The sequence below is a fragment of the Macrotis lagotis genome, chromosome 2, assembly GCF_037893015.1.
Source record: "Macrotis lagotis isolate mMagLag1 chromosome 2, bilby.v1.9.chrom.fasta, whole genome shotgun sequence".
NCBI classification, from domain to species: Eukaryota; Metazoa; Chordata; class Mammalia; order Peramelemorphia; family Peramelidae; genus Macrotis; species Macrotis lagotis.
Genome location: NC_133659.1, coordinates 300,587,420 through 300,731,598, shown reverse-complemented (window position 1 = coordinate 300,731,598; position 144,179 = coordinate 300,587,420). Strand labels below are relative to the sequence as shown.

The 144,179-nt window shown below is 33.8% G+C and overlaps 1 long non-coding RNA gene across 1 annotated transcript; it reads left to right on the top strand.

Moving 5' to 3' along the window:
* The first annotated feature begins 40,862 nt into the window (after positions 1-40,862).
* On the top strand, positions 40,863-123,497 carry LOC141511756 (uncharacterized). Its single transcript, XR_012475388.1, has 3 exons — positions 40,863-40,928; positions 44,146-44,201; positions 123,439-123,497. It is a non-coding gene; the product is annotated as an uncharacterized LOC141511756 (long non-coding RNA).
* The last annotated feature ends 20,682 nt before the right edge of the window (positions 123,498-144,179 follow it).

Sequence of the window (144,179 nt, the reverse complement as noted above, 5' to 3'; positions counted from 1 at the left end):
TTTTCCAGACTTACCTATTTCTTTTAAGGACAGCATTAGTTTTGTTGCCCAATTTTATAAACTTAGCATCATTCTTGAGGCAAGTAGTAAATGAAATAAATAGAATACTGGGTACTAAGTAAAAACTAGGTTACTAATTGCCGCCTTGCTTGGATGCACTTGCCATTTTCTGGGTTCTAGTTCTATTTTATTGATTTTCAGACTTGAGGTCCTGATTAAGAGGGATGGTACAGGACATTTCCATTGTGCCACTAGAGGCGTAATTCTTGGGCTACAGTAAGAAGCACCAGAGTGAAAGCCCTTGTAAAGAATGTTTTCATTAATTTCGAATGAAAGTTGGAGTTCAAAGATGATCATCAGTTAGCATCATAGTTCCAACATGTTATGCCAACTATTGATTTAGGGGTTTTATTCCCATGACTCCCAAAGGAACTTCAAGAAAACCGGTCTTTTGGTTCTGGGTGGGGTTTGGTTGCAATGTTGAATAGAATAGACTGCTATGAGGCAGATTAGGATAGTTTTACCCTAGGGATTTGTTGCTTAGTATGAATAGAAATGGAATTCCATACACTGAATGCATCTATTGATACAAACTTGTCACCTAGTACAAGGGATGTATCTGACTGGATAAGGATCCAAAGGGGGTGCCCTGCCAGTTGCGGAACTTGAACTGAATGTTGCTAAGACAAAAATCCCAAAGTCTGAGAACATGGCTGCTCCTTGGTACCTTGAAGATATGGGAAAGACTTGCATTTAAAAAAAAAAAAAATCCAAGGTGTCCCACTGTAACCAGGCCACACCAGTCACTTTGTTCCTACTAAATGAGGTGGGCAACTAGGTGGTGCAGTGGAAAGAGCTCTGCTCTTATAGTCAGGAGGATGAGAGTTTAAATCTAGCCTCAAACACCTGACATTTACTAGCGGCATGACCTTGGGCAAGTCCCTTGACCCTGATTGCCTCACATCCAAGGCTATCTCCAGTTGCCCTGATCCATATCTGGACCCAGATGGCTTTGGAAGAGAAAGTGAGGCTGAAGACTTAGCATAGCACCCCCCCCCCCATCCCCTGCCCCCTCACTCAAATCCAATTCATATGCTTGTTGTAATATCACTTCCCTGATGTCATGGTCTTCTTTGGTAATGAGAGACAAACATCATCACTCTATGAGTTCACTGGGTTTAGATTGTTCTGGCAGAGGTAGTGAGAATGGTGTCTTTGCAAAACACTCCACTTAAATACAAATTGCACACATATCATGACATCATTTACTTGATATCATGGTATTCTTCGATGATGAAAATAACAAGAATTTGGTATTATGAGGAAATCTTGAATATTAATCATATATTTAGTTTGATCATATCTGCAAAAAATCATTAAGATCACATGTAATATCATTTAAAAAATCTATTTTCAACAGACCACTTATATCAACCTTGAATTAAAACTACTTAATTTAGAAACCAAAAATCATAAACTGACCTACATTCTCTCTGTATACATCTGTAAAATATGGTTATTTTTCATTTTATTTGCTATTAGGTTAGACAAAATATCATTTTATATTGTTCTTTAGTGTATAATTATACATATAGATGTATAGATGTATAGATGTATAGCTATACATATACATGCATGTATGTGTAAGTATTTGAATCAAATGGGTCAGTTTGTATAATCACATAAGTAAGACCTAACTGGAGGTTTTTAAAAATGAGTGTCCACAACTCTAAGACTTTTTATTAACCAGGTTCAGCATATTTGATGACAAGAAAGGAAAATTAAAATGTGTGCTTAGAATGTTATTTTCCAGTAAACATATGAATCTATTTTAGAATTCTTGTGCCTATATATACAAAATTGATCTGGGATATTTAAGCCCACTTGTCTTCAGTTCATCCACTGATTTTCTTCCTGCCCCCCCACCTACACCTTCCATCACTTTAGCTTGATTCTTAGACCAAGTGATGAGGACAATTCCTTTTGCTTTTTCAAGAACTCACAAGATCACAGATTCACAACTGGTTGGTACCTCAGAGACGATCAAATTTAAAATCTTCATTTTTCTAGGTGATGTACCTGAGGCCTATGGATGTGGGGGTGACTTATTCAAGGCTACACAGGCAACAAGTGGCAAAGACAGGATTTGAAACCATTTCCTCTAATTCCAAATTCAACATATAATTCATAGAACAAAAAAGTTAGTTTGAAACAAATCATGTTAATGTCAATCATATTAGTGCATGTTTGTACATGAAGTTCCCCTTTCAAGGAGTGGGCAGGGGACAATGCTAGATATAAAATGTGTTGCACATTTTTTTTTTGTTGTTGTTGTAAGGTCATTTTGGCTTGTGTCCAATTCTGCATGGCTTTCCTTGGCAAACCATTTTGTATTTCCTTGTCAAAGATAATGGAGTGATTTTGCCATTCCCTTCTCCAGACCTTTTAACAGATAAGGAAAATGAAGCATCCAGGGTTAAATGACTTCCCCAAGATCGTATAGCTAGAGTCTGAGGTTATATTTGAATTCAGGTCTTCTAGGTGCCAAGACTGTTGTTCTATTTGCTACACTACTTGACGGTCCCTTGTGCATCATTAGGTGGGAAAAAAGAAACAAAGCTTGAGAGATTCTAACTGCCTCATTTTCTCATGAAAATGTTCCCTAGTTATGGGACTTCTAAATTAGATGTTTAAATCATGTAAAAACATATAGTAACATGTTTATCTTTAGCAAGGGTAAATATTCAAAAGAACTAATAATGAATAATAAAGTATGTAATTAAAAATATATAGTCAATATAACAAAATATACTAAATAGAAGGTTGGTCTTTGAGTCAACAAGAGTTGGATTCAAGTACAGCCTCTGACACAATTAAGTTTCAAATGTTGGAACAATTATTTGATTTCTTAGTATTCCAGAAAACTCAAAAACTGTAAATTATAGTGGAGTTGCTAATTTACATTGCTGGAGAAAGTTGTCATATGAAAAATACCCTACATCATTAAAATTTCAGAACTTAAGGGAGAAAGCATATTGATATGGTGCAATCATGGCATTCTAAAATAAATCATATTAATGTTTTCACATTTTGAATAAATTGCAATGCGCATTATTTTAGATGTATTTGTTAGAACAAAAGAGAAAACATCTTTGTGTCTTTTGCTTTGCTGAGCATTTTCCACTTCAGCTTTTACTCTACTTTAATTTTTATATTTTTTTCTCAAGAACTTATATTTTCAATTATTAAATTTAAACTCAAGAAATCATCTCAGTAGGTAGACGTTACCACCATTTAGAAAGTTCCTATGACCTCACCTTTCTTTTTCCCATCAATTGGATTTTCAGTGTGCTATCTTATATAGTCTGATTTGTCTCTGTGCAGCTGGATATGATCAATTTTCTTGTTAAATTCTTCTTTTTCAAGTTCACCACACTTTGGGTTTAATAATAAATGCACCGCTGTTCTGATTCTGAGGTTTAGCACAAAATTTAGTTTGTTGACCATTGACGAAATGATCTGCTTTTAAGCTGAACTAATTTATTCCTAGAGTTCCTACTTATACAAAGACCTTGTGCAGTACATTGCTGTTTTTGAATGCTTTGGATCTGTGCATACATGTTAAATCAAGAATAAAATAAACTCATTGTGAAAGGCACAATTTTTTCATATCTACTTTGTAATGTCAATAGACCCAAGTCCAGTCTTGCCTGTAGTTTCCAAATTCTTTGACAGGGAAGTCAAGTAAAGATTTACCATTTGATCTCAGACATTTAATAATTGCCTATCTGTGTGATCTTGGGCAAGTCACTTAACACCATTGCCTTAAATAAAGAAAATTAAAAAAAAAGATTTATCATACGAAAATCAAATTTGTACACTGATACATACTCATTTGAATTGAAGTATGATTATTTTAACTATAACAATTTGTGACAAATGTTTTTGTTCATCCTCAATCAACAGAATAACAGTTACTTGTCATGATCATGGTTAGGCTAACGTGTATATGCATTAGGAAAAACATGATTAGTACTGGTTGTGCCAGGTAGCTAAATAAGGTTACTAGAGGTCAGAAATGGTGACAATCAGGACAGAAAGGAGTCAATTATAGGGCTTTAGTAGGAACAGAAATAGGACAATGTCAATAGCAGATGATTTGTCAGAAAATTTGAAAATTTTGACTCTATTTCCACTACTATTTACAATCTCCGAAGAGGTCATTGATAGTTGGAAAGAATTCACTTACAACACAGAATTAAAGCAAGACCTTTTTTGGAAAGACTTGGAAGCAAATAACTGGAAACTAAGATTCCATCCATTGATTCATTGGTCGAGGAATGGCTAAGCAAATTGTGGTGCAGTATTGTATTGACTGTTAATGTACTGTGAGAAACAACAACCATAATGACTATGAATAGTCATATAAAGACATACATGAATTGATTCAAATTACAGTAAGATAATACAGGATAATAATACACAGTGTCTAAACAATGTACATGGAAATAGCACAAATACAAAGATGAATATTGCAAAATTGTAGAGAACAAACATGATCGGTGAAGACGTAAGCAAAGATATCTCTCCCTCCTTCTCTGGAAGCTGTGTGTCTGTTTGTGTGTGTGTGTGTGTGTGTGTGTGTGTTTGTGTGTGTGTATGTGTGTGTATGTATGTGTGTGTGTGTGTGTGTGTGAAGGGTGTGTAGAGGTATGCTAGTAAACATATATTTGCATGCTCTCCAAAAGCAATGACAAACTATTTAGCATATTCTATATTATTGACATTTTCTGTGTCACTTTCTTATATCTAATCAATAAAATGAGAAATCAAGTCTTTTTTTGTAGCATTTACCAATTTATAAGTTATAAATGCTCAATACTATAAATTTAGCAATTGACTTCCAGTCCAAGATGACTAAAATATACTTTAAGGGAAACAAAGGATATTTCATTGGTATAGGACATTCAGATGTCATGTATTTTAATGCATTGATTTATTTTATGTTTGTTTCCTCTTCTTTTATGAAATTTTTTGCTATAAAGATAATCTCTGAGAAGTGAAGGGAAAACTATGTAATGGAAAATACCTCAATAAAATATATTTAAACACCAAAAATTAAATACAATATATTAATTTTCCAATAACTTTGTGTAATCTTCAAATTTGATAATCATATCATCTATTTCTTAAAGCAAATGATAAAACATCTTGAAAATATAGTGAAGTCTGGGGAACTCCACTGACAATCACCCACACGTTCACTGTAACATTAATACCTAGGGCAGCTAGGTGGCACAGTGGATAGAGCACCAGCTCTGGAGTCAGGAGTAGCTGAGTTCAAATCCAGCCTCAAATATTTAATAATTACCTAGCTGTGTGGCCTTTGGAAAGACTTGGAAGCAAATAACTGGAAACTGGAATATAACTGGAATTCCACAAAAACCTTATAGTACTCAGGTATTAATGTTTTTTTGTTTTGTTTTGGTTTTTAGGAAGATGAAAACACTTCTAACTATTGTGATGGACATTGTAAGGAACAATTGAAACTTCAAGAAATATTAGAATTCTAAAATGCAGAGATGAAAAATAAGTACATTTCATTCCTCAAAAGCAGACTTAGGCAAATTCCTTGGGAGAGGGAATGTCAAATTTGAAGAAGATTTAGTAGTCCAGTTTCACTTGAACAGAAAGTGCATTAAAGAGAGCAATATGAAATAAGATCTGAAAATTTGGTACAACATAGTCAATAATATTGAAAGTTAGATTAAGAAGTGCGTATGTTGCTCTTTTTATTTGTTTTCAAGACTATTGAGAATCATAAAAGCTTTTGTTGAAGAAAGAAGTTTGTTTTAGGAAATAAATATCTGACATTGTAACTTTGGGGCGAAAAAAACAAAACAAAGACTATGCAATCATCTGAATGAGACAAGCCATTCAGAATAGAAGTAATCTTAGTCACCCCTGAGGCCATTAACTACTGTATAATATGACACCAAATAATAATTAAACTTTAAAATAGTGGCTCTAAATCATCATCACACACACATACATGAATAATTATGCTTAGTGTTTTCTCTTTCCAGCTCCAAAATTCACTACCTGTGTGATTTTGAGCAAATCACTTAATCCGCCTGGACTTTAGATGCATTGTCTATAAAAATAAAGGAATTGTCCACCAAGGTTACTTGAAGCTCTAAATCTATCTGATTATCACCAGTGAATTTTTAATTAAATTTTTAAATTAACAAAAGACACTGGATTGTAAGAAGCTTGTAAGAAATGTGTATAGTTAAAAAATGAAGTTCCTATATTGACTCTATCCAAAAATGTGTGTCTAATTTTGAACATTTAGTCCATCAAATCTTTGTAAGGAAGTAGATAGCATTCTTCTTCTTTAATCATCAAAAATCAATATGGATGATTGAATTGATCAGAATTCCTGAGTCTGTCCAACTTGCTCCTTTCTATAATTCAAAAATCATGGTATAAATTGTTCTATAATCTTTTTGTCACCTCACTAATCATCAGCTCCTATAAATCTTCCTGGGTTTCTCTCAAATCATCCCTTTCATATTTCATAATGTTTCCATTATCCAGTGAGGCAATGAGTCTTTATTGTATCCCACTTGTGTGTTAGGCACTGTGTTAAGAGCTAGGGCTAGAAAAAAATGGCAAAAAAATCTGTTCTCTTAAGAAACCCATATTCTAATGAATGAGACAGTAGTCAAATAACTACATACAAATAATCTATACATAATATAAATTGAAGCTTATCTCAAAGGGAAAGGACTAAGATTAAGAAGGACTGAGAACAGTATCTTGCAGAAAATTAGACTTTTGTTGAGATTTAACAGAAACCAAGGTATTAAAGAGATAATGATAAACAGGGACACAGTCCAGGGAAGAACAATCAAGAAACCAGGGTCATTCAGTTTGCCAGGGGAGGGTGAGAGTATGTTTATGAAGACTTTAAAGTTAAGAAGTAACCTGGTTATAAAGGGCTTTCAAAGCACAGGATTCCCATGTGATCCTGAAGGTAATAGACAGTGTAGTTGATTGAATAAGAAAAGTTTTGACAGTTCAGATCTGAAATTTAGAAAAAAAAAAAAGTGAATCAGTGAGGAGAGATTTAAGGCAAGTATACCAACCAGGAGGTTATTTCAACAGTCTAGACATGAGGTAGGCACCAAGATGGTGGTAGAAGTTTTAGAGGAGACTCATGGGCATATACAATATATATATATATATATATATATATATATATATATATATATATATATGTATGTATGTATATATACATACATATATATGATTATGAAGGCAGGTATTGCTTACATTGGCACCTGGAGAAAATGACAAGGGTGGAGGTGGTGAGCAAGACTGAAAATTCAAAGCATGGAGGATAATTCCTAGAATGTAATACTTCTTGACTGGAAGGTGGAACCCTTTGTATCCATCATAATAATAAAGAAGTCAGGGAGAGGGGAGTATTTGAGGAAGGAAATCATGTTGAATTTAATATATCTATTTTGACATGTCCAAAGGCAACTGAAAATGTTAAGACTGAAAGCCAGAAGAGAGGTTGAAAAAATAAATTTGATAATCATATGCATAGAGAGGATAATTTAATTTATACTGTAGTGATCATCAAATAATTTGGATGAAAGGAGAAGAGAGAACCCAACCAAACCTTTGGGGGACATCCACAATTATCAGGCATGACGTGGATGGCAGTCAAGCAAAGGAACCTGAAAAGAAACAGTCAAGTAGATAAGGAAAGAACCAGGAGAGAAGTGTATCATGAAAAATGTAGAGAGAAGAGAGGATAAAAAAACAAACAAAGGATAATCAAATCTTTTTATCTTCCATGCCCAGCTAGGTTCCATTTGTATGTGAAATTTAGTTAAAAGTAATATAAGTGATGCCAGATAAATGAGATTTTATATATTTTTGTGTCATATAAAGCATAATTTCTTTGTTATAAGGTTATCAATGGACAAAGCTAAAGGTCATAATTTTAGTTAAAAAATTGTTAAAAATATGTTGACTCCATGTATTTTTCATTCAGAAAGAGAGTTTGACCTCCTGTGCATCTCAAACATATAAAAGTAACCAGACTATAAATCGTATTATATTGCAATTGTCCTCCTGTTTAGTAAAGCTATTGTCTGTGAATGCCTTTATTTTTTCCCTAATAAATCATTTTATTTGTTTAAAACTCTTCTTAGACTTTTAAAAGTATGTTTTCAGTTTATATCCCACAACATCATGCCATTTGTCACTGAATTAAAGGCAGTTTCCTCCTAAGGTTCCAATCACTGCTGTAAGGGAGATTTCAGGACATAGGATCTTTTCAAGGGCACTAGACTTTGAAAGTGATCTATTCCAAGGGGAGTATTAAATGTTCTGTACGATACCAAAAGCTGACATCATCTAGGGGATGGTGCCAGAAGCCATTGAAAGTGTCAAACATTGAAGAACTGAGTTTCTAACAAATGCCACCAATTTCTTCTACTCTAGTTAGTTTGTGAAAGGATTTAGCTGAAAGCTTAACAATTTTATGAGATTTCAGCAAATCTTTCATTATTATTTTTATAATATGCTAAATCAAATTGAATAATAATCATACGGATTTTGTCATGGTGAACACTTGACTAGAATACAAACTACTGTGCAAAGGAAACATAATAAATATGCATAATAATAGCAGGGTATAGGATAATATTTAAAACACAAAAGTGACTTTGGAGGTCACGTAGTCCAAATTTGAGATTTTACAATGAGGAAGCCAAACCCCAGAGACTAGGAGATTTGCAAAAGTGACAAGCTATTTAGTCCCTATAACTGGACCATATGCTTTCTGATTTCTCAGCTTACATTTTCTACCATAATGCAATTTAAAAGTCCATTATAATATTTTTATTTAAATTTCTAAATAATTACCAACATATTTTAACACATAGTTCAATTTACCACAAATAATTGATATGGGTACTTCTTGCAACAGTGAAAATCCAAGACTACTTTTACTTTGTCCTTTGTTATTTTTGCCTATATCTTTTCATCAATTAACAAAGAACTTTTACTCAATTTACTGAAGTTACAGTCTTTTTTTAAAAACCAGTTTGTGGTTGCATTTAATCCATCCATCTGAAATCTGTTACACTCACTAAATTAACAGCCTGCTTCCTTTTCCAAAAATCACTTTTTATGTGGTGGATTCAATGCTACCTCTTGTGTACAAGTCATTAGTGGTAATGTATTATTCATTATATCTTCTATGTCTCTATTATCCTTTGAATTTTCCATAATTTTGTATCTTTGTAAACTTGCGTTCCATAAGTTGCACCTATAGGACATAACCAGTAGATTATTCATGTTGAAAAGACATTTTCCATTTTCTATCAGGGAATTTCTTTGCATAGCAGTTCAAACTTTTTTGTGATTTTTAAAAAGCAATTCAAGCCCTCATGGTCCTTTTATTCAAATTTAGAACCAGATATTGATATGGTTTTGAATTTGTTAAAGATATACACATATAAACAAACACGCACATATTGGTATACACACATATACATAAATATATGCATGAATAATCATGCATATTTTTCTGTGGTCTAACCATATATAGGAATACATATGTATTACATATATACATACATGCATATGTGTTATCTATATATATACATGCAGATATATTAATATATCTCCATGCATTAAGTAAATAGATTATTATAATAAAATTATGATATCATAGTTGGCAGAAAAGACAATTTTCATCAGTTTTGTAATTAAATATTATAAGGATTCATTTATCTTTTTAATAAATATGTGAAAGACATCTTTTGATCTTTTGAGAATTTTCAAGGCTATGTTTTTCTTGATTAGCTAAAAGCTTTTTTTTTTGTTTAAGAATCAAGAAAACAATAAACAAATGTGGAGGTCTTCTGCTTTTTTGGCAATAATACTGTTGGATTTGTGCATTCCTCCCAATTATTTAGTTTCCCTGCCCTTAATCAGATGTACACAGTGCAAAAACTGCTGGGTCTGGAGTTTAAAAAGCATGAACTCAAATCCAGTACTAGCCAACAGCCTGGGCAAGTCATTTGACTTCTGTCTCATTCAGTTTCCTTACCTGTGAAACAGGTTTAATAATAGCTTGTATTTCAGTGTTTTGAAAGGATCAAATGGGAAAATAATTGGTAATTGCTTAGTAAAGTGTCTGGCAAACACTAGGTGCTTAACAAATGTATGTTTGTCCCCCCCACTCCACTACCTTTATGCTTCATACTGGCCAACAATTTCTCAGTGTTTTCAAAATTAAATCAAGTCCCTCACAGATTCCTTCTCTGTATTTGGATTAGCCCGATTGCACTTTCCATCTTTGTCTTAAATGACATTCGTTTTCACTTTTGTACTGAAATCTGGCAATTGTGTAATCTTTTCCCAGGCATTGACCCTACTATTTGGCATAAGTCTCTAGGAAGTCAAACATAGAAAAAAATCCATACAAACCAAAATATTATTCAGCTATTTCTTGGTCTTTTCATGTGATAAAAGTATTTAAAATTATTCTTGTAGCATAAAAAAGGACATTTATCATGGAAAGAACTTTTCATTTGCCCCCCCAGGCATTCCAGAGAAAAAAATAACTTCCAGGAAAAAGGAGGTGATGGTCCTTTGCTTCTCTGGTCAGATCACATGTAGAATATTTTCTTTAGCTTCCATTAGATTATGAGATCCTTGAAGGAAGATTCTCTGTCTCTGTCTCTCTCTCAGTCTCTCTCTCTCTCTCTCTCTCTCTCTCTCTCTCTCTCTCTCTCTCTCAGTCTCTCTCTCTCCCTCTCTCTTCAAATCATCAGCATTTATCACTGTATCTGAAACTTAGCAAGAACTTAGTAGTAATAAATGCTTGCTGACTGGTTGACGATTTCTGTCCAAGACCTTTAAGGAAGGATGTTGAGAAATTGGATAGCAACAAGGGAGGAAACCAGTCATTATAGAAGCCTGACTTTATGGAATATGAGAATCATTTCAAGGAGCTGAGCATATTTAACCTGAGAAGAATTAGGGGATAGATGATTATTGTGTTCCACTATTTGACAGGCAGTTATTTAACCAAAAATTCAATTTATTAGTCTTGAGTCTCAAAATAAGAATTAGAAATAATGGGAACAAGTTACAGAGAAATCAATTTTCTTTTGATTTTAGGGGGAAAACAAACAAAAACTCTCCAATAAGTCAACCAAAAAAGAGATATCACAATATCACTGATCTTCTTTTCACATAGGTGTTTGCATAGTCTTTCTCCTATCTCTGACAGCAGGGACTGTTTTTTTTTTTTCAATTGTATCTCTAAATTTAACACAGTGCTTATGACATAGTAGGTCTTTAGTAAATATTTGTTTATTTTACTTTTAGTGGAAAGAAGATGCTTCCTCAGTCATAGTTTGGAACTTCCTTACAAATCTTAAAATCTATGATTTTGACATACTGTGAATCTATGAACCCATAAAATCTATTCACCTTACCTTTAAAAAAAAACCTTAATTTCCATGTCAGTAAAATTCAATGAATCTTAAATAGGTATAGTATCAGCTAATGTAGAGCCATAGAAAATATAGAATACACAATTTTGATCATTCATAGCACTGTAAGAAATTAATTTCCACTCATACAATTGTAGGTCATACTCTCATCACCTCTCACATGAACTATTTTAGTAGTCTCCTATTTCAAAATTTTTCTTCTTAGAAATAAATTGAACTTGTAGTCAAGACATTCCAGTGTCCCACCTCGGAACCAACCATTAAAGAACCCTGAGAAAGTCATTTAAATTTTCTATGTTTTAGTACACATATGCAAATGAAAAAGTCATCTTTCTAAGTTCCTTTCAAACTCAAAAATTATTAATCTTTGGACTTTCTGCTTCTTGTAGTTTCCCTTTCCAAATCATCTCCCACAGAGCTACTAAATTCCTCTTCCCCAAACATGGTCCTTGGTTCCTTCTCTATTGCAAAATCTTCATTAACTCCCCATTTCTTCTAAGCTGAAATCCCAGACTTCCCTCTGGCATTTAATGCTCTTTACAACCTAGGTCCCAAGTGTTCTGTCTTCTTCTTTATTATTCCCTCATATATACTTGGCAACCTTTCCAAACTGGTTTTGCAGTTCCCTACACATAGCACTCCATTTTTCATCTCTCTGGCTTTTTATTAACTGATTCCTGTGCCTAGAATGCACTCCTTCCTCATTATTTCCTTGAATTCATACTTTGTTTTCTTCAAGACTCTCTACAAGTGCTAGATATTGCAGACATCTTTTTTTAGTCTTCCCAGATTATGATGTCCTCAATGGACAGCCAAGCTGGTTGAACAAGTTTTGTAGTTGTTTTATGTCTCAGTCATTCGATTGCAATGTCCTTGAAGACAAGAACTTCTTAGCTTTTCTCTTAGTACATACTTCCTATGACATCATAGGGGCTAAATAAATACATATCAATTAGTTGTTTGAGGAAGGCAGAAGATAGAAATAAATGAAGTCAAGTGATGTTTCAGAGAACCAGAGCATCTTATTTTTTTTTTTTTTTTGCTGGGAGGATATTAACATATTCACTTTGGTGGAGAAAGAAATGAATAGCAGAAAATCAGATTATAAAGAGATCATCCGTATTTTCTCCCTCAGGGATACAAATAGATTGAAATAGCAGTAGAATGTGTCTGCCTTTGTTAAAGCAGCATAGTTATCCCATCTTAACCGATAACTGATTGAACCAAATTTGGGTCATAAGAAGAAAAAGAAAGGGGCTGATATTCAACTAAGATATTTGGAAAATAGGTATTTCATGTTAAATAACTGAATATGGCTGTTGATTCTATCACAATCCGAGTGGGAGCAACTAAGGCCATTTAATTTTAAATTAAATTTCTGCTTTTAAGAATAAATTAGCAAAAGCATGGTACACATAATTCTCTTTTCAGTTTTGTGCATACCTTACAGTATAATTACATGAATATATTTAACAGCAGAGAAGTTTGATACAGACCCCATGATTTATAATTCAATGATACCTAAAAAGTGACTTTTAGTCATTACTATGCTGCTTGTGTTGAATGTCAGAGGCTGTTAGGCCTTACATCCTAAAACTAAACTTTTTATCAAAGTCTACAAGGAAGTGAAATGAAATTAAAATATGAAGGAACTATTAATGATTGAGCTGGTAAGATCGAGTTTTGGCAATGTATCTCATTTTCTTGAGTGACTTAGGCAAACATTTTGCCAAGTATCTCTCTCTCTCTCTCTCTCTCTCTCTCTCTCTCTCTCTCTGTGTGTGTGTGTGTGTGTGTGTGTGTGTGTGTGTTGTGTGTGTGTGTGTGTGTGTGTGTGTGTGTGTGTGTGTGTGTGTGTCTGTCTTTCTGTCTCTCTCTTTAAGGGAAATCTAAGACATATGGTACTGATTGATTTATAAACAGCTTAATAAACAATTATTTTAAAAATGTACATGATGTCAAAGTAGAATTATGATAGAATTCATTTTATTTTTTCATTTTTTTCAGGTTTCTACTTTTTTGAGGTCTGTTATTTATTTTATTTTTCAAAATTTATTTATTTTTATTCTTGTCCAAATGTTTTTACTAAAATATTCTTGTTTAAGAGTAAACATAATACTCCCTCCCCCCAAAAAATATAGGCCCTCATGAGAAATAAAGTAAAGGAAAGAGGAATAAAAAATGTGCTTCAGTCTGTGTTCCGACACCACCAGCTCTGTCTTGGGTGGATCACATTCTTTATAAGTCCATCACAAAAGCTAGATAGAAGTTATTTAATATGGACTTTTTATAACCTTTTAACTTTGAACCAGAAATTAGGATTTCATAAAAGCAGAGTTATGATTGAAATGAGAGATTTTAAGTAGACATTTAGAATTAGAAAAATTGAAGTTCCAAAGGAAGGGGAAATAGGTTAATTAATTGACATCACTGAGGGCTTGCTAGGATGTAAGGCATTTTTCACTAGAATAGTCACAAAAATCTGTGTGCTCATTAATGAGGATAAAAATACACTTTATATATAACATAATTGTCTGAATTTGAAGGTTATATAGTTTGAGTCACTTTATATGTAACAAATAAAACTGGATTTAAGAATAAGATACTTATACTATTCTACTTAGGTATTTCTTTTCCATCTGTGACTGTTTTCAAGGCCTTTCTTTGTTTTTCTGTTTCTTACTTAATTGCAAGTATCCACTTGAGAAAATCTAACATCATATGATTAAGATAGTTTGATTTGCCACTTAACTGATTTTCTCAGTTCCACAATGTTAATTTTAAGTTACATTTATTATACTGTGAATGTAACAGTGTTAAAATTGAAGTCATAAAGATCTAGCTTCAAATCTTACCCCTGGAAGTTATTATTAATTCAACCACAGAAAAGTTATTTCATTTCTCTGAAACTTGTATTCCTCCTTTGTCGAATGTGCTTAATGGTTGTGTAGTCCCTTTCTTACGGATTTATTGTGAGCCAAAAATGAAATAATATACGCAATGCACTGTGCTAGCTTTAATTCACTAGATACATATTAATTATTGCTATTACTGTTGTTGAATGGGCAGTACCATTGAAATAGAAAATGACACTAAATAAAATTTGTTGTTATTTAGTCATATCTGACTCTTCATGACTCCTTTTGGGAGTTTTCTTGGCAGAAATAGTAGAATGGCTTGCCATTTTTTTTCTCTAGTGCATTTTGAAGATGAAGAAACTGAGGAAAACAGGAATAAGTGACTTACCCAGCATCACACAGCTAGTAAGTATCTGAAGCTGGATTTGAACTTGAGTCTTGCTAACTCCAAGTCCAACATGCTAACCACTGAACCAGTCCACTTCTTTGGTAAAAAATTAGTTCAAAGAAAAATAAAATATGTTGGAAGATTATTTTGAGTTTACATTTTGGCTTAAAATTTGAATGTATAATGTATTTATTTTAGAAGTATATATGGGGGGAAACCCACCATGAAATACAAGCTTATATTTCCAAGTGAGGTAGATAATTCCTTTATTCGCACTTTTATGTCAACACTTTTCTTTGCTTAAAGGAAAAAAAATGTCACCCCATTCTGAGTCCTTTCCATGCATATAACTCCCAGGAACATCAGTGAACTCCTATTGACTTCAATTTAGAAAATTTAATTGAAGCCTCTGTGCACACACCTCCTACTAAAACAGATTGAAAAAATAATTAACTTCAGTGGGAGTTATATCCGCATTCATTTTGCAAGAATAGGCAAAAACAAAGTCATTATCCCTCTGTCCCCCCCAACATTTTTGCTAGTTTTCCACATTAGATTGGTGGCCTTGTCTTTTAAATAAGAATAATGGACAATCTCCTCTTACTTATTTCAAGTGAATGGGGTTTGGTGGGAATGGGAGAAAGGGTCTTTTTCCCATCTATTTCAAATGTCTTGGGAAGGACAAAGAGGTCAAGGATAAGTGATGCAATTTCCGTGAAAAACAAAGATGAAATCAATTCCATTGTGAAATGATTGCTTCTAAAGAATTTATACATGAAATTGGTCACTTCAAATAAAAAAATGAAGTAAATATAGTTAATTCTGGTCCAGCAAGCTCTGAATGTGTATAAAATTATAACTCTAGATATAAAATTTTATTCCTATATACCTATATATATTCATATTATATAATATTTTAATACTTAAATTGATATTTAAATAAAATTCATTTAAAAACAAAAACTATTATGTTCGTATTTTAAGTGCTCTGAGTCTCAACCACTGGTTATATATCATTTTTTTCCTCTTTTTTTTTTTGTATTTATTTTCATCCATTTATATAAGTATATTTCCAAGTTACAAAGTTTCCCTCCACCCTCCCTTCCCACTCCCCATCTCCTCACTTAGTAACAGTCAGGTTAGCATTTTACATACATATTTTCTCAAACATATTTAAAAATGGGTAGTTTTAGCATGAGGAATTAGGATTAAAGGAAAGAGATCCACTTATATAAAGTGGTCATCAGATCTAGTGGGGATGTTTGTTTTTTTGTTTTTTGTGTATTTTGTTTTGCTGTATTTTTCTTCCTCTGGCTGTGGATAATATGGTCCATAATCTGTCAAATACAGTTATCTTAGTTCTCTGGACTGCAGAGAGGGGTTGCATCTATCAAGGCTGTTTTTCTCATAATGCTGACATGTAAATTGTAATCTTGACTCTACTCCCTTCACTCAGCAGCAGATCCCATAAGTCATTCCATACTTCTCTAGAATCCGACCATTTATTATTTCTTATAGGACAGTAATATTCCATAGTATTCATGTACCACAACTTGCTTAGCCTTTCCCCAATTAATGAGCATCCCCTCAATTTCCAATTCTTTGCCACTACAAAAACAGCTACTATGAATGTTTTAGGACATGTAGGATTTTCCCATTTTTTACATTTTTTTTTTCTGGATACAATCCTAGAATTGGAATTGCTGGGTCAAAGGGTAGGAACAGTTTATTGCTCTTTGGGTATAGTTCCATATTGTTCTCCAGAAAGATTGTATCCATTCACAACTCCACCAGCAATGTTTCAATTTCCCAATCCTCCCCCAATTTCTCCAACATTGATCATCTTCCCCTTTTCTCATCTGGGTTAATCTAACAGGCATGAGATAATACTTCATTGTTGTTTTAATTTGCATTTCTCTAATCAATAGTGATTTACAGAATTTTTTCATATGTTTATATATAGCTTTAATTTCTTCATTTGAAAATTGTCTGTTCATATTCTTTGACCATTTATCAATTGGCAAGTGAACTCTGACCTTATAAATTTGATGAATTTTCTACATATTTTAAAAATGAGACCTTTATCAGAACTCCTGGTTGTGAAGATTGTTTTCAAACGTTCCACTTTTCTTCTGATTTTGGCACCATTTATTTTATTAGTGCAAAAATTTTTAATTTAATATAGTCAAAAAATCATTCATTTTGCCATTTCTAAGGTGTTCTTATTCTTGTTTGGTCATAAATTTATCCCTATTCCATAGATCTGATAGATAGAATATTTTTTCATCTATTAATTTATCTATGGTATGACTTTGTGTCTAAATCCTGTATATATTTTGAACTTATTTTGGAATAGACTGTGAGATGTGGATCTATGCCTAATTTTTGCCTTACAATTTTCCACTTTTCCCAACAATTGTTGTCAAATAGTGAGTTCTTATCCCAGAGGCTGATGTCAAATATTTGTCAAATATTAGATTGCTGTAGTCATTTACTGCATTTTCTTTTGAACTTATCCTACTCTGCTGATCCATTACTCTACCTCCAAACCAGTATTAGGCAGTTTTGATGATTGCTGCTTTATAGTATACTTTTAGATCTGGTAGAACGAGGCCACCTTCCTTAACTTTTTTTTTATCAGTTCCCTTTCTATTCTTGCCCTTTTGTTACTCCAGATGAATATTGTTACTATTTTTTCTATCTTGGTAAAGTATTTATTTGGTAGTTTGATTGGTATGGCATTGAATAAGTAATCTAATTTGGGTAGAATTATCATTTTTATTACACACACGCACACATACACACACACAAACACACACACACACACACACACACACACACACACACACACACACACACACACTAGCTCGACCTAACCATGAGCATTTGACATTTTTTCAGTTATTTAGAACTGACTTTATTTGGGTGAGGAGAGCTTTATAATTGAGTTCATACAATTTCTGGGTTTGTCTTGGGAGGTAGATTAATGCATTTTATGTATCTACAAGTATTTAATATTATCTACAGTATTTTATGTATTCTACAGTATTTTAAATGTAATTTCCCTTTCTATCTCTTGTTCTTGGGCTTTCTTGGTCATATACAGAAATGCTGATGATTTATGAAGGTTTATTTCGTATCCTGCTACTTTGCTGAATTTGTTAATTGTATCAAGGAGTTTTTTAAGATGATTTTCTCGGTCTGCAAAGAGTGAAAATTTTGCTTCCTTATAGCCTATTCTGATTCCTTCAATTTCTTTTTCTGATCTTATTTCTACTGAAAGCATTTCTAAAACTATATTGAATAGTAATGGTCAGAGTGGGCATCTTTGTTTCACCCCTAAATTCATTGGATATGCTCAGAATTAATTCCCATTAAATATAATATTTGTTGATGGTTTTAGATAGATGCTATTGATTATTTTAAGGAGAACTCCTTTTATTCCTATACTTTCTAGTGGTTTTTTTGAGGTTTCAAATGAAAGAAAGTTTATTAATTATAGAGCAAGATTTCCAAAAGATACAATTAAAGAATTATGAAGATCTGAGTGCAGTCCTGGGCAGAGGTAGGGATGGGAATAGGAAGAGTTAGAGAAGGGGGTTTATTCTTCTTTTTTGTACAAATGATGCTGTATAATACATTAATAAAATATTTATGTTTAAGAGTAAACATAATACCCCCTCTCCCCCAAAAATATAGACCCTCAGGAGCAATAAAGTAAAGAGAAAAAATAAAAATATAATAAAAACCGTGCTTCAGTCTGTTCCAACACCACCAGCTCTGTCATCACATTCTTTATGATAAGTCCATCACAAAAGCTACTTCCATATTTTTCCATCTTTGCCATTGCTGATCACAACTCCCTCCATTCATACTTCCCCACTACAGTATACTATATTTTCTCTTTTGTTTCACTCTGTTCTTCTTCTTAAATGTGATTGATGTAGGGTAGCTGAGTGGTGCAGCAGACTGATTACTGGCTGGGGCCAAGAGGCCCTGGGCCCACATACCAACCCTAAGGTTTAGCAAACACATGGCCCTGTGGTCCTGGACAGGCCATCCAATCCCAGCCCCCTACAAGAAGTAAACAAGAAAATGTCTTATATCTGACCACTCTCCCCCATGGTCCACCCTCTCCTTCATCACTCACATTCCCCCTCTTCCCCCTGTCCTCCTTCTCTCCTTCGTACTTCAGATGTCTATATACCATTGAGTATATATGCTGTTTCCTCTCCAAGCCACCTCTGATGAGAGTGGAGTTTCCCTCATTACCCCTCCCCTTCCCCCTTCCATATCATTGCAGTAGCTCATTGCAATAATAAAAAAATCTTATTATATGAAATATCTTAGCCTATTCAAATTCTCCTTTCTCTTACTTCCATACATTTCCCTTTTATCAAATGACTCCATTTTTACAATATATCTTCAAATTCAGCTCTCTCCTGTGCTTCATTTATAAAAACTCCTTCTACCTGCTCTATTAAATGAGTAGGTTCATATGAGTATTATCAGTATCATCTTTCCATGCAGGAATTAATTTAGTTCATCATCATTAAGTCCCTCATATTTTCCCCTTGTCATCCACTCTCTGTGCTTCACCTGAATCCTGTATTTGAAGATCAAACTTTCTGTTCAGCTCTGGTTGTTTCAACAGGGTCAATTGAAATTCCCCTGGTTCATTGAAAGTCCATCTTTTGCCCTGGAAGAGGATGTTCAGTTTTGCTGGGTAGTTGATTCTTGGTTGTATTCTGAGCTCTTTTGCCTTCCAGAATATTATATTCCAAGCCCTATGAGCCCTTAATGTAATTTCTGCTAAGTCCTGTGTGATCCTGACTGCAGCTCCACAATATTTGAATTGTGTCCTGGCTGTTTCTAATGTTTCCTCTTTGACTTGGGAGTTCTGGAACTTGGCTATAATATTCCGGGGGGTTGTTAATTTTGGATCTCTTTCTAGGAAAGATTGGTGGATTCTCTCAATTTTTATTTTCCTCTCTGCTTCTAAGATATCTAGACAATTTTCCTGTAGGAATTCTCTAAAAATGATGTCAAGGCTCTTTTGCTGATCATGACTTTCAGGTATACCAATAATTTTTAAATTATCTTTTCTTAATCTGATTTCCAGATCAGTTGTTTTTTCAATGAGATGTTTCACATTTTCTTCTACTTTTTCATTCTTTTGGTATATTTAGTATTGTGAATTGACTTCTCGTAAAGTTAACAGTGTCCTTTAGCTCCATTCTACATCTGAAGGATTTGGTTTCCTCAGAGGGTTTTCTTATTTCTTTTTCAATCGGGCCAATTCTGCTTTTTAAAGCATTCTTCTCCTCAGTAACTTTTTGAACCATTTTTTCCCATTTGACCTATGCTGGTTTTTAACATGATATGTTCTTTAACATTTTTTTGAATCTCCTTGACTAAACTGCTGCCTTCTTTTTCATGTTTTTCCTGCGTCTTTCTCATTTCTTTTCCCATTTTTTCTTTTATCTCCCTTACTTGATTTTCAAAATATTTTTTGAGCTCTGTCATAGCCAGAGCCCAATTTCCATTTTTTCTTGGAGTCTTTAGATGCAGAATCTTGTGCTTCCTCAACTTCAGATTGAGTATTTTGGTCCTTCTTGGGATCATGGACAATGTATTTCTCAATGGTGTTCCTCTTTTTTTTCTCAGTTTAGTGATTTCCCTAGCCTGTGTGTGGTTTTGGAGTGCTTCCTGAGCTTTTGAGTATTATTGGGACACCTCCACATACAAGGATCTCAGCTTGTGAAGGTCCTGGTCTGTGAGTGACCACTAGCTCATCCTTCTGCCACAGGGCTAAGTTGGGGGGGCAATTGTTCTATAGGGGGTCTAGACTGTGATCAGGATCTGAATGTGATCAGACACTCAGAGTCCTGTTCCAGATACAGAGGATAGACCTTAGAAGTCTCTTTCCACTCCCCTACCTTTGGTGGACTGAGCACTCAAGGCTCAGTTGCCTGGGGATTCCTGGGCTCCAAATTCTTTTGTTTCCTGTATCTGGGCTACTGTGGCCACAGCTGCTCACTGAGTGCCCTGAGGACAAGGCTTCTTATGCTCCCTCTGGCAGAGGTCCGCCCCCCCCCCAGTTGATCTTCTAACTTGTGCTCGGTGCTCTCTGGGGTGTAGGTCAGGAAATTGCCCCCACTTCCATGAGCCATGGCTCCTGGGTGCCCTGGGGCTGCCTCCAGTAGTCTGAAGTTCTTTCACTCTGGTGGGCCAGGACTCTAACCCCATGGAGCTGAGTGTTTCCACTGTTTTCTAGGTTGAATTGGTCTGGAGAACTGCCTCAGTGGATCCCTCTTTGGGTTCTGTCTCTTGTAAATTTGGTTAGAATCATAATTTTATGTTTTTTGAAATATTGTAGAGAGAGCACCTAAGAGAGGCTCTTCTGTTGTCACCATCTTGGCTTCACACTGCCTTTCTAGTGTTTTTAATAGGAATGGTTGTTGTATTTTTTTCAAAGGCTTTTTCTGCATCTATTGAGATAATCATGTTTTCTGTTGGTTTTACTGTTAATATGTTTAATTATGTTGAGAGTTTTCCTAATGTTGAACCAACCCTGCCTGCCTGGTATAAACAATGTGATCATGGTGCATTATTCTGGTAATAACTTGGTGTAGTCTCATTGCTAAAATTTTATTTAAGATTTTTGCATCAATACTCATTAGGGCAAATAGTCTATAATTTTCTTTGTTTTGGTTTTTCCTGGCTTAGGTATCAGCACCATTTTAGTGTCATAAAAAGAGTTTAATTGATTTCCTTCCTCTTCTGTTTTTAAAAATAGTTTATGTAGAATAAGGAATTAATTGCTCCTTAAATGTTTGGTAGAATTCACTTGTAAATCCATCTGAACCTGGAGACTTTTTCTTAGGGAGTTTATTGATGGTTTCTTCAATCTTTTTTTTTCTGAAATGAGGTTATTTCAGTAAATTATAGTTTGTATTTTTGTAAATATTCATCTATTTCACTGAAGTTGTCCAATTTATTGACATACATTTAGGCAAAGTAGTGCCTATATTCTCTCTTTAATTTCCTCCTCATTGGTAGTTAGTTCACCCATTTCATTTTTGATACTAGTTATTTATATCTCTTTTTTATCAGATTAATCAGAGGTTTGTCTATTTTATTGGCTTTGTCAGAAAACCAATTCTTAAATTTATTTATGAAATAATTGGTATTTTTGCTATGTATTTTATTAATCTACCCCTTGATATTCAGAATTTCTAGTTTGGTTTTTAATTGGGGATGTTCAATTTGTTCTTTTTCTAGCATTTTTGGTTGCATACCTCATTCACTGATCTCCTTTTTAACCATTTTATTCATATAGGCAGTGAGAGATATGAAGTTTCCCCTCAAAACTGCCTTGGTTGCATCCCATAAATTTTGGTATGATATCTCATTATCATTTTCTTGGATATAATTAATGATTATTTCTATTATTTGATGTTTGATCCAACCATTATTTAAGATAAAGTGATTTAATTTCCAATTAGTTCTTGGTTTATCTTTCCCTGACCCTTTATTTCATGTAACTTTTATTGCATCATGATCTGAGAAGTGTGTATTTATTATTTCTGCCTTTCTGCATTTGATTTTAAGGTTTTTGTGCCCTAGTACATGGTCAGTTTTGGTGAAGGTGTCATGTATTGCAGAGAAAAAAGTATATTCTTTTTTTGTCCCCATTAAGTTTTCTCCAGAGGTCTATCATATCTAAGATTTCATTTACCTTCTTAACTTCCTTCTTGTTTATTTTTAATTAGATTTATCTAGTTCTGAAAGAGGGAGGTTGAGGCAGCCCATTATTAAAGTTTTTCTATTTCTCCTTGTAATTCACTCAACTTTTCCTCTAGGAATCTGGAAGCTATCCCCCTAGTAGCATACATGTTTAGTAATGATATAGCTTCATTTCCAATGGTGCCTTTTAAGATGTAGTTTCCTTCCTTATCCCTTTTAATGAGATTGATTTTTGCTTTTATTTTGAGATTAGAATCGCTAAAATTGCAGATTTTTTTTACTTCAGCTGAGACATAATATATTTTGCTCCAACCTTTTACCTTTATCCTATATCTGTCGGATTCAAATGTGTTTCTTGTAATCAACATATTGGAGCATTCTGGTTTTAATCCATTCTGCTATTGGTTTCTGTTTTATGGGAAAGTTCATCCCACTCACATTTACAGTTAAGATTACTAATTCTGTATTTCCCTGTATGCTTTCTCTATTTATATTTATCTCTTTCCTTTTCTCTTTTTCCTCCTCACCAAAATTTTACTACCTTTCTCCTTTGATTTACTTTTTAAAAATTTAAATTTCAGTTTATTTTTACTTTTACCTTCCCTTCTCTTGTAACAGTCCATTTTCCCATTATCTTCCACTTTCCCAGCCCCCTCCTCCCTCAAGATTAAATTAGATTTTTAAACCCAAGTGGGAATGTATCTTATTTCCACACTGGGCTAAAACTATTGAATAGAATTTACACAGCATTCAGATTTTCCCTTCTTTCTCTCTAAAATTATGAATATTTGTGCCTCTTCCCTTGGTGTTCTAATATGCTTGATAAACTCTTATTTTTATCAAGATATCAGCACAGATTGTTTATTTGATTGTTTGATAATTAATATTACCTCAAATTGCATCAAACTATAGTTATAATCATTTTTGTTACCTTACTCCTTTTTCAAGTATCTTTCAAGTTCACACAATCCCCTTTACTATCCAAAATATCCTTCAAAGCCATATCATTTCTTGAATTATTTGTGTTCCTTCCCCTGGCCCATTTTCTTTACTATTTTAACGCCCCTTCCCCACTCAGAGTGCTTAACCCATTATTAAGTGAAGCATCCTGATCTAATTGACTGAAAGTATCACTAAGATCTCTAAGTATTAGGAGGCTCTGGAGGTCTCACTGAGAGCTTTACAAATGGTTGTAAAGTAATAGAAACACTGTCTCAGGTCCTTGAAGCTTATGATGTCTTCATTAGCACCTTGTGGTTAAAGCCAGTCTGAATGTAATGAGATAATTAAAGTTGCCACTCCTGTTTTTTTCAGGGGTCTTTATCTCAAACATAGTGATATGATCTTGAACCTTATCAATTGAGGGACAAGACCCAATTAAATCTATATCACTTAGGTACATTCTTTTCAATTATATTCTACCCTCTATCCTTAGAGAAGTAAAGCTGTAATGAGTTAGAATTGTTTTATCTTCCCTTTTAGGGACCATCATTTGTTTAAAATAGTTTTGTTTTTTCAATTCCCTTTTTCATTTACCTTTTTTTTTAATGTAACTCTTCAGTCATATATTTGGCAATTGAATTCTCTGTTCAGTTCTGGTCTTTGTGTCAGGAAATTCTGGAAGTCCTGTATTTCATCAAACATCCATCTTTTTCCCTGACAATATATGTTTAATCCTGTAGGGTAATACAGTCTGGGTTGTAATCCCAGGTCCAAAGTATGTTATTCTAATTCTTCCAATCTTCAATGTTAAGGCTGATAAGTCCTGTGTTATTTTCATTATGTCCCCTTTGTATTTGAATTTTCTTTTTTCCTGTTTGCAATATTCTCTTTTTTTTTTGATGGTTCTGGAATTTGACTATTGCAGCTCTTGGACTTTTTATCATGGGGTCTCTTTCTGCAGGGTTCTGTGGATTCTTTCATTTGTTATCTTGCTATCTTGTTCTGGCAGATTAGGGCAGTTTTCCCTTATCATTTCCTGCATGATGATTTACAGGCTCTTCTGTTGGTTCAGGCTTTCTAGTAGTCCAATGATTCCTAGATTGGATCTGTTTTTCTTCCTGGATCTGCTTTCTAGGTCATTTGTTTTCCCTAGAAGGTAATTTACATTTTCATCAATTTTTTTTCAGCCTTTTTATTTTGTTTGATGGAATCTTGTAATCTTGTAGATTCATTGGCTTCCAACTGTTCAATGCTACTTTTTTAGGATTTTATTTTCTTCAATTACTTTTTGTCTTTCCCTTTTAAAGGTGGCGAATTCTCTGGTCAACTTTTCTCAATTTACCTGCATGACTTTCATTACGTTTTTCCATTTTTCTTCTTCCTCTCTTGTTTGGTTTTTAAGTTCTTTTTTAAGCTCTTCGGTGAGGTTTGGTAATTGAGTCCAATTTCTAGACTGTATTGATACTTCTCTTGTGAGTGATTTTTTCATAGCTTTCTTCTTCAGATATGGCATTACTGTCAGCTTTATCTGTGAATTATTTTTCTATAATGAGCTCTCTTTTATCTTTTTTGCTCATCTTTGTTGCTGTAGTTCTGATTCTGGGGTACATGGAGTATAGATGGAAGCTTTTATTTTGCTGGCACTGGGGACTGATCCCTAGCTTGTTGTTGGCCAAGAAGATGCCTATGCAGCCCAGGCTTTTCAGAGATCCCCCCCCTTTTATGTCCAAGTTCTGACTTAACAGAGCATTGTTGCAGATCGAATCCTGTCTTTTACCCTGGTATTTCTGGATTCATACTTTGTTTGGGGTTGGGATCCTCCCTGCTGGATTGCTATCAAGATACTGGAACCTCTGTAATCATTAAGCTGTCTGAATCTGGATTTTACTGTGGCTAAAAGCCTCCTCCTGGCTTTCACCACTCCCTGCCATATATATACAGATATATGAGAGATACTTTATAAAGTAAGTGATGGTAAATGCAAGTAATTAGTTCTGTATTTGAACATATTCTATAGAATTCATCATTCTCAAAATTTTTATTGGAAATAGGCACTGGTGGAATGAACATTTACCTCCTAATGAAAAATAAGAGGAACAGTATGACCTAGTGGATAGAAAGTTAACTTAAGGGGGTGGATAGGTGGCATAGTGGATTGAGGACCAGCTCTGGAGTCAGGAGAACTTGAGTTCAAATCTGGCCTCAGACACTTAATAAATTAGCTAGCTGTGTGGCCTTGGGCAAGCCACTTAACCCCATTTGCCTCTCAAAAACCTAAAAAAAAGAAAAAAAAAGAAAGTCAACTTAAATTCATAGAGATCTGATTTTTATTTCAGGCTTTGGCAGATCCCGATGAGTTAATCCTGGGTAAATCACTTTACTTTCTATCTGGAGATCTCCAAGACTATATCTTTCAGAAAAGAAAACAGTTTGCCTAGGAAAAAAGGGTATTTCCTCATTTGGGAGTTCTGTCTATACAAATAGAACCCCAGTTCTAGTCCTTAACTATTCTCTTATATCAAGCTATTAAGGGCAAAGAATGACAGGGGAAAAAATCTATCTCTATCTATCATCTATCTATCTATATATATCTTTCTATATATCTATCTATCACCTATCATCTATCTATCATTTACCTATCTGTCATATTGGTATATATAATCTAGTATGTAATAATCAGTATCTATGAGATGGGGAAGAATGGCTGAAACATTTATCTCTGGAAGACTTCCAAAAACAAGTTATGAGTCTATCCAGAAAGAAGTTGAGGATGTTGCAGAGTAGTTGATGGGACCCTCAAGAAAGAAAAATGACAGTAATAGTAGAACAAAGAGAAACAGCTTCACAATGCTGCAAAAATGTGTTCACATGGTCACTTAGTAGTGTTTAAATAGACTGGATTGTCTCCTTAAAATTCAGTGTTTATGGGAAAGGACATAGTAGAAGGTAATAAATATAACTGCAACTTATTTCTCTTGAATTACTATGAATTAAGGAGCAGTGCCTATGTGGGTGTCTCAGAGGGAAAATGGTACCCACTGTGGTTATAAGTTAGATAAGGAAGAATAAACAAACCTGATAGCCTTTTGTTATGAGAAAATCATATCCCACTGTTATTTCAAGATTTATTTTCAGCTACACTGAACACATATAGGCAAATACACCTTTGAGTGTGTTTAAAGGTCCAGATTATTTCAGAGGAAATGTAATGCATATGTTTTTGATTCATTTACATTGTCAGCAAAAATGACTGTAAATTTTGATTCCTAAAATATTGTTAGCATATCTTTCTCCTTGTCTTCCTTCTCCTCCACTTCTTCCTACTTTTCTTTCTTCTCCTCTTTCTCCTTTTATTCCTCCATCTATATTTTCATTTTCTTTCTATTTCATGTTTTTAAATCTGGTAAATCTCCAGAAATGTCAATGTTAGGAAAATTTTTTAAAAACTACTGAAATCTTCAAAGCTTTAAGGTCCTTTGCAGTTTTGGAACCTGGCAAATTAATAGGTTCATATTGCGATTCACTCTATCCTAAACCATCTATTTAATCTTAGCTTTTCTCTAGTGTCATTTGTGAATAGAGAGAATATTTCCATCATAAATAAACTGGATGATATAAAACAAACAAAGAAAAAATTAAAAAAGGGGAGAGTGCTACACATGGCTCATTCAAGATAGGAATTGTTACTTTAAAATATAAAAATCTAGAATATTATTATGTCAATTATAAAACAAGTGATTTTTCTCTCCACTCCATCTTTCGAAGGAAAACTGAAACTTTGCGTCCATAAAGATAAATAGAAGATAGTATTCATGTAGTTTAATTGCTTCATTAAAGGAGTTCATGAATGAAAGAAAGAACTTATAAATATGACTAATTTATTTTATTTGAATGGTTGCATCAGGTGATTTGTTAATGAATCTGCTCCAGAGATTTAACTATCCAGATTCAATATTAGCATTAATAAAATAAACTGAGAATAATCATTTCTACCCTTTTTAAATCTTTTTGTTATATACTGTATGTATGTATGAGCACATCAAAGTAAATGAACAAATGCTCAAGAAAAGCTGAATTCTACTTTCAAATTTATTCAACTTGCTATATCTCCTAAACTTTCTTACAGGGTATATTATGCAATTAGATAATTTCTGCAATGTATTATGCATTATCAACTCATACCTGAAAATGCTACTACTCAATGTGATGTGATAATAACATACTTTAAAAATTACATGTATTTTTCACAAGAGTTGATGTATGACTTAGGTAGAATTGAAAAACTTATTTATGACACTTAATTTGTTCTCTTAGACAAGCAATTTACCTTCACTATGGCTCAGATCATAGAAATAAAGTTTAAGGAATTTTGTGGATCATCTATTCAAATTCCCTCCTTTTTAGACTGAGAAGATGGAAACCCAGGATGATTAGTTGTTTTGAACAAGATCATATGGGAAGATTCAAGCATCACAAGTTGAGTAAGTACCCTTCATGTACTGACTGCAGACCCAGTGTTCTTGCCATGATATAACTGATCATGATTTATTCTCATAGGCAGCATTCCCACACCTAGAAATCACATTTCATTTTTTTTAAGTTAACAAATAATTTTGAAACCTACATATTGCTATAGTAGTCCTATGGATTAATTGACTGTTTTTTTCTAACCATTCTATTTACCCTTATCAAGATCAAAATTTATCATTAGAATTCAGCTGCAATGAAGCAGTGAACTTTATTTAATTATTCTAAAGCATTTTATTAACTGCCAACTATCTGCTTTCTTATTTTTTTTTCTTAGAGCAAGCCTAATTACTGTAAATCCTTTCATTGATATAGCTTCTAGCTATGTATGCTGTGCTCTGTGTTCTTCCTAAGAAAACAAAGGGAAGGAAGTAGGTATGATTATCTTGGATGTTCAAAATTTCATGCTATAACTATCAGCTATATTAATTTCAAGTCAACACACCTGAAACTTAAACCTAACTTCTCATTCAAATAAAAGTCTATAACCATAAGATAAATAATTTCCCCCAGGGCAAATTTTTTTAAAAATAATATAAAGTTCATCTTATGTACTACAAAAAAGTTGAGTGATATTTTAACACAGCTGCTTAAGCTTTTCCAAAATAACTAATTACAAACAGAAATTTCCTATGTATTATTTAAAAAAATGAGGTAGGGTATTATTACAATTTATGAAGACTAGAGTTTCTATGACCCGCAACTGACTGGATTTATTTCTCAAATCAAAGAAGAATCAATATAATTCATCAAAATTTTTGTCTTAACAGAAAGCAAAGTTTAAGGAAAGGAAGATAGTAATTTTAATAAGTCACAATATTGGAATTTACACTATAGAATAAACATCTGGCTGGGCATAAGTAGAGATTTCATGGAGTAATGAATGACTAGTAAACCCATATTGAAAGAAATGTTTTTGGGATCTAAAAACTGTGTGATTGGTCAAGATGAGAATCCACAAATGGTTCCAGAATATATGGACACTCCTAGGATGATGTATAAAATAGATTTTTCCAAAAGGGTGCTCAATTATTTGCTTATTTTCCAACAGGCATCAGACTGACTTTGGTTGCTGAAGGTTTTTTTTTTATGCCAAGGCAAATATGGTAGAGATCCACTCTCTTTGAAATTGGGTTTGGTTTAAGAGAGATCTGAGATTCTGGTATCGAGCTTCTCAAACATAAATATAAAGGACCTTCATCTTTTTTTTTCTAGTTTAGACTACTGAGGTTCAATCTCCTCTGTTTACTAAAGCAACATCAAAACATGAGAAAGCACTAAAGATTATTAGAAATCATCAAGACCAATTCCCTCATTCCACGTATGAAAGAAAAATGAAGCTGATAGAAGTAAAAAAAAAATTAGCTAACATCACACTGAGGCCCAAAATAAGGACCAAAATAACTTCTCCTGAATTCCAAGACTGTGCTTATGCCCATTTATAATGTACCCTTTGACAAATATTTCTTTTGAGGACAATAGATCTACAATGAGAAGGACCTTGGAGGTCATAAATTCCAATCCTCCCATTCTATAGATGGGGAAACTGAGGCTATGTAATTCATTTAAGGTCACACATGCAGTAAAGAAGCATAGGGATAGAGTTTTTTTTTTATTCCCTAGAAGAGGAACTGGAGTCTCTCAAGATGTGAACAGACTCAAGAACCCATGATTAAATTTACAGTATCAGAATATGCACCTTGAATTGACCATAAAACCCCAAACAAAGCAGCAAAACAAACAAAAAAAACCTATGGAAAATGTTGATTTTTTTTGGTCCTGTCCATTGTCTAGACTAAATAAATTGATAGGAGAAATTTTAATAATGAAAATCAAACTATAAAGTGTGCCAGTATGTATTTATTTATTTTTTCAAAGAGCTGTTAAAACATTTGATAGCATACAACTGCTTTTTGGTAGGCATAAAATGTTTGGAAAATCTGTGATCTCAAAAATGTCCACATTAAGGCATGTCCAATCATTTCTTTCACTACCTACCAGTTTTGGTTTGTCAAACTTTTGTTCAATTTTTTTTTTTTTTGCAAATCTTATGGGTTCAACTCAATCTCTTCAATTCAACAAAAATGCATTAATCATTTATTATATGCCAATAATTTTATTACAAAAGTCACTGTAGCATATGAGCTTTCAATTAATTCTTTTCTCTGTTTCTCTCACAAAATTAATACATAGATCTACTCACTATTTGACTGTTTTCCTGTCATACATTACTTTGATAATATCTGTTGCAATTTATCATTCTTAATATGCCACAATATATTTGCACAAATCATACATCTCTCTATTGTCCTCTGGAATCCTATTAAGTTTATTCTTAGTGTTTCCAGGATTCCCTGACTGACACTTATATTTCCCCTCCAGAAGAATGCTGGGATTAAATTTCTCTGCTGTTATTTCTCCTTCTTATTAGACTATCTCTTATTCTCATCTACTGGACCCTCCTTCAAGTCATGCCTTCTAAATCCAACTGTCCCTTGTAGTTCTGCCCTGGATAATTTTCTTTTATCCCTCTATAGTATTTTACTTGTCAATCACATATTTTGGATTTAATTTCCACCTCTAGGCTGATGGTTATCAACTTAACCTATTTTGTCTTAAATTCTTTGATGATCTCCAATCTTTCATCTCTAACTACTTTTCAAGCTTGTCAAACGGAATGTTCATTAGACATCTTAAACTCAATAAGCTCAAAATTGGTTTCATTATACTTGTTCCCCATACTAATTTTCATCTTCCCTATTATTATAGAGGAATTACTATTACTATAGATCCCTATAGAGGGATCCCCCAGCCTGCAGACCACATTGAGGTGGCATTACCAAAACAACTGCAGATGAGACTCAAAATTCAATAAATTAACATCGTTTTTAAGGGTGAATTAATTAGTTGTTTGATCAGTGTAGACCACAAATGATGTTATAAATATCTAGATGACCCTTGGTAGAAAAAGTTTCCTCATCCCTGCTGTAGAGAGTAACACCATCCTCCCTCTACCCAGTCTCTCAGGTTTCTGACTTAAATGTGATTGACTCCTCACTAACTCTCATCCCCCACATCTTATCTATTTCCAAGATCTCTTAATTTAATTTTTGCAGCATTCCTAAATAATACAGAATATAGTTTGTATGTATTTGTTTATTTGTATTACCTATTATGCTTTTAAGCTCTTTGAAGGTAGGCATTGTCTTTTGTCTATTTTTTATATTCCTAGCACTTAACACTATAACTGACACAAAAAAGGTACTTGATGAAAAGTTTGCTAATTGAAAAAATAGAATTTTCATTTCAGGAGAAACTGAGGATTAATAAAATTTGATATGTATTTTCTCAAATGCAATATGCTCAATTACTCATATTTAATTCTGGATCCAATTAAGTGTTCAACTGCTCTTCTTGCCCCACATATTTCTCCTGCTTAACTAGCTCTGTGGACTGACAATCTAATTATATGTATTAATTTTCACAGCTGGCATAATTCATCCACTAGGTTTGTCCTACGTGAATAGTCTGAAATTTTGTGAGTGACAAAATACGTTATTTAGAAAACTGAACAGTTCCTGAACTTGAGACAATGAGAGCAATGTAGTCCACCAAAAAGGACCTCTAGAACGCCCACTCCACCTTTATTTGAACTGTTTGGAAAATCCGTGAAATCAGCAAATGTTCTTGCTCAACATGAATTTTTATGTTTCTTTTTCCCCACCTCCACTTCCTCTTTTTTATTTTTGTACCCGTCAGTCCAATTTAATTAAATATTTAAATTGCTAAATGAATTACAGGAGAAAATAGACTAGTGGAAAAACTTCAAAGTTCCTCTCTCACAGCTGAATAAATCTAAATATAAAAAATTAGACAAAAATCAAAGAGAGGAACAGACTCTTCGATAAGTTAGATATGATTTTTGTTCTTATTGGTCATCCTTTTTTCTCAAAAAGGATCCAAAGACATCCACATATGTATTGAAATTTACTGAGACAGAGCTGTGCAAAATCATTAGCTTCATTTGCTTCTGCAGGGTCATTGGAGTCTACTGGCAAGATAAAAGCCAAGATAATTGGAGATGACCCAGAATGCATTTTCCCATTGTCTACAGATTGGTAATATTTGAACAACCTTTTTCAGGGACTGTGTGGTATTATGTAGGTTAGGTGAGGTGTAAGGAAGGGTCCCTGTTCTTCCCTAAACAACAGTGCTAGAAGCATTTCTTCTGTTTCTAAAATTGTGATCTAGTCCCATTTCTTTCCCGAAGTCACAAATGGTAGAACTTTCTCTCTGTTGTGGAATTATCTAGAGACTTACTTTAAAGGAATGAACACCTAGAACTCCAACCAGGGTCCTTGCTCCTATGTAGCTACAAGTACTAATATTCCTTTGTGCCTGGGACTATGATATAGAAGTGAATGGGCAATGCAACAGGATCCTGAACCCAAACCCATCAAAGGGTTCCATGCAGTCTTCATCTGAACAATTGTTCAAACCCCATCGCCACTCATGTTCCAAGAGCTATAGAGATTGTCATTAGTGCAGCCACCTTCAAGACCACTGAGTTCTATGCTGTGATGTCTATCCTGTACTATAACCTCAACCACCACCCCAGTAAGCCAGACCTTTCCTGATGACCCAAGTTGTTTTTAGGAAGTAATTTGTTTCACTCAAACTTTTCTTGTCTCTGCAGCTCTAGAATTCAATTTGCAGCATTATTTTAGAGTTGTTTAGAAGGGAATTCATTTGTGCTCAGCTGAATATTTTTTATTCCACCATCTGAGCTCTGCCTTTGTCAACTAGACTACTTTTATAGGGAATTCCCAGAGAAGGATTTTTTTTATCAGTTTGGGTAGATATTTTCACTAAAGCTTATATCTTTTTTTGAGCAAGTTAGAATATAGCAGGGTTTTTTTCTATTTAATTTTAAAATTCATTTGAACATTTATTTTTTAAATTAATTCCAAATTCTCTCCTGCCCTTCAGCCCCTCCCCCACTTCTTGAGAAGTCAAAAATTATGATATTAATAAATTGATATAATCATTTATATTAAATTATATAATCATTCATATCTCATTTAAAATAAATTTCCATATTAACCAATTACAAAGAAAAAAACCAAGAAAAATAAAATAGGTACACTTCATTCTGTACTCAGAATTCATTAGATCCCTTTTAAAAAGTGAATAGCATTTTTCATCATGGATGTTTTGAGATGATCTTGGATCATTTTCTTAGACAGAATAGCTAAAAATTTCACAATTGATTGTGATTACAAACTTTCTATTATTGTGTGCAATGTTCTCTTGGTTCTTCCTTGTCACTATGTATCAATTCATGTAAGTCTTCTCAGTTCTTTCTGAAGCCCACCGGCTCATCATTTCTTATTATGTGTTATTTCCCATCGCAATCATATACAACTTGTTTAGGCATTCCCAACTCATTACAGTTTATAATCTTAAAGAATTGCCTAAAGTTCTGAGAGGTTAATTGAAATGCCCATGATTTAAAAGCTATACTACATCAGAGACAGGGCTTAAAACCAGGTCTTCCTCACCTTAAGGTCAGTCTCTAGGTAATATTAAACAATTACTTTTCATGCTATTAGAGCTATTTTATGGTAATGAACAATGACAGAAACCCATTCTACACATTCAGGTCACTAGTTTCTTTACAACTTACTTTCCTAGAACATTACTTTGAAATTGAGAAGTTACTTCCTACCCTTAAGCTCATGCAAAAAAGGATAAACTAGAGACATTATTCCTTTTGTGACACTTCTATTAAATAACTCATATATGATGAAACTATTTAACTATTTGATGGCACTAATAACATTGATAGTTATTTAGTCCCTGGGTCTGAAAGGCCTAGAGATGTGGTTGCTGGTTCCCACCTACTTACCAATATATTTACTGTGGGGTCTGAGCTTGAAGCAAAGGCAATAAATCATACAATAGGCAATTATTAATACTTACTATAGACTAGCATTATGCTACTTGCTAGTGATATAAGGAATATCAAAAATACTCCTTCCTTACAAGGATTTTGCATTTTGAGAGTGAGAGAACCTGCAAATAGCTATATAAATGCAGGTTATATTCAGAGTTAATGGAAGATGAACACAAGCACAGAAAATAGGGGTGTGTATGCTTTCCCGTGTGATTATGAGAAAAGCAGACTATTGATTTATGTTGGAAGTTAGTTCCACACAATAATGCAATAATTACATGCTTATGTGGCTATATGTTTTGCAATAGGATAGCATGGTGCATTGGAAATTTCAATGAATCTAGATTATTTTGCAGATCCAAATTACAGCCTTGTCCCAGTGAACGTGTATCTTAATTTAAATGTTCTTAAGGCCCAGGTACCATGAACAGTATTTTGATGTGGGAGTCTAAGACAGAAAGTAAATAACTAAAGGCAATGTCGACTATTAAGAAGCTATGTGCACTATATCCAACCTACTAAAACTCCATTTCCCCAAATTTTTATATGCCACTAAATTTAGCAATCTTTCCCTCCCCCTCCATATAAAAATGTGTTAACAGATGACATAGAGGAGACATTTGATTTATTCACATTTTTCATTTCATGTTTCACATGAGAAAAATTCAAAAACAATTTATATTTTCTCTTTTGCCTTAGTAGAAGATGTGTAATAAATTTCCACTCAGAAACACGATCATATAGTGTCAACTTGGATTGAATGGGGGGGAAGAACTAAGCACTTCTATTTCAGATAAGCAACAAAAATATGACTTTGATGAACTGCAAAATTCACTTTAAGTGAGAATTTTGGAAGCTGTCATAATTGACAGCATTCAACACTTGTATGAATAATTTTTTCTCCTTGTTCATAATTATAAATATGTAATTAACAAAATAAAAGACTAAAAGTCCTCAAATATCATTTCAGTGGGAAAAATCCTTTAATTTTGTGGCATGCTTGGTATTATTTTTGCCATCTTAATTCAGCTATGCTATTCTACAAAATAAAACAAAATTGACTAGTGATGTTATATAAATAGATGCATATCTAGGTCTGTGTATTTATCTATCCATCTGTCTGTCCTCTAGCTATCATCTATCAATTTGAGTATTTTGAATCGATTTCATAAATACTTTATTTAATGGGGAAAACAACAATCAAGGAGTCCATTAGTTTCCTCATTGAAATGTCTAATAAACTATCTAAATTATTTAACTTCTCAGTGGTTTTAACAGCCAGAATGAAGAGTCAGTATTTTAAACTGATTGAAATAACTAATTATGGGTTCTTTTCAGGGATTATCGGAAGTGTATTTAGAAAGAGAGAAATGAGAAGGAATATGAATTTAGAAAGAGTTTAAATGACTGTAGAAACTCATGTTGTATGGATTTCAAAGTAGAAAAGTGTATTAATTGTAATATTACTCAATTTTTTACGTAAGTATTTTGATAAAACATCATCTAGTCAACTTGGGTCTATGCTATGCATTTGCTTGCTTTTTTTGTAAAATATATTTACTTTGATGGTCTATTATTTTGTCAATGTGGGTATTCCTCTGACAGTACAGATTTCAACTTTTCTACACCTTCTGATAAGTTCATCTGTGGTCTACAACAATCCACAAATACTTTCCAGAGAGCCCACCTAATGTTCTGAGGGCCCCCCCTCTAAATCTCCTGCCACTACATGGGTATCAGTGTACCATATGAGCCATCCTTTGTTTTTTCCTCACTTGTATTACATGGCTGGACCACCCAATTTTTCAGTTTTTCATAGTGTCTCTGATGACATCCTTTATGCTGATTCTCCCACACAAATTTTTAGTGGTAATATGTCGCAGCCTACCCATTCTCACCATGTGCATTTCTAATATGGTTTGGGTGACCTGAATCTTTAATTCTTTGCAGACTGTGGGATTCCATGGCTCTCAGCCATGTAGCAACAATGGAAGAATACTGATGTTAAAAATTGCATTTTTTTTTTTCAGGACAAAGCTTGGAATGATGAGAAACATTGTGTGAATTTTCAAAGACAAAAAGGGCCAGTTGTACTCATCCTGTCCAATTATGGATCAGTCTCATTGTCCATTTCTATCTGAAATAAATTATATTGCTATACCCTCTCTCTGGATCATCTGTCCAGTTACATGCCATAATCTAAACCAGAAGTTGACAAACTATAGTCAGTGGGCCAAATCCTGCCCTCTGTCATTTTTTACTGGCAACATAATGTATTATTTTTGTATTTAAAAGGTAAAAAGAAATTGCTCAGAGGAGTACCTAAAATAGATTGTGGAGATGTTTTGATTTTTGGCCTGCTGGTGGTCTACAAAATAAGCTTTTTGTTTGCAATAGTTTTTCTTTTTTGGTTACTTTTTAAGTTAAGCTTAGGGCAGCTAGTTGGACAGTAGATAGTGTTAGGTAAGCTTAGTGGTAGGAATCCTGGATTCAAATCTGATTCTTACTAGCTTGTGACTAAGGTATTTACTAGCTGTTTGATTCCAAGCAAATCACTTAACCCTGTTTGTCCCAGTTTCCTTAGCTATAGAATGCTGGTAAAATGCTTTACTATCTTTGCCAAGAATACTGCAAAAAGGGGTCATGAAGTGACAGACTACCTCTGAAAGTCACAAATTTTGTGACCTTGGATAACTCACTAACTTCCAACTATTCCAGTTGTCTTCATCTGTAAAATAAGAAGGGAGAGATAAATGGACTCTGATGGTTCTTTCAGTCCTAGATCTGTGAAACTATGATTCTAGGAACTTAGTATACTGAAAAAAATACAGGTGCTCAATGCCACTAATACATGATTCTAAAGAGTCGTCCTGAATAATGCCATCAGTTTTAAAGAAATATATTATAATACCAAATAAAATTGTATTAAGCATAATACAATGAGAAATTCCTCTAGTCATTAAGAGGATCTGAACTTGCTGCTGTAATTGGAATAATAATTGGTCAATTTAAATAAAAAAAGAAACCAGACTATGTGTGTTTTAACACGACAGAATTGACTAATAGTTTAAAAATTACAAATCTAAGTATAACACAGAAACCTTAGAGTTATATGATATTGAGAATCAGCAGATATGCATGCACTTTGTCATCATAAGACTGGAAACATTATACATTGTTTCTGAGCATTCCTGGGGAGAGATCTGTAGAAAATTTCCCAAGAAATTTAAGCAAGATTTTTCCAGGGACCTTCCAGAGTTTACAGGAATAGAAAAGTTTTGTATTTTGAGATGATGGATCAATCCATTTAATGGTCACTGAGCATTTAGAGCCTTTGAGTCAGTGGATGGATACCCTGCCTTAATTTCTTCTTCATTTGCTTGTCTTGTGATGGGAGTATTTTAGATTCTTTTTAAGGAAATGGGTTGAGGGGCAGCTTGGTGGTGCAGTGGATAAAGCACCGGCCCTGGAGTCAGGAATACCTGGGTTCAAATCTGGTCTCAGACACTTAATAATGACCTAGCCTTGTGGCCTTGGGCAAGCCACTTAACCCCATTGCCTTGCAAAAACCTAAAAAAAAAAATGGGTTGAGAAGCTGTTGACCATCTTCTCCCCTTGCCACATGGAAGCTAAACTTAAGTTCTGGCCAGTTAATTCTTCTTCCATGCAGATTAGGCTAAGTTTTTCTTATAAAGTATTAATCATTCCACAAGAATTTTTTTTTAACATAGGGGGTCTAAAAACTCAGACTATGTATATCATTTCCTCATCCTAGGGATGCTTAGGTAGTATATCAAAATGGGAGCTTCACTCAGATTTTGTTAATGAATCCAATTAGGAGGTTATACAATATCCCTTTACAGCAAGGATTTACCAGTTGAAGTTATATAAAATACATTTATAATGGACCTAACGAACAAAAGTTCCTGTTTTTCACCGGTTTTCTTCAGAAAATAAAAGAATATATATGAAGTATCCAGAGGGTGGAGAAATCCATGGTTAGAGTATGAAAAATCATAGTGAAGGTAAGACAAGGTGGGGAGGGGTACAAGAATACAGGATAGTATACAATTAAATTGGTTCAGCAAAGCCTGGAACACATTATCAATACTTAATCAAATTTCAAGGAAAACATTGAACTGCTTTGCTAATGGTAAGCAAACTAAGAATGCATTGTCTGTGTTTAATTCAAATTAGGAGAAATATCTTGTTAACATTTTACTGTAGTGAACAAAAATACTTAGAAAAAGGGATCTTTCCTTTTGTAAATCAAAGTGTCTGCTTTTGTATCCTGGAATTTATCAAAGAATGTGATCATATCCTTATTCTGTGAACTTAGTTGTTTCCCCCCCACCCCATTCACCACAAGATAGATCATCATTCAAGATTGGAACTCAAAGCACAAGTATGTAAGACAGTTTGGTGGAAACCAGATCCACAGACATTTCACTGCTCTACAGCTTTCACTTATATATATTTTTTCTGTTATTAGAAACTTGTCTTGAAATTGTGAGCAGAAAATTCCTTTTGTCAGAAATTTGATGATGCAAATTGGATCTCTTTCCCTTTGGATTTCTTTCACTGAGAAAAGTTGCTTGAGATTTGTTTAATAAATTTGTTTTTGACACACTCTGATTGCAAAGCAGAGTGCTGAATATGGACTTTCACAATGAGACAAGAGACCAAAAATCTTATCTCAGGTGGGATTTCTTTCAAGGAGAGAGAGAAAACAAGTATCCCATTACTCCCTGAGCCTATCAGTGACACTATTTCACACCTATAGCTACTGCCATTCAGTCATTCAGTCCTGTCCAACTTTTCTTAACCCACGGGCCATAATGTCCACGTGGTATTTTTGACAAAAATACTGGAGTGGTTTGTCATTTCCTTCTTCATTGGATTAAGACAAACACAGGTTAAGTGACTGGACCAGTGTCACATAGGTAGTAAGTATCTAACTTTGAATTTGAAATCAGAACTTCCTTATTCTAGGTAAAGCCTTCTATTCACTGAGCCAATCAGCTTCCCTAGCTATACTTAATTATGTAACTATTGCCATAGTTATATTAAAATACTAAGAAGAATATCAGCTCCTCAATTTTATTCTTCTGTTCACCAGCCATTACTCACAAACTATCTTGTTTGACTCTTATTCATGTTCTTCCAGATATTTGTAATAGGTGGCCTATTTCATGTGCTAGAGTGGGGAGTGAGTTGGTGTCTTGCTCACTTTCTCTTGACATCATGAACATGGCAGCGGATCACTTTCTATTTCACTGTTAACCTATATTCTCACTTATTTTTGTGGCTATGGTATATTATGACATTGTACATTACAATATAGACCATATTGAGATATATTAGTTTGGATTTATGATTTCATCTTTGGGGAGAGTTTCTAGATTGGTAATACTTTGAACAAGACACATTAGCCAGTTGTCTATAGCTCTTTAGAGGCTTAGAGAGTCGCCTCAGACACCAAGACAAAATTATTTGCCTTTGATCTATGGCTAATATAAATTATGCAGAACATGTACCCAGGTCTTCTGGATTCAATATTAGAACCCATTCCATTATTCAAACTGTCAACAATAACATTGTCTTCATCTTCAGTCAATGGAAACAACTATCAAATTTCTAAGATTATGGTAATGATGCTTTATTCCATGCTCTTCCATAGAAAGGAGAGTAATTATTTATTTGAAAGAAAGCGAGATATTAGAATAAAACTGATGTTTTCCATTCATACAAAATCACGTTCGAAATTTATGAGACCAAGTTCATGAGTTTTGCCCCAGCAGATGATCATTCTTGATGGATTAATATTGCCAAGCATCACTTCCATCTCTATTACCATTCTCTTTGGAGATTATGAATAATGTCACCCCAGAAACTCAAGTAAGCAGAGGGACTAATTTGGTTGAAACATACTGGATAATTTAAAATATATTTTCAGGAAAAATACTTCCTATATGAAAAATATTTTTTAAAATTTTGCTTTATTTGCACCATTCATAATACAAGTTTATATTTTGTCAAGAGGGAAATATCATGTGATTTTGAACAAAAGTACAAGACCATGTGGTTTGGAAGCAACTCATTTGTGAAATATAAAATGCTTCATTAAGAACTCACTGAACTTTAGCAAGGTTAATGTCTATAAAAGCTTCCAATTGTCTCAAATATTTTTATACAGATATCTTTGAACTGATTCTGACCTACGGAAATGATTCCAGGATTATGAAAACTGTCAATTTGTTTACTTAGACATGTCGACCTCTCCATCATTTTCTATTTTTTGTTTAAGCTATGTCATTAGAGTCCCTGCTGTGACTAACGTTGAGTTCTAAATGATTTTTGAGAGCCTTTGGGGATATAAACAAAGATTGATGGCAAGAAAGTTTGCTACAGAGAAGAAAGTAGATTAGAACTAGTGAATATCTTGCCTATTGAAAAATCATCTCTTGCTATGAAATTTATTAATTTTTAAAAGTTTTCACATTTTCTTTTTCTAGTACTTAAAAACAATCATATATGCTTCATATTCTAGAGGAAAGAAAAACTCTCTTGAAAGAGGAACTTTAAAAAAAATTAAATTCATAAGGTTATTCAATTTATTCTTATTATTAACATATAATGTATTAAAATATACTTTTAAAAAGGACACCAATGTGGTCCAGTGGATACCATGAGTTCAAATCTGTTCCCAGGATCATGGGAGACACTTCTGGACAAAAAGTAAGAGAGAAGCCAGTCACTGTTTGAAGTTCTCCTGGTATCCCCTCAGAACTAACATGAATCAAACCTCTTAACAGATTTTGGAACCACAGAACATAGAGAACAATTGAGAAGAAGGGTATCTACCAACCAGGTGTGTCCTAGGGGACCACTGGTGAGCTGTGCATAGAGAGCAGGGAGCTAGCTCAAGGACGGTATGGTGAAGCTGGAGGACTGAGGTGAGAACAGTGTTGGACAGATTTGCTATGTTCTTGGTGGGAGGGAAAGCCCCAGAGAGGTGGCTTAGAATCTAGCCAGTCAGCTTGACTGGTCTGGAAGATCAAGGCCACAGTCCTTGTGCTTTCAGCAGAATCCCCATAGTTTCAGCTGAGTTTCCTTCCCCCCACCCCAATCCCTATTGGGGAACAAGACTTTTCCCAGAACAAATAACCAGCCCCACCCTCCATATGTTTGTACCTTGCTCCCAAGGCTCAGGTGTGGGCAGCAGATCTCCCCCACCCACCCACCCAGTGCTAAATGGGAATTACTTTGATTAACTATCTAGCCCAGGGGCTTAGACCACATTGTTCAAGGACTGCACAGATCTTGCCATACCCTCCCCCAACCACCTTCCCCCTTCAGGCTTAGGGAATGAGTCCCTAATCAACAATAGACAATCTAGAGAAAGTTTGTGACATCCCATACAGGGATGCTTCTGGCTCATACAGGCTGACCCACTGAGTAACCCCCTGAAGTAATCAAAGCCTCTTGTAATCACAATAGCAAAGCCCCTCCACCAGCACAAGACCCAAGAAAAAGGGACCAAAAATGAAGAAAAGCAAGCACAAAGGGGCGTACATTGAATGTCACCTTGAATCCAAGAATCCTAACTCAGAAAGGACTAGAACATCAGAGGAGAATATGAATTGGTCTCTACCCAGAAAGACTTCTTAGAAAAGATCAGAAAAGAATTTAAAAATCAAATAGAAAAACTGGGGAAAGAAATACAAGAGAAAATTAACATCTTGCAACAAGAAAACAAATTCTTTCAAAATATAATTGGACAAGTACAAGAGGAAAATAATTACCTCCAAAGTACAATTGAGCAAATGGAAAACTTCAAAAATGGAACTGAGCAATTGAAAAAGGAGATGCAAAAATTAAATGAAAAAAATTCTTCTCCAAAAAAATAGATTGGAATTTGTGGAAAGTAATGATTTCATGAGACACCAAGCATCTGTTTTAACAAAAGAAAAAAGAAAAAATAGAATAAAATATAAAATACCTCATTGGAAAAGCAAAAGACCAAGAAAATAGATCCAGAAGAGACAATTTAAGAATAACGACTTACTGAAAATATTGAGGAGGAAAAATGTTTGGTTCCATACATCAGGATATGGTGAAGGAGAACCACCATGATATCCTGCCCAGTGGGCAAAATTGTCTTTAAAAAAATACATCAATCCCCTCCTCAAAGGGATCCTAAAATGAAAACACCAAGGAATATTGTGACCAAACTCCACAACTATCAGATGAAGGAGAAAATCCTGTAAGCAGCCAGAAAAAAAACAATTTTAATGCCAAGGAGCCACAGTAAGGATTACATAGGACTTGGCTGCATCAACATTAAGGGACTGAAGGATCTGGAATGTGACATTCCATAGAGAAAGGGAGCTTGGAATGCAGACCAGTTTGATTATCCTGAAAAACTATGCCTTCTCTTCCAGGGGAAAAGACGAATATTTAATGAAATAGGAGACTTTCATCTTTTCCTGATGAAAAGAACAGAGCTAAACAGTTCAGGATACTTAAGAGCTAAATAAATAAAAAGTAAATAAGGGAAGAGGAAAAAAATACTGTTATTCAATAAGATGAACCTAGCTATAACCCCCAATCTGGGAGAAAGATTCGCATAACTCTTGAGAATTGTAACTCTATTAGAGGGAATATACTTAGCCAGAAGTAATGGACACAAATGACTTGTCTGTGACTTGAATGGAATGACTTAAAAATAATATCTTCTTTTAAGTTTAGAAACTTATAACTTTTAAGTATTAGTAGTGGAAAAGGGGGAAGGGGGTGAGGAAAAGAGGAACTGACAGAAGGAAGGGAAGAAAGAAGGGGCAAAGGAAATCAGGAAAGAAAGAGGGGGATGGATAGAAGGGGACAAGCACACTAAAGAAGGTGATATTCAGAAGGAAAGCACTGAGGGATAGGGATAAGGGGAAAATTACAAATGGAGAGCATGGAGAGCAATAAAGAGTTAATAATTATAACTTGAATGTAAATGTGCATGAACTCTCCCATTTAATATAAACAGATGGCAGAGTGGGGATTAAAAACCAAAATCCTACAATAAGCTTCTGACAACAAACACATTTGAAACAGACAGATACATACAGAGTAAATGTAAAGGCTGGAGCAGAATATATCATGCTTTAAAAACTTACCTTTGATGATTACTATCTGTGATACCTAGAACAAATCACTACAGGGCATCAAGTTCCTTTCTTTTTTGATATTTTATTTTTTTTTTCTAGTTAAATGTTATGAAAGATTTTCAACATTTGTCCACTTGTATATTCATGTTGGTCATTTTTCTACCAGTCTCCCTTCCCACCCACCTACCCTAAGCAGTGAACAGACTAGTAAAAGCTGCACAGGTTTATTTATGTTTAACATGTTTACATATTAATCATTTTGTGTATGAGGAAATAGGACAAATGGAAAAGAAAGGAAAACATGGGATAAGAAACAAAAGTATGAGAAATTTTTAAAAAGTAAACATAGGATCCAGACTATGTTTTTTTGCTTGTTTTGTTTTGCTTTCCTCTGAATGTGAATGGTATAATCTATATAGGTCTTCCAGAGTTGTCTTAGCTCTCTAAACTACTGAGAGGAGCTGCTTCCGTCATAGTTGATCAACTCATACTGTAATTGCTAGGGTATACAATGTGCTCTTGGTTCTGCTCCCTTTGCTCATCATCAGTTTGTGTAATTCTTTCCCTACTTCTCTAAAGTCCAACCATTCATGGTTTCCTTATAAAATAACAGTACTCCATAACATTCATATACTTCTTTCCCATTTCCCAATTGATGGTCATCAATTACCTCTCAGTTTCTAACTCTTTGCCACTTAAAAAAGAGTTGCTATAAATATTTTTGAACTTGTGAAACTTTTCTCATTTTTATGATTTCTTTTGTATATAGAACTAATGTTGGTATTGCTGTATCAAAAGGTATGATCAGCTTTATTTCTCTTTGGGCATATTTCCATATTGGTCTCCAGAATGGGTGGAGTAGTTCACATCTGTTTCCTTTCATTGCAAATAGGAAGTCTTTGACCTAAATTGCCAATTAGGAGACTTCCAGCCAAGATGACAGAGAGAAGACAGACACAGTGCTAAAGTCTCCTGCTCTTCCCTTATATATAATATCAAACAAATCTCTTAACAGAAATCTGATCAACAAAAACCAGAAAAAGAAGCTCGGAGAAGAACATCTATCTCAAGGTTTGTCTTCTGGGATCTGGGATTGTGGGTGAACTGGGTGCAGAGGGAGGACTATGCTGGAAGCACAGGACAGGGTGAGAGCCTAAGAGAGGGGCTAGCCAGATCTGCCATGGGGGTGTGGGCCAAAATTAGGGAGTAGAGGCATTGGTTGTAGCGCTGACAGTCTGGAGCTTGCCAGCAGAGCTGGAGGGTGAGTTCCAATGCAGGAGAGTTGCAGCTATACCTTCATTTCAGTTGAAGCCTCTTCACAGAGAAAACACAATTATAGCTCACCTCTGCCCCAGGCTCAGTTGTGAAGAGCAGACCTCACTCAGTTTTTAATGGGGAGAGCAATTACCTTGACCTAGGGCAAAGTCCACCATTTCTCAAACATATAAGTATATAGCAGCTTCATGAAACTCCTTCAGGCTAAGGGAGAGGGCTTCAAATTAAGGTAGAAGACACTCCAGAGAAAGCAACCAACACAGCCTACTGACCCACCCACTTGGAGTTATTAACCCAATGAGTAAAGCCTCCAGGTCTTAGGAAAATGAAGAAAGGCCAGAAAAAGGAAGGTCCATTGAAAAATTCCAAAAAGGAAAGGACCTTAACTCAGAGAGACCTAGAAGCTCTGAGAAGAATATGATCTGGTCTCTAGCACAGAAAGAATTCCTTGAAAACATCAGGAAGGAGTTAAAAAATCAATTGGAAAATTTGATAGAGACAATTAACACTTTGGAACAAGAAAACAAATTCTTTGAAAATATAATTGGACAAGTGCACAAAGAAAATAATTCTCTCAGAACCTCAATTGGTTAAATGGAAAACTCTTTCAAAAATAGAATTGACCAATTGGAAAAGGAGATGCAAAAGGTAAAAGAAGAAAATTTTTCTCTTAAAAAAGAATGGAGTCTGTGGAAATTAATGACTTCATGAGACAGCAAGAGTCTGTTAAACAAAACCAGAAAACCTAAAATATAGAAGGAAATGTAAAATAACTCATCAGCAAAAACCACTTACCTTGAGAATAGATCAAGGAGGGACAACCTGAGAATTATAAGTCTTCCTGGAAATATTAAAGAGGGAAAAAGCCTGGACTTAATATTACAGGATTTAGTGATGGAAAACTGATATCATATCATGGAAGCAGAGGGCAAAATCATTATTGAAAGAATAGATTGATCCCCTTGGGAAAGAGATCTTGAAATAAAAATACCGAGGAATGTTGTGGCCAAATTCTAGAACTATCAGATAAAAGAGAAAATCTTGTAAGCAGCCAGAAAGAAACAATTTAAATATCAAGGAGCCGCAGTAAGGATTACACAGGACCTGGCTGCATCAACAATAAGGTATCAAAGAGCCTGCAAATGAAATATTCCAAAGAACAGGGGAGCTTGGAATGCAATCAAGAAACCACTACCCAGCAAAGCTAAGCCTTCTTTTCCAGGGAAAAATGACCATTTAATGAAATGGGAGCCTTTCAACATTTCCTGATGCAAAGACAATAGCTAAATAGAAAATTTGGACAGCAAACAGGAAGCTTAAAAAATACAGGAAAAGGTTAAAAAGGGGCAAAGAAAAAAAATTGCTATCCAATAATATGAAACTGATTATATATCCTACTGATATATATATATATATATATATATATATATATATATATATATATATATATTCATCAGAATGCTATCCAATAAGATGAAACTGGCTATATCCCTATTTGGGAGGAAGACTCTAATAACTCACAAGAATTGTAACTCTATTAGAGAAAAATACTTAGCCAGAAATGATGGATACTCATGATTTTTGGTGACTTAGATAGAATGATTTAAAAACAATAACTCCTTAAAAAGGGGTGTAGTGAGGAGACAGAAGGATGAAGGAGATTGAATGGGGTAAAGCTCATTAAATTAAGAGGTACAAAAGACTTATTGTACTATCGAGAAGTGAGAACTACCTGAATCATCCTCTCATCAGACTTGGATTAAACTTAACTTACACAAACACAAAGTTAAGCTAAGAAATTTATCTTAGCTTTCAAGTATTAAAAGGGGAAATGGAGAGGGGGGGGGAATTGGGGGTGGGGAGGAGGAGAAAAAAGGAGAACTAAAAGAAGGAAGGGAAGGAAGAAAGGGAAAAGGGAAAGAAGAAAAAAGGGGAGTGGGGTTGATATAGGAGGCCAAACACACTGAAGGTGGTGGTATTTGGAAACAAAATACTGGGGAATGTGGATAAAGAAGAAAAGGGGGATAAAATACAAACAGAGGTAAGATAGCATGGAGGGCAATAAAGAGTTAATAATTGTAACCTTGAATGTGAATGGGAAGAACTCTCCCTTAAAACATAAGTGAATAGCAGAGTGGATTAAAAAACACAAAAAATAAAATATACTGCTTACAAGAAACTCATTTGAAGCAGAGAGATACATATAGAGTATAGGGAAAAGTTTGGAGCAAAATATATTTTGATTCAGCTGAAGTGAAAAAACCAAGGATACCAATTCTTATCTCATACAAAGCTTCTGCAAAAATAAATAGTGGTAAAAGAGATAAAGAAGGAAACTATATCCTCCTAAAAGGTATCATAGACAGTAAAGTATTTTCAATACTGAATATGTATGCACCTGATGGTATAGCATCAAAATTCTTAGATTAAAAGTTGAAAGAGCTACAGGAAGTCATAAACAGCAAAACACTTCTAGTGGGAGACTTCAACTCCCACTCTCAGATTTAGATAAATCTAATCATAAAATAAACAAGAAGGAAGTTAAGGAGATCAATAGATTGTTAGAACACCCAGATATGATAGACTTATAGAGGAAACTGAATGGGAATAGAAAGGAATATACTTTTTTCCTTCAGGACATGGCACTCACACAAAAATTGACCATGTCCTAGGGCAGAAAAACCTAATGATCAATTACAGATAGGTAGAAATAGTGAATACATCTTTTTTTCAGATCATAATGCAATAAAAAATCATAAGCAATATTGCACCAGGGACATATAGACCCAAAACTAAATAAACTCATTAAAATAATGAATGGATAGAGCAACAAATTATAGAAAATGAAATATTTCCTCTTAGATAATGACAACAATGGACCAACATAGCATAACTATGGGATACACTCAAGGCAGCTGTTAGGGGATATAATATATCTTTAAATGGTTACATGAATAAATTAAAGAAATAAGAAATCAATGAACTAAGCATGCATCTAAAAATAAGAGAAAGAACAAATTAAAAATCCCCAAATACCAACTTAGGAATTCTAAAAATTAAACAAGAAATTAATGAAATCAAAACCAAAAGAAACCCCTATTGAATTAATAAATTAAAGCAAGAGTTGTTTTTTTTTTAGGGTTTTTTTTTTGCAAGGCAATGGGGTTAAGTGGCTTGCCCAAGAACACACAACTAGGTAACTATTAAGGGTCTGAGGCTGGATTTGAACTCCTGAGTCCAGGGCTGGTGCTCTATCCACTGTGCCACCTAGCCACCCTGAAGAGTTGATTTTAAGAAAAAAAAATAAAATTGATAAACCTTTGATCAATTTGATTAAAAAAAGAAAGAAGAAAACCAAATTGCTAGTATCATAAACATAAAAAGGTGAACTCACCACCAATGAGGAGTAAATTAAAGTAATAATTTGGGAATTATTTTGCCCAACTCTGTGCCAATAAATTTGACAATCTAAGTGAAATGATTGAATATTTACAAAAATATAAGTTGCCGAGTTTAAACGAAGAGGAAATTAAATACCTAAAAAACACTCTCAGAAAAAGAAATTCAACAAGCCATTATTGAACTCCCTAAGTAAAAGTCTCCTGGGCCAGATGGACTCATAACTGAATTCTATCAAACATTTAAGGAACAATTGGTTCCAATTTTTTATAACTCTTTGGAAAAATAGGTGAAGATGGAACTCTTCCTAACTCTTTCTATGACACCAATATGATGCTGATACCTAAACAAGGAAGTGTTAAAACACAGAAAGAAAATTATAGAACTATCTCCTTGGTGAATATAGATGCAAATTTTTTATTAAAGATTTCATTTATTTTGAGTTTTACAATTTTTTTCTTAATATTACTTCCCTTACCCCACCCCCCACAGAAGGCAATTTGTCAGTCATTACATTGTTTCCATGCTATATATTGATCCAAATTGAGTGTGATGAGAGAAAAATCATATCTTTAAGCAAGAAATACAAAGTATAAGAGATAGAAAGATCAGACAATAAGATATCAGTTTTTTTTTTCTAAATTTAAGGTAATAGTCCTTGGTCCTTGTTCAAACTCCACAGTTGCTTCTCTAGATACAGATAGTATTCTCCATTTCAGAGAGCCACAAAATGTCCCTGACAGTTGCACTGATGGAATGAGGGAGTCCATCAAGGTTGCCCTATCCAGGAGCAGTTGATGTTTGCCCAGTTATTTAAATCTGATTTAATCTGTGTGAGAAGTGTTTTAAAATTGTTTTCAAAATGTTTCTGAGTCTGCCTTAGCAAATAGACTCCCAGGTATTTTATATTGTCTGAGGTTACTTTGAATGCGATTTCTCTTTCTAGCTCTTCCTGCTGTGTCTTACCAGTCATATGTAGAAAAGTTGAGGATTTATGTGGGTGTATTTTATAACCTGCAACTTTGTTAAATTTGCTAATTATTTCTAGTAGTTTTTAGATGATTTCTGGGGGATTCTCTAGGTATATCATCATGTCATCTGCAAAGAGTGAGAGTTTTGTCTCTTCCTTCCCAATTCTGATTCCTTCAATTTCTTTTTCTTCTCCATTTGCTGAAACTAACATTTCTAATACAATATTGAATAGTAGTGGTGATAATGGGCACCCTTGTTTCACCCCTGATCTTATTAGGAATGCCTCTAGCCTCTCCCCTTTGAATATAATGCTTGTTGAAACAAAGTACAGACTAGCAGACTGCCTTCTTTGGGGGGGGGGGTGAGGGAAGCAAGGTTAGGGGGGAAATTTTAAAACTCAAAATAAATAAAATATTTCAAAAAAAATTAAATTGCCAATTCTTTTCCTAGTTCTAAACTTATTTAGTGAATCAAAGGTACTATGCTATTATTGTAAAGCTATTATAGTATTAATATAATGAGAGAAATAAATCCAGCAAAACGAATTATCCTGGTCCCAGTCAAACTTACTGAGAAATGAGAATGGAATCAAAGGTCAGAATGTATAAATAGTAAAGTGGAAGATTTTTAAAGATGATTCTTTTATAAAGGTCTGCACAGACAGATGACTCCTCTTCTAAATTACAGGAAACATTCATCTCTGTTGGGCATGTGCAAAATTTCCAGAGACAGATTTCTGTGATGTCCTGAGCAAAGTGAACAAAAACTTTCTAAACTGAGAACCAGTCTGTAGACCAGAGGTTATCCATTGGGCTAATTTAAACCTGTACAAGCAAAGATAGTATAAGTTAAAATGACAACAATAGCAACCTGAACTATAGAAATAAAAAAAAGTCATATACAGCCACAAAATGAAACAATCCCCAAAGAAGTTATTTATCAATGTGATATAAAAGTAAATGTTTTTAGATGGGAAAGACCCTAATGTTTACTTTTCATGATTGCTTTAGCTGTAGATATCTTGAAACCCAATTCATTGCAATGACAGTAAAAGTATATGACAAGTAGAGAACTTTTGCCAAAAGACCCCTTTCAAGAGGCAGATAAGCTTTTTTTTCCCCAAAAAGTCACACATGGTGACATCAAAAGGATGGTTTGTATAATAATGTTACTTATCTTTATAAAACCTCATTGAGCAGAAGAAATAACTTGCATGGATAGCAAAACTAAAATATTTTTATTTCATTTGCAATGAGTATGAAGTAATAGATTAAATGATGCTCATTTGATTACCTATATACAACCTATTGCTGCAAATGTGATATTGTTGAACTGATATTAGTGAATACATATTAATTTTCAAATATATTAATAATAATGCAACAGTAAGCAAATATCAGTAAAAATGACTGGATATTTTTAGTAAAATAAAATAATTGACATCTGAGGACATTGCATTACATGCTGTGGTGATGAGGTTAAAATAATATCACAGTGAAATACATTTTCATAAACAAATTAAATATGTAGCTCCTAGTGAAATTTGGATATATTCCTTATTTCTAGACAACAATTATGAAATGTTAATATCTAGTGAGTTTTTTCAGGTTGCTAAAAGTATAATCAACTTTAAAAAACAAATAGTTCATTAAAAGGAAATAGCTTGACAAAACTGATGATTTGTTGGAAGAAAGCAGGAACTAGACAGGTTGACTCTCATGTCAAAACACTACAAAAGGTATTTTAGCTTAAAGAAGAAATTATAATGATCTCAACTTTAATAACAAAGATATATCTAATTCATTTTATGAAATATATTTCCTCTTGAAAAGTTTGTGGATATCATTAAAAAACTGAATATTTAGAATAAATCAATTAAAAATTCTCTAATTTGTATTTTGTTTTAGAAAGATGGAGTTATTAAATTGTAAAACAATGTAACTTTATTTGAATAAAAGATTCAATAAAAATTTCAATTTCAGTTTTTAATGATAATAAAGGGGTTATGAATTTTCTTAAATTAAAAATGAGGGTATCATTACTATTTCGAAAATTCACCAAGTTGATCAGACAAATGCACTGATTGACCCCTTTGATAGCTACAGTGGTAGAGGGGAACGACAATGGTGGTCCAATATTAGATTTAAAAAGTTGTAGCAAATTGAGAGTTGAAGAAATCTTTCCAGAAAAAAAACATTTAGATGGAAAAATTTCTGAGGTTTCCTGTCTGATGAAGCCTCCTTGTGGTTGGAGATTAAGCTTATATTGTCCCTCAAGAGACTTCCTCTACACAGAACTAAACACAGGTGGCCCATTTGGTTCATGTGGAACAAGTCATTTCCCATGTGAAACCAAAAAGGAACTACATTAGTTTTCTTAGAAACAAACAAACAAACAAAAAAAACCTTACGAGTCCATAAATATACTACTTGAGAATAATCTTGGGGGAGTTAAAATAAATGTGAGTCATTTATTTTAGATTGAATTGGGAAAGAATTGGATTAAACAGAATGTGTTTCTGAATCACATTTTTATATTGAATATATTTTGTCCTCCATGCTGGGGAAACAATATATATTGGAAAATTTTAAAAATATTGCAGGATTTCTGTTGTTAATAGCTGAAAAGTTATTTTTTTTAGAAACTCATCATTTTCTTTCCAGTTTTCCCCATTATAATATTCTTTAACTGACCAAAATATATAGTGATGGTGAAAGGTTGATAGGAAATGTCAGTAAGCAGGAGTTAAGATTTAAAATTTGTTAAGCTGCTGATTATTTTCTATAACAACTAGAATTAACTGTTAAGTGTGAAGTATTCTGGAGCCCATAGGAAATAAACAAGAGTGAGAGATAGAAAAAAGAACAAAGCTATAATTTTATTTAAATTTGTTCTTCTAGGAAAGTACGCTTCTGAAAATTATTAAAGACATTTTTAAAGCCTCAGAGAAATATATTGATTGACCTCTTTGATAGCTATAGTCGTAGAGGGGAAATACCTTGGTGGGATAAATTTAGATTTAAAATGTGGCAGTAAATTGGTTTTGGAAAACAAATCTTTACAAAAAAAGATGTTTAAATGTAAAAGATCTGGTTTACTGTCTAATGAAATCTCATGGGTTTGGAGGTTAAGGAATATAGGATCATTACACTTTCCCTCTGTATATTTCCATTTGGTCACTTATGAACACTTTTCCTCGTTCATTTCCACCATGAAACCAAATGGTTAACATATAAAAATTGCATCATTCAGAGAATGACTCAAAAAATTAAATAGGATTTTATTGTGTAGATTCTCAATGTGTACTTTCATAAGATTAGATTAGAACCATTCTACTGACAATTATTAGAGCAGACTAGGGAACAATGATAATATTAGTTATGAAGGAGAAAAAAATTGTGTCCTTAAATCAAATATTAGAGAGTTATCAGAAGAAATAGCTTCACTTTAAAATGAGTTCATCATATTTTTGAGTTTTTTTGTTTTGCTTTACATTGTTTTGGAGATCCCATTAAATAGTCAATTCATTCACAATACCATGTGTTTTTTAGGACACCAAAACCTAAAACATATTGAGAAGTTTGAGGTAAAAAAAATAGGCAGGCAGATGAATTTGCCATGAGTATGTATAGAACACAGCTGTGTTTGCTTTCCTGTGTATCTTAAAGCATTGGTTTGGCATTTTTTTCCTTTTCTTACATAAAGACGGCTGGAGGCTGCCAATAAAACATTCTGAGAACAGTTTCTTTAGAATAGTAGGAAAATATGCCCACTTTGGCAAAGACTTTTCATTTCCACTCATTCTAGTCCTTCCATTTCTGATCAAGTGTATATATTAAAAACATGTATTTGCAACAGAATGGATTTTGTCTTTGTGTACATATGGCAGCTGTCTTTTTCCCCTAGATAATCTGAACCAGACATCTCATTGTTTCATAAATATTGGTAAAAGTCTTAAGTTTATTCATGAGAGAACTTTGATAGAATTTTTAATTATATAGTTATCGAGATGTCTTAATTCCACACCATGAATATGTCTAGGTTCAATATAATACGGCATAGCAAATAGAGGACTAACTTTGGTAACAAGAAAAATCTGGGTTTAAATACTGTGTGGACAAAGTAAAACCAAACTAACTTTCTTTGAATAAAAGATTCAATAAAAATTTAAATCTCAATTTTTAATGATAATAAATGGATTATGAATTTTCTTAAATTAAAAATGAGGGTATCATTACTATTTTGAAAATTCACCAAGTTGATCAGACAAATGCACAGATCTACTCCTTTGATAGCTACAGTGGTAGAGGGGAAAGACAATGGTGGTCCAATAATAGATTTAAAATGTAGCAAATTGAAAGTTGAAGAAATCTTTCCAGAAAAAAAACATTTCGATGGAAAAATTTCTGAGGTTTCCTGTCTGATGAAAGTCACTTAATCTCTCAAGGTCCCAATCACTAAATAAGAATACACATAGTTGACCAATTGTGAATTGTCCACTTCAATGATACCACAGTTCTATAGAATCATGAAATCATAGAATTAGAATTGAAAGGGATGTTAGGAAGCATAGTCCCTGAAGTTCAGAGAGGTTAAGTGGTTTATCTCACTTCAAAGAGGATCATACACCTTGTACATATCTGAAATGGGATTTGAAAACAGTTCCCCATTGTTCTAAGCAATTTTAAAATATATAAACAAATATGTGATGAAAATATTATAACATGTTCAAAATACCAAAGATGTCGCAGGACCATTTCTTTGCTTCTGTAGAGGAGTTGGAGAGATATGATTCAGTGCCACTTTATTATCGAAAAAAGCAAAGAAATATCCTTGTGTAGCTTATAAAAGAAAAATGATTCAGAAAGGCTGGGACTGAAAAATTGAAATTCCACTACATTAAAACAAAACAGAGCAAAACTTTAAGACAGTGAAATCCAAGTATTTTTTAAAATGTTGGTTTCTAGTGTTAATTATTTAAAGACGGTGTGTGAGTGTGTGTGTGTGTTTCTGTGTGTGTGTGTGTAAGGGCGACAGACAGAGGTAGAGACAGAGATAGATTAAGAGAGAGAGAGAGAGGGAGGGGGGGAGAGAGAGAGAGAGAGAGAGAGAGAGAGAGAGAGAGAGAGAGAGAGAGAGAGAGAGGAGTTTTATGTTTCTAGGGTGTGTATAGATTAAAACAGAGACAGAGATAGAAAGAAACAGAAAAAGACATGAAGAGTGGGAGGGAGATAGGGGGGAGAGAGCTTGGTACAATGGGGAGTCAAACATAATATCAAAGGGAAATGAATTCAAGTACAGTTTCTAACACATGTAATATTATTTGCCTTGGTAAATAATTTAATACCTCTGTATCCCAGAAAACTCTCTAAGAATATCAATCTCAGATTTTCATTGATTGTAAAGTTTAGGAGACTAACCTTAGATATAGTCAGAATGTTTTAAATGGAGGAAGAGAGGGAACAGACATTTATATAATGCAGATTATGTGTCAGACATCATATTTTGTAATCCACAAATATCTCATTTGATCACAACTCTGCAGGGGAGATCCTGTTATTTCCATTTTACAATTAAGGAAACTGAGGTTAACAGAGGTTATACAATGTGTTCTAGGTCACACAGAAACTGTGTCAGGTCAAATTTAGACTCTGGTCCTCATGCTTCCAGACCAATCTTCCTAGTTACCTGACCAGCTGATTCAAGCATTAGGCATTTTTCATCCGTGCTGAAATGTGTGATAGTTAAAAATATTCTGATGATTATGTAATGTATTGTATGTCTTGGCTTGGGCTATTGTAAATTGCACAAAGATAGTTTCATCCTATTAAGGAAACTGAGTATTGAGTCATATTCATAGTGTTTTCAAAAATTCTGAGATTTTTTTTCTGAAGTCAAGTATCTTCTTCACCCAGCTATTCATCCAATGGTATTTCACGTCCTGGACCATCACATTTTCTGAAAAGTCAAAACTTTGGATGACAAAATATGTGATCCCATATATAAACAAAGAGTTAGGTTCATCACACAGAAAAGTAAGTAACAAATGGGAAGTCCAAGGACTGAATTTATGCCCACATTCAATCCAAAAAGCATGAAAAAATATCTCACTTTGCAAGGAACTGGTAATGCAAAGATAATGGAAGTTGACCCATTCTCTCATTATACTTATATTCTACTCTCCCAGTAGAATGGGATAATATGACATGGAACTCAATTTCTTTGATAATGATGAAAGACTGAGAAAGGCCTTCAATATGACATATAGAAGTTTTATAGCTTATTTAAAAGGAGACATGAATAATCATCACACAGGATGATAAAACTTAGAAGGGTTGTAAGCTTTATAGTTACAGGAAGTACCTACATAATTGAGATCAGGAAACCCTTGAAAAACTGAGATATAAGAATCTGACACCAGCAGCTAAATGTTTCAGTAGATAGAGTATGGACCATGGAGAAAAAATAATATGTTTAAATCCTGATTCAAAAACTTATCAGCTGTGTGACTCTAAGGGAGTCTTTAACCTGTATCTGTCTCAGTTTTCTTATTTATAAAAAAAGGAGCAGAGAATCTATATCCCTAGATTGTAGTAGGAATAAAATTAGAAAATAAGATAAAGGCATAAAGATAAAATAGGACATATTTTCAAAAGTTCTTTGTAAACCTTAAAGCTATTATCAATATTATTAATTTAATATTATCATTATTTTAGATTGAGTTGGAATGTTTAATCAATAGAAGAGGAACTCTTCAACAAAATACAACCTCCTTAAGATAAATAACATTTATTTCATCTTTGTTTCCTGACCCAGTCATGAACAAATTTTAGGTACCTTTAAAATGCTTGTTAATTATGATTGATTAAGATACTGGTTAAGAAAAAATTGTTTTAAACATGAATAGATTTACATTAATAAATAGTATCATTATTTTTTCTCATAAATTCATACAGCATTGTGATAAAGCAAATTTTATAATATCAACTGTTTATGGGCATAAATGTACAAAAAGGAAACCAGAGAAAGAAAAAAATAAATCAAGCATGCAGTTGGACATAATACATGTCTTCATTGAAGCACGTTTACTTGACAAATTTGAAAATGTTCTATGCATAGAGGTCATAGAAACATAACACTTGAATACACAGAAAAGTAAATAAAAGGATGAAAAGGGAAGTTCAAATAACTAGAAATGTCATCAGAAGGGATGACGGCTATAAAATAAACTTGGGAGACAAATTCCCATTACATGTAAAGAAATAAAAAAAAAAGATCAAGGAGCACTGGTGGGGAAAATTGTAATTTGATTGTAATTGTTGAAGAAATGAAGGCAGTATTGGAGTTAGAATGTAATGATAATTCATGTGAAAAATGTAAGAAAACAAGAGAAATTAGAATGCATGACATATACTGACACTAACCCATTTTCATAGTTAAATTCTGACCTCAAATGCACATGACCAATTCTACTGGAGAATGAATTGGACACATCCATTCTGGCCTTGAATTTCTCCTGGAGCCTTTCAATATTTCTGTGTAATGAGCACTGGGAAACACTTGCTGATAAACTTATAGAAATCAGAGTCAGTGGGAATTAAGTAAACTTGATCAATGTATTCAAATTGAATGAAAACATAAAGCTCAGAAGAGAAATTGCAGAATAATTAGACTTCACTTCAAATTTTACGTAGCCATTAAATATTTATAGATATAAAACTCCAGAGTTAAGTAAGTTTATAAGTTATTAGTGTGTCTTTTCCTTGCACATCTGTCAGAAAATAATGATAGTTTTATCTCAGGAAATATGATAACAAAGATACAAACCATTTTAAAGAGTAGAATCAGGTTGCCTTTCAAAAGCAATACATTTAATTTAATTAAAATTGCTAATGTCTACAATTCTCAAACAGAAATATCGGGATAATACAAAATTAGAGAATAATCTCAGTTATTCATTTTATCTTCTGATTTTGACTTCTAGAAGAATGGGATAGGTACTAATGAATCACAAGGCATTTGGATTGTTGAAGGAACATTTCAGAAAACATTCATATAGAATGTAAGTGTTTGCAAAAAGATTTATATATAATTTAATTTGAACCTCAGAATAGTGCTATAATTCAAATTATACAGATATTTTCTTCTCCTTTTATAGACAAAGAAATTGAAGCTCAGAGTAGTGATTTGCTCATGAACACATAGCTATTTGGTTTTAAAGGTTGGATCTTAAGTCAGGTCTTCCTGAATCCAAATCAATTACTTTATTTCCTTTCCATCAGTGTGATGAAGCCAGTTCTCACCAGCTAACACACTCAATTGTTAAATTTTGAGTATAAGTATTTGTGAATAGAGAATTGGAAAAGAAGACAGATCAAGTCTTGATTTATTTTTAATGCCTTGATTAATAAAATGAGGGAAAATATTTGTAATACAAATTAAACTTAAATATTTATCACATTCTTTTTTTAGAGAGAGTGAGTTAACTGTTAAACATTTACTAAGAAATTATTACCCATATCTCTCAGCTCCTCCCTGCAGGATGATCTACTTGGAAATGTCATACAAGAAGCAGAGGTTTTGATAAATTATGAAATTTAAGGAAAAAGCATCATGTTAAGAATCATCATAAGAGGGAAGAAGTATTTTCTATTTCTCTCAAAGTTCAAATGAGCTATGAATAAGCAACCAAAATTGTTAGATTCATGGTGAGCCAAACTATAGAACATCTGAGATTCATCCATCATTACTTTTGCAGCTGAAAACCCTTTCCAAAATAGTGTTCACACAGGACAACCAAAATGAGTTGAAACTATTTACTTCTATTGTTCCTTATTTATTTTTTTTATTTAAGAAGTAGAAACCAACCTGGGATCATTTTTTTCTATATGAAGGTGGTCTTCTGAGTCAAGTTTTATAAAGTGTATTTCATCACCTAATGTATATATTCAGCCAAAATTTTAATAACCCACTTGCAGAAAAACAAGAGCATTTCACAGTTCTACTGAGATTCGAGTCACTTCCTTGTATCATGTCAAATGTTAACACTTTTCCTCCTTAATTGCAACTGCCTTATGCCTATGACCTTTGAATGGTAAAGTTGTATGAACACCTTCTCTGACCTACTGAGTTTCTGTGCAGAGAACAGAAAGCTCCTGGTGAGGAAAATTCCCTCAAGCAATGTATATCAGCACCTATTGAACATTTATATTTTTGGGGCAGGTGTCCAAGGTGCTGGGGGCAGAGAATCTTACCTATAGTCACACAGAAGATTGTGACAGAGTCAGGACCTGAACTTGTTTTACTGACTTCAATCCAACACTATATATTGCACCTCTCAATATGAACATTCATATGCTTTATACACACATATAAACTTAGTTTAGAATATTAGCTTATATAAATACAAGCATAGTTTAGAATATTAAAATAAACATTACTTTTGGCAAACTTAAGTCACATAGCCATGACTAAAAATCCTAACACCCAGTGGAAATGGATTCACAAGAATGCAATTACGTGAAAGTAGAGTACAAGAAACTGAGAGACTGGAAAAAATTCAAGAACAAGTCAGATCCAGAAAAAAAGATTCTGAGCAAAGGAACTCAAAACGTGGAACCTGACTGCCAGTAGGCAAATACTGAGATACCATTGTTGGGGAAATCACTTTGAGGAAAAAGGTAGAGTCAGGAGTTCATAAGAATTTTGTTGTGGTATAGTGAAAATCATTTGGGATTTGTAAAATTAAAACCTGCATTTATTTGAATCTCAGCTCCTTGACTTTCTATCTATGTAACAAGTCACATTGCCTCTATGGGTTGTAGTTTTTTTAACTTTAAATTGAGTAGGTTGAACCAGAGGACTTCCTGGGTCCTTTTCAGCTCTAAATCTATAATTCTAGGTTTTCTGGTAGAATAAAAAAAGCATGATCATTTGATAGTTTTTTTCTTTTATACAATTATTAATACAAAGTGCTAAACTCAGTTACAAGTTAAGTCAGAAACTTTGAAATTTGACTATCGAAGATGTCCCTTGTTGTCACATTCTAATTATACATCTGCTAAGAGTGAAATGTGTGTTTAATGAAGCACAGAAAAGTGTTCACAAGAAAGACCTTTGAGATGACTGTAAATGCTGGAAGCATTTTCTTTACTCTTTAAGCATTATCTGGCATTTTCAAACATAAACAGAAATGAAAAGAGATTGTGCAAGAGATTTAAAATTTTTAATGAATAGAAAATGCATTATTAAGTCTAGAATAAGGACCTTACCTATATACCCCTGTAATGGGCACATAGCCGTTGAGCAAATGCTGTATGTTGGCCTCATAGAATTAAAGAAATATAATGCATGTAGTTGAAAATCATAGCTCCTTTCAATTTTTATATTTCTACTCTGTAGGCTTAAGGTGACAATTTTTCTATTTGAGCTATATTTGAAAAAGGTTTTGCAGATCCTTTGGTGATTACAATAAAGTTAAATAACATTTAAAAATCTATAAGGAATTTTAATTAAGTCAATTAAATATATGTCCAAAAAAAGTTTGGAATTAATTATGACAATCTTGTCATTCTTTTAAAGATTCCAATATATTTTGTCTGTTAAAAAGAAAGGAATAAAAACCTTGGAAATGGATTTTGCTAGGATTTTGAATACAATTGACAGTTTTCTATGTTTTGTAAGCCAATATAGTAACAAGTGGGATCACATGTTATCTGTGACCTTCTCATCATTGCACTAGGATAATAAACCATCTTCTATTTTCAGTCCCAAATGATTTATAGAGCTGCCATTGTGGGAAATGGGACTATCAGTTTTAAAAGATAGTTAGCTCCATCAGCAAAAGAGAGTATGGTACTAATGAGCCCAGGTTAGATTGAGAAATTGTGAATTTTCCACTAAGATAGTCACTTTTTTCATGTCCTTAGTTTCAACTCCAACCATCATGACCCTGTTAAAAAGAGTAACCAATCAGAGAATATGAATGAATATGAGCCACTCATTACTATTGGGGAAATAAACTAAAATTGATGATAGGTCAGTAATAATGCCTTTGTGCACAAAATTCATCATCACTTTTAGGTTACTCAGAGTTATTGTCATAGGGAAGAAAGAGCAATAGACGATATAAATAAATTATATCAACATTGAGAGAAACAGCTCATACTTTCAAGAATATAATACATCTTCGAATATAATTTTCTACTCAGGTCAAATAATTCTAAAAGAAATTTATTTTTCTAAAGGGAAAGAAAGTAACTCTTTGCATAGTGACTGGATTCCTGGACTCAAAGTAGAAAACTATTGCCTTTACACACAATAATTCATAGTTGTGTCACTCTAGACAATCATGTAACTTCTATGTGCCTTGGACAATTAGTATCCTTCCACCTAATTAACTGGAATATATTTTTTAATATCTGTGCCCATTTATGAACTCTCCTCTCTTTCTTTCCAATTATCCAAGAATATAAGCTTCTTAAATAGAGGGAATCTTTCAATTTTGTTTCTCTTGTCATAAGGGACATAAATGTATACATGAATGAATTCTGTCTTTCCCCTCACTTCTCATGGCATATATCTTAAAGGCACAGGTTACTAAAGATAAAGCATCTTAAAAGATTTTTTAAAAAATGTATAAAAATAAATATTCTACTTCCAGTCAAGATGGCAGAGAGAAGGAAAAACTTTTTTATATTCTAGAATGTTATTGAAGTTAATTATTTCTTTTTTTTTATTTCCATGCTATGCATTGATCAAAATCTAATGTGTTGAGAGAAAAAACATATCTCGAGGAAGAAATAAAATATTAGAGATAGCAAATTTATGTAGTACATAAGACAATTTTCATGTCTTATAACAGAGACTTTCTTAATTTCTTCTGAGTTTTACTCCAAAATGACATTTATCAAGCCTCTTAACAGATTTTGGTGTGACAGAACCCACAAAAGAATAGAGAGTTATATCTTTCTGCAAGGTCTGTCACAGTGGGGAATATGAATGTACTCAGGGGAAAAGAACAGAAACCCAACATACCAGTGGCTAATCTGAGAGATGTAGCATGTGTACTCATGAAGCCTATTCAGCCATCATGGTTGGACTGGATGACATGACCCAATCAACAAAACACTAGCTTTCCCAGGCTTGGAGGCCTGGCATATCAGTTCTGACAGCCCATGGGAAACCCCAGGTGTTCCCACCATTTCCTGAAGCCCAGTGGATTGGTAGTTGATAATCCCAGGGCAAGTGATGCAGAAAGAGAATCTCTGGCACTCCTTACTGGTCAACCCACTGATCAAACCCCTGGAGTCCTAACATAAACAGCCCCACACCAGTAAATAAGCCTCTATTGTTCTCAACACTGAAGGTTTGTGAGTGAGCCTTTCCCCTAACACAAGAACCTTGGGATAGTGCCCAGTAACAAATTCCAAAATGAGTAAGAAAGATCAGAAAAAAGAAGACTCTGCTGAAACTGACCTCAGAGATAAAGATAAGCAAACTACTATCTCAGAAAAAAAGAAGGTAGAAGTGGTATTACATATGAAACTTTGAATGGGAATATGAATAGATATTTAGCACAGAAAATCTTCTTAGAAGAGTTCAAAGAGGATTTTAAAAACCAAATGGAAAAATTGCGGAAAAATGCAAGAAAAAAACAACCTCTAGCAACAAAACATGACAGAAGAAAGGAGAATTTTAGGTCAAATCCTGAATGACAACATGAAGCTACCTTGCTCCCATAGTTTTTCCCAATCCCAGGAAAAGTCAGAACCTTGGGGCAAAAGTCAGGACTGAGTTGAGAACAAATAAAAACATTACAGAGCCCCAAAATAAAAGGAGCAAATATACCTCTGCAAAGGCAACCTTGAACTGATTGGGCAACATTTTAGCCAACAATATGTAACATATCAGACTCCAGTCCCTGCACAAAAAGCTCAGGTCTCTACTCCTTATACCCCAGAATCAAATCAAAATAAGCAAAAACCATAAAAGAATGCTAATCATACAAATCAACAATGCAGATAAAGATGATAAAAAAGAAGGTAAAAACAAATTATAAAAAATTTCCTACATGAAAAATCTCAAAGGACTAGACTTCAAATCCAAAAGCTCATAAAAAGCTTTAAAAATATTCAAAAATCAAGTAAGAAAGAAAGTAGAAAATGAAAAAAAAAAGAAATGAGACTCATACAGGAAAATTATGAAAAATTGACCAAAGAAATCAACTCCTTTAAAGGTAAAAATAACCAACTGGAAAAAGATTGCAACTCTTCAAAAATAGAATTGACATCTGGAAAAGGAATGCAAATCATCTAAAACTCAAATTGAGCAACTGGAAACAGAAATACAACTCATCAAAAAAGTAATATTAACCAACTGGAAAAGGGAAAAAAAGGGCAAACTGAAGAAAATGAACACTAAGAATAAGAATTGAACAAATAGAAAATTATGGATCTATGAGACACCCAAGTTTCCATCAAACAAAATTAAAAGGCTGAAAAAAATGAAGAAAATGTGAAGTACCTTTTAGGAAAATAGATGACCTGGAAAATAGATCCAGTAGAGATAATTTAGAAATTATTGGTCCATCAAAACCCCAGATCAATAAAAAAAGAAACTGAAAAAATCTTTCAGGAAATTATCAGGGAAAACTCTGTTAATATACTAGATCAAAAAGACAAAATATTACTTGAAAGAATACACAGAACATCTTCAGAAAGAGAATCCAGGGTAAAAACTCCAAGGACTATAATAGCCAAATTCCCGAAATCCAAAATAAAGGAGAAAATACTGTAAGCACTCAAAAACAAACACAAATACAAAGGAAGCACAATGAGAATTACACAGAACTTATCAGTATCAACAATAAAGGACCAGAGGACCTGGAATATGATATTTTAGAGCATAAAAGACTTGGATTGCAGCCATGAATTTACTACTCTGCAAAATTCACCATATTCTGTTAGAAGAAAAGGTAAATTTTCAATAAAAGAGAACTTCCAAAATTTTCTGATAAAAATACCAGAACTGAACTCAAAATTTGATCTTCAAATACAAGACTCAAAAGAAGCATAAGAAAATGAGAAGGGTAAATAATTAACTAAGTGCTAGTTAAAAAAAAAACATTAAATTGTATACAACCCCACAAGGTAAGATAACAAATGTAACTCTTTGGGAATTGTATTTCTCTTAGGAGAGTTAAAGGATTGAAGGGGGAGATGTAATGGGATAAATTGCATCATGCAAAGAGGCACAGAGGACCTATTACAGTTGAGGGAAAGAAGGGAAGGGGTGAGAATTGCTTGAATCTTACAGTCATTTGAAGTAGAGAAATATACACAGAGTAAAGACTGGAACAGAATATATTACGCTTCAATTGAAGTGAAAAAAATAGGGCAAAACTTATGTCAGGCAAAAAAAATTGCAAAAGTAGATTTCATTAAAAGAGATAAGGAAAAAACCTCTATCCTTCTTAAAGGTTCAATAGACAATGAAGACATTTCAATACTACAGATGTATACACTGAGCAGTAAACAATCCAAATTCTTAGAGGAGAAGCTCAGCGAGGTACAGGAAGACATATATATATATATATATATATATATATAAATTATACTGATAAGGGACCTTAGCCACCTTCTATGAGGTTTAGAAATAGACAAGAAAGAATTTAAGGAGGTGGAGAGAATATAAGAGAAATTATGTATGATAATCCTCTGGATAAAACTGAATAGTGATAGAAAAATACATAGCATGTACACAAAAGTTAGCATAAAATTCTCATGCTTAGATACAAAAAGGCAGAAATATTAAATACATCCTTTTCAGATCTTAATGTGATAAAAGTCACATGCAATAAAGATTCATGGAGAGATAGACCTAAATTTAATTAGAAACAAAATAATCTACCTTCAAAAAATAAGTAAATCAACTTATCACAGAATTAATAATTTCATTCAAGACAATGGCAGGGGATACAACATATCAAATGATGTGGCATACAGACAAATCAGTTATTAGGGAAATTTTATATCTCTATTTGTTTGCATGAATAAAATAGAGAAAGAGGAGATCCATGCATTGAGCATGCAACTAAGAAAGTTGAGAAAGAGCCGTTAGAAATCTCACATTAAGTACTAAATTAGAAATATACAAAAAAATTCAAAGGAAAAGTTAATGAAATTGAAAGAAAAAACACTTTTGCATAGCAGAGTGTATTAAAAACAAGAATTCTGCAATATGCTGCTTACAAGAAGGACATTTAAAGCTGAGAGATACACACAGTATAAGGCAAAAGTAAAATTAAATAACATTAAGAGTTGGCTTTTGAAAAATGCAATAAAGTAGGTAAAAATTTGGTTAATTTAATTTGAAAAATAAAGAAGAAAATCAAATTACCAGTATAAAAATGAAAAAATAATTTCACCACTAATGAGGAAATTAATGTAATAATTCAGTTGTTTTGCTGAGCTGTATGCCAATAAATTTGAAAATCTAAGTGAAATTGATGAATGTTTACAAAAATATGAAATGACCAAATTAAAAGAGAGGATATTAAGTGGTTGCAAAATTCTATCTCAGAAAAAAAGAAATTGAATAAATCATCAATGAACTCCATATGGAAAAAACTCTAGTGCCAGATGAATTCACAAATGAATTCTACAAAACATTCAAGGAACAAATAGTTTCAAATACATACATACACACACACACAGACACACAAATATATATATATGATTTGAAAAAATATGGAGTTCTACCAAATTCCTTCTTTGACAAAAAATATGGTGCTGATACCTAAACCGGGAAGAGTCACAACAGAAAGAAAATTATCGACTAATTTCTCTCAAGAATTTTAATACCCCTATGCCAAAATAAGATCCAAATGGATACAGGATTTAGACATAAAATTCAATGCTATAAGCAAGTTAAAAGATAACAGACTGGTTTATCTGTCAGATATATTGAAAGGGAAGCAGTTTATGACTAAGGAAGAAGATGGAGAGCAGTGAAAACAAACTAGATGATTTCAATTACATTAAGTTAAAAAGTGTTTGCACAGACAAAACCACTTTAACCAAGATCAAAAGAAATGTAGTAAACTGGAACACAATCTTTACCATTAATGTTTCTGACAATGGACTCATTTCTAAAATATACAGAAAACTGAGTCATATTTTTTAAATTTAAATTTACTTTTTATTAAAGATATTATTTGTGTTTTACATTTTTCCGCCAATCTTGGTTCCCCCCCCCCCCCACAGAATGCACTCTGCCAGTCTTTACTTTGTTTCCATGTTCACCTTGATCCAAATTGGGTGTGATGAAAGAGAAATCATATCCTTAAAGAGGAGTCTAAGAGGTAACAAGATCAGACAATAATCTATCTGTTTTTTTGTAAATTAAAAGGAATAGTCCTTGTACTTTGTTCACACTCCACAGCTCCTTATCTGGATACAGATGGTATTCTCCTTTGCAGATAGCCCAAAATTGTTCCCGATTGTTGCACTGATGGAATGAGCAAGTCCTTCAAGGTTGAACATCACTCGCATGTAGGGTGCACAGTGTTTTTCTGCTTCTGCTCATCTCACTCAGCAACAGTTCATGCAAATCCCTCCAGGTTTCCCTGAAATCCCATCCCTCCTGGTTTCTAATAGAACATTATTGTTCCATGACATACATATACCACAGTTTACTAAGCATTTCCCCGATTGAAGGACATTTACTGGATTTCCAATTCTTTGCCACCACAAACAGGGCTGCTATAAATATTTTTGTATAAGTAATGTTTTTAAACTTTTTCCTCATCTCTTCAGGGTATAGACCCAATAGTGTTATTGCTGGGTCAAAGGGTAGGCACATTTTTGTTGCCCTTTGGGCATAGTTACAAATAGCTCTCCAGAAGGGTTGGATGAGTTCACAGCTCCACCAACAGTGTAATAGTGTCCCAGATTTCCCACATCCCTTCCAACAATGATCATTATCCTTCCTGCTCATACTGGCCAATCTGAGAGGTGTGAGGTGATACCTCAGAGAAGCTTTAATTTGCATTTCTTTAATAATTAATGATTTAGAACATTTTTTCATATGGCTATGAATTACTTTGATCTCCTCATCTGTAAATTGCCTTTGCATATCCTTTGACCATTTGTCAATTGGGGAATGGCTTTTTGTTTTAAAAATATGTCTCAGTTTTCTGTATATTTTAGAAATGAGTCCCTTGTCAGAATCATTAGTTGTAAAGATTGTTTCCCAATTTACTACATTTCTTTTGATCTTGGTTATATTGGTTTTATCTGTGCAAAAGCTTTTTAATTTAATGTAATCAAAATCATTTAATTGGTTTTTGGTGATATTCTCCAACTCTTCCTTATTCATAAACTGTTCCCCTTTCTACAGATCTGACAGGTAGACTAGTCCTTGATCTTCTAATTTGCTTACAGTATTGTTTTTTATGTCTATATCCTGTAACCATTTGGATTTTATCTTGGTAAAGGGTGTGAGGTGGTCTAATCCAAGTTTCCCAGCAATTTTTATCAAAGAGGGACTTTTTTTCCCAATGGACAGACTCTTTGTGTTTATCAAACAGCAGATTACTATAATCATCTCCTCCTTTTACACCTAGTCTATTCCACTGGTCCACCACTCTATTTCCTAGCCAATAGCAAACAGTTTTGATGACTGATGCTTTATAATATAATTTTAGATCTGGTAGGGCTAAGCCACCTTCTTTTGCACTTTTTTTTTTCATTAAGCTCCTGGCAATTCTTGACTTTTTATTTCTCCATATGAATTTACTTACAATTTTTTCTAACTCGTTAAAGTAACTTTTTGGAATTTTGATTGGTAGGGCACTTAAACAGATAGTTTAGTTTTGGTAGAATTGTCATTTTTATTATATTAGCTCTACCTATCCATGAGCAGTTGATATTTGCCCAGTTATTTAAATCTAAGTTAATTTGTGTGAGAAGTGTTTTATAATTGTTTTCAAACAGATTCTGAGTCTGTCTTGGAAAATAGACTTCCAAATATTTTATATTATCTGAGATTACTTTGAATGGGATTTCTCTTTCTAGCTCTTCCTGCTGTTTCTTGCTAGACATATATAGAAATGTTGAGGATTTATGAGGGTTTATTTTATAACCTGCAACTTTACTAAAATTGCTAATTTTTTCCAGTAGTTTTTTAGATGATTTCTTGGGATTTTCTAGGTAGAGCATCTTGTCATCTGCAAACAGTGAGAGTTTTGTCTCTTCCTTCCCAATTCTAATTCCTTTAATTTCTTTTTCTTCTCTAATTGCTGATGCTAATATTTCTAATACAATATTGAATGGTAGTGGTGATAATGGGCACCCTTGTTGTATCCCTGATCTTATTGGGAATGCCTCTAGCCTCTCCTCATTGAGTATAATGCTTTTTGATGGTTTCAGATAGATATTGCTAATTATTTTAAGGAATAGTCCATTTATTCCTACATTCTCTAGTGTTTTTAATAGGAATGAATGCTGTATTTTGTCAAAAGCTTTTTCAGCATCTATTGATATGATCATATGATTTCTGATTGGTTTGTTGTTGATATAATTGAGTATACTAACAGTTTTCCTAATATTGAACCAACCCTGCATTCCTGGAATAAATCCTACTTGATCATAATGTATTATTCTAGTGATGACTTCTTGTAATCATTTTGCTAAGATTTTATTTAGGATTTTTGCATCTATATTCATCAGGGATATAGGTTTATAATTTTCTTTCTCTGTTTTAGCTCTTCCTGGTTTAGGTAACAGCACCATATTGGTTTCATAGAAAGAGTTAGGCAGAGTTATTCCATCTTTCCCTATTTTTTAGAATTGGAAGCAATTGTTCCTTAAATGTTTGGTAGAATTCACTTGTGAATCCATCAGGCCCTGGAGATTTTTTTTTAGGGAGTACAGTAATGGCTTGTTGAATTTCTTTTTCTGATATAGGGCTGTTTAGGTATTTAAACTCTTCTTCATTTAACCTGGGCAACTTATATTTTTGTAAATATTCATCTATTACACTTAGATTATCATATTTATTGGCATAGAGTTGGGCAAAATAATTTTGAATTATTACTATTATTTCTTCCTCATTGGTGGTGAGTTCACCCTTTTCATTTATGATACTAGCTATTTGGTTTACTTCTTTTTCTTTTTTAATCAAATTGACCAGAGGTTTATCTATTTTATTAGTTTTTTCATAATACCAACTTTTGGTTTTATTTATTAATTCAATAGTATTTTTTGCTTTCAATTTTATTAATTTCTCCTTTAATTTTTAGAATTTCTAATTTGGTGCTTAACTGGGGACTTTTGATTTGTTCTTTCTGTAATTTTTTTAATTGCATGTTTAGTTCATTGATTTCCTCTTTTTTCAATTCATTCATATAAGCATTTAGAGCTATAATATATCCCCTGAGAGTTGCTTTGAATGAATCCCATAGGTTTTGGTATGTTGTTTCATTATTGTTATCATTATCTAGGATAAAATGGTTAATTCTTTTTATAATTTGTTTTTTGGTCCACTCATTTTTTAAAATGAGGTTATTCAGTTTCCAATTTTTTCTGGGTCTATATCTCCATGGCCCAGTATTGCATATGACTTTTATTGCATTGTGATCTGAGAAAGATGTATTCACTATTTTTGCCTTTCTGCAGTTGATCATTAGGTTTTTATGTCCTAGTACATGGTCAATTTTTGTATAAGTTCCATGTACTGCAGAGAAAAAGGTATATTCCTTTCTATCCCCATTCATTTTCCTCCATAAATCTACCATATCTAACTTTTCTAACAATCTGTTTACCTCCCTAATTTCTTTCTTGTTTGTTTTATGATTCCATTTATCTAGATCTGATAGCGGGAGGTTGAGGTCTCCTACTAGTAGAGTTTTGCTATCTATGTCTTCCTGTAATTCTTTCAGCTTCTCCTCTAAGAATTTGGATGCTGTCCCACTGGGTGTATATATATTCAATATTGAAATGACTTTATTGTCTTTAGTACCTTTTAGGAGGATATAGTTTCCTTCCTTATCTCTTTTAATGATATCTATTTTTGATGCTGCTTTGTCTGAGATAAGGATTGCTACCCCTGCTTTTTTTACTTCAGCTGAAGTAAAATATATTTTGCTCCAACCTTTTACCTTTACTCTATATATATCTCTCTGCTTCAAATGAGTTTCTTGTAAGCAGCATATTGTAGGATTCTGGTTTTTAATGCACTCTGCTATTTGCTTACATTTTAAGGGAGAGTTCATCCCATTCATATTTAAGGTTATGATTACTAATTCTTTATTGCCTTCCATGCTATCTTCCGTCTGTTTGTATTTTTCCCCCTTCCCCCACTTTTATCCATATTTCCCAGTCTTTTGTTTCTGAAAACTGCCCCCTTCACTGTGTTTGCCCTCCTATATCACACCATCCCCTTTCTTTCCCCTTTCCCTTTTTCCCTTTTCCCTTTTCCCTTCCCTTCCTTTTATTATTTCCCCTTAGTTCCCCCACTCCCCTTCCCTTTCTCTGTCCCCCCTCCCCTTTTCCCCTTTTAATACTTGAAAAGTTAGATGTTTTATAACTTAACTGAGTATGTGTAGGTTGACTTTAAACCAAGTCTGATGAGAAGAAGATTCAGGTGTTTCTCCTTTGCTCCCTTCTTCCCCACCATTTCCATAGGGTTTTTGTACCTCTTAGTGTAATGCGATTTACCCCATTAAATCCCCTCCCTCCTCCCATCTCTTTCCTGTCCCCCTTTTTTGGGTGGTAGTGTTTTGGTTTTTTTAAGATCATTCTATCTAAGTAATAGAAAATTTTGAGTGTCTGACCCTTCTAGTTCTGTATATTCTATCGAATAGAGTCTAAATTCCTGAGAGTTATTGGAGTCTTTCTCCCAAATGGGGCTAAAGACAGTTGCATCCCATTAGATAGTAGTCTCATGGATAGGTCATGAATGTCCATCATTTCTGGCAAGGTGTATTCTCTCTGTTAGATTTATATTTATTGCATTTTTTTCTTTTACAACCCCCCCTTTTTTTTTTTTTATACCTTTTCTTGTGTCTCTTGAACCTCCTGTTTGATGTCCAAATTTTCTGTTTAGCTCTGGTCTTTTCCTCAGAAATTTTTGGAATTCTTCCATTTCATTAAATGTCCATGTTTTTCCCTGGAAGAATAGGCTCAGCTTTCCTTGGTGTTTTCATTTTAGGATCTTTTTCTGCTGGGGATCGATGTACTCTTTCAGTAACTACTTTGCCCTCTGATTCCATGATATCAGGGCAGTTTTCCATCACTAGATCCTGTAATATTAAGTCCAACCTTTTTTTTCTCTTCAATGTTTTCATGAAGGCCTATAATTTTCAGGTTACCCCTCCTCGAATCTCTTCTCAAGGTCAGTGGTTTTGTTGATGAGGTATTTTACATTTGCTTCCATTTTTTCTATTTTTTGATTTTGTTTAACTGACTCTTGCTGTCTCGTGGAGTCATTAGTTTTTGTAGACTCAATTCATTTTGAGGGGGAGGAGTTTTCTTCATTAACCTTTTGCAGCTCCTTTTCCAATTGGTCAATTCTACTTCTGAAAGAGCTTTCCATTTGACGAATTGGGGTTTTAAGAGAATTAATTTCTTTTTGCATTTGCTCATTTTAGTATCTGAGAGAATTGTTCTCATTTTGTAATTGTCCAATTGATGATCTGAGAGATTTATTCTCCTTTTGTGTTTGTCCAATTGTACTTTCTAATGTTTTGTTTTCTTGTTGCAAGTTATTAATTGTCTCTCCCAAATTTTTAAGCTCCTTCCTTATTTCTTCGAGGAAGTCTTTCTATGCTGGAGACCAGATTGTATTCTCCTCAGAGGTTCCAGATTTCTCTGAGTTGGGGTATTTCCCTTCCAGGAATTTTTCTATGGATCCACCTTTCCACTGACCCTTCTTCATTATGCTAAGACCTTGAGTTGTGGGGGGCTGGTTCACCTGGGCTTGGGATTGCTAAAGGCTTTACTGAGTGCAGTTTCTCTGGATGGCCAGTAGGAGGTGCTTGTTGCCCTCTATGGAGTGTCTGTGACCTGGGTTGTGAGGCCTGAGGCAGAAGTAGTTTACAATTGTTTGTTTTGGAGGAGGCATCAGTGCAATGGAGGCGTGGGCTCAGAGTTTCTCAGACCGAAGGAGCCCAGCGATGGTATCTGAAGCTCTCCTTCACCAGAACTCTCCCTCCAGCCCCTTCCCCAAGCTCCAGGGGGACAGCACCAACACCAGTGCCTCTGCTTCCCCGCGGACCCAAGCCCCTTTCGTCCAGCCTCACCGTTGATCCAGCAGGTCCCACTTTCTGGCCCTCAGACTCCCAGTTCCAATTCAGCTGTTACTCTGGCTGATCCAGGTCTAATACTCATTCGCCCAAATTCTACCAAAGCTGCAGTGGGAGACAAATCCTGAGGTAGATGCTCTTTCTCCTTGCTTTTCTCTCTTGGTTCCATGAGTCGGACTTCCTTTAAGAGGTTTGTTTCATGTGATAAATGGGGAAGAGATCAGGAGACTCTAGAACTGTGCCTGTCTTCTCTCCGCTATCTTGGCTGGAACTGTGGAAAGCATTTTCTGAGAGAAGCAAGACCATTTAAGGAAAAGAGTGAGAAGTTCCCATATTTTTTTTTTTAAAGCCATTCCCCAATTGACAAATGGTCAAAGGATATGCAAAGAAAATTAACAGATGAGGACATCAAAGCAATCCATAGTCGTATGAATAATTTCTTCAAATAATTCAAATAATTACTTAGTAGAGAATTGAAAATTAAAGCTTCTCTGAGGTACCCACCTCACAACTGTCAGACTGACCAATATGACCAGAAAGGATAATGATCATTGTTGGAAGAGTTGTGGGAAATCTGGGACACTATTACATTGTTGGTGGAGCTGTGAACTCATCCAACGTTTTTGGAGAGAAATTTGGAACTATGCCCAAAGGGCAACAAAAATATGCATATCCTTTGATCCGGCAATAAGACTACTTGGTCTATACCCTGAAGAGATGATGAAAAAGGGTAAAAACTTCTCTTGTACAAAAACATTCATAGCAGCCCTGTTTGTGTTGGCAAAGTATTGGAAGTTAAGTAAATGTCCTTCAATAGGGGAAACTGTCACGTGTGTCACGTGTCCGTGTGTCACGGAACACTTGTTCTATTAGTAACCCGGAGGGATGGGAATTCAGGGAAACCTGGAGGGATTTGTATGAACTGATGCTGAGTGAGATGAGCAGAACCAGAAAAACATTGTAAATCCTAACAGCAACATGGGGCAGTGATCAATCTTGATGGACACATTCATTCCATCAGTGCAGCAATCAGGGACAACTTGGACCTCTCTGCAATGGAGGATACCATCTGAAAAACAACTGTGGAGTTTGAACAAAGACCAAGGACTATTACCTTAAATTTAGGAAAAAAACCCTGATATCTGATTGTCTGATCTTGCTCTCTCTTATACTTTATGTTTCTTCCTTAAGGATATGATTTCTCTCTCATCACATTAAATTTGGATCAATGTATACCATGGAAACAATATAAAGACTGACAAATTGCCTTCCTTGGGGGGGGGGGGAGGAAAATCAGATTAGGGGAAAATTGCAAAACTCAAAATAAATAATATCTTTAATAAAAAAGAAGTAAAAAAAGAATTTTAATGCAACGATTTTTAATAAAATACTAGCAAATTATAGCAGCAAGTTATCATTAGCATAATACACTATTTTCGAACAGGATTTATATCAGGGATGAAGGGTTGGTTCAACATTAGAACTATATCAAAAACCAACCTAAGAGAAATCATATGATTATTTCAATAAATATTGGAATTTTTTTTGACAAAATATTACACCCATTTATAGTAAAAAGACTAAATGACATAGGAATAAATGGAGTACACCTTAAAACAATTAGCAGTCTCTATCTAAAACCATTAATAGTCATTACATATAATGGGGAGAAGCTAATAGCAATCACAATAAGATCAGGGATTAAAAAGGATATCCATTATCACCATGATCATTCAAAATTGTACTAGAAATATAGCTTTAACAATGAGATAAGAAAAAAAAATTGAAGGAATTAGAATAAGCAATGAAGAAACAAAGTTCGCATTCTTTGTTTTTTTAGAATGATTTTATTTACATTGAGTTTTACAATCCCCCCTATTCTTGATTCCCCCCCCACACATGCCACAAAAGACATTCTGATAGTCTTTATATTGTTTCCATGGTAGACTTTGATCTCAGTTGAATGTGATGAGAGAGAAATCATATCATAAAGGAAGAAAATAAAATATAAGAGATAGAAAATTACATAATAAGCTTTTTTTAATAGAAGGTAATATTCTTTGATCTTTGTTAAAACTCCACAATTATTTCTCTGGATACATATGGTATTCTCCATTGCAGATAACCAAAAATTATCCCTGGTTGTTTCTCTGAAGGAATGAGCAAGTCCATCAAGGTTGATCATTAGCCCCATGTTGCTGTTAAGGGTGTATAATGTTTTTCTGGTTCTGCTCATGTCACTCAGCATCAGTTCATACAAATCCTTCCAGTCTTCTCTTAATTCCCAGCCCTCCTGGTTTCTAATGGAATAATAGTGTTCATGACATACATATACCATAGTCTGTTAAGCTATTCCCCAATTGAAGGGCATCCACTTAATTTCCAATTCTTTACCACCAGGAAGAGGGCTGCTATGAATATTTTTGTACAAGGGATATTTTTACCCTTTCCCATAATCTCTTCAGGGGTACAGACCCAGTAGTGGCATTGATGAATTAAAGGGTATACTCATTTTTTGCTGCACTTTTGACAAAATTCCAAATTGCTTTCCATAAAAGTTGGATGAGTCACAGCTCCACCAAAAAATGTATTAGTGTACCACATTTCCCACATCTCATCCAATACTGATCAACATTGTCCAGTCAGGGAAGTGTGAGGTGGTACCTCAGAGATGCTTTAATTTGAATTTCTCTAATGAGTAATGATTTAGAGCAGTCTTTCATATGACTATGGATTGCTTTAATTTCCTATTCTGTAAAATGACTTTGTATATCCTTTGACCATTTTTCCATTGGAGAATAGCTTGCATTTTTTTGAAAATATTACTCAGTTCGCTGTATATTTTAGAAATGAGTCCTTAATTAGAAATACTAGTTGTAAAATTTTTTTCGCAATTTACTACATTTTTTATCTTGGTTACAGTGGTTTTGTCTGTTGAAAAACTTTTTATTTTAATGTAATCAAAATTATCTAGTTTGTTTTTAATGATGTTCTCCATCTCTTCCTTGTTCATAAACTGTTTCCCTTTCCATAGATCTGACAGGTACTACTCTTTGATCTTCTAGTTTGCTTATAATATTGCTTTTTGTATCTAAATCCTGTTTCCATTTTTATTTTATCTTTGTATAGGGTGTGAGGTGTTGGTCTAATCTAAGGTTCTTCCATATTAACTTGCAATTTTTCAGTTTGTACTGAAGAGAGAGTTTTTAACCCAATAGTTGGACTCTTTGTGTTTATCAAACAACAGATTACTATAAACATTTCCTGCTATTGCACCTAGTCTATTCCATTGCTCCACCACTCTATTTCTTAGCCAATATCAGACAATTTTGATGACTGATGATTTATAATATAATTTTAGAACTGGTAAGGCAAAGGTACCTTCTTTTTCACTTCTTTTACATTGAATCTCTGGAAATCCTTGACATTTTGTTCTCCATTATAAATTGACTTGTAACTTTTTCTAAGTCATTGAAGTAAAATTTTTTGGAATTTTGTTTGGTAGGGCACTAAACAAGAACTTTAGTTTTGGTAGAATTTTCACTTTTAGTATATTAGCTCCACGTATCCATGAACAGTTGGTGTTTGCCCAGTTATTTGAATCTGATTTTATTTGTGTGAGAAGTTTTTTGTAATTTTTTCAAAAAAGTTGTTGAATCTGCCTTGGCAGGTATATTCAAAGGTATTTTATATCTTCTGAGATTACTTTGAATGGGATTTCTCTTTCTAGATCTTTCTGCTGTAGCTTGCTATTCATATATAGAAATGTTGAGGATTTATGAGGTTTATTTTGTATCCTGTGACTTTGCTAAAGTTACTAATTATTTCTAGTAGTTTTTTGGATGATCTTTTGCAATTCTCTACGTATACCATAGTGTCTTCTGCAAAGAATGAGAGTTTTGTCTCTTCCTTCCCAATTGTAGTTTCTTCAATTTTTTTCTTCTCTTATTGGTGAAACTAGCATTTCTAATATGATATTGAATTGTAGTTGTCATAATGGCCATCCTTGTTTCAACCCTGATCTTATTGGGAATGCTTCTATCATATCCCCATTGCATATCTTGTTTGTTGTTGTTGGTTTCAAACAGATACTGCTCATTATTCTGAGGAACAATCCAATTATTTCTACATTGTACACTATTTTAAGTAGGAATGCGTGTTGTATTTTGTCAAAAGATTTTCCAGCATCTATTGATATGATCATATAATTTCCGATAGGCTTGTTATTGATATAATTGAGTATACTAACAGTTTTCCTAATATTGATCAAACCCTGCATTTCTGGAATGAATCCTACTTGACCATAATGTATTATCCTAGTAATAACTTGTAATCATTTTGCTAATATTTTATTTAAGATTTTTACATCCATTTTCACCAGGGAAATAGGTTTATAATTTTCTTTCTCAGTTTTAACTCATCCTGGTTTAGGTGTCAGAACCTATTGGTGATATAGAAAGAGTTAGGCAGAGTTCCATCTTCACCTGTTTTTCCAAAGAGTTTATATAGAATTGCAACCAATTGTTCCTTAAATATTTGATAGAATTCACTGATGAATCCATCTAGTCCTGGAGATTTTTTATTAGGGAGTTCAATAGTGGCTTGTGGAATTATTTTTTCTGAGGTAGGGTTTTTTTAGGTTTTTAATTTCCTCTTGATTTAGTCTGGAAAACTTATATTTTTGTAAATATTCATCCATTTCACTTATATTGTCAAATTTATTGGCATAGAATTGGACAAAATAATTTCCAAATTATTACTTTAATTCCCTCTTAATTGATTGTGATTTCACTTTTTCATTTATTATACTTGCAATTTGACCTTTTTCTTTCTTTTTTTAAATCAAATTGACCAAAGGTTTATCAATTTTATTGGATTTTTCTTAAAGCTAGCTCTTGATTGTATTTATTACTTCAATAATTTTCTTGTTTTCAATTTTATTAATTTATCTTTTAAATTTTAGGATTTCTAAATTGGTAATGGGGGGTTTAATATGTGTAATTTATTCTTTCTCTAATTTGTTAGTTGCATATTTAGTTCACTGATTTCTTCTTTCTCTAATTTATTCCTGTAAGAATTTAATGATATGGGGGCAGTGGATAGAACACCGGCCCTGGATTCAGGAGTACATGAGTTCAAATCTGGCCTTAGACACTTAATAATTACCTAGTTGTGTGGCCTTGGGCAAGCCACTTAACCCCATTGCCTTGCAAAAATTAAAAAAAAAAAAGAATTTAATGATATAATATATCCCCTGACAACCACCTTGAGTGTATCCCCTAGGTTTTGGTATGATATTTCATTATTGTCATTATCTAGATTGAAATAATTGTTTCTAAAATTTATTGCTTGATCCACTCATTCTTTTTTTTAATTTAATATTTATTCTCATTTTGTACAATTAATGTTATTTTTACATTAGTAAAATATTCTTATTTAAGAGTGAACGAGATAACCCCCCCATAAATATAGACTTGCTTCAGCAATAAAGGGGAGAGAAAAAAAATTAAAATTAAAAAAATAATAGTAATAATTGTAGGTATGTCCAGGTGGAGCAATGGACGGAGCACCAGCCCTGGAGCCACGAGCACCTGAGCCCACATCCGGTCCCGTACACCCAACAATCACCCAGCAATCACCCAGCCGTGTGATATGCAAGCCCCCGAACCCCAGTGCCCTGCAAAAACCAAAAAAAAAAAAGAAAAAAAGACCCAAAATAAAATAAAATAGTAATAATAGTAGGGGTGGCTGGGTGGTGGACAGAGCATTGGCCCTTGAGCCAGGAGCACTCAGGTCCAAATCCAGCCTCAGACACCCAAGGATCACCCTGCTATGTGGCCCCCGGCTGGCCACCCGGCCCCATTTGCCCTGCCCCCCCCAAATAATAATAATAAAAGATGTGCTTGAGTCTTTGTTCCAACACCAACAACTCTGTTGTGGGTGGATCACATTCTTTATGATAAGTCCATCACAAAAGCCACTTCCATATTTTTCCACCTTTGCCATTGCTGATCACAAAGCCCACATTTCTCCACCAACATGCACTATATCTTCTCTCTCCTTTCACTCCGACTCCACTGCAGGGCAGCTGAGTGGTGCAGCAGGCAGATTCCCCAGCTCTGGGGCTAAGAGGCCCTGAGCTCCTCCACAACCCCCTAGGCTCAGAATCCACCAGGCCCTGTGGTCCCGGACAGGCCCTCCAATCCCAGCTCCTTGCAATAAGCAAAAAAAGAAAATGTGTTATATCTAACCCCCCCCCCATGGTCCATCCTCTCCTCCATCACTCACATCCCCTCCCTCCCCCTGTCCCCTCCTCTCTCCTTCTTACTCCAAATGCTTATACCCCATTGAGTATATATGCCGTTTCCTCTCCTAGCCACCTCTGATAAGGGTGAAGATTACCTTGCTATCCCTTGCCTTCCCCCCTTCCATATCATTGCAATAGCTCATTATAATAAAGAAAAATTCTATTATATGAAATATCTTGGCTTATTCCCCCTCTCCTTTTTCCTTCTCCCATTACAGTTCTCTTTTTTATCCATTGACTCCATTTTTACACCATATTTCATCTTCGAATTCAGCTTTCTCCTGTGCTTCAACCACAAAAGCTCCCTCTACCTGCTCTATTAACTGAGAAGGTTCGTATGAGTATTATCAGTGTCACTTTTCTATACAGGAATACATGCAGTTCATCATCATTAAGTCCCTCATATTTTCCCCTTCTCTTCCAATCTCTATGCTTCACCCTAGTCCTAGATCAAACCTTCTGTTCAGCTCTGGCCATTCCAACAGGAACCTTTGAAATTCCCCTGGTTCATTGAAAGTCCATCTTTTTCCTTGGAAGAGGACATTCAGCCTTGCTAGGTAGTTAATTCTCAGGTTGCACTCTAAGCTCTTTTGCCTTCCGATATATTGTATTCCAAGCACTACGAGCTTCCAATGTAGCTGCTGCTAAGTCCTGTGTGATCCAGACTACAGTTCCATGATATTTGAACTGTGTCCTTCTGGCTGCTTGTAATATTTTCTCTTTGCCTTGGGAGTTCTGGAACTTGACTATGATATTCCTAGGGGTTGTTTTTTTGGGATCGCTTTCTCTGGGGGATCGGTGGATTCTCTCCATTTCTATTTTGCCCTCTGCTTCTAGGATATAAGGGCAATTTTCCTGTAGTAATTCTTTGAAAATGATGTCAAGGTTCTTTTCCTGATCATGACTTTCAGGTATTCCAATAATTTTTAAATTATCTTTCCTAAGTCTGTTTTCCATATCAGTTGTTTTTTTCAATGAGATATTTCACATTTTCTTCTAATTTTTCATTTTTTTTTGGTTTTGAAGTATTGATTCCTGATTTCTGGCAAATTCATCAATCTCCCTGATTTCTATTCTTTGTCTGAAGGATTTGTTCTCCTCAGAGAGTTTTCTTATCTCTTTTTCCATCTGGCTCATTCTGATTTTTAAAGCATTCTTCTCCTCCATAACTTTTTGAACTGTTTTATCCATTTGACCTAAGCTGGTTTTTAGAATGCTATTTTCTTCAGTATTTTTTTGGATTTCCTTGACTAGGCTGCTGACTTCATTTTCATGTTTTTCCTGCATCTCTCTCATTTCTTTTCCCAGTTTTTCTTCTAACCCCCTCATTTGATTTTGAAAGTCTTTTTTTAATCTCTGTTTTTTCTTGGAGTCTTTAGATGTAGGAGCTTGTGCTTTCTCATCTTCAGACTGAATATTTTGATCCTTCTTGGGCTCATTTGTAAAATATTTCTCAATTGTGTTCCTCTTTTTTCTCTGCTTGCTCATTTTTCCCAGCCTGCACCTGTTTTTGGGGGTGCTTCCTGAGCTTTTGAGACACTCCCACAAGGGTCTGAGTGTGCGAGGCTCTATCCTCCCTCTTGGTCTATGAATGACCACAAGTGCCCCCCCTCTGCCATGGGGCTGAGGTGTGGGGGTGCTGCTGTCCTATGGGATCTGAATGTGGTCAGAGCCCCAGAGTCCTGTTCCAGGGGCAGAGGACAGAGCTCCACAGTTCTCTCTCTCTTCACTCCCCTCCCTCAGTTCAATGGACTCATGTCCTGGGGGCTCCTGCTTATTGCCTCCGCCTGCTTCTGTTTCCTGAATCTGGAATGCAGTGGCCAGGCAGCTTGCTGTGTGCCCTGAGGGCTGGGCTCCACATGCTCACTCTGGCAGAGGTCCCCAGCTGGTCCCCCAGTTTGTGCCCAGTGCTCCCCGTGCAGTTCAGGAGACTCCCCCGCTGCTGTGAGCTGTGGTTCCCAGTGCCCTGGGGCTGCCTCCAGGAGGCTGAAGTTCTTTCACTCTGGCGGGCCACCCCTCTGGTGGGCTGCCCCTCTGACCCTAACCCCAGGGAGCAGAGACTTTCTGCTCTTTTCCAGGTTACCTTGAGTAGGAGCACTGCCACATTGGGTCCCTCTGTGGGTTCTCTCTCTTGAAAATTTAGTTAAAGTCCTTAGTTTCAAAGATTTATGAGAGAGCTCCTAGGACACCCTCCACTATTGTCCTCCATCTTGGCTCCGCCCCCCCTCCCACTTATTCTTTAAAAAGAGGTTATTTAGCTTCCAATTAGTTCTGGGTCTATATCTCCCTGGCCCCATATTGCACATGACTTTTTATTGCATTATGATCTGTGAAAGATATACTCACTATTTCTGCCTTTCTGCAATTGATATTAGGTTTGTAAGCCCTAGTAAATGATCAATTTTTGTGTAAGTGCCATGTTTTGCAAAAAAAAAATATATTCCTTTCTATCCCCCATTTAATTTGCTCCATGCATCTGTCACCTATGTTTTCTAACACTCTTTTTACTTCCTTAACTTCCTTCTTCTTTACTTTTGGTTAGATTTATCTACATTTGAGAGTGAGAGGTTGAGGTCTCCCACTAGTAGAGTTTTGCTGTTTATGTCTTGCTGTAGCTCTTTCAACTTCTCCTCAGAGTATTTGTATGCTATATCATTGGGTACATACATATTTATTATTGAAATTATTTTATTGTCTATGGTACCCTTTAGAAGGATATAGTTTCCCTCCTTTTAATGCTATCTCTTTTTGCAGCTGCTTTGTCTGAGATAAGGTTTGCTACCCCTGCTTTTTTCATTTCAACTGAAGCAAAATACATTTTGCTCCAAACTTTTATCTTTACTCTATATGTATAGCTCTGCCTCAAATGAGTTTCTTGTAAACAGCATATTGTAGGATTCTGGATTTTAATTCACTATGCTATTCACTTATGTTTTAAGGGTGAGTTCATCCCATTCACATTCAAAGTTATAATTACTATCTTTGTATTGCCCTCCATGCTATCTTCATTCTGTTTGTATTTTTTCCTTTTCCCTTTATCCATATTACCCAGTATTTTGTTTCTGAATACTACCAACTTCAGTGTGTTGCCCTCCTATATCAATCCCCTCCCCCTTTTTTCCTCTTTCCCTTTTCCCCTTTTTCCTTTCCTTCTGTTAGTTACCCTTTCCAACCCCCTGCCTAAACCCCCCTTTCCCCCCTTTAATCTTTGAAAATCCTTAACTAACTCTAAGTTAACTTTAATCTAGGCTTTTTTCTCTTCAATATTTTCAGGAAGGCCTATAATTCTCAGCTTGTAACTTCTTTATCTGTTCTCAAGGTCATCAGTTTTGCTGATGAGGTATTTTACATTTTCTTTTATATTTTCCATCTTTTGGTTTTATTTAACAGATTCTTGTGGTTTCATAAAGTCATTAGTTACCACCGATTCCATTCTTATTTTAAGAGAAGAATTTTTCTCATTTACCTTTTGCAACTCCTTTTCCAGTTGGTCAATTCAATTTTTGAAGGAGTTTTCCACTTCCCCAAATGCAGTTTTGAGAGAATCATTTTCTTTTTGCATTTACCCAATTGAAGATCTGAGAGAGTTTTTCTCATTTTGTATTTGCCCAATTGTATTTTCCAAGGACTTGTTTTCTTGTTGCAAGACGTTAATTTTCTCTTGACTTTCTTTTCCCAGTTTTTCCAATTGATTTTTAAATTTCTTCCTGATTTCGTCAAGGAAGTCTTTCTGTACTGGAGACTAATTCATATTCTCCTCAGAAGTGCTAGATCTCTCTGGGTTAGAATCTATTTCTTCAAAGTATTTCTCTATGGGTCCCCCCTTTTCACTGGCCTTTTTCATATTTCTAGGATCTTGTATGTGGGGGGGGGGCGTCTCAAAGGTTTGCTTTTGATGATTATAGAGGCTTTGTTCACTTGGCTTAGTAATTCCAATGGCTGACCAGTAGGGAGCTCTGGTTGCTTTCTTTGGAGTATTTGGGCCCTCAGTAGCAGGGTCTATGTTGACCTTGAATAATGTGCTGTGCCCTGTGGGAGAGAGTTAATCTCTTTCCCTTAAGTGAACTCTGTTGCCCACACCATAGCCTGAGTTGGGGTGGGGGCTGTTTATTGCTTGTTCTGGAAAAAAGGGCTCTGCTGAAAGTATGGAGCTCAACTCTCTGGCTCAGCTAGGTTTTCTCAAGGTGTGCTCTGAAATATGTGCTGAAAATATGAGCTGTAACTTCTCTTCTGCCCAGGCCAAAAACTCCCTCCTAAAGTTGGATCTCACACCTGCCACTCACCAAATTCTCCATGGCTGAGACTAGCCCTCTGTCTTGGCCCCACTGTTGACCCTGGGTTGACAAGCTATTCTTGTCTTCTGGTTCACCCATGGTCCCCTGAGTCAGATCTTCTGGGTAGGTGTTCTTCTCCTAGTTTCTCTTTCTGGATTTTTGTCGATTGTATTTCTGTTAAAAGGTTTCTTTCATGTTGTTATGGAGGGGGAAAAGGTGCACTTATCACAGTGCCTGTCTTCTCTCCTCCATTGCTGGCCCTAACAACCTATTCTCATTCTTTGTACTTGATGTGATTGTATACTTATCGAACCCTAGAAAATCTTGCAAAAAAACTATCTGAAAGAATTAGCAACATAAAGTTGCAGAATATAAAACAAACCCATAAAATTATAAGCATTTCTATATATTACTAGCAACACACAGCAGCAAGAGATAAATTCCATACAATGTAAAAGTAGACAACAAAAACTATTTGGGAGTCTTAGAAGTTAGACTTGGAAACTATATAAAAATAACTTTAAATGCTATTCACACAAATAAAATCAGATCTAAATAGTTGGTCAAATGTAAATTTCTCCTGGATAGGTTTTGCTAATACAACAAAAATATCAAGACAGACTAGGAAACTATATGAACATAACTTTAAAACACTATTCACATAAATAAAATCAGATCTAATTAGCTGACCAAATGTCCATTGCTCTTGGGTAGGCTGAGCTAATATAAAAATGATAATTCTTCCTAAAGTAAATTGCTTAATCAATTCCATACCAAAAAAATTTCAAAAAATTACTTCATTGTGCTAGAAAAAATAGTAATTAAATTCAAATAGAATAACAGAAGGTTAAGAACATCAAGGGAATTAATTGGAAAAAAATGTAAAGTATGGATGCCTAGTCCTACCAGAAGTAAAATTACATTATAAAACTTGACTCATCAAAATCTTTTGGTACTGGATAAGAAAGAAAGTAGTGAATAAATGGGAAAAAAAGAAGGTGCAAAAGAAACTGTAGTAAAGTTTGATAAACTTTGAGGATTCCAGCTTCAAGGATAAGACATCACTTTTCAAAAAAAAAAACTGCTGGGAAAAATAAAAGATAGTACTGCAGAATGCAGGCATAGACCAACATCTCACACCCTAAACCAAATGAGTTTGAGATTGGGAGGACAGGATTTTGATGTAAAAGATAATATTAGCCAACTTGGAGAACAAGGAATAGTTTATCTCTCAGATCCATAGAAAGGGGAGCAGTTTATGACAAAAACAGAGATAGAGAACATTATAAAATACAAAATGTAAAATTTTGATTGCATTAACCTGAAATTTTTGAAAAAGTAAAACTAGTGCAACCAAGATTCAAAGAAATGTATTAAATAAGGAAACAATTTTCACAGCTGGTGTATCTGATAAAGGACTCATTTCTAAAATATGTAGCTACTAGAGTCAAATTTATCAGAAAACAAGTCATTCCCCAATTGATAAATACACAAAAAATATGAAAGACAATTCTCAGATGAAGAAATTAAAGTTAATTTTAGTTATTAGAAAAATTGTTCTAAATCATTATTGTTGAAGGTAAGGCAAATTAAAACACCTCTAAATTGCCACCTCACACATTTCAGTTTGGCCCATATGATTTTAGTGTTGGAGGGGATGTGGGGAAAATTGGGGCACTAATGTTTTATTAGGTGAAGTGTGAAGTGACACAATCGTTCAGAAGAACAATCTGGAATTATGATCAAAGAGCAATAAAGCTATCTATATTCTTTGATTCATTAATACCCCTAGTAGGTATACATCCCAAAGAGATCATGAAAAGGAGTTAAAATACCCACATGTACAAAAATATTCATAGTAACTCTTTTCATGGTGGCAAAGAATTGCAAATTGAAGGGACACTTATCAATTGGAAAATGACTGAACAAATTGTGGTATGTGAATCTGATGGAACACTATCGATCTATAAGAAATATGAGATAGATCTTCAGAATAGCTTAGAAAAACATGCATAACACATTAAATTAAGTGAACTGAACCACAAAAACTATAATAACAACCTTTGGTTATGATCAGCTCTGTTGTACTTGATCATTTTAACAGCACAATAATCAAAAACAATACTAAAAGACTTGTGATGGAAAATACCATGCATATTCAGAGAAGAGACTGTGGAGTTTAAATAGAGATCAAAGCTTGAAATTTTCAATAAAAAGTTGCCTTGTGAAATACGTTGCTTTTCCCCCCATTTTTTCCCTCTTGTTTGGATATTGTTCTTCTTTCATGACATGATTACTATGTTTAGAACGGTTATGTATGTAGAACCTATATTAGATTGCTTTCTGTCAGGGAAGGGATGAGGGAAGGGAGGGAGGGAGAAAAATATAAAACTCAAAATCTCTATTATTGCAATTGGAATGACTTGTATTCCCTTCTTATTGCAAGCAATTGAAAAATAAATACAATATTATTTTTTTCTGAAGTAAATTTTCAAGGAACAAAGTAGAGAGCTGAACTTTGCCCTGGGGATAGGAAAAAGTTTTCTAGTAATTTCTTTCTTAATTTAGGATGGACTATCAGTGAAGGTCATGGTTTCTTTCTCAAAATCTAAGAAAAAGGCTCAATGGTCATCAGTCATGTGTGCTGTAGAGAGGGGAAACTTAGAACACAATAATCTTTAAAGGATGGAAAATACATTTAACAGAAAGAGTAATGGAGAGCCATGGGGCATATGTCAGCAGTTTATAATATATAACTAATAGGAACAAGGTGTTTCTTTAGGGAATTGCTTGAAAGCAAGTGAAGATGGGTTGTATGCATCCTGAAAACAAGAAATAATTTGAGAAAAAGGCTTGAAAATCCTTCAGGACATTTAATAGACTACAAGTGGTAAATTTAATGAATAACCAATATGGTTGGACATGGATTAGTTGCTATCTTTATTTTGAGGAATTCCTAAATCAGTGCTATGCTAAATACATTGCATATTAACAAAACCTTGAAGCACTATGAGAATATGGCTTATTATCATTCATGATATAAAATGTTTCTTATTCTAAGTCATAAAATGGTTATAATAATTGGAATTTTGGAGTTGGTACCCATAACAAGGTAAGAAAATCATATTCCCTCATTTATTCACAAGTAAAATAATTTCTATTTCATAAATTAAAATGAATTTTAAAATATAACAGATATAGGACTGCTAAATTCTGATTTTTATTTCATTTTTATAGAATTTTCAATTAAAATGCTTATAGATTCTTGAATGTCATTTGGCACATAAGGAAACTGACTTGATTTAGATTTGATTACTTGGTTTAAATCATTCTCAAATCTTCTGAGTATAATTTTAAGTATATCTCACAGGTCGAATAACATGTGTGACTCATGTACTGGCTTTAGGACTAATATACAAGAAATTATACCAATTTTAATTTAAAATGAGTATGATTGCTGTAGAATGGAGTATTTGAAATTAAATCATTTAGATTTAGATTAATCTCCTTAAAAGGTAGTGTCAGGAGATAAAGGGTAAACTTGTATCTATCAACTGTTTTGTTACTTAGTAATTATTAAAAACTGAAGTTCAAAGGCAAAAATCAGAGGACATTATATATTAAAGATTAGTCAGAGATGCCACTAAGAAAAATGATATACTTGGAGATACAAAGCTGGCCAGAACCAATTACAAGAAAGGTTGAATAGCTCATTAAGTAGATACTAAAATATAAAGATGCTTCATTTAAAGGTCATTGACTCAAGAACAAAAAAAGTTAATCATGACTCAACCAACTTGCACAAGGAATAAAACAATGCACAATGTAATGGATGTTAGAACATATTTAAGTCCATACATGAAAGTAATCTAGTTTAGTCAACAATTGAATCCATGCTAACAATTACAAGAGAGAAATGAAGATTCTACGTTGACACCTGAGGTTATTACATACCTTCAGACATGGTTTTGAGGGGGTCAGAGCCAACATGGGGGCATGAAGGCAGGAATTCCCAGAAACTAGTGCCCTTTAGCCAAACATTAGAGGGGTAGAACCCACAGAAAGACTGAGTGATATAATTTTCCATTTCAAGACAACTTAGAAGTTCCACAGGAAAGGTATGTCCACCTGGACCAGGGTTGGAAAAAGCTGAAGCTAAGCTGCAGCCGCAGCAGCAACCACAGAAGCAGCCACAGCCACAACCACAGCAGAATCCACAGCACAGAACAACCTTGAGGGGAACCTGGATCTGTGGCAGACAGGGAACTTCCCAGATCTCTTGACCTGGTGATTATCAGGGACATTCAGAAGAGGTGGTGAGAGAACTCTGCCACTCCAAAGTGAGTGCTGAACAGAGCTCTAGCCTCAGAGCAGCCCTGTGGTAAAAACTGCAGTAGAAGTTGGCAGAACCATCCAGCATGTCCAGAGCTCTCAGCCCATAGATGGTAAGGGGGTTGGGGGACATTGCAGTGGTCCCTCTACTCTCCATGGGGCAAGACTCAATTGTTTGCCCACTCTCAGATCTAGGTTGCAGTCTCGGTCCCCATACCATCATAGCCTAGCAGGGCCCTCCTCACATCTCCAGGGACGAGGGGAGGGCCTAAAAACAGGCAAGAGAGCAGTCAGAGCCTCTCATAGGACCTGTGGGTAGTCCGCCAAAAAACTCCAAAGCCCTGGTAACATGTTAAATCAGTCATAGGCTGAGGAAAATAGTAAACAACTGAAAAAGAAAAAATATGGCCATAGAAAGTTACTTTGGTCCTATGGAGGATCAAAATACATTTCCATATGATGACAAAATTGAAACTTCTATAATCAAAACCCTCCAAGAGAAATAAAAAAATGGGCTCAGGCTATGGGTGGGCTCAAAAAAGACTTTGAAAAGCAATTAAGGGAGGTAGAGGAAGAATTGAGAGGAGAAATAAGAGTGATGCCGATAAATCATTAAAATAAAGTCAATAGCTTGGTGAAAGAAATACAAAAAAATACTGAAGAAAATAACATGTTAAAAACCAGTTTAGGCCAAATGGGAAAATTAACTCAAAAGGCAAATGTAGAGAAATCCTTAGAAACTAGAATTGGCCATTTGGAAAAGGAGATAAAAAGGGTCTCCAAAGAAAATAACTCCTTCAAATGTAGATTTGAGCTAAAGGAAGATGATGACTTTGAGAACTCACAAGAAATAAAAATATCCCTCCAAACCCCCCAAAATTAGAAGGAAAAGTGAAATATCCATTGGAAAAAATAACTGACCTTGAAAACAGATCCAACAGAGATAATTTAAAAATTATTGGGCTCTCTGAAAGTCATGACCAGGAAACGAGTCTGGATTTCATTTTTAAAGAAATATTACATCAAAATTGCCCTGAGATCTTAGAAGTGAAGGATAAAATAGAAATTGAAGGAATTCACCAATCACTTCCTGAAAGAGATCCCAAAAGGAAAAACTTTCAGGAATATTGTAGCCAAATCGCAAACTCCCAAGTCAAATAGAAAATACTAAAAGCTGCCAGAAACAAGCAATTTAACTACCATGGCACTATAGTCAGGATTAAACAGGATCTGGCAGCATCTACAACAGGGGCTGGTAAGGAATGGAATATGAAGGCAAAAGATCTTGGTTTACAACTGAGAATCAACTACCCAACAAAACTGAACATTCTCTTTCAGGGGAAATGATAGACTTTTTTATTTTAGGTTTGTGCAAGGCAAATGGGGTAAAAGTTGCTTGCCCAAGGCCACACAGCTAGCTAATTATTAAGTGTCTCAGGCCAGATTTGAACTCAGTTACTCCTGACTCTGGGGCCAGTGCTCTATCCACTATACCACCTAGCTGTCTCAAAATGATAGACTTTCAATGAAACAGGGGACTTTCAAAATTTTCTATGGAAACAACCAGAGACGAACAGAAAATTTGATTTCCAAGTACAGGACTTTAGTGAAGCATAGAGGGGGTGGATGAGAAGGACTAATTATGAGGAACTTAATGATGTTGAACTATTTGTATTCCTGCATGGGAAGAAGATCCTGATAACTCATATGAACTTTCTCGTTTATAAGAGCAGTTAGAGGGAGCATATATAGACAAGGCACAGGAAGGACAAAATATAATGGTATAATATAGTGAAAGGATGGAGTCAATGGGTGATAAAGTAAAGTACTGGGATTAAAAGAAAGAAGAGGAAGAAGGGGCTAAGATATTTCACATAAGAGTCAAGAAAAACCTTTTTCAATGGAGTGGAATTGGGGAAGGCGAGGGCGGGGAATGAGTGAACCTTCATTCTCATCAGAAATGGCTCAGAGAGGAAATAACATACACACTTAATAGGGTATAGAAATCTATCCTACTCCAGAGAAAAATGAGAGGAAAGGGATGGGTTAAGGGGGGATGGGGGATTGGTGATGGAAGAGAGGGAAGATTGTGGGAGAGTTTACTCAAATGCAATACACTTTTGGACAGAGACAGAATGAAAGGAGAGAGAGAAAATAGAACAAATGAGAGTGGGGAGGAATAGAGTGGAAGGAAATACAGCTAATGATAGCAACTGTGGGAAAAATATTGAAGCAACTTTTCTGGTGGCTATAATGGGCAAGCTACTCATCCCAGAGACAGAGCCATTGGAATCTGAACACAGACTAAAGTACACTATTTTCTCTCTCACTATTCTTTAGGTTTCTCATCTTTTTGGGGGTAGTGGGGTTTATGATTACTCTCACAACAAGATTATTGTAATAATATAAAATCAATAAACAAAAAAGGGAAAAATGGTTTTGATTCAGAATATTCCCATTGGCATACATCTAGATGTTGGGATAAAAGAGGGGGAAGGGCATAAATGATGTTCTCTAAAGTCCTGGATTTGAAAAATGCTTTGCATTTAAAAAATTACTTTTTTATAAATAAGGAATTCATCAGAATGAAGGTCAAATCACATTCTGAGCTAAAATAAAAAGGATATTTATTTCAATGGAGTGCTTTTTTGTCAAATTTTAAAAAGATTCTTCCACTTTCATTCAAAGAAAGTACTTTTAATTTAGACCCCAAAGGAACTAATCATATATTTAAAGATATAGCAAATGTACTGATTTATAGAGAGAGAATTAATAACATTGAAACATTAAATTTTCTTTTAGATAAATTCTATATGAAATATATTAGCTTATGTATGGTACTGTGTTATAAAGAGGTACTTTTTTTTTCTCATACTGTTTATGAAAAGTAATTCTCTAAATACTTAGAGAAATTTGGTTATTTATAAGTGTTCTTTGCTATACACCAGTCAAACCCTATTTGTCCTGGCAGCAGGACTATAAATATTTATATGACTTTTATATACCTATAGGGTCCACAACATTTGTATTAAGGTTTACAATGATCTTTTTGTAACAAATACACAAAGAAAGTCATACATATACAAATACAGTATTTATAAACTTGTTCTAAATATTGCATGTGGCATTTCCTTACTTATGGAAAGGAAATGACTCAAAACACTTTAAAGAATATGCTGCTTTCATATGCAAGATATATACAAATAGAGTGGTCATTCACAGACTCAATTCATGATACAACATTAATCTTTGAAATACCTTCAACAATATTATTATCAGAGTCTGTACACAATTTTACCTTTACTTTTGTTTTCCTCACATCTAGCAATAGTCCTGGGGATAAACAGTAGGCACTTACCAAGTGCTAGTTCATTGATTGCTTTTATTTTCAAGATTATCATTAGTGGCTTAAAATCAGTTAAGATTTTAAAAGAGATTTTCATTCTTTTACTTAAATAAATATTTGTTTATGGATATCTATATTTACTTAAGGTCAAATGTAAAATGAAATGAGTGATGTGCAGTATTTTTCTGCATGATCCTATGCTAAATTAACTTTACAGAAACCTAGGAAGGTCTCAATGATGATAGTTTCTGTACTTCCCTCTCTACACCTCCTGGGTGCAAAGAAAAATCTCAGGGGGTCCAATTTCCACTTCAGGATTATTGCATTTCTTAATCAAGACAAGAAAAATGAGAAAATCTCAAACAAGGAAGAAAAAGTTAGGTTGTGAATTACTTCTGAAAGATCCTTGGAGCAAATGAACAAATCTAGAATCTTGGGATTTCCTTTAACTTGTGTTTGCCAATTTGGATATTATCAAAAACTACCATCACATGCAGTTCTTTTTATCCCATCTCCCTTTGTATTTAATGGTTTGCATGTATTTACAGAAAGAAGAGCACTGCCCAAATGTACAAATCTATACTTCCTGAAAAGATTTATCAATCTTATTCAAATAAGGATAAGAAGTGCTGATTTTTGTATGGAGAAATGTTTCTCTACTTCATTGTGAAAGGAAAAAAGAATTTCTTTTCATTTTATGCATTAGGGACTGCCTGCGTGTGGGACTCCATAAAGCTTTGACTTAGTAAGAAACTAATTTACTCATTTGAAAGACCTTTTGAAAATGACACAAATACTTCTACATCCAAGGCCTTTAAACCTTAAATATTATCTCTATTTTTCTATACCACATTTCTATTTCAGTTACACTTCTATTCATTGTCTTCCAAAGCAACATTGTCTTTCTTTTGCTCCATCCTTGATTATATGAATGTCAAAGAAAAATAATAGTTATTCTAAAATTCTTTGTTTTAAACAATAGTATCACAATGTCCCCCATGACTGGAATATATATGTTCCTTACTCAACTTTATCTTTTAGAATACCTGATTTCTTTCTAAGTTAGTTACAAAAGTCAGTGCCTGTAATAATGCTCTTGTCATCTTCCAATTCCAAATGCCACTCTTGAAATATTTTTATGGAACTTTTTTCCTGTTCCCCTTTCAAAGAATTCTAAAACATAACAAATCATATTTTAAAGGAAAATAATAATAATAAAAATAGTAATAAATCAAGAAATGTAATTCCTTTTTATATAGTTTACATGTTTGCTCCTCTAATATAAGTTAGTAGGTGTTGGTAATGTTTCTTTTCTATCTCTATATGCCTGGCCTGTGCCATGGTTTTGAACTTAGTCACCTGAGTTCAAAATCTTGGAGTTATTTTTGACTATTTATTCATCCAGCCCTTCATAATCTGATTTTACCTTGATTCACAATAATTTTCTTCTCCCACTAATGTCAATTTAGTCTAGAACCCAATGAAGTCACACTTGCATAATTTCCTCAGAACCTTAACTTTTTACCATATCTCTTGTCTTTCTGTTACTGAAAATTTGCCAAACTTAAAATCAGATGACCTTATCTTGAACTTGAGCTCTCTGACTTTCTTGCTCTACTACATTTAGGGAAGTCAAGTCACTTATGTGGGCTTCAGTTCAGCTTAGATTAAAAGGTCCCTAAATTTCTTTCATTATCCTATATTTAAGGTCTTATGAGTTTGTCTGGACTTCAATAATTAAATGAAAGTAGAATTAACTGTTCAAATATGTTCTTAAAACTCGAGAACTATGCTGACCATATTACAAAGCATTTTATGTATAGAAACAAGTTTAATCTTAAAGCATTGCTTCAATTATTGTTGATCAGCTTTGAAATTCAAACCTGCTTAAGAAGCCTTGCCCCAGTACCATTCTCTCCCTTTGATTGCAGAGGGTTGAAGTTGGACATTGGAAAGCTCCTCCCAGGAGCTCCATAATTTAAAAGGGACTCCTTGGCGATTCACCTTATAATTTCCAAACTGTGTGAGTTTCTAAATTTTATGATTTCCAGAAATACAAATTCTTTGTTTTCTTTCATTTTTATTGATGTTTTACTTTTCCAAATGCATATTAAGAAATGTTTTAACTTTCATTTTTATACCTATGCATATTTCTAAGTTGCAAAATTTCCTTCCTCCCTTCCTTCTTCTGCCTCAGTAGGCAACGAGGCTAATTTTGTTCTTACATATTTCTGTTTAAGCATGTTTACAGGTAGACCATTTTTTGTATGAGGAATTAGGATTAAGGGGGAAAAAATACATGAGAGATATTATTTAAAAAGTGAATATAGTGTTCCTCAGATTCTGAAGAATTTTTTTGTTTGTTTCCTTTTGTTTTTCTTCCTCTAGATTGGTATAGCATTGTCCATAGCCAGTCTAATATGGTTGTCCTAGCTGTCTAAACTGCAGAAAGCAGTTATATCCATCAGGTTTGATCATCTCACAACATTGCTGTTGATGTATACACTTTGTTCCCTTGGTTCTGCTCCCTTCGCTCAGCATCAGATCCTGTAATTCATTCCATGCTTCTCTACAGTCTAACCATTTATGCTTTTTTTATAGAACAATTGTATTCCAGAACTAGAACCATAAATTGTTGAGACATTCCCCCTTTTGATGGGCAACCCTTCAATTTCCAATTCTTTGCCACTACAAAAAGAGCTACTATGAATATTTTGGAACTCATAGGACTTTTCACATTTTTTATGATTTCTTCTGGATGTAGAATTGGAATCAAAGGGTATGAACAATTTTATTGATCTATGGGCATATTTAAATATTGCTCTCCATTGTGGCTGGATCAGAACACAACTCCACCAGCAATTCATTAATGTCCCAATTCTCCCACAAACTCTCCAATATTGATTATTTTCCATGTTTTGTCATAGGTGTGAGGTGATACGTCAGAGTTATTTTAATTTAAATTTCTCTAATCTAATCCAGTGCTCTAATTCAAAGCATTTTTTCATATCATTATATAAAACTTTAATATGTTCCTTTGAAAACTTACTTTGAAAAAATTATATCCTTTGACCATTTAGCAATTGGGGAATGACTTGCAACAATATAAATTTGATTCAGTTCTCTATTTGATAAAAGAGACCATTATCAGAAATTCCAGGTGTGAAGATTGTTTTTTAGTTTTCTGCTTTCCTTCCAATTTTGGCAGCATTGACTTTATTAATGCAAAAATGATTTAATTTAATATAGTCAAAATAACTTTGCAGTTTATAATGTACTGTATTTCTTTTTTGGTCAGAAATTTATCCTCTTTCCATTGATCAGATAGATAAGTTCTTGGTCTATTAATTTAACTATGGTGTTACCATTTATATCTAAATCCTGTACCTATTTTGACCTTATTTTAGTATAGGGTGTGAGATATGGTTTTATGTCTAGTTTTAGCATACTATTTTCCAGTTTTTCCTACAATTTTTTGTCAAAGAATGAGTTCTTATCTCAGAAGCTAATATCTTTGAGTTTGTCAAACAGTAAAATACTGTTGTCATTTACTACTGTTTCTTTTGAACCTATCTTAATCCACTGATCCATTACTATATTTCTTAACCAGTACCAGGCATGACTGCTGCTTTATAGTAAATTTTTAGATCTGGTAGAACTAGGCCACCTTCCTTTACATTTTTTTTCCATCACTTCCCTTGCTATTCTTGATATTTTGTTGCTCCAGATGAATTTTATTACTATTTTTTTCTAGTTTGGTAAAATAATTATTTGGTAATTTGTTTGTTATGGTACTGAATAAGTAATCTTATTTAGGTAGAATTGTCATTTTTATTATATCAGATTGCCCTAACCATGAGCAATTGATATTTTTCCAGTTATTTAGTTCTGACTTTATATGGGCGAGAAGTGCTTTATAATAGTTTTCATACAGTTTCTGGGTTTGTCTTGGAAGATTCACAAGTATTTAATGTTGTCTACAATTCATTTAAATGGAATTTCTCTTTCTAGATCTTGCTCTTGTGCTTTGTTGTTCATATATAAAATTGCTAATGATTTATGCAGGTTTATTTTATATCCTGCTACTTGGCTGAATTTGTTAATTATTTCAAGGAGTTTTTAAGATGATTTTCTTCAGTAGTCAAGGTATACCATCATATCATCTGCAAAGAGTGCAAGTTTTGCTTCCTCATTGCCAATCCTGATTCCTTCAATTTATTTTTATCCCCTCTTATTGATCGAGCTAACATTTCTAATACTATATTGAATAGTAATGGTGATAATGGGCATCCTTGTTTCACCCCTGATATTATTAGAAATACTCTGAGTTTATTCCCATTACCTTTATTATTTGATGAGGATTTTAGGTAGGCAGTACTTATTATTTTAAAAAAAAACTCCATTTATTCCTAAACTTTCTAGTGTTTTTAAATAGGAATGTATGTTGTATTTTATCAAAGAGTGAATCATTTGATTTTTGTGGGTGTTGCTATTGATATATTCAATTATGTTGAGTATTTTACTAATACTGAACCATCCCTGCCTGTCTGCTAGAAATTTTACCTGATCATGGTATATTATCCTAGCAATAACTTGCTGTAATTTCATTGCTAAAATTTTATTTAAGATGTTTGCATCAATGTTCATTAGGGAGATTGCCTATTATTTTTTTTTTGTTTGGTTCTTCCTGGTTTAAGGTATCAGTTTCATGTTGGTATCATAAAAGGAATCTGGAACAACTTGTATTTTTTAAATAGATTATGTAGAATGTGAATTAATCTTTCTTTAAATGTTTGGTAGAATTCACTTGTCAATCCACCTGACCCAGGAGACTTTTTCTTAAGGAGTTTATTGATGGATTCTTCAATTTCTTTTTCAGAAATGGGGTTATATAAGTATGTTATTTTCTCTTTTGTTAATCTAGATAGTTCATATTTTTCTAAATATTCATCCATTTCACTCAGGTTATCAAATGTATTGTCAAACAGTTGGGCAAAGTAGCTCTGAATCATCTCTTTAATTTCCTCCTCATTGGGGGTTAGTTCATTCCTTTCACTTTTGATACCAGTTCTTTGGTTATCTTCTTTCTTTTTTTTAAAATCAGATTAACTAAATGTTTATTTTACTGACTTTTTCATAAAATTATCTTAATTTATTAGATCAATAATTTTCTTGCTTTCAATTTTATTTACCCCTCCCTTGATTTTCAGAATTTCTAATTTGATTTGTAATTGTGTTAATTTGTTCTTTTCTAGTTATTTTAGTTGAACATCCAATTTATTAATCTCTTCTTTTTTTTCCATTTTATTCATATAAGTATTTAGGGATACAATGTTTCCCCTCAAAACTGCCCTCGTTGCATCCAATAATTTTGGCATTTTATCTCATCAATATCATTTTCTTAGATATAATTATTAATTATTTCTATGGCTTTCTGTTTGATCTACTCATTATTTAAAATCAAGTTACTTAATTTCCAATTAGTTTTTAGTTTCTTTTTCCATGACCCTTTATTACATGCAATTATTATTGCATCATTATCTGAGAAGTATGCATTTATTATTTCTGTCTTTCTGCATTTGCTTAAGAAAATTTTATAACCTAGAACATAGTCAATTTTGGTATAGGTTCTATGTACTGCAGAGAAAAAGTTATATTCTTTGCTATCCCAAATAACTTTTTTTTTCCAGATGTCTATCCTTTCTAAATTTTCTAAGATTTCATTCACCTTCTCAATTTCCTTCTTGTTTATTTTGTGTTTAGATTTATCTAGTTCTGGGAGAGGGAGGTTGAGGTCCTTCATTATTAAAGTTTTACATTATTAAAGTCTATGTCTCCTTGTAATTCACTCAGTTTTTCCTTCTCGGAATTTAGATACCATATCACTAGCTGCATAAATGTTCAAAAATTTAAGTTTAATTTCAGAAATCCCTTACAATCAGATAGTTATGCTTAATGTTCTTTGGGAATAATGCATATTTATAATAGACATAAAGACTAGACCTCTGATTTTATTGACATTGGGTATTTACAAGTGGAAAAAAAAAAGCTTCGTCTGTCAATTCATGTCATGAAGGAATTTAGTCTGCAATTGTATCTTAGAAAATTAACTAGAACACTGAGAGATGGAGAATGACATAGTTAGGACTTAAAGCTCAGTCATGCTGACTCTTAAAATTGACTTTCTTGCTATTCCTATTTTCTTATGTGTTTTAAAAATTAAATTAAATTAATTTTTGCTCCATTTTAAGTTCCAAATGGTCTTCTTCCCTCCCTCCCTACCTAGAACTACGAAAGGTTATCATTTAAAACATAGTATATACAGCTTCCTTGCCTACTTATTTATCTTTTATTTAGGTTTTTTCAAGGCAATGGGGTTAAATGACTTGCCCAATGTCATACAGCTAGGTAATTAGTAAGTGTATGAGGCTAGATTTGAACTCAGGTCCTTCCGACTCCAGGATTGGTGCTCTATCCACTGCCACACCTAGCTACACCAGCCTATCTATTTTTAATATTATTTTTTGCAAGGCAATGGGATTAAGTGGCTTGCCCAAGGCCAAACAGGTAATTATTAAGTGTCTGAGACCGGAATTGAACTCAGGTACTCCTGATTCCAAGGCTGGTGCTCTATCCACTGAGCCACCTAGCTGCCCCTATTTTTAATATTTTTAAGAAATAGTGAGCGGCTAGGTGGTGAAGTGGATAAAGCACAGACCTTGGAGTCAGGAGTACCTGGATTCAAATCCGGTCTCAGACACTTAATAATTATCTAGCTGTATGGCCTTAGGCAAGCCACTTAACCCCATTTGCCTGGCAAAAACCTAAAAAAAAAATGAAATGGTAAAGGGAAGACACATGAATCTAGGCTTATGAAAGAAAATAAGATGAATAAGAATCTGATAAAAAAATCTTGTTAGTCTTAACAAGCTAACTGAACTTGTTAGTCTTAACCTTAACTTGTTAGGTGAATAAAAAATCTAATAAAAAAAATCTAAAATTCTAATGGAAGGTCAGAGGAAGCTGCTAGAAAGTCTATTTGGAGCTCACATTGTTGTCAGAATCCTGAAAAAGGAGATGAAATGACTAATAAAAATATTTAATATCTTGTAATGTACAAATAGAAAGGCAGGATAACTCTTATTCTGAAGGAACTCAGAAAACATTTAAGCCACAATTCAGATGGAAAAGTGCTATTTTCCCCTCGGTTGCAGTGGGAAAGCAGGTCATAATGCATCTTTGTTATTGTCATTTCTATTAGCTAAACTGATGGATATCCAATTTTCTTATTGACCCATTAGATAGTGGCAAGAACCTTTTCCTCAGGCCTTTATATGCTACAACTGTTAAATAGATATGGACTTCATCACTGGAATAGGCAGTTGATGGTTCTCAGCTTCAAATATATGGGTATTTATAGCAGGGAGGTCTATCAGGGAATGACTGAACAAATTGTGATATGAGATTATGATATAAGAAATGATGAGCAGGATTCTCTCAGTGAAATCTTGGAAAGATTTTTTTGAGCCGAAGCAATGTAAAATGCACTATATACAAAGTAACAGCTGTATTATAAGATGATCAACTATGAATGACAGCTTTTCTCATTAGTACCATGATTCAAAAAAATTCTGAATAATCTATGATAAAGAAAATTATCCATCCTCAGAGAGAGATAGAGAATTGCTGGTATCTGAATACAGACTGTAGGATATTTTTTAATTTTAATTTTATTTTTCTTGAAGTTGCTTGGGGGGGTGGAGCATCTAAGTTGCCTTTCACAAGATAAATATTAAGGAAATCTTTTTTGATGACTACATGTTTTAACCCATATCAAATTATGTGCTATCTAAATGGTAGGATAATGGTAATAAAGGGGAATCATTGAGAACTCAAATGAATGTTCAAACATATATATATATATATATATATATATATATATATATATATAAATGTTGGTTAGTTTTACATATAAATGTATGCAAATAAAATTAAAATTAGAAGATTTACTTCCTATAGTCTTATCTATTTTTTATGGTCATAAAATTTTCTCATGTTCACAGATCTGACAGGTACATTTTTCCATACTACTCTCATTTACTTATGATATCACCCTTTATGTCAAAATCATTTATAAATTATAACCTTATCTAGGTATGCAGAGTGAGATGTTGGACTGTGCCTAGTTTCTGACAAACTGCTTTCCAATTTTCCTAACAATTTTTGTCAAATATTGAATTCTTTCCCCTAAAGTTCAGATCTTTGGGCTTATCAAACTTTAGAATTAAATGTGTGTGATTCAAGTATTGTTTGCCTCTCCCCATATCACTTTCCCTTTCAATATAAAAGTTTTTCCTTTTACATCAGTTAAGTGATATAATTTCCGCCATTCTTCCTTTCCATTCCACATTTCCCTGTGGCTTTTTTCTTTCTCACTTTATTATCCTATTTATCATCCTAACATAATCATGTCACTCATGCACCTTTCCATATAGAATTGCTACTTTCCCTATTAATGATAAAGCAATCTTTCATCTTGCCATAAAGAAAGTTAAGTATTTTAACTTTATTGAATCCATTATGATTTCTCTTTCAAAATGTTTACCTTTGTTATGTTCCTCTTGAATCAATTATTTGGAAAGTCAAATTTTCTTTTCAGCTCTGGCCTTTTCATCAGGAATCATGAAATTTTCTATTTCATTAAATATTTTTTTTACCTTGAAAAGTTTTATTCAGTTTTATTGGTTAGGTTATTTTTGGGTTTAATCCCAAGCCATTTGCCTTCAGGAATACCATATTCCAATCTTTTTACTCTTCTATTGTGGTAGCTATTTTTGTGTGAACTTAATCATAATTCCATGGTATTTGAATGGTTTCTTTCTGACTGATTGGTTTGGCAACTTTGAAATTTAATTATATTTTCCTGGGAGTTTTTTATTTGGGGATCTTTTTCAGGATATGACTGGTGAATTCTTTAAATTTTTATTTTTTTCCTTTGGCTCCAGGATATCAGGTACTGAAATTTCTTGAACAATGATGACTAGATGCTTTTTTTATGAAAGCTTTCAAGTAATCCAATAAGTTTATATGATCTCTCTTCAATCCGTTTTGCAGATCAGTTATTTATCCTATGAGATATTTTGTATTTTCTTCTATATTTTTGATTTTTGACTTTGTTTTATTTATATTGTCTCATGTAGCTCTTTGCTTGCAGGTGTCCAATACTAACTTTTTTTGTTTTTTTTTGTTTTTGCAAGGCAATCAGGTTAAGTGGCTTGCTCAAGACCACACAGCTAGGTAATTATTAAGTGTCTGAGGCCAGATGTGAACTCAGGTACTCCTGAATCCAGAGAAGGTTCTCTCTCCACTGTGACACCTAGCTGTCCCCCAATACTAACTTTTAATTAATTATTTTCCTCTGTGAAGTTTTGCTAATATTGATTTCTAAGGTGATTTTGTCATCATTGTATTTATGTACTTCTTTTTCCATCTGACAAATTCTTTTTTCAAAAGTGTTGTGATAAATATCTTTGTTCTTCTTTTACCAATCTGCAGAATTTTTTTTTTAATTTTCTTTCTTTATTTTCATTTCTTTGCTTGATTTTACTACCATTTTATTTGATCTTTATTTTTTGGCTATTTTTTTAGTTCTTTCAGAATTTCTTATAGGGGTTGTGTCCAATTCGCATTGTTTCTTTGATGCTTTGCTTAAAGCTATTTTTATTAATATTTTATTTGTTTCTACCTATCATTTTTGGTAAGGGTCTCAATGTTGCAGTTTCTCCCCAAACCTCCCTTCTCTCCCCTATCCCCTCACAGAAGGCAGTCTGATAATCTTTACATTGCTTCCATGCTATTCATTGACGGAAATTGAATGTGTTGAGAGAGAAAAATATCCTTGAGGAAAATAAATAAAATGTTAGATACAGCACAATTATATAGTACATAAGACACTTAAAAATTGAAGGTAATAGCTTTTGGTCTTTGTTTAAAGTCCACAGTTCTTTCTCTCAATAAAGATAGTATTCTCTGTCACAGGTATTCTAAAATTGTCCCTGAGTATTGCATTGATGGAATAAGCAATTCCATTAAGATTGATTATCAACACCATGTTGCTGCTTTGGTAGACAATGTTCTTCTGGTTCTGCTCATCTCACTCAGCATCAGTCCATGCAAGTCTTTCCAGACTTCTGTGAATTTCCATCCCTTTTGGTTTCTAATAGAATACAATTGTTTCATAGCATACATATTCCACAATTTATACAGCCATTACCCAATTGATGGACATTCACTTGAAAATCTCTTACACTCTTTTTTTTAAGGTTTTTGCAAGGCAAATGGGGTTAAGTGGCTTGCCCAAGGACACACAGCTAGGTTATTATTAAGTGTCTGAGACTGGATTTGAACCCAGTTACTCCTGACTCCAAGGCCGGTGCTTTATCCACTATGCCACCTAGCCGCCCCCAAACAAATTTGGAATATTACTTTTTTCTTAGGTTTTTGTAAGGCAAACGGGGTTAAGTGGCTTGCCAAATGCCACACAGCTAGGTAATTATTAAATGTCTGAGACCGGATTTGAACCCAGGTACTCCTGACTCCAGGGCTGGTGCTTTATCCACTACGCCACCTAGCTGCCCCTCTCTTACATTCTTAAACTATGTCTGCAATACTTGTTCTATCTCCTCATCTTGATAGAAACCAAGTATTCCCCTGAGGACACTACATTTTTTATAACCTTATTCACTAGAATACACCTCTTATCCAACTCCCCATTTCAATCCCATTTTCCCACAATTTTTGGTTTATTTGTTTTATATTATTACAATGATCTTGTTATGAAAGTAAACATAAACTCTCCCCCCTTACATGAAGATCAGAAACCTCAAGAATAGTGAGAGAGAAAAAAATGTACTTCAGTCGGTGTTCAAATTCCAATGCCTCTGTCTCTGGGCTGAGGTGCCTTCTTTATCACAAGTCCACCAGAGTAGATGCTTCAATATTTTTCCCACAGTTGCTATTACATACTGTATTTTCCTCTACTCTATTCCTTCCCACTCTCATTTATTTTATTCTCTCTCTCTCTCTCTCTCTCTCTCTCTCTCTCTCTCTCTCTCTCTTTCTCCTTTCATCCTGTCTCTGTCCAAAAGTGGGTTGTATCTGAGTTACCTCTCCCACAATCTTCCCTCTCTTCTTTCACCTATTCCCTCCTTCCCTCCCCCAATTCCCCCTTATCCCATCTTTTTCTTATCAATTTTTCCTCTAGGGAAAGATAGATTTTCACACTCGAATAAATGTGTATGTTATTTCCTCTCTGATTCATTTCTGATCAGAATGAAGGCTCACTCATTCCCCCCTTGCCTTCCCCCATTCTTCTCCATTGACTCTTATGTGAACTATCTTAGACCCTTCTTTCTCTCTTTTCACTTCCTCCCAGTACTTTCTTTTATTACCCATTGATTTCCTCCTTTTAACTATATTATACTATAATAAATTCCACTCTTTCCTGTGCCCTGACTATTTATGCACCATCTAACAGCTCTTATAAATGAGAAATTTCATATATGATTTATCAATATCTTCTTCTTATTCAGAAATACAAACAATTGAACATTATTAAGTTCCTCATAGTTAGTCCTTCTCATCCAACCCCTCTTTGATTCACCAGAGTCTTGTACTTGGAGATCAAACTTTCTGTTCAGTTCTGGTTGTTTCAATAGGAAAGTTTGAAAGTCCCCTCCTTCATTGAAAGTTCATATTTCCCCCTGAAAGAGGATGTTGAGTTTTGCTGTGGAGTTGATTGTCAGTTGTAAACCAAGATCTTTTACCTTCTGGAATATCATATTTCAATCCCTACCATCCCTTAATGTAGATGTTGCCAAATCCTGTGTATTCCTGACTATAGAGCCATGGTAGTTGAATTGCTTGTTTATGGCAGTTTTTAGCATTTTCTCTTTAACTCAGGAGTTTGGAAATTTGTATAATATTCCTGGAAGTATTGTTCTTTTGGGATCTCTTTGCAGAGGTGATGGGTGAATTCCCTCAATTTCTATTTTACCCTCTGTTTCTAGGATCTCAGAACAATTTTGCTGTATTGTTTCTTGAAAAAATGAAGTCTAGGCTCCATTCCTTGTTGTGACTTTCAGTTAGCCCAATAATTTTTAAATTATTTCTTCTGAATCTGTTTTCAAGGTCAGTTTTGTCACAATGAGATATTTCACATTTTATTCTAATTTTTGGCTTTTTTGGAAGATTTTTATTTCTTCCTGATTTCTTGCAAAATTATCAGCTTCCGTTAGCTCTATTCTGCATTTGAAGGAGTCATTTTCTTCAGAGAGCTTTTTTAATCTTTTTCCAACTAGCCATTTCTGCTTTGTAAGGCATTCTTCTCATTTGTGTTTTGTTTTTTCTTTTTTCCATTTGGCCTAAACTTGTTTTAACATATTATTTTCTTTGGTATTTTTTATATTTCTTTCACCAAGCTGCTGATTTGGTTTTCATGATTTATCTGCATTGCTCTCTTTTCTCCTCCCAATTTTTCCTCTACCTCCCTTAATTGCTTTTCAAAGTCTTTTTTGAGCTCATCCATAGCCTGTGTCCATTTTATATTTATCTTAGAGGCTTTGGATACAGAAGCTTAGAATTTGTCATCTTCTGAATTTTCCATAGGATCAAAGAAATTTTCTATAATCAGATTCTTCTTTTTCTATCTGCTTATTTCCTCAGCTTAAGACTTATTTACCACACTTTCAAGTCTTGGGGAGGGGGTTGGGAACACCTCATTGGAACCTTTATTCCTCCAAGGTCTTATGCTCTCTTGCCTGTGCTTTGATATGTAGATGACTACACTCCCCTCTGCCCTGGAGCTATGAGGAAGGTCCTTGCTTGGCTATCTTAGTATAGCAGCACAAACCTCAGCCTGGATCTGAGTGTGGGCAAACAGCAGAGTCCTGCCCCTGGGGAGCAGAGAGATTTCTGCAATCTCCTCCTACCCCCTTACTGTCTGTGAGCTGAGCTCTGGAGGTGCAGACTGGCTTACCCGATTCCCACTGTAGGTTCTCTCAGCAGCAAGCTTCTGAGGCTGGGACTCCCACACTCACTCTGGTGTTGGTGAGTTCTCTCACTACCCCCTCAAGCTATTCCTGTTGATCCCTGAGCTGTGCTGTGCTGTGGTCTTGACTTTTTTATAACCCCCAGTCCTGGTGAAAAACACCTTTCCCATGCAACTTCTAAGTTGCCTTAGACTGGAAAATCGTATAACTCAGCCTTTCTGTGAGTACTGCCCCTCTAAATTTTGACTAGAGTCATAATTTTATGGCTTTTGGAGTTTTGGGGGGGTGCTTATAGCTATTTTGATTTCATCACTATTTTCTAAGTTTTTGACTCAAGTTTGTCTATGGTGGTTTGATTTAAGGATAGGTTTGTTCATTGTCCTTTTGATTCTTACACCAAAAATTTTCTTCACCCCTTGGGACCAGAAGCAATAATTATGCTTCAGAGTATCTGACTGAAGTCAGGATACAGAAGTTGGTTCCAGAATTGATATGCCCCACAGTAATACACTCCCTTTTGGTGAAAATGCTCTTCTTTGCTACTGAATGAAGACTTAGAAGCATTTATATGAAATGAAGTTGACGATGGAGTTGCTCCCCAGGGCTTCTACTCCCCCTTTATTGGCAGTGCTCTGCTACAATCCTAAGCAATGACTCAGAAGTGGATATAGACAATGATCTTGCCAAACACCGTCTGATCCTGCACATAATAGAAGCAAAGTCTACTTACTTTCTTCAGCTTGAGAGTTCCCAAAAGTTATGGCTGCCTCTATGAAACCTATCCCATCACACTGATTTCCAGTCTTACAGGTTGTTTTGGTTTAGAAGAATGTCTTGCTCTCACCTTTTGTGAGCTCTATCACTCTAGAATTTGATTAAGTCAGTTTTTTAGGTTTTTTGGAAGGGAAATCTTGAAAAAGCTTATTTGAGTGCTTTTGTACTCAGTCATTTTGGCTCTGCCTCCAGAATTCCCTCTATTTTATTAATAACATTAGACTCAGGCTGAAGAAATTGTGGTATGTGTTTGTGATCAAACTCTTTTTGTGCCATTAAAAATCAGAAGGGATGTGATTTCAGAGAAGCCTAGAAAGACTTTCATTAATTGATGCTGAGTGAGATGAGCAGAACCAGAAGAACACTGATTACATTAAGAATGAGAAGTGATGATGAACCTTGATGGACTCACTCACTCTATCAGTGCAAGGAGAAATTTCAGGGGATCTGTAATGGAGAATACCTTCTGTATCCACAGAAAAAACTAGAGTTTAAATGAAGAACAAAGATTATTACCTTCAATTTAAAAAAAAAATCCATCTTATGCTTTACATAATTTTTGCTATCTCTAATATTTTCTTTCTGTCTTAAGGATATTTTTTCTCAACACATTCAATCTATGCATATCATGGGAACAAATGTAAAGACTATCAGATTGCCTTCTGTGGTGGTAGGAGAAAAGTATAAAATTCAAACTACTATTTTATAGAACTGGGAAACAAATAAAATATTTATTTTAACAATTAGACATAATCATACAAATATTAAGAATAATAGCAAGGAGTTCAACCTAGATTTCCTGGCTTAACTCTATCTCCATCTATATCTATATAAATATTTTCCCCCTTTTGGGAGAGAAAAAAGATGAATGAAGGTAGATTGACATCTGCTCCTATTTGGCACTGTTATTTTAACTCCCATTCCTCTTCAATGTAATGAACCTGTACTGTACAGAGGTGAGATTTCAAAGAGGGAATTCCAAAGAGTTCAGGCTCATAGTTGCCAAGCATAGAAATTGAATCACATAGATATTGTGACCTGACATGAAGTGATAGCCAAGAACAATGCCATTTCTTCATATAATCTTCCCAATCTACCAACAAAGAGAGGGGGCATTTTTCAGAAGATTCTGTTCTTCCAGAGTGCCAGATAATCTGTACATCTTGTGGACTTCTGAAGTCAGAGACCCATTCATTACCATACCAAGGAATAGCTCTAAACTAGCTACTTTTTTTAGTGTTCCCCTAGTTACTGAAACATAAGAACGCCATTTTTGACTTTTTAAGAAATCTTAAATAAATATGACCCTATATTTATTAAACTGAGTATTCTTCTTACACCTATCATTTTTAATGATGCTCAGACCCAACTTATTTATTGATTGATTTTGTTGAATTGCTTTGGGAAATTCAAATGAGGCTATATATATATATATATATATATATATATATATATACATGAAATGGTGCCTAATGGTAACCGTGAGGTACAGAGAGGAATGGGGGTGGCTAGGTGGCATAGTTGATAAAGCACCAGCCTTGGAGTCAGGAGTACCTGGGTTCAAATCTGGTCTCAGACACTTAATAATTGCCTAGCTGTGTGGCCTTGGGTAAGCCACTTAACCCCATTTGCCTTGCAAAAAAAAAAAACCCTTAAAAATAGAGAGAGGAATGGGTAAGAGAAGTATGACACATAAAGGCACAGCTGAGTCAGGAAGGATCTAGAGAATAGATAGGAGAAGAGGTACCCTAGAGTGAGACAGAAAAGATAAGATTATTAAAAATTAATTTGACTGGGAAAATGGAAAAACTATAGACCTCCAATGATTTAGCCAACTGCCAAAATGTTTTTAGAAGAGTAAAGAACCAGCACCATAGTGATTATCTATATACTTCAGCAACTGAGATGAGTAGTACCATTCTTTGGTATGAACTTTCCATTTAAATTGAAAGTCTATTAAAAAGACTGGGTGGGTGGACTTAAAAGGAAGTAGCTATGAATAGAAAACACATCCATCTTGAAAATGCTACTTAAATAAAACTATCTTTTCATTGCACTTCCCCACTCCCTTTTGGGTAAACTATCAAGTCTGCCTCTATCATCTGAATATTAATTTTAAATTAATATTAATTTAAAAAAACATTTATTTTCATAGATTTAATGTTTAATGGAACCATGGGGAATATTTAGTACATCTTCATATTATGTATAAGGAAAGTGGGAGAGTGAAGGGGCTTACATAGGAGGTACGCTCAAAACTAAAATTGGACAACAATTTTATAACTGGAAAGAGATTTAAGATGATCACATCCAACTTCCACATTTTACAAGTGAAAAGATAAATTTGTCAGATCCTGGAGGAGAAATAACTGACCTAAGGCCACACTGAGTAGATGTCTGACCTGGGATTTGAGTTTATGTTCTTTCTTCAAATTTAGCATCCTTTCCAGCAATCTGTTGCAAAACTAGGAATCAAATCTCCATGCTCAGATTCCAAATCTAATGTTCGCCAACATAACTTATTACCTATGATCCAGAGTTGAAGTTTTAATTTTTATGACTTCCAAATGACAAGTATACTTTATTCTTTGACAAATTATATTCCATTAAAAGTAGAAGTTGTTGTCATTTTTTCCCTTATTTTCCAAACTTAAGTAGGGCAGAAGAGTGACTTGTTCCCTGAGTCTAAAGTTAGTTAGATCTGAATCTATATTCATCTTTATATGTTTACTAGCTCTCAATTTGGGGAAAGTCATTCAGCTTCTTTCTTCCTCAGTTTCATCCCAGATTTTTCTCAAAATGTCTTGCTCATCATTTCATGTTTCACAAAAATATTTCATCACAATCATATGCCAACTTGTTCTGCCATTTTCCAATTGATAAGCATCATCTCAATTTCCAATCCTTTAATGTATGGCATATTTTTAAAAGAAATTTGTACAGTTGATGATCATTCATATGTTATTTTATGTTATTTATATCTGAAATAAGAAGACTGCAAAGCTGACCTCTGAAATCCATCCTAGACCTATATTTTATTAATCTCTATAGCTATGATTTTCTCATTCTAAAGAACTCCCACTTTGTTAAGGCCCTTTACTCAATTGAGAAAATTTTTTTGATATAAATGATAAATATGCCTGAGATTTTGTTGCTGTTGCTATTCATTCATTTCAGTCATTTCTGACTGTTCATGATTCCATTTGGAGCTTTCTTGGCCAAGATACTGGAGTGGTTTTCCATTTCCTTCTCCATCTCATTTTACAGATGAGAAAGCTAAGACAAACAAACTGGATTTAAGTTTAATATTTCTGGACTGCTGGCCTGGCACTCTGTCCACTGAACCACCTATCTTCCCTATGTCTGAGTTACAAGAGGTTACATAACATTCCCAAAGTCAAGAAAGTAGCATTAGAAGTCATATTTATGCCTAGAATTCCCTTCATCATGCTACATTGTCTTTCAATGTATCATAAATATTCTTATAAAATCATGATAAATGTAGTTCTTTTAAATTAATTTTATCATTCAAGTTTTGGCATGGTAATTGTATCAACAGTTAAAGGATTTTTTCTCCCTTTCTTTTTAAACCAACTGGTTTTTAGTTCCATTGTCTGACAAGGTCCTAGTGATTCTTCACAAAACAGAAATTCAGGGTTACCTTTCTTTTTATTAAATGTATATTTATATCCTTTAGAAGTAAAAGTACTCTATTCACATGGCTAGAGTTTATTGTTTTATGTTCTGCACGCAAAGTTTCTTGCCTTAGTAATCAGAAACAGTCACAAAAACACAACAGTGATGGTGATGGGTCATGCATGCCTCAATTGGTTACAAAGGAAGCCAAGCAAGGCTAAACTTTTTAATTCCATCACACTCCTCTATGATTGATGTCTTCTAAAAGGAGGGGTTAGACTCTGCACTGAGAATTAACAGATGCTAAAGGGGAATTGTTCCAGTATACATTTGCTCAGCAGCTGGGTTTTACACCACTAGTGATTACAATAGGGAATCAATGTTTCCATGACAGGGAAACTGACAGAACTTATACATTACAAAACTGGGGTAAAATAATGGGAAATATTAGTACAGTTTCCTCAAATGCAATCAATCACAGGTGGTAGACTGTGGATTCCTGCATTTTGTGGCCTATGTAAAGCTCAGGAAATATGACTGTTTTAAATGTGAACTTTTCTGATGTAATTGAACTAAAATTCATTTTCACGTGGAATAATGGGAAGGAGGCAGTGGAGTCAGAAGACCACAGTTCAAATTCCAGTTCTGTAACTTACTGCCTATGTGATCCCCAGAAATTCACTTAAACTTCTCTGGTCCTAAATTTCCTCATCTGCAAAATGATATAGTTTCCTTTTTTTTGTATCTTTCCTCCAGTCCCTATTAACTGGTCTTTCATGAAGTAAGTGCTTAATCAGTGAGTTGACAGTCAGCAAACACTGTGGTTTTTTTTTTTTTTAATTTGCTAATATACTGGATATTGTGCTAGATCCTAGCAAGAGAAAGAGGAGATTACATTCTAATAGTTGTTTTTGAACGATTGATTGATTGATTGATTGGCACTGAGTCATCTCCCAACTCTTAATCTATGAGTCCATATGAACCAGGATCCAGAATTTGAATCTTTATTTGCATTTATCAGAGCTACAGGACTTTCCTGGGACTTTGGCTCAGGATTTGAGATCTTCCATGTACTCTCTGTATCATTGAGGGAAAGATATTTCATCTCTTTCTAGAAATTTCCTTTCTTCTTTTATAAGATGAGGAGATAGAAATTCAATGGGGGCCCCTTCAAGATTCAATATTAAAAAGTCTAATGAAGCCACTCTATTTGGGCAATGTTAAATGGCACCCAGTGACTCTGAGACTTCCTTATTGTGTTGAGATCAATTTAGGCTGCAAAAATCAATCAGTTCATTCTTACTTCTAATAGATGGCTTAAGTATAGCACATCTCCTCTTACCCCCTTCCTGAAAGAGCTTTGATTTAGAGTTAAGAGGAATTTGATATATAATATTTATAAAAAACTTCACATAGTAGCTGACATATAGAAATGAATGTTTCCTTTCCCTTCCCTTCCCTTCCCTTGCCTTCCCTTCCCTTGCCTTCCCTTCCCTTCCCTTCCCTTCCCTTCCCTTCCCTTCCCTTCCCTTCCCCCCTTCCCTTCCCTTCCCACTTCTTTGCTTCTTTGCTTCTTTCATCTTCCCTTCTTTCCTTCCTTCTCATTGCTTCTTTTTAAATTTAAAAAAAAAATTATTCAAGGTAATGGGGTAAAGTGACCTGCCCAAGGTCACACAGCTAGGTAATTATTAAGTGTCTTAGGGTGGATTTGAGCACAGGTCATCTTGACTCCAGGGCCAGTGCTCCCTAGCTGCCCCCTCACATTGTTTATCTGAGAATCAAATGGAATAATATAAGAGAAAAGCACTTTATCTCTCTCTCTCTCTCTCTCTCTCCCTCTCTCTCAGTATTTCATGGGTCATCTATTCCATCCTCCTCATATTATAGATGCTTAAATTGAACCCTTGGATGCAAAGTGATTTGCCTAAGGATATACATGTAATAACTATCAGAGGTTGGATTTGAACCCAGTTCCTCTGCCTTGACAACCAGAACTTCCCCTCTGGTATTACACTGCCTCTCAGAAATGTGAAATTTGACTTTTCATACTTTTTGTTATCTCAATGAACCCAGAGATCCTCATCTGAGTTTTTGATGCAGGCAAGGCAGAGCACTAATCCTGTGGGATTCATTTCAAATGGAATTTGAAGAAAACATTTGCTGACTATGGTGAACTGCACAAATCATAAAAAGGAAGGGGGCTTCTGGAATCCAGGCAGGTTCCTTATCTTTGTGTACTCCTCTTCCTAAGTGTGTTATTTTTCTTTCTCAGGTCTACAGTCTCATCCTTTATCAGTTTTTTCCACATTTTGTTGTAGTAGTTAGAGATGCTTGAGACTTATGGTTTCAGCAGGAAATTTCCTATATGAATTCAAATCCCACTTTTCCATAGATGAAGGTGGTCAGTGATCAAGTCATCAACCTGGAGAGTTGTCTTTTACAATTTGTCAAATAATAAAGGCTTGTAATCCAACACTGGAAAAGAGTGCTAAGCTATAGCGATACAAACATGAACACTTTCCTGCTCTCAAGGAGTATATGTTCTCCTGGGAAAAGGAACATGTGCACATATAAATAATGATATAGATATGTTAATATGTATATGTATATAATACATAGTGATTTATTAATTATGATAATATTCCTTACAAATTATGTATAACATTCATATTACATATGAATATTATGCTTAACCAAATTGGATACAATCAACTCGAACAGGAGAAACACTAGCAATTTTCAGGAATAAAAAAGGTTATTTAGGTGGTTCTAGTTGAATTGAAGGACAATCAAATGGTTTAGTGGACAGAGTTTTGACTCCAGAGTCATGAAGACCTGCGCTTAAATCCAGCCCCAGTCACTTACTAGCTCCGTAATCCTAGTCAAGTTGTTTAGCCCCTGTTTTTCTTAAACCACTGGAGAAGGAAATGGCAACCATTCCAATATCCTCACCAAGAAAACCCCATGGACAGAAGGAGGAGTGGAACAATAAATGACTGAAATTTAAAACCCACAACACTTGAACTGAGCTTTAAAGAAGCAGGGGATTTTGGGAGATGGGTGAAGTATTTTGGAAGTAAGGGATAGACTACAAAAACTATAAAGAAAGCTGAAAGAAAGTCATTTCTATGGAATATCAAGTAAGTCACAACACAAATCTAAAGTATATATACTCTAATACCAGAGTTAGACACAAACATAGCCAATAAATTAATATGCACTTTATACTCCAAAATTATGTGAGGGTAAATAAAATGAATTATATTTGAAAAGACAAATTGAACCCAGAATATGAGAGCTTTTAAGTATCAAGGGACAAAAATTTGATATTTTTTTTTAAAAAGAGTTTCATGCTTTGCATTACATACAATAAAAACTATTTAAATCCTTCTTCCTTTCCTTTCCTTTTCTGGGAGACAATAAGGAACTGCTAAATCTTCCCAATCACAGGAATATCATGGTTCTACTCATAATTTAAGAATATCAGTTTGGTAGTTCTATAGCACATATATTGATATAGGTTGAGATTAAAGACAAAAGATAATTATAATAAAACTACTATAATAATGCAGGTGAAAGGCAGTAGACTGAACAAAATGGTTATATGAGCAGAGAAAAAGGGAAGATAAGAGATGTGGAAAAATCCATAGGACATGAGGGATAGTTAAATATAATAATATTTAAATATTATATATTTATATTTACATATGATATATCTTTATATAGTATATATATATATAATATTAAATATGATAATATAATATTACTTTATTCACTCATTTTATAAAAGCCAGAGACAAGTAAGAATTTAGGGTGATTTTGAGATTGTGAAATTTGATGATTAGGGAGATGGATTGGAGGAAAGAAAATTAATTTCATTTTCAAAAATTTCTTTGCACAACCATATAGAGAAGTAGTTGTTGCTGCATTGACTTGCTTGTGCTGTTCCCTGAACCCCTTCTATTTAAGGAAAACTAAAGGTGAATTTAAAGAAAATACAATCGAAATTCATGTTCATCTATGAGTTAGAGCTATTGGAGTAACTGTGTATTGCAGTTGAAAGCATGTGTAATGCTGAAGAATGTCAATTTCATAATATACATTTTGCGTCATGAATTTATTTTTAATGTTAAAAAGATCTTTATTCAAAGGATAAATTTGATAGAAAGAATATTGTATATTTCGATATTAAATCAAAACCTAGAATATCCCAGCAAGGTACAGACATGGGTTTTACCCATTGTCATTCTGGACATATACTGAAAAGGATAATGATGCTTCCAGTTATGTTTCTGCTCTGGTTTGGTTAAGTGAGAACATTCCAGAGAAGACCACAGATTTTCTATGACCACAAGAGACCTGGGAGTCAATCAATTACTGAAGCAAAATACATTTATTGTCTCATAGCCTGAACACCCACAGATTAGAGTGCCAAAAATAAAGAACACTCATTTGTGAAGGGAAGGACTATGTGTCAAATGCAAAAAGCATGTGCAGGGCCAAAAGCCAGAAAATTTATTCTGTAGAACATGAATTCTTAGATATAAAATAATTTAATGGGAAAATGTTGAAATTTAGAAGCTGCTCATATATATATATATATATATATATCATCTCTCTCTCTCTATATATACATACATACATACATATATATATATATGTATATATATATATATATATAAATGTTATTAATGTTATTCATTAGTAACCAATTGCTACTATGTTAATGGGTTCTATAGGAACCAAAATTTTGTACTATAAAGGATTTCAGAAGACAGCTAATCTAAGACATGCATGATACATAGAAAGAAAACAAGAGCAAGAGAAAGTAAATTACTTGTCTAAAGTCACCTAGGTCATAAACATCAAAGGTGGGATTTTACTCTGGTCCTCTAGCTCCAAAGATGTTATTTTATCCATTGTATCATATAATAATATAATATTACTTCCTTCACTCATTTTTATTGATTTGATTTTGTAAACATATCACCACTGGATGATGTAGAGGTACTTCCATTCTGGGACAAGATAATATTTGTAAAAATTACTTAGCACAGTGCTTATCACAATGTAGGCACTATATAAATATTCTTTCCATGTTCCCTTTCTTTCTCCCCAATTCATATTACTTTTGCAGTTGCTATTCAGTCACGACCCTATTTGAGATTTTCTTAAACAAAGATACTGAAATTTTATGGTATTTCCTTCTCTGGCTCATTTTGCAAAAGAGAAACCTGAACCTAGGAGAGTATGAATGACTTGCTCAGGGTTACATAGTTAATAAATGTCTAAGTTAGATTTGAACACAGGAAGATTCATTTTCCTGATTCCAGACGCAGCACTTTATTCCCTGGGTCACACAGCTGCTCTCCTTATAATTTTGATTGAATGCAAACAAAGTTTCAAAATCATGAAATTAAACTAACTTTACCTATTATGAATTTATGAGGCATAACTTCAATTATGATCATATTGTAACTTAGAAATACACTTGTCTGCTGACTATGTCAATCCTTAGAATGACTCCTTAAAACTTTTTGTTCTCAAATCTTCAATTGCATATCCAAGTCTTTCTTACAGCATGTGATTTTGATCCTTATTTCCCTAAAATAATTCTGAATTATTTAATTTTAATTATTAGAATGAATAAAATCAAAAAGACTATTTTAAAAAAAAATCTTTACCTATCCCTCAAGCTTCACATATTATTACTAATCTCCCCCTCCTATCCTGGGTATATTTCTTTATCTTTTCTTTAATCTGATATTTTGATTTCTCTCCTTCTCTTCTTCTTTAAGTGTCTTTTATGGTTATAATCTCTTGAATCTTGAGTCTCTCCCCTTTATAGCCACTTGACTATAACTTTGCTCTGGTCTCTTAAGTTGTTGGAAAAGACCTTGCTTTAACATCTTTCATAGATTCTGAAATTTTATATAATGCTGAAATTAGCACCATTGAGTTACTTCTATTGGTTTGTTTATTTACTATTTATCTCTTTCTTTCTTCCAGAATTATGAATAGGACTGAACAATGGAGAAACTTTTAGTTCTGGGTGGGGTATAGTTTTGGCAACAGAAGTCTTTTTTGTTGTTTTTTTTTCTATTTAAGTTGCTCTTTATTTCCTCAATAATACTTTATTTTTTACAATTTCATGCAAAGATAGTTTTCAACATTCCATTTATAAGATTTTTGAGTTCCAAATTTTTCTCTATTCTTCCCCCAATCCCTTCCCAAGACAGCAAGAAATTTGATATAAGCTCTCCATGTACAATCATGTTAAACATATTTCACATTAGTCATATTGTAAAAGAAGGAACATAACGAAAGGAAAAACTAAAATGAGAAGGAAAAAAGTGCATATCATATGCTTTGATCAGCATTCAGAATCTGTAGTTCTTTCTCTAGATAAGGAAGGTATTTTTCTCTTGAATCTTTGGAATTGTTTTAGATCGTTATATTGTGAGAGATGATGTCAATCATAGTTACTCATGACATAATGTTGCTGCTGTATAAAAACATTCTTGGTCTGCTCACTTTACTCAGTATCAGTTCATATAAATCTTTCCAGATTTTTCTGTTATCTGCCTGCCCATCATTTCTTATAACACAATTGGTTCATATACAAGTACATGCCCAGTCATTGATGAGCATTACTTTTGCACTCTTTGGAATACAGATTTTATAGTAATGTTGGATCAAAGGGTATGTGCAGTTTTATAACCTTTTGGTCAGCATTCCAAGTTTCTCTCCAGAATGGTTGGATGAATACACAAATCTGCCAACAAAGTATGAGTGTTCCAGATTTCCCACATCTTCACCAGCATCTATCATTTTCCTTTTCTTTCATATGAGCCTAATAGGTTTGAGGTAGTATCTCAGAGTTCTTTTAATTTGCATTCTCTAATCAATAGTTATTTAGAACATTTTTCCCATAAAACTATAGATAATTTAAATTTCTTCTTCTAGAAAACTGCCTGTTCCTCTCCTATTGATCACTTATCAATTGGGAATTGACTTTCTTTATAAATTTGATTCAGTTTTCTATATATTTTATAAATCAGAAACGTTTGCTATAATGTCAGAAGTTGCTAAATCTGTGTAATCCTAACTGACTCTTCCTATTATAAGATTTTTTTTTTCTTTTTAGCTGCTTACAGTATTTCTCCTTACCCTGACAATTCTGGAATTTAGCTACAACATTAATTGAAGTTTTCATTTTTAGAATCACTTCCAAGAGAGAATTAGTGAATTCTTTCAGTTACTATTCTGTTCTCTAGTTCCAGGATATCAAGGCAATTTTCATTGATAATTTCCTGAAAGATGCTGTATGATATCTTTTTTTCCCATCATTGATGTCAGGTAGCCCAATAATTCTTAAATTATCTCTTCTGTATCTATTTTTCAGGTCAGTGTCTTTTTCTAATGAGGTATTTTACATTTTCTGCTTTTCTTCATTATTTTGATTTTAACTGATATTTGATTTCTCATAGTGCCAATACTTTCCACTTACCCAATTCAAATTTTTAAGTAATTATTTTCTTTTTTTGTAACTCCTAATTCTTTTCCCTCTATTACCATTTGGTGAATTCCACTTTTGAAGGAGATTATTTTTTCTGGATTTTTTTTTCCAATTGGTCAATTGTATTTTTAAAAGAATTATTTTCATTAGGCAATTTTTATCCTTCTTAACTCATTCTTACACAATTATCATTTATTTTCCTAATTTTTTCAACCCCCTTTCTGAATAAAATTCTTAAAATTATTTTTGAAGTCTTCCAAGTCAAAATTTTAAGTTTGAGATCAGTTCATATTCCTCTTTCAGTCTTTGCAGGTAGTCATTTAATGTCATCATCCTCTTTTAATATTGTGTTTTCATTTTCCCAGTTACCATAGTAACTATGGTTAAGGCTGTTTCCTCTGTCTCTGTCTTGCTGTCTGTGTCTCTGTCTCTCTCTCTCCTTCCTTTCTTTCTTTCTTTCTTTCTTTCTTTCTTTCTTTCTTTCTTTCTTTCTTTCTTTCTTTCTTTCTTTCTTTTTCTTTCTTTCTTTCTCTCTCTCTCTCTATCTCTCTTTCTTTCTCTCTTTCTTTCTTTCTTTCTTTCTTTTTCCACCTTCCTTTTTGTTCTTTCTTTCTTTTTATTCTTTTTCTGCTCATTTTTAGCCTGTTTATTGATGTGTGAAATTGATCTCTGCTCCTGGGTTACAAGCTTCTTTTGCTGTGGCCTAGGGCTCTGATTGTTGATTTTGTGTTAGGATGTCAGGTTTCGATGATGTGCCCACTGTACCAGGGTGGTCTTTCTCATGCCTCTCTGTGCTTCTGGGGGCACTGGGACTGGTGGTTTGCCTCTGAGCTGGGACTAGAGTTCTCATAGTTCTTGTGCTGTGCCAATAGCCTGCTGAACATGGACCCAAAGCCATTGGTTGTAGATCTATGTTTTGTCTAAGAGTCTCCTTCTGTTTTTCTTGGACACTGCCTTTGCTGGGCAGTGCTCCCTTTTTATTCAAGTGAGATAGATATTTCCTGAAATCCTTCTAAGTTATCTTAAGTTGGAAAAATTTTCAGTGTGTCTTTTTGAGGTTCTATTGTTTCCAGTATCTGTTTAGGGGTTTAATTTAATGTTGTTTCCATGGGAACCTAAAGAGCCAACTCCCTGGCTTTTCTCTTTTCTCTTGGCTTTATCTGGCAACAAAAGTCTTTTAGGACTGAGGTAATATCCATAAAGTTATGGGGGAAGAGATCCTGCTAAGTGCATGGTCTTTGAGAATTAAGGTTACTTAAATATTCTTAATGTATCCCTGGGAGTCTAGCTCCACATCTAACACATATAGTTAGAATTTAGTAAATGTTTATTAGATAATGATCCTGAGGAGGAAAGAGGTCCGAAATAGGAATGGCAAGGGAGAGGGGAGAGAAATGCTACAATATGAGAAATAGAAGTTGCTTTTTATTTGGTTTGGATACAAGTCGATCTAAAGAGTGCCTGCATTCTTCTTGCCCTCTCTGAGGCATTTGACAATACTAATCTTTGCATCCTCCTGATATTATTTCCTCTCTGTTTTTCAAAATATTCACCTCTTCTGGATAACCAAATACCTTTTTCACTATATCTCAGTTTATTTGCCTGACTTTTTAAATTCATATCATGACTACTGACCACGAGTTGTCTCCCAAGTTGCTCTCCTGGCCTAAAATCTTTACTTCCTCTGGGAAAATAGAATAAATGTTTTGTCAAATGGTAAGCTTTTTAGCTTCCCTAGATTCAATTATCATCTCTAGGCTGATGATTTCCAGAAAGTTCAGTCCATTTCCTCAGTTTAAGTCATATAACACCAATGACTTTTTGTACAACTATATCCCATAGGAACGTCAAACTGAAGAAATCCAATTTTCCTCTCCAACTTACCCCTCTCCACCTCGCCAATATTCTCTAACTTTTCTATCAATTTAGAAAGTATCATCATTTCCTCAGTTATTCAGGTCTTCATGAATCTTTCTGACTATTCCCTTTCACTTCTCCCATATATCTTATGCATTATTGAATAATTTTTTGCTGTCATTACAAAATATCTCATGTTTGGTCATCTTCTTTTCACTCACACTGAACTATCCTATAAGAATATTTTCACTCACATCTATGGTATTGTGATAGCTTTCTCATGGGTTTTCCTGCCTGAAGTCTCTCTGCACTCCAATCCCTTTAGTTGCCAAGGTGATTTTTCTAAAACGTAGATCTTTTTCAGGCTCCTTATATTTTATTGCCCTCCATACACTCTACAATTAGGCTACACTTGCCAATAAGACATTCCTCAAATATTATGCTTTATTGCTTATCATATAGTTTGTTATTGCCTATTCGCTATATCTAGAAAATTCTGCTTCTTTACTTAATTTTTTTTTATTTTTCAATATTTTTCAAGGCCTAGCTTAACTCCTTACCTCCATTAGGAAACGTTTGATCATCTTCAAGGTCAGCAGAGCCTCCCTCTCATATTATCATCTATATATTCTATCTATAACTTGCATGTAATAATTCTTTACATAATGTCTCCTACATTCAATTGTATCCTCAAAAAAAGGATCACTTTTCTTCCTAGTATTTGCATAGTTCTTTGTACATAGATATGATATGACTGACATGATGTGTGTGCATTAATTATTTGCATATCTACTCAGTTGTAATGCTAGGAAAGATCAGCAAGAGGAAATCTCCACTCCTGCCTCTAAGAGGTTTCTTAGTGTATTTTTTATTACTTTCTTGGGCCCTGATTCGTTGAGAAGTTAAGGTGTTTGAGGAGTCTCCTCATCTTAAATTGGCTAATGGGGTCAGAGTCCAGGCTCTAATAGCAAGAGAGACTCCATGCTTATTCTCTTGCATCTGACTGAGGGAACTGACTGTGAATATGATTGGTCTTAATTAATATAGTGAGGGCTTCTGAAGGGGAAGAGATTAATGTATAATGACTTTCAATCCATATGTATAAATGGGAAATGGGAGGAGGAAGACTGCTCTGTTTATAGTCCCAAGGGTGATAACTCTACAGCACATGAGTGCCAGTGTCAAAGTATTCTCAGGTGCTTTGGGACTCTAATTCAGTCATAGGTTAAAAAAAAAAATTCATTTTCAGTTAATTGTTTTTTTAATTATTTTTTTCTCTTTCAATTCAGTTTTTCTGCTTTATTTCTAGAAGCATAAGGACATTTCTAAATTTTATAAGACAGTGTTTCTGGCTTATTACTGACCATCTATATCTATATAATTTCATTTTTGTTGTTCAGTTGTGTCTGGCTCTTCATGACACCATTTGGGGTTTTCTTGGCGAAGGTATTGGAGTGGTTTGTCATTTTCTTCTACAGTTCACTTTAAAAATAAGGAACAGAGGTAAACAGGATTAAATGACTTGCCCTGGCTTACACAGTCATATAGCTATTTAGTGTCTGAGACTGAATTTGAACTCTGGTAGATGACTTTTCTTGATTCCAAGTCCAGAGTTTTATTCACTGCATGTGCACATGTACACATACACACATTCATACAAACACACATACAATATGTCTATATCTAATCTTTGGATAGCCTGGATGGATAAAAATGACAGAGTTCATAACTATCCTTTAACACATTTTTTTTTTCTATTTTCCTACTCAACTGTGTTACTTGGAGGAAGTCATTTGAACTCTCCGATCCTTAATTTAGTAGTACATAAAATGAAGGGAGTGGGGCAAAGGAGTTGAGGTTTCTTCCAGTCTCAAACTTATTTCCTGTGGTCACTGTGAATGAACATTAGAGACCTGCCCTTTTCCCCCAGTTCCCATGTCTTATCTTTTCTTGTCTAAGCACTTTGTTCATTAGTCTCTTTCCTTCCTGTCCTCTCCCTAAATCATTCTCATATTTGTCCTAAGTTTTCAAGTATTACAAATCAGTCTTCTCTACTTTTGCCCATGTTATAGTGGGCTATTTTACCTGATCCCAAAGTCCATAATCAATATTCCTTGTCAATATTTTTCATTCTTTACAATCAGGGGCAATATCATCCAGTACACATTGGTAAAGAGAGCAAGAATCAACAGAATATGTCCCCAATGAACTCAGGTGAAGGAAGCAGCAGAGGATTAGCTTGGTGAAATGGAATCAAGGGAAGCAAAGAAGGTTTCAGTCCTATTTGATGAGAACCAAGGATGCATGAAATGTCAGCTGTTTGGATCTTTCAAAAATTTATGTGAAAGACTGTAGTTGTGAATATTCCTACATGAGGGGAAGTAAATGAAACCTGGCTTTGGGGAAACTGTTTTAAGGCAGCTAATGAAAAAAATCACAATATGAGATAAGCAAAAATGTAAAAATCCTGGAGTTGAAATAATTAATAATAATAATAATGATAATAATTTGCCATTTATATCTTCAAGGATCATGTACAATGAGAACTTTGTTATATTTCTGTATGTCTGTCTATCTATCTATCTATCTGTCTGTCTATCTATCTATCTCTCTATCTATCTATTGATAGACACATATTATATTGCTCAATGATTTATCATTTCTTAAGTACTCCTGACTCTGCTTCCCCCCTGGTAGAGAAACTCATCTCTTCACATCTGAGCTATGGGAATAGGTTGCCAGTTGATCTCCCTTCAGTTCATTTAATTTAACATAGTTGTTTAATTGATGAAATCTAAAGCCTTGGGATGACCATATCATTCAGTCAACTCCAACAGCTTCCTTTTGCCGCTAGGATCAAATATAAAATCCTCAGTTTGGCTTTTAAAGTATTTTGTAACCTGACCCCTTTAGAGTCCTCTTAAATATGCCTCTGCTCAATGAGCTCTGAGGTCCAAGGATACTGACCTCTTTTCCATTACTTGCACATGAAATACATCTCTCAAATCTATGCGTTTTTAATATATATCCCCCCATAATTGAACCACTTTGCCTCCTCAACTCAGCTTCCTGGCTTCTCTGGTTTCCTTCAAGTTTCAGTTAAATTCCTACATTTTACCAGAATCCTTTCCTAGTCCTAATTAATTTTAGCCCCTTCTTCTTGAGATTCTTTTAATTTAACATATATACATATATGTCTGTGTGCGTGTGTGTATGCTGATAAGAAAATTTACAATATAAGACAAGTAAAAATGATGTAAAAATCCTGGGGTTGAAATAATTAAGAATAATAATTATTTACCATTTATATCTATGGATCATATACAAGAAGAACTTTGTTAACTGTCTTCTATCTATCTATAAACATGTGAATATAGCTATATACATATGTATAAATGAGTGTAATATGTATTTGTATATATGAGTGTTAATGTATGTATAAATAAAATCTTATTTGTACATAGCTGTCTACATGTTATTTCCTCCATTAGAATATGATCTTGAAGGAAGTATCTTTTACTTTTTACTTATTTAAGCATTTATTTTTTGTCCAACTTTTCCTTTAACTTTTTTTTGAAAGGCAATGGGGTTAAAGTGACTTGCCCAAGATCACATAGCTAGATAATTATTAAGTGTCTTATACCAGATTTGAACTCAGGTCCTCCTGACTCTAGGACCAGTGCTCTATATCCACTGTGACTCTTAGCTGTCCCCTGGATCTTTTATTTTTAATCTCACTTTTTAATCCCAGCAATTAGCACAATTTTTGGCAAATTGTAAATGCTTAATAATTGATTAAGTACTAGGGATTTTTTTGAACATATATCTCTAAATGTGCCTAATTAACTTTGGTGCAATTTTTATTTTGCTGCATGCAATACTAAACTGTTCATTAATATGTCATAGTTTCAGGATCATATCATTGGATGAATAAATGTATTGATATTCGAAAGAAATAACTGATACCTGATAGCAAAAAGTTTTGCAGCAGATGGTCTTCATTTATTTATTGATGTTTCTTACCTTGCCATTACCCTAGTGCAGACCCTCCTTACCTCACACCCAGATCATTATAAGTGTGCTGGTCAGGAAAAAATAAATTTTGTTAAAGATTAAAAAAATAGGAATATAGTTTATTAAAACCCAAGCTAATCACCATTAGCTTAAAGAATGTTTCAATGTGAACATTCCTTTAACATCAGGGTTTTAAGACCCATTTGTTGAAATACAGACCTGTGGCATTTCAGATGGTACTAGACTCAATTTCAAGGTTAGAATCTGGCTTTCATTGTACCACACAGATGTGAAACAATAAAGGCCATTTTAAGAACAGTGTTTTTTAGACTTTCTCATTTAATTTAATGTTGCTTCAGCATCAATCATATTTGATAGAGTTATAAACACGTAAATGAAATCTAAAACCCAACACGAGGATCGCATTGGAAAGATATAATTTGGGAAAATCTGACAGGATTGTCAGTTTGATCTTGAAACATTTATAGCCAACACCAAGAAACACATAATTGCTCATTCCTGTGGTAAAGCATGATAAATAACTATTTCATGCTTAAATCAAAATATAGTTAAAAGACATTTTTGTTAGAAATATTTTGAAATGTGCTTTATAAAAATCATGTAGTTTACTGAATAGAAGGCCTAGTTTTGAACCAGTGATCAAATCTTTCCTGATAATGTCTATGGATTGAAAATCCTCTCCTTATAAGCTATGTCACTTTGCTAAAATAACCTACCTCTGAATCTGTTTCCTTATCTATAAAATGGGGGTAATATTTTAGCTGCCTAGCTCATGAGCTAATAAACAACTTTGCAAATGATAAGGTGCTATATATGTAAAAGTGGGAGGTCAACATGAATAGATTACCCAATAAATGCAATTAACTTGAAGCAAGGCACTTTAAGCCATTGGAAAAAATGTGTTGGGGTTGGTTGAAATGGTTCAGTGATGGCTTTGTGACTTATATAAAATAGTAGCACAATTAGATGGTACAGTGAATAGAGTGCTGGGCCTGGAATCCGGAAGACTTGAGATCAAATCTGGCTTCAGACATCTACTAGTTACGTGATCCTGGGCAAGTCATTTAAATATACTTGCCTCAGTTTCCTCCTATGTAAAATGAATTATTAAAAGAAATGCCAAATCATTCCAATATCTTTGTTAGGAAAATCCCAGATGCAGTTATGAAGAGTCAGAAAGACAAAAAAAGACTAAACAATACCATAAAATAGCAAAAAAGTTCAGAATTTCAAATTTGAGTTGCTAGCCAGTCTAGAAAAGGGAACAAATCTAACTAAATCTCTCAGCGATTATTACTTGGGGAGGCGTAGAATTGGGAGAAATTTCTCCCACCTTTACCAAGAGAAGATAACTGAGGATTCTAAAACATTCTGAAGAACTAGATTTTCTAAAAGCTGAGTTTACTAATTCCTATTATAAATGATTACCAATGATGTAATTCATTAAAATAGTCAGATACAATCTTCTAGGATGGACTTGATGTCAGGAGAGACCTGGTTCAAATTCTGTTTCACACGTATTAATCACCAGCAGATTTGTTTGATATATATGTAATATGTATCCACTGTGCATCTGATTTTTCATATTGTTTCAACTTCATATCTAAATCATCACATCTTTTCTGACAATGTCTATGTCAATTTGTGATTCATTGAGCCCCAGAGGGAAAAGGAAGTCAGATTTTATCCAGGATATCTACCTATAGAGAAACTGGTCATCCAACTCTTCAAAACTTTTAATGTTAAACTCATTATCTCACAAGAAATCACATTTAATTCTATAACAACTTTATTTTCTTTTTGAAAATTTTCTTTCATATTACCCCCAAATCAATCCTCTGTTAACTTCTCTCCATTGTTCCTAGTTCACAGTTCTGTAAAGAAACATGGTGAATTTTGATTTACCTTTCAGTTGCATGGTCATGGAATTAGAGCCATCTAATAAATTCCACTACCATTCTCTTGCTCTTTTTTAAGTGAACTGAGGACTTGATTCAGTATCTTTGTCAAGTGAAATTTGAACTCATGTCCTCTGACTACTAATCCAATGCCTCATAAAAGTTTTTTAAATAACTAACAAATGCAAAGTATCATGTTAGTCATTAAATGATGAAAAGAGTGCTTATTCTCAAGTGCCTTACAGTATTATAAAGTGGAGAAAATTCAAACACATGTAATTTAGGTAAAATATAAAAGAAATGAAATGAAGTGAAAAGAAATATTGTGAAAACAATTTGGAAAATGTGGTTAGAGGTAGACTACAGAGGCCACTGATTTTAGATTTCATAATTAGAAATTCTTAAATTTTCTTTTTATCATAAACACCTTTGGCAATCTGACAAAAACTATGTGTTCGTTAGAAACATGCTTTTTAATGTGAAAATGATAATTGCAAAAGAAAACAAGTATATGAAAATATGATTTTTAAAATATTTAAAACAAGTTCAGATTAAAAACTCTTGAGCATTAACACATTTTTGAGCCTGTGACATAATCAGAATAATGCTTGGGAAGATTATTTTGGTAGTAATGTAAAGGAGAGCTCACAGGAAAAAAAAGAGAGATTGCAGGTTGGGAGAGCAGAGAGGATAATTCTCTTCGTCTTTTTGCAGCACTAATACATACATGCGTAGTTTAACTATGAGAACATCAATCCCATTTGACAAGGTCTCTCATTTAGTAGCTTGCTGTAATTCAATTTTCTAATAATGAGATCTGTCCCCAAATTCAATGGATTGCTTCAGGTGGTAGTGAATTTTGCATCATTGAAGCTTAGATTAAGTGCACGTTTATAAAATTACCACAATGCCTCAATACTTTCACATGTTATAACTCCCCTATGATAATGACATTCAAGTAGATGTTGGATGATCACTTGTTAGGTGGTGTTGCAGATGGGATTTATCTTAGCAATTATAATTAATTACCTCTGAGTTCCACTCCAATTCCAAAACTTTAAAATTATATCTTAGTCTTGTTTGAACTGTTTATTATCTTTTTCCCCCAAAGATTCAAATTTTCATTTCTCCAAAGTGCATGAAGCACATTGTTTCGTCTTTTGCAATTAAAATTAATCATCTCTCCTCATGTACTATTAAAGTGAACACTGAGAAAAAGTGATCTTTCTTTATATTGGCACATCATAGCTAAAATTGAATATGCATTCAAAGATTTAAAGAATTTCAAAGTCCCAATTTCCATGTATTTCTCTTAATTTTTGCTTCCAGGTTAAAGTGTGCTAGAGTCAACCCCAAATGCCTCATAGGAGCCTATCAATGGAATGTGGAATGTAAGCATTTAAATTTCAGAAATCGCAAGTCTTATATATATGGACTTGATTTACTATTTTATTGATTGTTTAAACTTAAGGAATTGATAAAATGCAGATTAAACTGTCAGGTATATAGAAATAATCTCCCCCCCCCCCCAGAGAGCACCATTGCTAACATACCAATATATGGAACTTTAGTTCCACTTGTACTAAGTGACCAACTTTAATCAGTAAGGTAAAATTAGCATCAACTGTCTTGTGACAGTCTATTCTGTTCAGTTTTGCAATCCAAACACTTCCAAGCAGGTCCTGGGAATTACTTTGCTACAGAACTGCTAGTCGGCATTGTTTATGGTCAGTACTATGATGATATTGGATCACCTTTGTTTTTCTGCTCCTATTACATCAAGTTACTGGGATCAGATGGTTCTCAGAGAGAGAGAAAATGGTGGCTTGTACAACAGTCCCTCTCATTATTCCAAATTAGGTGCATGTGAAGACATCATTTTTTTGACTCTCTAAGATTGAAGGACAATTTACTGCTAATATACGAGTTCTGCTAATATACCAGTAGACTCCTGAATTGTTCTATAAACCTTATCTCAGTTCAATAGCAGGAATGTAGAAAATTCAGGGAATTTAAATCATTGCCAGACTGGAATCCTGTGAATATAGGCTAAAACAGCAATAATAGCAATAATAAATGATGATGATGATGATGATGATGATGATGAAGAGGAGGAGGAGGAGGAGGATGTGGTGGTCGTGGTGGTGGTGGTGATGATAGTGATAACTGGAATTTTATAGTACTTTAAGATTAGGAAACTGCTCTACATCCATGGACTCATTTGAGCCTCACAGCACTCCTGCTTCTAGCTTTGAACAAAATAAAGCAAATCCCTTTTCCTTGTGACAGATTTTCAGAGCAACAAGTTCAGTTTTCCTGTTTCCTTTTTTCTCCTCTCAAACTTTAAATATTTCTAATTGTCAACAGAATTTCAAATGTCATGTCCTTGGGATACGTCAGAATATTTCTGCTCCTTTTTTGGCTACACACCAGCTTATCAAAATTTTTTTTTAAACTTGGTACCTTTAATTGATGCTATAGATGTGTTATGAACTAGAAAGAATACCATGGGAAAATGATCTTCATTTTTCCAAAAAATATCACACTTCTATTGAGGAATGGTACATTATTTTTGTTTTCATTTCTAGACAAATGCTTTTATTTCATCAATATGTTTTTCCTAATGAGGAAACTTCCTCTATTAATTTCAAACAGACTTTGTTCTGTAACTTAGACGGGTAGAGAGTTGCCTCTAATACTGAGAAATTAGGTGATTTGCCTTGAGGTCACACAGCTAGTATTTATTAGAGATATAACTTGAATCCAGGTGGTCTTTGCTCTGAGACCATCTTTCTTTCCTTTACCACGCTGCCTCTCCATATTAAGTTTGTAGTCTGAGACAACTAACATGTTTATAATATTGATTATTTTGGATTCTGTGTTAAATTTCCATTTTCCCTAATGGATTTCATCTTGATTTCTTTCTGATTGTTTTTAGATAAAGGACCCATGGGAGATTCTAATAATAGACTAGTGTCATATTGCATAGAGCTTTGGATATAGATGGAGTCAAGAGAACTTGAATTCATTATTTGGCCTCAGACATTCACTAATCGTGTGATCTTAGACAAAACACTTTCTGAGCCTCACTTTCTCTTTCTGTAAAATGGAGGGTTTAGATTTCTTAGTCTCTATATCTATGATGTTATTTAGTTAAGCAATTCTAAAATAGAACCATTTGTTCCTGTCCTAGAATGGAACATAGTTATCTCATTTCAGAAATATGTGGTCTAGTTAAAAATGGAATAAAATTACTTATATTTGTTTTTAAAATTTTGATTAGAAATTAATTCAACTATTCATCACATTATCAATGTATGCACAGCTCAGAATTATCTTTTGTTTTGCTATTCATCTCTCAGATCATATTTTCTATGTATGCCACATGTGAAATATATATTCTTTTGATTCATAGGACACAAAGAAACCTGAGAAGTTTGAGAATGGCTCCATTCCTGTGTACCCCGACCAATCTTTAGGCTTAGATCAGAAAGGGAATAGTTTGCATAAAGTTTCTGGCTGAGCAGCACTACCAAAAACAAAAATGCAAAACCACAGTCTGTTCCCACTCTGGGGCTTTCAGCACGACCTAAGTTAAGCATGATGCAAAGGTTCCTGATGAGAGTCCCTATTAGCAGAAACCCAAGCAGCTGCTACTTTGATGCTGCCAAATGCTCAGGAAAACCCTCACTGGATCAGAAAGCAATGAAATGCTGTGGACCTTCTGAAGGGTACAATTGAAAGTGTGTCAGCTAAAATCAATGGCTTGGGCAAGTCCATGACAACCACTGAAACATGACGAAATATTTGGAAAATGATCTTGTGAAAGTTTGAGAAAAAGCATCTGGAAAGGAAGGCATTCACCCAACTGGCTCCCATAGAGAAACATTAGTTTTGACTAACAAAGGAGGAAAGTTTGAAGGATCAGTTTAAAAAAAAATAACTACTGGTCCTTAAAAGGTTTCTTTGGGTGAAAAGTCTATGGAGGTGGTAATTTGTACTGTTCTTTTTACTCAACTGGAAATTCTAGCTTCTCTGAAGAAGCTTTTGAGTTTCTTCTGGTGGTTGTCATATGGAAGAAGAATTATAGTTTTTCCTTCTTTGTCCCCTTGGGTCAAATGAGGAGAAATGGGGGGGGGTAGTACAGGAATACAGATTTAAGTCTGATGTCAAAAATACACAAAGAAATAAACAAAATTTCCCCAAAATTAAGAGTGATACTAAAGTGCAGTATGCTACCTTGAGAAGAGGTTGACTTCCCTTACTTTAAAATGCATGCTGGGCCTATTGCTGGTGAGGCCATAGAAGGGATTTTTGATTGTTATGGATTTGCTTCTGGTATTTAATTAGCTCAGAAACTGAAGTAAAACTACCATTAAAAGCATACTTTTAAAAAAACTATAGACTAAATCTAGAAATTGATCTGAGAAAATGCAGAATTTTAAAAATGAAGACTTTCAAGGCTTTAGGGAACACTAAGAAAAAGGCTGCTTATTCTGCTGTTTCATGGGTTAATTTGGAATACACATTTGCTTTTTTGCTTTTTTTTTCCCCTTGCAGATCAAGCACATAACCAGAGTAGAGATTTGTCCCTAGGGTTAGGCTTAGCAGCAGGTGACCTCCTGGTAGTGAATAAAGAAGAATTGTTTTGTCCAAATAATCTCTAAAAGGAACAAGAACATTTTAGAGCTCTCTCGGGACTCATTTCATCTTAAGTAAGGCACTTAATAAAATGCAAAGTATCACAAAGTATTATAGTAAGAGGAAAATTTACAAAAAATGATTTGTTTTACATCTTTCTTAAGTGTAGTCAAGAAATGAAAGAATACTTTTGGAGAGCTCATTGTATTATGGTATGTGTAAAAATGTAAGTCTATTTATTTCTCCCAGATCTTTGAACCTTTGGGACTCATGGAATTGAACTTTCCTTGTTTTTGAAGACTAGTACCCTTGTTGAATGCTGAAGCTGCCCTTCATATATTTATTCACTTTGTCTTCAATGTGTCACATAACTTCCAATTTAGGAGCTTCCACCGGTCATTGATGTTCATGGGATACTGCCACCAGTGGAATTCCAGATCTTTTAGCCCTCCTTATAAATTTCACAGTGCCAATGCATGGAGAACAGAAACTCAATTCTCTCAATATTCCTTCTGCTAGAACTATTTCCTTTATCCCCTTTTACCTCTGGGCTCTGGAATACCCAGAATACTTTAAGTTGAACTGTTTTATTTTAATATTAGTATCCTCAGAGTTTTGTCTAATTTTTTCAACCAATATTAATAATTTTCAATGTGATGTCAGATGATAGTATTAAAATCAATTATTCTTACTCCTGAGTTCAAATTAGGACTAATTCCCTTGTTAGTTGTATGAATTTTGACAAATCTCTTAACCTCTCTCTATTTTAGTTTAATCATCTAGAGAATGGAGATCATAATAGCATCTACATGACAACACTGTTATGAAGGCCAAGTGAGATGATACTTGTAAAGTGCTTAGCACATTTCTTGCCAAATACCAGAAACATAATAAATGATTATTCCATTCCTCTCTCAAGCATACTGATGATTTCTTAATATTTAATTTATACTTTTGATTAATTGATTTATTTGGGAAATCTGTGTATTCTGTGTTTAACTGGATCATGTTTGATAACTACTCTTTTAAGAGAAATGCTACAAAAAATTTAACTGCATAAACATTAATAACATTCTTACATGTGTAAAAAAAATGGGAGAGGGATCAACAACACATGAGCAAATATGGAATTATATCTGCTTTTACTTTTGTAATGTTTATGAGAATAGCACACACATCATTGAAGTTATCCTTGAGTGAACTTTTAAAAAAAGAGAAAACATACTTTTCAGATTTTCTATTATAAACTACATTTTTACAGTCATACAGTTGATTCAGTGGTTTAAGAAGTGTAATATCCTTCTGTGATTATTGTTTATTGAATTCAAAGATGCATTTAACTTGGTAGCCTGGAAGTCTTAGCTCCAACAAGGTGTTTTCTATGTACATTAAAAAATTATACAAGATTCCCCAACAGATGTTGCCATGGAGATTCCTTTGTTCATTAAACTTCTGAGAATCAGTGCCGAGTAATTTATAACTGTTCAAATGAATCATTCATCCATGACACAGAGAATGTTCTAATACTTCTTTTTGTCTTTCTTTTCCTTTATTTTATTTTTCCCTGGTTACATATAAAAACAAGTTTAAACATTTTTTAAAAAAAAAACTTTGAGTTACAAATATCCCTTTTTCTTACTCTCCCTCATTGAGGAAGAAAGTTTTCTCATATAGGCTAAAAATGTATAGGCATACAAACCCTTGCCATAATAGTCATGTTGTGAAAGGAAACATAGCAAATCCCCCCTAAAAAAAAAGAGAAATCTCAAAAAATTTTAAAATGTATGCTTCAATATGTATTCAGATGCCATCAGTACTGTCTTTAAGGATGGATAATATTCTTTATCATAAGTACCTCAGAGTTGTCTCTGATTCATAGCTAAGCATTTTACAATATTGCTGTTATTTTGTATATAGTACATTTCCCACTGCATCTGCTCATGTAAGTCTTTTCAGGATTTATTGAGAACAAACTATGTGTCGTTTTTTTAATAGACTAACATTCCATCATAATAACATATTTTGTTCAACAATTCCCCAATCTATGGGCACCCCCTCAATTTCTAGTTCCTTGACACGGGAAAGATGAACTAAAAATACCCTTATATATACAGGTCCTTTTCCTTCCGTTTTTTCATTTCTTCTGGAATATATACCTAGTAGTTCCATTTCTACATCAAAGTGAAGACATGACTTTATAGTTCCGTGGACATAGTCCTGAATTGATCTACAGAATTGTATAATTATTTCACAACCCCTGTAATACTGCCTTACTGTCTCAATTCCTCTACATCCCCTCCAATATTTGTGATTTTTCTCTTTCTGGCTTCCTAGACAATCTGATGGGTATAATTAGATAGCAGTTAAGGTTTGTTCCAATTTGTATTTTTCCAATGCAAATGTGAGGAACTTTTTAAACATTTTATTTATTTATTTTCATTCATATGTGTACATGAATATTTCCAAGTTACAAAATTTTCCACCACCCTCCCTTCCCATACCCCTTCCCCTCAGCAGGAAACAGGCTAGCATGTTACATATATATTTCGTTAAACATGTTTACAAATTAGTAATTTTTGGTATGAGGAATTAAGATTAAGGGAAAGAGATACGGGAAATAATTTTTATAAAGTGTTCATCAGATTTGGAAGCGTTTTTTTGTGTTTTATTTTGTTTTTCTTTCTCTGGTTGGGGATAATATAGTCCATAACCAGTCAAATATAGTTGTCCTAGCTATCTGGACAGTTGAGAGGAACTGTTTCCATCAAGGTTATTCATCTCATAATGTTGTTGATGTGTACATTGTTCTCTTATTTCTACTCCCCTTTCTACTCCCCTTGCTCAGCATCAGACCATTCCATGCTTCTCCAGAGTCCAACAATTTATGGTTTCTTATAGAACAATAATATTCAATAGTATTCCTGTTTAGATATTTCCCAATTGATGGAAATCCCCAGAATTTTCAATTCTTTGCCAGTACAAAAAGAGCTGCTATGGAACATGTGGGACTTTACTCATTTTTTATAATTTCTTCTGGATTTAGACCTAAAATTGGAATTACTGTGTCAAAGGATATGAAACTTTTTATTGCTCTTTTGCCATAGTTTCATATTGCTCTCTAAAAAAAGTTTGGATCCATTCACAACTCCACCAGCAATGAATCAATGTCCCAGTCTTCCAACAACCTCTGCAACATCGATCAACATCCCTTTTTCTCATCTTGGCCAATCTGATACATGTGAGGTGATACCTCATTATTGTTTTAATTTGCATTTCTCTAATCAATAACAATTTGGGTCATTTTCACATGATTATATATAAAACTTTAATTTCTTCATTTGAAAACTATTTATATTCTTTGACATTTATCAATTGGAGAATGACTTATGATCCTATAAATTTGATTCAATTCTCTATATATTTTAGAAAAAGGGGCCTTTATCAGAACTCCTGGATGTGAAGGTTTATAGCTTTCTGCTTTCCTTCTAATTTTGGCAGCATTGATTTTATTAATGCAAAGCTATTTTAATTTAATGCATTAAAAATCATTCATTTTGTAGTTTTTAATTCTTTTTGGCCATAAATCTATCTTTTTTCCCATAGATTAGCTAGATAGAGTATTTTTTGGTCTATTATTATCTATGATATTATATTGCTCTTTATGTCTAAATCCTGTACCTATTTTGACTGTATTTTCGTGTAGTAGAACATTTTTTTAATGTGTCCAATGATAACATCGATATCCTTAGATGAAAATTGTTCATATCTTTGGATCATTTATCAACTGGGGAATGGCTCTTATTTTTTATAAATTTTTATCAGTTTGAGGAAAGAGATCTTTATCAGAGAAACTTGTTTCAATATTTTTCCCCAGTTACTATTACTAGCTTTATTTCCCTCCATCCTATTCCTCCAGATTCATTTATGTTTTTCTCTCTCTCCTTTCACTCTGTCCCTCCTCGAATTGTGCCTCCCCACCCCTTCCAATAATGTTCCTTCTTGTCTATGCCCCACTACTTTTCTCCCATCCCCCTCCCTTCTACTTTCCTGTAGATTAAGTCAAATTGCTATACCCAATTGCGTGTGTCTGTTAGTCCCTCTCTGAGCCAATTTCAATAAGAGTAAGTCTTCCTTATTCCCCCTCACTTTCCTCCCTCCCACTCCACAGCTTCTTTGATGTGAAATACATTATCTCATTCTACTTCCTCCCATTACATTCCCCTCTCACCCCTTAACTTCATCTTTTTAATATATTAAGTCCCTCTATATTCACCTCCCACATGTGTCTTGTCTGTATATGCTCCTTCTAACTGCTCTAATAAATGAGAACATTCAAATGAGTTATTAACATCATCTTCTCATGCAGGAATAGAAGCAGTTCAACATCATTAATGATCTGCCTTTCCTGTTTACCTTCTCATGCTTCACTTAAGTCTCCTATTTGAAGATGAAATTTTGTATTTACTTCTGATCTTTTTGTGAGGAAAGGTTAAAAGTCACCAATTTCACTGACTGTCCATCTTTCCCCCTAAAAGAATATGTTCACTTTTTCTGGATAATTGATTCATGGTTGAAATCCAAGATCTTTGCCCTTCCAGAATATAATGTTCCTAAATTTCAATTGCTTAATGTAGAAACTGCTAAATCTTGTGTGATCCTGTGACTCCATGATAATTGAATTGTTTCTTTCTGACTGCTTGCAATATTAAAATGTACCACTTTTTACAGAACAATTGCTTATTGATTGTGAAATTCTACAGATATTTATTTCTGTTCTTAAATGACATTGTATTTATTGCATTAATGACCAGAATGTTATAGGATAGTCTCATTTTATTTTTAAAATGGTACAGATTTGCAGCTTTTTTAGCATAGTAGATTCAGAGTAAGATGCATGTGCTCTGCTAATGTAGATACAAAATTATTCTACAGGGTACATACTTAGAGAGTCCATGAGAATGCTTTAAGATTGCTATTTTTCCAGAATCATAAGCCAGTCTGTCTAAGGGGCAGGATTTGAATTCATATCTTTTGAATTCCAGGGTCAGCCTTTTACGTATTAAGATAAATTGCTTCTTAATAAGGACAATTCATATTTATGTAGCATTTTAAAGGTTGAAAAGCCTTTCATCTTGACTCACCATCTCATGAGAATCTGACAGGCATCCTTTGTGGTAGTTGCTAGTTTCATACATAATTTCTGGATGAATTAATTTAGGCTCATTAGTTAAGTGATTTGGGCAAGATCACAAAGTTATTATCTGAGGCAATATTTGAATGCTTTGCAGCATACAAAATAGCAAGGATATCACCTTGCCAATAAAGGTCTGTATAGTCAATACCGTGGTCTTTTATAGCAATGTAAATTTGTGAGAAATGGTCTAAAAAGAAGATTGAATGCTGCTTTTGAATTGTGGTGCTGGAGAAGACTTGGGAGTACTAGTGAAGAAATCAATTGAATCAATACATAGAAAAAATCATTTCATGTTAATCACTGGAAAGTTCAATACTTAAGATGAAACTTAAATACTTTGATCACATAATAAGATGGGACTCATTCTAAAAGACTCTAATGTTAAAGAATTAAAGAAAATGGAAAAGAGGATGGCAGAAAATGAGATGAATATCTTTGCTGTGGAAACAATGAACATGAACTTGGAAAGACTTTGATAGATAGTCGAAGATAAAAGACCCTAAAATTATAGGAACTATGTTGGGTGTGAGGAATTAGACATGACTGAATGACTTAACAACAACTAGTTTTTAGTTTGTATTATACCCCCTTTCTGCGGAACCCTTAAAACATTTTATCGTCTTTAGAAACACCTAAGTCTATTGCGTTATTATGTAAGACTGGATAAAAAGCATATTTTGCATTAATTATGACCTATATTTGATCTGATAGCTTTTTGAGCTATAAGAATATACAGAATATACAGGAACGTGGAATACACAGAATTTACAGAAATATGGATAGATAGAAGTATCACCCTCGGTTCCATAGCAAACAATGCATTATTATTAAAATATGTGGGATTATTTCACATATAACAATAATACTGTGTTTGATATAATACCCAGAGTGCTATTTCCCTATCTTTCCACTTTCATGGCCAACATGAAAAAAGGTAAAAATGATGTTATTCAATTTAATAACTATAACCTGATAGCAATAAGATGCACTTGGAAATAGTACTGAATTATCTTAGATAGATTAATAGATAGATAGATAGATAGATAGATAGATAGATAGATAGAGGAAAAGAATGAACATGTATATAGAACCTACAATATATACTATATTAAGTATTTTATAACTATTATCTAATTTGATTCCAACGAAAACCTTGAGGTAGACATTGATGTTACCCATTTTTTCCAAACTGACAAAGTTGAGGGAAGGTAGGGCAGTCAGTGTCTGAGGCCAGATCTGAACTTAGATATTCCTGACTCTAGAAACAGTTAGCAGTCTCAGTAGAGATAATATTGGACTTTGAATCAGAAAGACTTGAGAGTTCAATCCAGCCTCAAATACTCACTAGCTCTGTATTCCTGGGAAAGTCACTTAACATTTTTTACCTTAATCTACTGGAGAAGGAAATGAGAATCTACCCCAAAGTATGTCCAAAAAACAAAAGCAAATCAAACAAAAAACCAATAACAACAAAAAACAAAAATAACAACAAAAATCTCAAACAAAACCAAGAACAAAGAAACAAAGAAAAGTGTTTTATAAGGGCTATGAGGTCACAGACAGACTTCACTGAATGACTGAGTAATGACATTTTGACTTTTAGGTCTTTCTACTGTGAAACTTAGGTGCCTTGAATGTAGGCGTGTACATAGCAAGATAGCAAAGCATGTTGATAAATGAAAGAAAGAAAGAAAGAAAGAAAGAAAGAAAGAAAGAAAGAAAGAAAGAGAAAGAAAGGAAGGAAGGAAGGAAGGAAGGAAGAAAATGAAAGAAAGAAAGAAAGAAAGAAAGAAAGAAAGAAAGAAAGAAAGAAAGAGAAAGAAAGGAAGGAAGGAAGGAAGGAAGGAAGGAAGGAGGGAAGGAAGGAAGGAAGGAAGGAAAAATGAAAGAAAGTAAGAATGAAAGTAGATATTATATATCAGGCTAGATTTATTTTTCTATAGATAGTTTAGACTTAAGAAGATGATGAAGAAATTATGAATAATATAGATTAAGGTTAAAAGTGTGTCATACATTTTTAGAAAACTGACGGTAATATAATTGACAGCATACTGGTTGTTGTTTGTTCTTAGTTCTCAAAGAAGACCATGATATCCAGGAGGTGATTGCCACGAGATAAATGAAGGAGGGTTTTGTAAACTCATGAGCCTCACTTTTCCTTCCAGAGGCATCTAGATCCAATGACCAGATATGAATTAGGACAGGTGGAATGGCCTTGGATACAGTGGGGGATTTGGGTCTTTTAAACTAAATCTTTAACATGTCTAGGTTGGAAACATCCATTTAGTCTTTAATATTAGGTAACAAATCAGGTAAAGAATGACCTCTTTTATCTACTCAGTCAAAAAAAAAAAAAAACTAATCTGATTGGGGAAGATCCTCAGTGTTCCTGACCAAAGTAAAATATTTACTGTTTACATTCTTAACCAGCATAGTACTGAGTAGATAGTAATATATCCATATTACTGGATCATAGATCATAGAAAGATAGAAGCATAGATAGGCAGATGGATAACAGAGCAACAGAGACAATTAAAGAGATAGGAGGATAGGGAGCTACATATGTATATAAAAGTAACTGCATACACATTTTAACTGTTCATTTTAGATAGTGAAATTAGCAGATTTAAATAGATGGAATCAAGCAGCATTTAATTTGAACTTAAAAAAAATCATTGTGCTTTCAGTAATCCTAAACTATACTCCACTCTAAAGGACAATCTTTAAAATAATATTTTTTCATGATGTTATAAACCTACAAATCATGGAACAGCACAGCATAATCTAAGAAAAAAAAAATCTAAAGTTCAGGTGATCCACAGTTCAATGGCAAGTGTAATTAAGTTTTAGAATTATTTCAGTAATTACTTGAGTAATCTTGTGAAATACATCACCGACAATATGTATGACTGAAAAAAAAATGCATCAGTCATCAAATATTAAGGGAGGAATGGAAGAAGTACTGTTAGAATATTGGAATGGTACACACAAAGCAATTTCATAATAGATAAACATTTCTAGAATGAGTAGACCTACTCAAATATCCTCAGTTATTCCTTATTACTTCAACAAAATAAAAAATAAATATTTTATCTGATTATTAGAGCTCTTCATCTACATTTAGACCTCCATCTTCATTTCCTGTCTTATCTCATGTTGCTCTTTTGTTTTATTTTTATTTTTTATTTTTTTATTTTTTAGGTTTTTTTGCAAGGCAAATGGGGTTAAGTGGCTTGCCCAAGGCCACACAGCTAGGTAATTATTAAGTGTCTGAGACTGGATTTGAACCCAGGTACTCCTGACTCCAAGGCCTGTGCTTTATCCACTACGCCACCTAGCGGCCCCTCATGTTGCTCTTTTGTTGCATTCTCTGTTCCAATCAAGATAGGTTCCTAGTGGTGTTCTAATTTTTCATTTCTTTTCTCAGTTTCATGCCTTTACACTTCATCTAGATAGAAATATAGATGGATAGACATACAGAGAGATATGGAGAGAGAGAGAGAGAGAGAGAGAGAGAGAGAGAGAGAGAGAGAGAGAGAGAGAGAGAGAGAGAGAGAGACAGGGGAGATAGATAGAGGAAGGGAATGAACTATTAGGTCGTACCTACAATGCATAAGTTATTGTTCTAAGTGCTTTACAAATATCATTTAATGAAAGCCTCCTATAGTTAGATCTTTATGCTTAGAGTGAATTTCTAATTCATTCCAGTTTAGAATAAGATCTGATTTCCTTCAAAATATCACTCAGTTGCCTTGTTTAGGAATTTATTGATTCTACCAAGTTCTCACTCTCCCTCCTGAAATTATTTATGTTTTGTTATGTATATTCTCCCTCAAATAGAATGTAAGTTCTTTGGGGGAAGGGACTGTTTATTTTCTATCTTTGTATCCATATCTATCACACTGTGCTATACATATATTATATATATGCATATATATAAAGTAAAATTATGGGAAATTGTCCATGCAATAAGAATTCCTAAAAAGAAATTAGTATTTGTGTCCATGTAATTGTGCAATGATCATTTAGAAATCAAAATGTAAGCATTTGATCTACCAAAATTATTTCATTAAACCTTTTGTATAATATATTGCTTAGAAGAACACTTAGAAATATTTATATAGCATATCAATGGTTGAAACTCCTATTGGGCACAAAGGAGTTAAAATGAAGCTGGAAATAAAGCCAAGTGGGAACCCAATACATATGTCTCAACAAAAACAAGATGTACATGGTAATAATAATTGTCACTTGTATTTCAAGTCTGAAAAATACATAGATTCAAAATATAATTTATGACATAGCAATACGAAGAGAAAAGTTCTATTTGTGTTTTCTTGTTCAGTCATTTTTGAATTTTATGTCTCATTTTCTGTGGCACTATTTTAGGATTTTCTTAGGAAAGATATTGGAATAGCTTTTCATTTTCTTCTCTAGCTCATTTTTACAGATGAGGAAGTTTAAGGTAAATTGGGTTGAGTGATTTGCCCAGGGTCACATAGATAAGTGTCTGAAGCCATATTTGAACTTAAGAAGATGAGTCTTCTTGTTTCCAGGTCTGATGCTCTATGTATTGTATCATCATCTTTTTTATATAGACTACCCTTCTATTTCTATGACAATCCTCATTTAATCAATAAGGAAAGAGAATCTAGGATTGGTGAAATGAACTGCACACATGGTGACACAGAAATTGTCTTGAATACAAGTCTGTTAAGTAATCTGATGATAGTGTCACTAGATAATTAGGAACATGTTCTTAAAGCTTAAAATTTTGTTTAGAAATACATTTCATGAAGAAAATAAATCTATAGTCATATGAAAAAAATGCTCTGTTGTTATTGACAAGAGAAATGCAAATTAAAACAACTCTGAGATACCAGCTCCTAGCTATCAGATTGGCCAATATGACTAAAAGAAGGAAAAATGATCAACACTGGAGGGGATGTGGGAAAACTGGGACACTAATGCATTGTTGGTAGAGTTGTGAACTTCTCTAAGCTTTCTGAAGAGAAATTTGGAATTATATCCAAAGGGCAATTAAACATAATAGCAGTACAACTACTAAGTCTGATACCCAAAGAGATCAGAAAAAGGGTAAAAATATCACATACACAAAGATATTTATAGCAACTCTTTTTGAAGTGGCAAGGAATTGAAAATTTAGGGATGCCCATCAATTGGGGAAAGGCTGAACAAATTATGATATATAAATATGATGGAACACTATTGTTCTATAAGAAGCCAAGAGGGAAGGGATTTCAGAAAAGCTTGGAAAGATTTGCATGAATGGATGCTGAGTGAAATGAGTAGAACAGAAGAACATTATACCCACCAACAACATTGCAGGATGCTCAACTATGATGGATCTGTATTTAACATGGTTATACATGTATGGCTATATTAGATTCCTTTCTGATAGAGGCATGGGGGAAGGGAGGGAGGGAGAAAAATAAAAAAGCTCAAAACTTGGCAAAAATGCTGAAAACTACCACTGTAAATAGTTGGAAAAATAAATAAATAAAAATTTTAAACAAATAAAAACAAATCAAAGAACAATTTTCTACAGATTTTTTTATTTAAAGAAATACAAAAAATACAAATAATCATTGGGTTAGATAGCTAATCTGAAGTTATTCTTTTAATGTAGAAATGGATACTATCCTAGAGAATCAGTATTTTATTTTATTCTTTCTAGAAAGATGTTATTTTAAGATCCTAGAACATCATTTGAGGATAAAATTCTAGGTAGTTATCATAATGAATAATAGTCAGAGTCTGAATGGAGGAAATCATTTCTTTGTCATTGTCCTCCATATGTCTGACTTATTAGTGACATCTGAAATAGTATGTTTGTGGCTGCAAGAGAACCAAATGAATGTGGTCAGTGGGAAAGTGGATGTAGAAGAAATTAACTTGAGACAAGGAATTTAAAGTGGTCTGACCCATGTATTGCCATTTTTATGTAGAAAATATTTCTTGTAGTCAATAATAGTATGGGTGATGCCCACTATGTGAGATTCTGTTTCAACAGCTTCTAATTACAGATGTTAGTAATTTCCTTCAACAAACTTTGTCTGCCAAATATTGCAGGATCTTCGGTTTATCTCTTTTAGAAAATCATCCAAAAACTTTAGAGAGGGAAGGGGATGATGAAAAAAAAAACAAAATAGTATTTTCTAATAGATATAATGGGTATTTGTTGTGATTTATTATAAAGATTGGTTTCAACATCAAATTTCAATTTTATGGTCTGTGAATCATGTAAATCATGTAAACACTTCTTTTTAGGTCTGTGATCCATGTTTTATGCACTTTGTTACTTTTGCAAATTTGTTCAAATCTATATAAATATAGTCTTTTAATAATATAAAAGAAATCAGAAAAAAAGATGCCAGTATGAAATTTTTCATAGTTTATTTTATATATTTTAGAATTTTATACAAATTATTTATTTTAAAGCCTAGGATTTTACCTAACATGACATTTAACTAGACTCCTAACTTTCATAAGATGAACAAGGTGCCACTAACTAGAGGGTGACTTCTTCCCCATATTGCTATATTTTATGCTTATGGGATGTGATTCATACTCACAACATTTTCTATAATCATAGAACATTTCTGAACCCTTTGGAAAACCATGGTATAATGTGTTGTTGTACAATGCCTAGACCAAGACCTTGCCACATATTTCACAAGGTTGCTACGAGAATCAAATTGAGAAAATTTATGTATAGTTCTTTGCTATATAAATGCTTTTTTTATATCAGTTTATTATAGGAATTTCATAAATGGCTCTTGCTATCTCCTGCTCCTCCTAAATTAAATTTGCCCTAGGGAAAGTTATAGTTAATTGTAGCTCTACAGAAAACTTAAATGGCTTAAAAAGAAAGTCACTGATATTCGACCTTACAGAGGTTGTATTCTCAGGCAAAAGTCTACCAGTATAAGCTAAGTTTAAGTTTTATGAAGAGGGACTGACCACTGGAAAATTGACTGAGTTAAAATCTGTCTCCAAAGCTTTCATCTCTTATTCATATAGATACACATACAAAAAAAAGCAATCATGTTCCCACTAAAAGGAAAAATATACTAGACTGTTGCCTATCCATTGTGTGGATCCTGAAGGAGACAGATTATAGTGGGGGAATAGACCATATGCCACATGGTACTGATTAGTAGCAAACACAGGTTTTTTTTTTTTTTTTTTTGTATGACTTCACTTTGAGGCATAGTTTTGCCAACAAAGTCTCAGCAGAACAAGAGAGTGTACAGACACAAGGACAAACTCAAAAAATATATTTATGTTTGCTTTTGGAGCTTCAGTAAAGACCTTGTTGAACAAGATGGGTGGCAGCATAGCATTATAGCTATAGGGATGGGATGTGGATGGCTAAACGGTGATTTTTGGAATATCTAAGCATTATGCGACAATCCTGAAGCACCCTCATTCATCCATTTTTCCACTCTGTCATTATCCCTCTCTCATCCATTAAAATTAGAAATTGTGCTATTAAATAGACACATATAGAACTTTTATAATATTTGTTTACAACAGCAAAATTTATATACTTCACACATAATCTTTCTAACAAGAATTTGTTATTGGTGAAATAAAGTTGTGTACCTTCTACCACCTCACTTTCCCACTTAAAACTTTGGCAGGAGATCAAGGGAAAAATAGTACATGTCTGAGCATCTTATAAATGAATCCCTTGTCCATCAGCTACAGTTTACCTAATTTAGTCCCAGAGCTCAGTCAGAATATCTTATCTTAGTTCAAGACTCATAGCTCCCAGTAGAATTGAGGTTTTGCCACTAAATTATGAAAGAAGCAGTTGCCCCTTGATTTCATTTTCTGGGTCTACTTGTTCTGAATAGGAAAGTGTTACCAAAATATTTATATATTCACAAGGAAATCTTCAGTTTAGATAGATTTCTAAGTTTCATCATTATAATAAATAATGGGAAAATGAGGCTTTCATCAAAGAATGCTTTATCACATATCTCATATCTACTTTCCAATTTTGGCTTTAAAACAAAATGCCTCCCTTGGCAGGAATTGTTGCATTGACAACTCTTGGCTGTCCAATTGAATTGGCTGTCTTCCATCCTCTTACTGCCACAGAGGCTATTCATGGTGAGTAGTACATTATGTAGTTAAGAGAAGGAAAATTAAGTATACTGAACAAAGGTTAGATGAATCTGGCATCATCTAAAAACAATTATTATTACATCACTATTGCCAATAATTATAATTTTGAACACGCTTTAGAAATATTTTTAGGAAATATTTTAAGCTGTTTTGTTGTATATAATGGAATTGCCACACAAATAGGCATCAATTGACTCTTGGTAATGTTTCCCACAGTGCTTCTCATTTTCTTTTATAACTCAGTTGAGAATATGAGTAGAGAGAGAGAGATAAATTATTATAAAAGTGTCTTATTGAGAAAATACTTAGAGAAGAAGCTCCATAATTGTGCCCTTCACTGTGGACAAAAGCACTGGATTTGGAATCAAATGACTTGAGTTAAAATGGTGCCTTGTTCATTTAATAATTGAACCTTAGAGAAAGCATTTAAGCCAAGCATTACTTGGCATACAAGTATTTGAGGTGAGATAGTGACATAAAAGATCAGAGAGTATCTTTGTTCCCTAAATATACTCCAGTGAAAATATCTAAAATGCAGCAAAATAAAAAGGATCAAGATATAAAACATTATAGTAAGCGCTTCCATCCACAATAGGATTGAATTTAAATGTAGTCAGAAGTATTAAGGCAATGGGAAAAGGATCCCATAGTAAATTTCAGTCTAAGCACAGGTGGATAAACTGGGAGTCCTTAAGTAATCAGACAGAGAAGAATGGGAGGATCTAAGTAACTTGAAAAATAGTAGCCAAAGGTAAAAACAGTAATTCTCAAAAAAAAGTTATAAACATTGAAAGCAAAATATGCTAAAAGTAGCAATTAATAACAAATAGAGTGGGTGAATAATTTTAAAAATGTAATAGAACAAGAGAGACGTAAATAAAAATTTCAGAATAAGAAATTAAAAAAGAAAAAAGAAAACTCACAAGGGGAAAGGAAATAGCTAAAGTGAACTGAATTGAATTGCAATTGACTTCTATTAAACTTTGAAAAAACAATTCCAATAATTCTTAACCTCTTAATAAACATTTTAAAAATACTATCAAATTCTTTGTAAGATATAAATATGATCATGTTATTTAGACCAGGAGGAGCCTAAACTAAAAAGAAAAGTAGTCAATTACCCCTATGAATGAATACACAATAATATGTAATAAGATGTCATCAAAGGGTACAGTAGCACATAAAAATGATAAGTAATGAATGTAGTGGACTGATACTAGGAATGATATTTTTGTTCAGTATTATTCTGTATGTTATATTAACAAGCAATATGTTATATTAATATTATTTTGTAAACTGAAGCAAAAAATACATTTGTTCAATTGCAGCACCCTCTTTTTCAATTTTTCACTTTCAATAAAAATATTGAAAAACTCACTAATAAATGGAACACTAGATACTATGACAAATGTAAAATTATGAAATGACTAAAACACTGTGCAAGAAATGCATTTTGGACCTTGGATAACTAAAGAAATCTGATCAATGCAAAGACCAATTATGATTCTAGTAATTTGATAATAATGCTTGCTACCACCAGACAACTAGATGAGCTCTGAAGTTTCTTTCCAGTTTGAGATGCTGGGATTCTACAAATTAAAGTAAGGAAATACAGAAGATTGGCAAGCGATGCTATCATTTTTTTTTTTTTTTGCAATGCCCTTGGGCATCCTTTCCACTTCTTACACTTATTACCAGTTCTTATTTATTTTGTCCCAGGTTCTTGTTATCATGCAACCTCCAGGTGAATCTGCAGTTTCTCAAAGATGTTCACCAATCCCAGATAGTGTCTACACCACTTTTCTTGAAGTTAAACTTTTATTGGATTCTTGAGTCTCGAAGTGTAAGGAGCAGATTAGGTGATGACCATTAAATTAGCTTTACTCTTTCATTTAAGTTATCCTTCTCTCTTTAAGGATATTTACTCCCAGATGTCACAGGGTCTCTTTTCTTGGAGTATCTTTAGAAGACTTTTCAAGTGAAACCGATTTAAGTTAAAAAAAAAAAAAAGATTAGAGTCCACATAGATTCCAAGACATATATCTTGTACATTCCTTTGATCAGGGCATGCCAGTTTCACTAATGAAATGTTGCTGGACCTACTTGCCTTTTTTTTAAAAGTAGACTGATTTAGCACATAAGGAGAAATTGTCTGCTTCTACTAGGGAATGTATACACAGCCACCTTGTTTGCGACTGACAGTTGTTTTTACTTTTTATGGAAACAAAAGCACTTCGTATTTCAAGTACCGCGAGAGAAAATGTGATTTAATTAATACAAGGAATTTTCGTGTGAGGAAATTCCCCCAAGCACATGAACTTCACTTCTCTGCAAATTTGAATCTCAGAGAGCAGTGAGATTTGTTGGTCAATAAACATTTATTAAGGACTTACCAGGAAAGCCGGGCCAAGAATTACATGATCAAGTAATGGGAGAGATGTGTGCATCTATCTATCTATCTATCTATCTATCTAATATATATTTATATATATATATATATATATAATTACTCAATTTCTTTTTGGCTCTATAGAATCTGTATTTCATTGGCTCTCATTAAGGAAAATCAATTGGTTATTAATATCTATTTTTATTTTAAGTGACTTATAATTCATCAGTACAACTAATTAAGCATGCTTTACAATTTAATACATAAATTTTTTAATAAATAAATATTTTTCATTTTTTCCATCACCATAAAATTTTTCTTTTTTGCTCCTTCATTCTCACTATTTATTATCTTCTAGGGGGCTAATTATTGTGTACTATTTTTCTCATTTGTTTCTTATTGCTGCTGCTGTTTTGTTTTGAATAATACCATAAAGCCAATTCCAGATTAATTGGTGCTTTTAAACATAGAACCTCTTAATTTTATCATAGTACTCTTAATCACTTCCTGTTCAATTTTGACCTCTTGGCTTCTTTTCAGTATTTTTGAGTTACTGCTCAGAAAAATTTCAAAACTATTAATATTCTTGTTGATAAGATCATGTTTATGCTATATTCTCAACAGTAAAGTTTTTGGGTAGAAGGCAGGAGTATATTAGGGATTTATTATTTTTTAAGAGTTAAATTGTTCTTCAGTACATGTTTGCAATTCCATGAGCAATGCATGAGTATACTGGTTTCTCTTCATCTTTTGTTTATGATTTATTTTAATTTGAATGGTGTGTGGTGACACCTTTAAGGTTTTCTTTAAATTTGTATTAAATTAATATCAACCAGACTGGTAGCAATCATTTATTCATGTAGAATTACATTACTTTTAAGAATTTCTTATATAATTTCCCCAATATTGTATTTCCTTAAATATGAAAAGAATTGAAACAAAGTTTCTTTTTAAATAAATCTTATTTTACTATTGTTTCATATGCTGAATTACTTCAGTCTTTATTCCTGAGCTCCTAAATTGTTTCATTCTGCCTTTTTCTTGACTCATTTTCTACATCTACTCTACTCTACCTACCACAGTCATAAGTAGATGTAGATGATGAATCGTTACCTAAAAGCTCCAAGATTTTAGAACATCGATCTCATTCCAAAATGTAACCAACCTTGAAGGATTAATTTCCCAGTTCTCACAGAAAGTAATATACATAATCATCAAAGGAAGTAGGATTTGAACTGAGACCATCTGCTTCTCCTATCATTTACTTTTTTAACATTGCCAGATTGTGCTGACAGAACTTACATGCCTTTGGTAAAGAAAAGCTACATGAGTATGTAATAAAGAAATAATTATTAGTCAGCTTTTAAAATTACCAAAGAAGAAGTTTCTCGACTTATCCCAACTACAAAACAAAATAAAACTAATAAAAAAAAAAACCTTAGATCAATTTTATGGTAGTCCCCTCTCCTCCCTTAAGATCTCTCCTTAGATGTGATCTTGTCTCCCAAGGCATCTGCTTACTCTATCAACTAAGCGCACCTTAAAAAGTTCATTTCAAAGTGCATTTCATGGCTTTTAAACTGAAATGAGTGGGGGGGAATTATAGAAACTGGGAACAATTCTAGATTCATAGATTTAGAGCCTGATGGAAAATTATAGGTCATTTATCCCAAATTCCCCATTTTATTG